The sequence below is a fragment of the Argopecten irradians genome, chromosome 3, assembly GCF_041381155.1.
Source record: "Argopecten irradians isolate NY chromosome 3, Ai_NY, whole genome shotgun sequence".
Taxonomy (NCBI): Eukaryota; Metazoa; Mollusca; class Bivalvia; order Pectinida; family Pectinidae; genus Argopecten; species Argopecten irradians.
In genome coordinates, this window is record NC_091136.1 from 66988931 (window position 1) to 67099336 (window position 110406).

A 110406-nucleotide genomic window follows, 5' to 3' on the forward strand; every position below is an offset into this window, starting at 1 on the left:
CACTAGTGTTCATGTCACTTTGATGTGTGTGACACTAGATAAATGTTCATGTCACTTTGATGTGTGGACACTAGATAAATGTTCATGTCACTTTGATGTTGACACTAGATAAATGTTCATGTCACTTTGATGTGTGACACTAGATAAATGTTCATGTAATGTGTGACACTAGATAAATGTGTCACTATGTCAATGGATGTTCAGAACCAAACTTATGGGATGTGACACTAGATAACACTTGTTCAGTACTTAGATTCGTCCTTCATGATTCTACACTTGATAGAACCAGGTACTTATGGGTCACGAGGAGATGTAGGACATCTTGTAGACCCTAAACTTATGTGTCGTAGATCTTCTAGTTACACTGTTAGAACCAGTACTTATGGGTCACGTAGATTAAAAAATTGTTCATGTTCACTTTTGTGGATGTTACATTGTGGATGTGAGTTTTCATTAACTTGTCACTTATGATGTAGGGAACCAGTAGTTAATAGATCTTCATCTGAATCTCTCCACAGTGAGTGACATCTAGATACTAGTCTAATGTTCATGTACTTATGATCGTAGAATTCTATCTAATGATAAAAACTTGTCAGAACCAGATACTTATGACAGGATCGTAATATTCTGTCTACAGTTATTGAGGACCAGTACTTATGATCGTAGATCTAGTTCTAGTGTACACATACTTATGGATGTAGATAACCAGTACTTAATGGATCGTAGATCTTCTTATGTTCTAGTCTACACTTGTAGAACCAAACTATGGGATCTGTAGATCCTTCTAGTCTTACTTGTAAGAACCAGTACTATATGTGGATCGTAGATCTTCTAGTCCTCATGTAGAATCCAGTCTTATATGGACATCTTCTAGTCTACTACACTTGTAGAACCAGTACTTATGGGATCGTAGATCTTCTAGTCTACAACTTGTAGAACCAGTACTTATGAGGATCGTAGATCTTCAAGTCTACACAGTTTGTAGAACCAGTACTTATGGTATCGTAGATCTTCTAGTCCTACACAATGTAGAATCAGTACTTATGGGATCGTAGATCTTCTAGTCTACACTTGTAGAACCAGTACTTATGTGATCGTAGATCTTCTAGTCTACAGTTGACATTAGAACCAGTACTTATGGGATCGTAGATCTTCTAGTCTACACTTGTAGAACCAGTACTTATGGGATCGTAGATCTTCTAGTCTACACTTGTAGAACCAGTACTTATGGGATCGTAGATCTTCTAGTCTACACTTGTAGAACCAGTACTTATGGGATCGTAGATCTTCTAGTCTACACTTGTAGAACCAGTACTTATGGGATCGTAGATCTTCTAGTCTACACTTGTAGAACCAGTACTTATGGGATCGTAGATCTTCTAGTCTACACTTGTAGAACCAGTACTTATGGGATCGTAGATCTTCTACTTGTAGAACCAAGTACTTATGGGATCGTAGATCAGTACTTATGGGATCGTAGATCTTCTAGTCTACACTTGTAGAACCAGTACTTATGGGATCGTAGATCTTCTAGTCTACACTTGTAGAACCAGTACTTATGGGATCGTAGATCTTCTAGTCTACACTTGTAGAACCAGTACAGTACTTATGGGATCGTAGATCTTCTAGTCTACACTTGTAGAACCAGTACATTATGGGATCGTAGATCTTCTAGTCTACACTTGTAGGAACCAGTACTTATGGGATCGTAGATCTTCTAGTCTACACTTGTAGAACCAGTACTTATGGGATCGTAGATCTTCTAGTCTACACTTGTAGAACCAGTACTTATGGGATCGTAGATCTTCTAGTCTACACTTGTAGAACCAGTACTTATGGGATCGTAGATCTTCTAGTCTACACTTGTAGAACCAGTACTTATGGGATCGTAGATCTTCTAGTCTACACTTGTAGAACCAGTACTTATGGGATCGTAGATCTTCTAGTCTACACTTGTAGAACCAGTACTTATGGGATCGTAGATCTTCTAGTCTACACTTACAGTAGATCAGTACTTATGGGATATAGATCTTCTAGTCTACACTTGTAGAACCAGTACTTATGGGATCGTACAGGTACACCCCCTCACACTATAACCTACTCAGACCAACAACCCACAGGTACACACCCCCATCACCCTATATACCTACTCAGACCACAACCCACAGGTACACCCCCTCACACTATACCTACTCAGACCACAACCCACAGGTACACCTCCTCACACTATACCTACTCAGACAACAACACACAGGTACACCTCCTCACACTATACCTACTCCAGACCACAAACCACAGTGTACACCACCTCACACTATACCTACTCAGACAACAACCCACAGGTACACCTTCCTCACACTATACCTACTCAGACCACAACCCACAGGTACACCCTCCTCACACTATACCTACTCAGACCACAACCCACAGGTACACCTCCTCACACTATACCTACTCGGACCACAACCCACAGGTACACCTCCTCACACTATACCTACTCAGACAACAACCCACAGGTACACCTCCTCACACTATACCTACTCAGACAACCCACAGGTACACCTCCTCACACTATACCTACTCAGACCACAACCCACAGGTACACCCACTCACACTATACCTTACTCAGACCACAACCCACAGGTACAACACCCCTCACACTATACCTACTCAGACCACAACCCACAGCGTACACCTCCTACACACTTATACCTACTCAGGACCACAAAACCCACAGGTACACCCACTCCTCACACTATACCTAGCCTCAGACAACCCACAGGTACACCTCCTCACACTATACCTACGCAGACAACCCACAGGTACACCCACCTCACACTATACAGCTACTCAGACCACAACCCACAGGTACACCTCCACACACTATACCTACTCAGACAAAAAACCCACAGGTACACCAACCTCACACTATACCTACTCAGACCACAACCCACAGGTACACCTCCTCACACTATACCTACTCAGACCACAACCCACAGGTACACCCCCTCACACTATACCTACTCAGACAACCCACAGGTACACCTCCTCACACTATACCTACTCAGACCACAACCCACAGATACACCCCCTCACACTATACCTACTCAGACAACCCACAGGTACACCCCCTCACACTATACCTACTCAGACCACAACCCACAGATACACCTCCTCACACTATACCTACTCAGACCACAACCCACAGGTACACCTCCTCACACTATACCTACTCAGACCACAACCCACAGGTACACCTCCTCACACTATACCTACTCAGACAACCCACAGGTACACCCCCTCACACTATACCTACTCAGACCACAACCCACAGGTACACCTCCTCACACTATACCTACTCAGACAACCCACAGGTACACCCCCTCACACTATACCTACTCAGACCACAACCCACAGGTACACCCCCTCACACTATACCTACTCAGACCACAACCCACAGATACACCTCCTCACACTATACTACCTACCTACTCAGACACAACCCACAGGGTACACCTCCTCACACTATACCTACTCAGACAACCCACAGGTACACCTCCTCACACTATACCTACTCAGACCACAACCCACAGGTACACCCCCTCACACTATACCTACTCAGACCACAACCCACAGGTACACCCACTCACACTATACCTACTCGGACCACAACCCACAGATACACCTCCTCACACTATACCTACTCAGACAACCCACAGGTACACCTCCTCACACTATACCTACTCAGACCACAACCCACAGGTACACCTCCTCACACTATACCTACTCAGACAACCCACAGGTACACCTCCTCACACTATACCTACTCAGACCACAACCCACAGGTACACACTCCTCACACTCACCTACTATACCACACTACACCATCACCTATCAGACCACAACCCACAGGTACACACCTCCTCACACTATACCTTACTCAGACCACAACCCACATGGTACACCCCCTCACACTATACCTACTCAGACAACCCACAGGTACACACCCCCTCACATCTATAACCTACTCAGAGAACTACAACCCACAGGTACACCTACCCTCACACTATACCTACTCAGACCACAACCCACAGGTACACAACCCCTCACACTATACCTACTCAGACCACAACCCACAGAGTACACCCCCTCACACTATACCTACTCAGACCACAACCCACAGGTACAACCTCCTCACACTATACCATACTCAGACCACAACCCACAGGTACACCCCCTCACACTATACCTACTCAGACCACAACCCACAGGTACACCTCCTCACACTATACCTACTCAGACAACCCACAGGTACACCTCCTCACACTATACCTACTCAGACAACCCACAGGTACACCCCCTCACACTATACCTACTCAGACCACAACCCACAGGTACACCTCCTCACACTATACCTACTCAGACAACCCACAGGTACACCTCCTCACACTATACCTACTCAGACAACCCACAGGTACACCCCCTCACACTATACCTACTCAGACCACAACCCACAGGTACACCTCCTCACACTATACCTACTCAGACCACAACCCACAGGTACACCTCCTCACACTATACCTACTCAGACAACCCACAGGTACACCCCCTCACACTATACCTACTCAGACAACCCACAGGTACACCTCCTCTATACCTACTCCACAACCCACAGGTACACCCCCCTCACACTATACCTACTCAGACCACAACCACACAGGTACACCTCCTCACACTATACCTACTCAGACCACAAACCCACAGGTACACCTCCTCACACTATACCTACTCAGACCACAACCCACAGGTACACCCCCTCACACTATACCTACTCAGACCACAACCCACAGGTACACCTCACACCTAGACCTACACACAATACACCCCCTCACACTATACCTACTCACAACCCACAGGTACACCTCCTCACACTATACCTACTCAGACAACCCACAGGTACACCTCCTCACACTATACCTACTCAGACCACAACCCACAGGTACACCACCTCACACTATACCTACTCAGACCACAACCCACAGGTACACCACAACTCACACTTATACCTACTCAGACCTCACACCTACCCCCTACACTACCTACTCAGACACAACCCACAGGTACACACCCTCACACTATACCTACTCAGACCACAACCCACATTGTACACCTCCTCACACTATACCTACTCAGACCACAACCCACAGGTACACCCACACACTAACCTACTCACACCCTACCCACAGGTACACCTACTCACACAACCCACTCAGATACAACCACCTCACTCACACTATACCTACTCAGAACACAACCCACAGGTACACCTCCCTCACACTATACCTACTCAGACCACAACCCACAGGTACACCTCCTCACACTATACCTACTCAGACCACAACCCACAGTACAACACAACCCTCACACTATACCTACTCAGACCACAAACCCACAGGTACACCTCCTCACACTATACCTACTCAGACCACAACCCACAGGTACACCCCTCCTCACACTATACCTACTCAGACCACAACCCACAGGTACACCTCCTCACACTATACCTACTCAGACCACAACCCACAGGTACACCCCCTCACACTATACCTACTCAGACCACAACCCACAGGTACACCACCTCACACTATACCTACTCAGACCACAACCCACAGGTACACCTCCTCACACTATACCTACTCACTCAACAACCCACAGGTACACCCCCTCACACTATACCTACTCAGACCACAACCCACAGGTACACCCACCTCACACTATACCTACTCAGAGACAACCCACAGGTACACACCTCCTCACACTATACCTACTCAGACAACCCACAGGTACCCCCCTCACACTATACCTACTCACAACCCACAGGTACACCCGCCTCACACACCCACCCACTCACCACTATACCTACTCAGACCACAACCCACCAGGTACACCCCCTCACACTATACCTACTCACAGACAACCCACAGGTACACCCCCCTCACACACTAACCTACTCAGACAACCCACAGGTACACCCCCTCACACTATACCTACTCAGACCACAACCCACAGGTACAACTCCTCAACACTATACCTACTCAGACAACCCACAGGTACACCTACACACTATACCTACTCAGACAACCACACCTACAGGTACACTATACATCTCAGACCACAACCCACACTACACCTCCTCACACTATACCTACTCAACAACAACCCACAGGTACACCACTCCTCACACTATACCTACTCAGACCACAACCCACAGGTACACCTCCTCTCACACTATACCTACTCAGACAACCCACAGGTACACCTCCCTCACACTATACCTACTCAGGACCACAACCCACAGGTACAACCTCCTCACACTATACCTACTCAGACAACCCACAGGTACACCCACTCACACTATACCTACTCAGACCACAACCCACAGGTACACCTCCTCACACTATACCTACTCAGACAACCCACAGGTACACCACCTCACACTATACCTACTCAGACAACCCACAGGTACACCCCCTCACACTATACCTACTCAGACCACAACCCACAGGTACACCTCCTCACACTATACCTACTCAGACCACAACCCACAGATACACCATCCTCACACTATACCTACTCAGACAACCCACAGGTACACCACCTCACACTATACCTACTCAGACAACCCACAGGTACACCCCCTCACACTATACCTACTCAGACAACCCACAGGTACACCTCCTCACACTATACCTACTCAGACAACCCACAGATACACCTCCTCACACTATACCTACTCGGACCACAACCCACAGGTACACCTCCTCACACTATACCTACTCAGACCACAAAACCCACAGGTACACCTCCTCACACTATACCTACTCAGACAACAACCCACAGGTACACACCTACTCAACAAACCACACCTATACCTACTCAAGACCACAACCCACAGGTACAACACCTCACACTATACCTACTCAGTTGACCACAACCCCACAGGTACAACTCCTCACACTATACCTACTCAGACAGCCCACAGGTACACCTCCTCACACTATACCTACTCAGACCAAAACCCACAGGTACACCTCCTCACACTATACCTACTCAGACCCACAACCCACAGGTACAACCCTCCTCACACTTTATACCTACTACAGACCACAACCCACAGGTACACCCACCTCACACTATACCTACTCAGACCACAACCCACAGGTACACCCACCTCACACTATACCTACTCAGACCACAACCCACAGGTACAACACCCTCCACAAACTATACCAACTCAGACAACCCACAGGTACACCCCCTCACACTATAACCTACTCAGACAACCCACAACAGGTACACCGACCCTCAACCCACTATACCTACTCAGAACACAACCCACAGTACACCCACAGGTACCCCCCTCACCACTATACCTACTCAGACCACAACCCACAGGTACACCCCCTCACACTATACCTACTCAGACCACAACACCACAGGTACACCTCCCTCACACTCAACCGCCGTCAGACAACCCACAGTGTACACCTCCTCACACTACACCTACTCAGACCACAACCCACAGTACACCCCCTCACCACTATACCTACTCAGACACATACCTACCCACCAGGTACACCTCCTCACACTATACCTACTCAGACACAACCCACAGGTACACCTCCTCACACTATACCTACTCAGACCACAACCCACAGGTACACCTCCTCACACTATACCTACTCAGACAACAACCCACAGGTACACCTCCTCACACTATACCTACTCAGACCACAACCCACAGGTACAACTCTCCTCACACTATACCTACTCAGACCACAACCCACAGGTACACCTCCTCCTCACACTATACCTAACTCAGACCTACTCACAACCCACAGGTACACCCCCTCACACATATACCTACTCAGACCACAACCCACAGGTACACCACCTCACACTATACCTACTCAGACAACCCACAGGTACACCCCCTCACACTATACCTACTCAGACAACCCACAGGTACACCCCCTCACACTATACCTACTCAGACCACAACCCACAGGTACACCTCCTCACACTATAACCTACTCAGACAACCCACAGGTACACCTCCTCACACTATACCTACTCAGACCACAACCACACTACACCTCCTCACAGACCTACTCAGTACCACAACCCACAGGTACACCCCCTCACACTATACCTACTCAGACCACACAACCCACAGATACACCCCCTCACACTATACCTACTCAGACACACAACCCACAGGTACACCTCCTCACACTATACCTACTCAGACACCACAACCCACAGATACACCTCCTCACACTATACCTACTTCGGACCACAAACCCACAGGTACAACACCCTCCCTCAACACTATACCTACTCAGACCACAACCCACAGGTACACCTCCTCACACTATACCTACTCAGACAACCCACAGGTACACCCCCTCACACTATACCTACTCAGACCACAACCCACAGGTACACCACCTCAAACCATACCTACTCAGACCACAACCCACAGGTACACCACCTCAAACCATACCTACTCAGACCACAACCCACAGGTACACCACCTCACACTATACCTACTCAGACCACAACCCACAGGTACACCCCCTCACACTATACCTACTCAGACCACAACCCACAGGTACACCCCCTCACACTATACCTACTCAGACCACAAACCACCTCAAACCATATTTACTCAGACCACAACCCACAGGTACACCTCCTCACACTATACCTACTCAGACCACAACCCACAGGTACACCCCCTCACACTATACCTACTCACACCACAACCCACAGGTACACCACCTCACACTATACCTACTCAGACCACAACCCACAGGTACAACCTCCTCACACTATACCTACTCCTCAGACAACCCACAGGTACAACTCCTCACACTATACCTACTCATGGACCACAACCCACAGGTACACCAGCCCTCACACTATACCTACTCAGACTCAAGACAACCCACAGGTACACCCCCACACACTATACCTACTCAGACCACAACCCACAGGTACACCTCCTCACACTATACCTACTCAGACCCACAACCCACAGGTACACCCTCCTCACACTATACCTACTCAGACAACCACAACCCACAGGTACACCCACCTCACCACTATACCTACTCAGACCACAACCCACAGGTAACACCTCCTCACACTATACCCTACTCAGACACAACCCCACAGGTACACACCTCCTCACACCAACTATACCTACTACGGACCACAACCCACAGGTACACCACCTCACACTATACCTACTCAGACCACAACCCACAGGTACACCCACCTCACACTATACCTACTCAGACCACAACCCACAGGTACAGCCTACACCCTCACACTATACCTACTCAGACCACAACCACACAGGTACACCTCCTCACACTATACCTACTCAGACCACAACCCACAGGTACACCTCCTCACACTATACCTACTCGGACCACAACCCACAGGTACACCACCTCACACTATACCTACTCAGACCACAACCCACAGGTACACCACCTCACACTATACCTACTCAGACCACAACCCACAGGTACACCTCCTCACACTATACCTACTCAGACCACAACCCACAGGTACACCCCCTCACACTATACCTACTCAGACCACAACCCACAGGTACACCCCCTCACACTATACCTACTCAGACCACAACCCACAGGTACACCCCCTCACACTATACCTACTCAGACCACAACCCACAGGTACACCCCCTCACACTATACCTACTCAGACCACAACCCACAGGTACACCCCCTCAAACCATACCCACTCAGACCACAACCCACAGGTACACCCCCTCACACTATACCTACTCAGACCACAACCCACAGGTACACCACCTCAAACCATACCCACTCAGACCACAACCCACAGGTACACCCCCTCACACTATACCTACTCAGACCACAACCCACAGGTACACCCCCTCACACTATACCTACTCAGACCACAACCCACAGGTACACCACCTCACACTATACCTACTCAGACCACAACCCACAGGTACACCCCCTCACACTATACCTACTCAGACCACAACCCACAGGTACACCCCCTCACACTATAACCTACTCAGACCACAAACCCCACAGGTACACCACCTCACACTACACAATACCTACTCAGACAACCCACAGGTACACACCAACCTCACACTATACCTACTCAGACCACAACCCACAGGTACACCTCCTCACACAATACCTAACCAACCACAACCCACAGGTACAGCCCCCCTCACACTATACCTACTCAGACCACAACCCACAGGTCACCTACCAACACACTATACCTACTCAGGGACCACAACCCACAGGTACACCACCTCACACTATACCTACTCAGACAACCCCACAGGTACACCACCCTCACACTATACCTACTCAGAACCAACAACCCACAGGTACACCCCTCCTCACACTATACCTACTCAGAACCACAACCCACAGGTACACCTCCTCACACTATACCTACTCAGACCACAACCCACAGGTACACCTCCTCACACTATACCTACTCGTGAAGACCACAACCCACAGGTACACACCCCCTCACACTATATACACACCTACTCAGACAACCCACAGGTACACCACCCCCTCACACTATACCTACTCAGACACAACCCACAGGTACACCTCCTCACACTATACCTACTCAGACCACAACCCCACAGATACACCTCCTCACTCTATACCATACTCGACGAACAACCCACAGGTAGACCACCCTCTCACACTATACCTACTCAGACCACAACCCACAGGTACACCTCCTCACACTATACCTACTCAGACACAACCCACAACACCACCTCCACACTATACTACTCAGACCACAACCCACACGGTACACCTCCCCCCTCACAACTATACCTACTCAGACCACAACCCACAGGTACACCTCCTCACACTATACCTACTCGGACCACAACCCACAGGTACACCTCCTCACACTATACCTACTCGGACCACAACCCACAGGTACACCACCTCAAACCATACCTACTCAGACCACAACCCACAGGTACAACACCTCACACTATACCTACTCAGACCACAACCCACAGGTACACCCCCTCCACACATACCCTACTCAGACCACAACCCACAGGTACCACCACCCTCACAAACTATACCTACTCAGACCACAACCCACAGGTACACCCATCCTCAACAATACAGATTACCTACTCAGATACCACAACCCACAGGTACAACCCCCTCACACTATACCTACTCAGACCAACAACCCACAGGTACACCCCCTCAAACTATACCCACTCAGACCACAACCCACAGGTAAACACCCCCTCACACTATGACCTACTCAGACCACAACCCACAGGTACACCCCCTCACAAACCATACCTACTCAGAACCACAACCCACAGGTACACCCCCTCACACCTATATCTACTCAGAACCACAACCCACAGGTACACACCCCCTCATCAAACTATACCTACTCAGACCACAACCCACAGGTACACCATCCTCTAACTATAACTGACTCACTCCACAACCCACAGTACACCTCCTCACACTTAGTACCTACACAACCATCAACCACAGGTACACCCCCCTCACACTATACCTACTCAGACCACAACCCACAGGTAACACCTCCTCACACTATACCACTCAGACCACAACCCACATAGGCTACACCTCCCTCACACTATACCTCACAGCTCCCACCACAACCCACAACTAGGTACCCCCTCACACTATACCTACTCAGGACCACAACCACAGATACACCTCACAGTCACACTATACCTACTCAGACCACAACCCACAGGAACACCACCTCACACCTATACCTACTCAGTACCACAACCCACAGGTAAACAACACCCCTCAACGTCTATACCTACTCAGACACAACCCACAGGTAAACCACCTCACACATTACTCAGAAAACCCACAGGTACTCAGGTAAAACTACCCCCTCACAACTCAAACCATACTCACTAGATAAACCACAACCCACCAGGTACATACCACCTCCTCACAAGACCATACCTAACTCACTCGACAACCCACACAGGTACACCCCCCTCACACTATACCTACTCAGAACCACAAAACCCACAGGTACACACACCCCCTCACACTATACCTACTCAGGAGACAACCCACAGGTAACACCCCTCACACTATACCTACTCAGACCAACAACCCACAGGTACCACCCCCTACTACCACACCATACCCCACGGGGGTTCAGACCACAACCCACAGGTACACCACCCCTAAACACTATACCTACTCAGTGACCACAACCCACAGGTACACCCCCTCACACTATACCTACTCAGACCACACAACCCACAGGTACACCCCCTCACACTATACCTACTCAGACCACAACCCACAGGTACACCACCTCAAACACTAATACCTACTCAGACCACAACCCACAGGTACACCACCCTTCACAACTATACCTACTCAGACCACAACCCACAGGTACAACCTAACCTCAACCCATAGGGTAACCTACTCAGGACCAGACAAACCCACAGGTACACCCCCTCACACTATACCTACTCAGACCACAACCCACAGGTACAACCCCTCACACTATACCTACTCAGACAACCCACAGGTACACCCCCTCACACCATACCTACTCAGACCACAGAACCACAGGTACACCTCCTCACACTATACCTACTCAGAGCCACAACCCACAGGTACACTCCCCTCACACTATACATACACAGACCCACAGTGTAACCCACAAGGTTACCAACCACCTCACAACTTATACCTACTCAGACACAACCCACAGGTACACTCCTGACTCTCACACTATGAAAACCACACTCAGACCAGTGACAACCCACAGGGTACACCCACCACCCTACACACTACTACCTACGCTCAGACACAACCCACAGGTACACCTCCTCCTCACACTATACCTACTCAGACCACAACACCCACAGGTACACCCACCTCACACTATACCTACTCAGGACCACAACCCACAGATACACCCCCACAACACTAATATACCTACTCAGACAACCCACAGGTACACCCCCACCTCACCTACTACCCACAGGTACCACCCTCATCACCTCAATCCTACTCAGGACCACAACAACCCACAGGTACACCTCCTCACACTATACAATACTCAGACAACCCCACAGGTACCTCCTCACACTATACCTACTCAGACAACCCACAGGGTACACCCCACCTCACAACTATACGACTACTCAGACCACAACCCACAGGCTACACCACCTCACACATACCTACCTACAGACCTAGACAACCCACAGGTACACCCCCTCACACCTATACCTACTCAGACCACAACCCACAGGTACACCTCCTCACACTATAACCTACTCAGACGACCACAAACCCACAGGTACACCAAACCTCTCCACACACTATACCTACTCAGACAAACCACATCGGTACAACACCGTCAAACAGGTACCCATCACACCCACTAAATAGCCCCCTCACCTACACAGACCTAATCAGACCACAACCCACAGGTACCACCTCCTCACACTATACCTACTCAGACCACAACCCACAGCGTACACCCCCTCACACTATACCTACTCAGACCAACCCACAGGTACACCCCCTCACATCTATGTTACCTACTCAGACCACAACCCACAGTTTACAGCCAGCCACCTACTCAGACCGCACTTCACCACAACCCACAGGTACACCCCCTCTTCACACTATACCTACTCAGACCACAACCACACAGCCGTTACACCCCCTACCACTATACCTACTCAGACCACAACCCACAGGTACACCTCCTCACACTATACCTACTCAGACAACCCACAGGTACACCACCTCACACTATACCTACTCAGACACCACAACCCACAGGTACATCCCCCTCACACTTTTACCATACTCAGAACACAACCCACAGGCTACACCTCCTCACACTATACTACTCAGAGACCACAACCCACAGGTACACCCCCTCAAACCATACCTACTCAGACCACAACCCACAGGTACATCACCCCTCACACTATACCTACTCAGACACAACCACAAGTACCACCACTCACACCATTCCTCACTCAGACAACCCACAGGAACACAACCCACTCCTGGCACCCCTCATACACTATACCTACTCAGAACCACAACCCACAGGTACACCTCCTCACACTATACCTACTCAGACCACAACCCACAGGTACACCTCCTCCACACTATACCTACTCAGACCACAACCCACAGGTACATCACCTCCTCAAACTATTAGACCTACTCAGACCACAACCCACAGTACATACGCCTCACAACTTATACCTACTCAGGACCACAACCCACAGGTACAGCCCCCTCAACACTATTAGCCTACTCAGTACCACAACCTCAAAACAGTTACTACACCAACCCCTCAAAACCTAATACCTATACTCAGACCACAACCCACAGGTACACCCCCTCACACCTATACCTACTCAGACCACAACCCACAGGTTACACACCCCACTCACACTATACCTACTCAGACCACAACCCAACAGATACACCTCCTCACACTATACCTACTCAGACAACCCACAACCACCTCAAACATAATACCCTACTCAGATACCACAACCCACAGGTAACACCACCATCACACACTATACCTACTCAGTAACCTCCCACACAACCCAAACAGGTACACCCGCCTCACACTATACCTACTCAGACCACAACCCACAGGTACACCCCCTCACACTATACTCACACTCATACCTACACCACACAACCCACAGGTACACCCCCTCACACTATACCTACTCCAGACCCACAACAACCCACAGGTACAACCACCTCACACCATACCTACTCAGACCACAACCCACAGGTACAACCCCCTCACACTATACCTACTCAGACCACAACCCACAGGTACACCCACTCACACTACCAACACCACTACCCCACTCACTGACCACAACCCACAGGTACACCACCCCCTCACACTATACCTACTCAAGACCACAACCCACAGGTACACACCCTCACACTATACCTACTCAGACCACAACCCACAGGTACATCCTCCTCACAACTATACCCTACTCAGACAACCCACACAGTACACCACCCCCCTCACCACTATACCCACTCAGACCACAACCCACAGGTACACCACCTCACACACTAATAACCTACTCAGAGCCACAACCCACAGGTACACCCCCTCACACTATACCCACTCAGACCAAACCCACAGGTACACCCCTCACACTATACCTACTCAGACAACCCACCAGGTACACACCTCCTCACACTTATACCTAGCTCAGACCACAACCCACAGGTACACCCACCTCACACTATAACCCTACTCAGTACCACAACCCACAGGTACCTCCCACACCTATACCTCCACGCAGACACTCACCCCTCCTCACACTAGACCTCCGACAACCCACAGTACACCTCCTCACACAACTTTATACCTACTCAGACAACAACCCACAGGTACACCCTCCTCACAACTATACCTACTCAGACCAACAACCCACAGGTACACCTCCCTCACACTTATACCTACTCAGACTCACAACCCACAGTTATACAACCTCCTCACACTAATCCCAACTCAGACCAACAACCCACAGGTACACCTCCTCACACTATACCTACTCAGACCACAACCCCACAAGTACAACACTCCTCACACTATATACCTACTCGGACTTACACAACCCACAGGTACACACTCCTCACACTATACCTACTCAGAACCACACAACCCACAGGTACAGCCTCCTACCTCAAACTATACCTACTCAGACCACAACCCACAGGTACAACCTCCTCACACTATACCTACTCACACCACGAAACAACCCAAGGTAAACCCCCTCACACTATACCTCAACTCCTCAGGACCACAACCCACAGATACCACCTACTACCACACATAGACCACTCAGACAACCCACAGGTACACCACAGCCTCACACCATACCTACTCAGACCACAACCCACAGGTACACAGAAGACCACTCACACACTATACATTACCTACTCAGACCACAAACCCACAGGTACACCCCCTCACACAATACCTACACAGACCACCACAACCCACAGGTACTACACCCCTCAAAACACTATACCAACTCAGAACCACAACCCACAGGTACACCCCCTCACACTAATAACCTACTCAGACCACAACCCACAGGTACACCCCCTCACACTATACCTACTCACACCACAACCCACAGGTACACCCTCCTCACACTATACCTACTCAGACCACAACCCACAGATACACCCCCTCACACTATACCTACTCAGACCACAACCCACAGGTACACCACCTCACACTATACCTACTCAGACAACCCACAGGTACACCCCCTCACACTATACCTACTCAGACCACAACCCACAGGATACACACCCCCTCACACTATACCTACTCAGACCACAACCCACAGGTTCACCACCTCCCTCACACTATACCTACTCAGACTACAACCCACAGGTACACCCACCTCACACTATACCTACTCAGACACACAACCCACAGGTACACCTCCTCACACTATACCTACTCAGACCACAACCCACAGGTACACCCTCCTCACAGCTATACCTACTCAGAACAACCCACAGGTACACCCCCTCACACTATACCTACTCAGACCACAACCCACAGGTACACCCATCCTCACACTATACCTACTACCAGGACCAACCACATCAGTACACCCCCGTCTCACACTATACCTACTCAGACAACCCAACAGGTGGAACACCACCTCCTCACACTATACTACTCAGAACAACAACCCACAGGTACACCCCCTCACACTATACCTACTCTGACCACAACCCACAGGTACACAAACCCTCACACTATACGACTATACCTACTCAGATTCAACCCACAACCCACAGGTACACCTCCTCACACTATACCGTACTCCAGACCACAACCCACAGGTACACCCCCTCACACTATACCTACTCAGGACCACAACCCACAGGTACACCCCCTCACACTATACCTACTCAGACCACAACCCACCAGTACAACCCCTCACACTATAAACCTACTCAGACCACAACCCACAGGTACACCCCCTCACACTATACCTACTCAGACCACAACCCACAGGTACACCACCTCAACACTATTAACCTACTCAGACCAACCCACAGATACACCCCCTCACACTTATAACCTGCTACGGACCACTACACACCACAACCTCCTCACACTATACCTACTCGCTCAAAGACAACCCACAGGTACACACCTCTCCACCTCTATACCTACTCAGAGTTACAACCCACAGGTACACCTCCTCACACTAATTAACCTACTCAGACCACAACCCACAGGTACACCCCCTCACACTATACCTACTCAGACAACAGCCACAGGTACACCTCCCACACTCATACCCTACTCACAACCCACAGGTACACCCCCTCACACTATTACCTACTCAGACCACAACCCACAGGTACACCTCCTCACACTATACCTACTCAGAACAACCCACAGGTACACCCCCTCACACTATACCTACTCAGCACCACCAAACCCACAGGTACACCTCCTCACACATATACCTACTCAGACACAACCCACAGGTACACACCCCTCCACACTATACCTTACTCAGACAACAACCCACCTCAAAAACACCCCCTCACACTACAACCACATGTACAAGACCTCAACACTATACCTACTCAAGTACAAACCCACAGGTACACCCCCTCACACTATACCTCTATCAGACCACAACCCACAGGTACACCCCCTCACACAATATACCTACTCAGACCACAACCCACAGATACACCCCCTCACAACAAACCTATACCTACTTAAGACCACAACCACCCAGGTACAACACCTCTCACACTATACCTACTCAGACCAAAAACCACAGCAACACTACTCAGACCACAACCCACACACTCCCACTATACATCTACTGATACCACAACCCACAGGTACACCTCACCTCACACTATACCTACTCAGACCACAACCCCACAGGTAACACCCCCTACACACTATACCTACTCAGAACCACAACCCACAGGTATCAACCACTCAACAACACAACTTACCTACACACTAATACCTATTCACAGACCACAGCTACACTACCTCACACTATACCTACTCAGACACAACCCACAGTGTACAACCCCTACACACTATACACTACTCAGACACGAACCCCACTAGAGTACACCCCCTCACACTATGAACCTACTCAGACCACAACCCACAGGTACAACCCATCTCACATCAATACCGTACTCAGACCACAACCCACAGGTACACCACCTCAACAACACATATACCTACTCAGACCACAACCCACAGGTACACCTCCTCACACTAATACCTACTCAGACAACCTCACACGCTAAACACCCCCTCCAAACTATACCTACTCAGACAACCCACAGGTACACAACCCACTCACACTATACCTACTCAGACCACAACACACCCACAGGTACTACCCACAGTGTACACCTCCTCACACTATAACCTACTCAGACCACAACAACCACAGATACACCTCACACTATACTACCTAAGACAACCCACAACCCACAGGTACACCTCCTCACACTATACCTACTCAGCAACCACAACCCACAGGTACACCCCTCACACTAAATACCTACCTCAGACACACACAACCCCAGGTACAACACCTCAATCGAACTATACCTACTCAGAACCACAACCCACTCAGGTACACACACCTCACACTATACCTACTCAGACCACAACCCACAGGTACACACACCTCCCGTCTCACAACTATACCCTACTCAGACACAACCCACAGGTACACCATAATCCTCACACTATACCTACTCAGACCAAAACCCACAGCTACAACCCTCACACTATCACCAAACTCAGACCACAACCCACACTCACACTCACACTATACCTACTCAGACCACAACCCACAGGTACACCCCCCTCACACTATACCTACTCAGACCCACCACAACCCACAGGTACACCCACTCACACTATACCTACTCAACAGACCACAACCCACAGATACTTACACCCCTCACACTATAACCCTACTCAGACACAACCCACAGGTACACCCTCCTCACACTATACCTACTCAGAACCACAACCCACAGGTACACCCCCTCACACTATAACCTTCACTCAGACCACAACCCACAGATACACCTCCTCACACTATACCTACTCAGCAACACAACCCACAGATACACCTCTCCACAATACCTACTCGGGGACACAACCCACAGGTAGTACACCTCCTCACACTATACCTACTCAGACCACAACCCACAGGTACAACTCCTCACACTATACCTACTCAGAACCACAACCCACAACTACACCTCCCACACTATACCTACTCAGACACAACCCACAGGTACACCTCCTCACACTATACCTACTCAGACCACAACCCACAGGTACACCACCTCACACTATACCTACTCAGACCACAACCCACAGGTACACCCCCTCACACTATACCTACTCAGACCACAACCCACAGGTACACCCCTCACACTATACCGACACAACTCATAACCACAACCCACACTCATACACATCCTCCTCACACTATACCTACTCAGACCACAACCCACAGGTACACCTCCTCACACTATACCTACTCAGACCACAACCCACAGGTACACACCCCCTCACACTATACCTACTCAGTCACAACCCACACTACACCTCCTCACACTATACCCAACAGAGACAACCCACAGGATACACCTCCTCACACTAATACCTACTCAGACCCACAACCCACAGGTACACCCTCCTCACACTATACCTACTCAGACAACAACCCACAGGTACCACCCCCCCTCACACTTATACCTACTCAGACCACAACCCACAGGTACACCCCCCGTCACACTATAACCTACTCAACCAACCCCCTCAGGTACACACCTCCTCACACTATACCTACTCAGACCTCACAACCCACAGGTACAACCCCTCACACTATACCTACTCAGACAAACCCACAGATACACCTCCTCACAACTATACCTACTCAGACAACCCACAGGTACATAACCTCACACATACACTTTACCTCAGACAACCCACAGGTACACCTCCTCACACTATACCTACTCAGACCACAACCCACAGGTACACCCACTAACACACTATACCTACTCAGACCACAACCCACAGATACACCTCCTCACACTATACCTACTCAGACCACAACCCACAGATACACCTCCTCACACTATACCTACTCAGACCACAACCCACAGGTACACCTCCTCACACTATACCTACTCAGACAACCCACAGGTACACCTCCTCACACTATACCTACTCAGACAACCCACAGGTACACCCCCTCACACTATACCTACTCAGACCACAACCCACAGGTACACCTCCTCACACTATACCTACTCAGACCACAACCCACAGGTACACCTCCTCACACTATACCTACTCAGACCACAACCCACAGGTACACCCACTCACACTATACCTACTCAGACCACAACCCACAGGTACACCTCCTCACACTATACCTACTCAGACAACCCACAGGTACACCTCCTCACACTATACCTACTCAGACCACAACCCACAGGTACACCTCCTCACACTATACCTACTCAGACCACAACCCACAGGTACACCACCTCACACTATACCTACTCAGACCACAACCCACAGGTACACCTCCTCACACTATACCTACTCAGACCACAACCCACAGGTACACCCCCTCACACTATACCTACTCAGACCACAACCCACAGGTACACCTCCTCACACTATACCTACTCAGACCACAACCCACAGGTACACCTCCTCACACTATACCTACTCAGACCACAACCCACAGGTACACCACCTCACACTATACCTACTCAGACCACAACCCACAGATACACCTCCTCACACTATACCTACTCAGACAACCCACAGGTACACCCCCTCACACTATACCTACTCAGACCACAACCCACAGGTACACCTCCTCACACTATACTATACTACTACACCTCAGACACAACACCACAGGTACACCACCTCCTCACACTATACCTACTACTCACAAACCACAGGTACACCATCCTCACACTATACCTACTCAGACAACCCACAGGTACACCTTCCTCACACTATACCTACTCAGAACACAAACCCACAGGATACACCCTCCTCACACTATACCTACTCAGACCACAACCCACAGGTACACCACACCCCTCCTCAACACTATACCTACTCAGACCACAACCCACAGGTACACTACCTCACTCACACTATACCTACTCAGACCACAACCCACAGATACCCCCCTAGCACACTATACCTACTCAGACAACCCACAGATACACCTCCTCACACTATACCTACTCAGACCACAACCCACAGGTACACCTCCTCACACTATACCTACTCAGACCACAACCCACAGGTACACCTCCTCACACTATACCTACTCAGACCACAACCCACAGGTACACCCCTCACACTTTACCTACTCAGACACACCCACAGGTACACCACCTCCTCACACTATACCTACTCAGACAACCCACAGGTACACCACTCCTCACACTATACCTACTCAGACCACAACCCACAGGTACACCCCCTCACACTATTCCTACTCAGCACCACAACCCACAGGTACAACCCCCTCACACTATACCTACTCAGACCACACCACACCACAGGTACACCTCTCCCTCACACTATACCTACTCAGACAACCCACAGGTACACCTACCCTCACAACTATACCTACTCAGACCACAACCCACAGGTACACCCCCCTCACACTATACCTACTCAGACCACAACCCACAGGTACACACCACCTCACACTATACCTACTCAGACCCACAACCCACAGGTACAACCCCCTCACACTATACCTACTCAGACTACCACAACCCACAGGTACACCCCCTCACACTATACTTTCTACTCAGACCACAACCCACAGGTATCACCTCCTCACACTATACCTACTCAGACCACAACCCACAGGTACACCCCCTCACACTATACCTACTCAGACCACAACCCCACAGGTAACACCACCTCACACTATACCTACTCAGACCACAACCCACAGGTACACCTCCTCACACTATACCTACTCAGACCACAACCCACAGGATACACCTCCTCACACTATACCTACTCAGACCACAACCCACAGGTACACCTGCCTCTCACACTATACCTACACAGACAACAACAACTCCCCACAGGTACACCTCCTCACACTATACCTACTTGGACCACAACCCACAAGGTACACCCCTCACACTAAACTAATCACAGCACCACAACCCACAGTTCATCCCTACTCACACATACCTACTCAGACAACAACCACAGGTACACCTCCTCACACTATACCTACTCAGACCACAACCCACAGGTACACCTCCTCACACTATACCTACTCAGACCACAACCCACAGGTACACCTCCTCACACTATACCTACTCAGACAACCCACAGGTACACCCCCTCACACTATACCTACTCAGACCACAACCCACAGGTACACCCCCTCACACTATACCTACTCAACCACAACCCACAGATACACCCTCTCACACTTACCTACTCAGACCCACAAGCCCACAGGTACACCTCCTCACACTATACCTACTCAGACAACCCACAGGTACACCCCCTCACACTATACCTACTCAGACAACCCACAGGTACACCTCCTCACACTATACCTACTCAGACAACCCACAGGTACACCTCCTCACACTATACCTACTCAGACAACCCACAGGTACACCTCCTCACACTATACCTACTCAGACAACCCACAGGTACACCTCCTCACACTATACCTACTCAGACAACCCACAGGTACACCCCCTCACACTATACCTACTCAGACAACCCAAAGATACACCTCCTCACACTATACCTACTTAAACAACCCACAGGTACACCCACTCACACCGTCTCGTATACAGGTAGCGTTTAGGTACTCTAGGAATATGTCTTGTATACAGGTAGAGTTTAGGTACTGTAGGAATATGTCTGGTATATATACAGGTATGGTTTAGGTGCTGTAGGAATATGTCAGGTATATATACAGATAGGGTTTAGGTACGTATACAGGTAGGGTTTAGGTACGTATACAGGTAGGGTTTAGGTACGTAAACAGGTAGGGTTTAGGTACGTATACAGGTAGGGTTTAGGTACGTATACAGGTAGGGTTTAGGTACTGTAAGAATATGTCAGGTATACAGGTAGGGTTTAGGTACTGTAGGAATATGTCAGGTATACAGGTAGGTTTAGGTACATATACAGGTAGGGTTTAGGTACATATACAGGTAGGGTTTAGGAACATATACGGGTAGGGTTTAGGTACTCTAGGAATATGTCACGTATACAGGTAGGGTTTAGGTACTGTAGGAATATGTCACGTATACAGGTAGGATTAAAGTACTGTAGGAATATGTCTCGTATACAGGTAGGGTTTAGGTACATATACAGGTAGGGTTTACGTACATATACAGTAGGGTTTAGGTATATATACAGGTAGGGTTTAGGTACTCTAGGAATATGTTTCATATACAGGTAGGGTTTAGGTACGGTAGGAATATGTCAGGTATACAGGTAGGGTTTAGGTTTTGTAGGAATATGTCTCGTATAAAGGTAGGATTAAAGTACTGTAGGAATATGTCTTGTAAACAGGTAGGATTAAAGTACTGTAGGAATATGTCTTGTATACAGGTAAGTTTAGGTACTGTAGAAATATGTCAGGTATACAGGTAGGGTTTAGGTACATATACAGGTAGGGTTTAGGTACTGTAGGAATATGTCTCATATACAGGTAGGGTTTATATGTACTGTAGGAATATGTCTCGTATACAGGTAGGATTAAAGTACTGTAGGAATTACAGAAATATTGAACATGTTTGATGATTGTGTTTTTAGCATGATAGTGCAGAAAAGGGTTTAGTCAATGACATAAATTTATGATGTTAATCTATGTGTTCCTTCTGTTTACAGAGAAAAAGACATTACTGGAAGTTGGACTCCAAGTCTATAACTCTCTACCAGTCAGAAAATACCAGTAAATACTACAAGGTACGTAACACTATAAATAAGGATTGGTCATTAGAAAATTGTTTTGTATATAGTGTTGAAAAACACAGACTATTTGACTGAGCTTCAGAATAGGGGTGGAACCGTACATCAGACTATCTGACTTGAGCTACAGAATACGGGTTGACCAATACATCAGACTATCTGACTTGAGCTACAGAATAGAGGTGGAACAATACATCAGACTATCTGACTTGAGCTACAGAATAGGGGTGGAACCATACATCAGACTATCTGACTGAGCTACAGAATAGGGGTGGAACAATACATCAGACTATCTGACTTGAGCTACAGAATAGGAGTGGAACCATACATCAGACTATCTGACTGGAGCTACAGAATATGGGTGGAACAATACACCAGACTATCTGACTTGAGCTACAGAATAGGGGTGGAACCATACATCAGACTATCTGACTAAGCCAAAGAAAAGGGGTGGAACTATAAATCAGACTATCTGACTTAGATACAGAATTGGGGTGGAACAATACATCAGACTATCTCACTAAGCCACAGAAAAGGGGTAGAACAATACATCAGACTATCTGACTGAGATACAGAATAGGGGTGGAACCATACATCAGACTATCTGACTAAGCCACAGAATAGGGGTGGAACCATACATAAGACTATCTGACATGAGCTACAAAATATAGGTGTGGAACCATACATCAGACTATCCGACTTGAGCTACAGAATAGGGGTGGAATCATACATCAGACTATCTGACTGAGATACAGAATAGGGGTGGAACCATACATCAGACTATCTGACTGAGCCACAGAATAGGGGTGGAACCATACATAAGACTATCTGACTAGAGCTACAGAATATAGGGGTGGAACCATACATCAGACTATCCGACTTGAGCTACAGAATAGGGGTGGAATCATACATCACACTATCTGACTTAGCTACAGAATAGGGGTGGAACAATACATCACACTATCTGACTGAGCTACAGAATAAGGGTGGAACAATACATCACACTATCTGACTTGAGCTACAGAATAGGGGTGGAGCCATACATCAGACTATCTGACTAAGCCACAGAAAAGGGGTGAAACTATACATCAGACTATCTGACTGAGATACAGAATAGGGGTGGAACCATACATCAGACTATCTGACTGAGCCACAAAATAGGGGTGGAACAATACATCAGACTATCTGACATACAGAAATATAGGGGTGGAACCATACATCAGACTATCTGACTTGAGCTACAGAATAGGGGTGGAACAATACATCAGACTATCTGACTGAGCTACAGAATAGGGCTTGGAACAATACATCAGACTATCTGACTTGAGCTACAGAATAGGGGTGGAACCATACATCAGACTATCTGACTTGAGCTACAGAATAGGGGTGGAACCATACATCAGACTATCTGACTGAGCTACAGAATAGGGGTGGAACAATACATCAGACTATCTGACTTGAGCTACAGAATAGGGGTGGAACTATACATCAGACTATCTGACTTGAGCTACAGAATAGGGGTGGAACAATACATCAGACTATCTGACTTGAGCTACAGAATAGGGGTGGAACAATACATCAGACTATCTGACTTGAGCTACAGAATAGGGGTGGAACAATACATCAGACTATCTGACTGAGCTACAGAATAGGGGTGGAACTATACATCAGACTATCTGACTTGAGCTACAGAATAGGGGTGGAACTATACATCAGACTATCTGACTGAGCTACAGAATAGGGGTGGAACTATACATCAGACTATCTGACTGAGCTACAGAATAGGGGTGGAACTATACATCAGACTATCTGACTGAGCTACAGAATAGGGGTGGAACTATACATCAGACTATCTGACTGAGCTACAGAATAGGGGTGGAACTATACATCAGACTATCTGACTGAGCTACAGAATAGGGGTGGAACTATACATCAGACTATCTGACTGAGCTACAGAATAGGGGTGGAACTATACATCAGACTATCTGACTGAGCTACAGAATAGGGGGTGGAAATATACAACTACAGAACATATACTATACACCAGATATGTGACTGAGCTACAGAATAGGGGTGACATAATTGTATACATCAGACTATCTGACTGAGCTACAGAATAGGGGTGGAAACTACAATACATCAGACTATCTGACTGAGGATTATACAGAAAGGGGGTGAGAACTACACATCAGACTATCTATTTTACGTTGAGATACAGAATAGGGTGGACACATGGTACATCAGACTATCTGACTTGAGCTAGTCAGAATAGGGGTGGATCCAACATTTAATACATCAGACTATCTGACTGTGTCTACAGAATAGGGGAGATACTTAGAGCAGGTAGGAAATACAATAGGGCATTGGTCTGAGCACGGAAATACAACCTAGCAGACATATTTGTTTGATTTGTAGGAACATACAAACTAGTGTTGTATTTTGAAATTTGATTGTGGAACACAAACTAGCAGACATATGATATACTTAGGTCAGTGTAGCAGTTTATGGTGGAACAGTCTGAAACATATGATATACTTAAGTCAGTGTAGCAGTTTACTGGTGGAACAGTGATATACAGTTTCTGTAACAGTTTACTGTGGAACCGTCTGAAACATATGATATACTTAAGGTCAGTGTAGCAGTTTATTGGTTCTGGTGGAACAGTTTACTGAAACATACATATGATATACTTAGGTCAGTGTAGCAGTTTACTGGTGGAACAGTCTGAAACATATGATATACTTAAGTCAGTGTAGCAGTTTACTGGTTGGTCAGTGTAGCAGTTTACTGGTGGTCAGTGTAGCAGTTTATTGTGGAACAGTCTGAAACATATGATATACTTAGGTCAGTGTAGCAGTTTACTGGTGGAACAGTCTGAAACATATGATATACTTAAGTCAGTGTAGCAGTTTACTGGTGGAACAGTCTGAAACATATGATATACTTAGGTCAGATTAGCAGTTTATTGGTGGAACAGTCTGAAACATATGATATACTTAAGTCAGTGTAGCAGTTTACTGGTTGGTCAGTGTAGCAGTTTACTGGTTGGTCAGTGTAGCATTTATGTTCAGTGTAGCAGTTTACTGGTTGGTCAGTCTGTAGCATAGAGTTTACTTAAGTGGTGGAACAGTTTCTGAAAACAACATATGATATACTTAGGTCAGTGTAGCAGTTTACTGGTGGAACAGTCTGAAACATATGATATACTTAGGTCAGATTAGCAGTTTAGTTGGTGGAACAGTCTGAAACATATGATATACTTAGGTCAGTGTAGCAGTTTACTGTTGGAACTGTCTGAAAACATATGATATACTTAGGTCAGTGTAGCAGTTTACTGGTGGAAACAGTCTGAAACATATGATATACTTAGGTCAGTGTAGCAGTTTACTGGTTGGTCAGTGTAGCAGTTTTACTGGTGGTCAGTGTAGCAGTTTACTGGTTGAACTAGTCTGAAACATATGATATACTTACGGTCAGTGTAGCAGTTTACTGGTGGAACAGTCTGAAACATATGATATACTTAGGTCAGTGTAGCAGTTTAACTGTGGAACTGAACATATGATATTACTTAGGTCAGATTAGCAGTTTTACTGGTGAACAGTCTGAAACATATGATATACTTAGGTCAGTTAGCAGTTTACTGGTTGGAACAGTCTGAAACATATGATATACTTAGGTCAGATTAGCAGTTTAGCTGGTTGGTCAGTGTAGCATACAGTCTGAAACATATGATATGATTAAGTCATAGCAGTTTAGGTCAGATTAGCAGATTTACTTAGGTCAGATTAGCAGGTTGGTGGAAACAGTCTGAAAACATATGATTACTTACTGGTTTACTGGTTCAGTTGTAGCAGTTTAGTTGGTGGAACAGTCTGAAACATATGATATACTTAGGTCAGTGTAGCAGTTTACTGGTTGGTCAGTGTAGCAGTTTATTGGTTGGTCATGTGTAGCAGTTTACTGGTTGGTCAGTGTAGCAGTTTACTGGTGGAACAGTCTGAAACATATGATATTACTTAGGTCAGTGTAGTTTACTGTTGGTCAGTGTAGCAGTTTATTGGTTGGTCAGTGTAGCAGTTTACTGGTTGGTCAGTGTAGCAGTTTACTGGTGGAACAGTCTGAAACATATGATACTTAGTCAGTTAGGTTTCAGTTGTAGTGCAGTTTACTGGTTGGTCAGTGTAGCAGTTTACTGGTTGGTCAGTGTAGCAGTTTACTGGTGGAACAGTCTGAAACATATGATATACTTAAGTCAGTGTAGCAGTTTACAGGTTGGTCAGTGTAGCAGTTTACTGGTTGGTCAGTGTAGCAGTTTACTGGTGGAACAGTCTGAAACATATGATATACTTAAGTCAGTGTAGCAGTTTACAGGTTGGTCAGTGTAGCAGTTTACTGGTTGGTCAGTGTAGCAGTTTACTGGTGGAACAGTCTGAAACATATGATATACTTAGGTCAGTGTAGCAGTTTACTGGTGGAAACAGTCTGAAACATATGATATACTTAAGTCAGTGTAGCAGTTTACTGGTAGGTCAGTGTAGCAGTTTACTGGTTGGTCAGTGTAGCAGTTTATTGGTGGAACAGTCTGAAACATATGATATACTTAGGTCAGATTAGCAGTTTACTGGTGGAACAGTCTGAAACATATGATATACTTAAGTCAGTGTAGCAGTTTACTGGTGGAACAGTACTGAAACATATGATATACTTAGGTCAGTGTAGCAGTTTACTGGTTGGTCAGTGTAGCAGTTTACTGGTTGCTTAGTGTCAGTGTAGCAGTTTATTGGTGGAACAGTCTGAAACATATGATATACTTAGGTCAGATTAGCAGTTTATTGGTGGAACAGTCTGAAACATATGATATACTTAGGTCAGATTAGCAGTTTACTGGTGGAACAGTCTGAAACATATGATATACTTAGGTCAGTGTAGCAGTTTACTGGTGGAACAGTCTGAAACATATGATATACTTAGGTCAGTGTAGCAGTTTATTGGTGGAACAGTCTGAAACATATGATATACTTAGGTCAGTGTAGCAGTTTACTGGTTGGTCAGTGTAGCAGTTTACTGGTTGGTCAGTGTAGCAGTTTACTGGTGGAACTGTCTGAAACATATGATATACTTAGGTCAGATTAGCAGTTTACAGGCGGAACAGTCTGAAACATATGATATTTCAATTTCAGAAAATTTTATTTCGAATAACGAAAAAGGATCAAACAACAGACATTGCCTAGTATTAGTTTAACATATGATAAACTTTAGTCAGTGTAGCAGTTTTAAAATTGTAGGTATAGGAGAAAACACCAAAAACTGTGAAATAGTCCCAAGATAATGAATTGTATCGAGGCCTGTAAAGGCCGAGAACTATTCATTATCTTGACTATTCCACAGTTTGAGGTGTTTTTACCTCATACTTAAAACATGGCACTGAATGTTTCACTGTCGCTCTCAACTATTACACTGGGTATAGGTTTAACTATTTCCACAGCTTCCAGGTAAACCCTTACTATCTATTTAAACCTATTCGTAGAATCTTTATATTTACCTCACTCGAATAACAAGATTAAAGTCTTTAAAAGTGGTAGTTTCTGCTCCTGCTTAGCGCTCGATCAGCATACAGGGAGTGGGACGACTGGTTTCGCGCCGTTGTCAGTATAATGTGACCGGGTGGGGTGTGTTGCTTGGTGTCTTCGGCGGCATGCTTCAGTGATATAGCACTATAAAAAGGGCAATAATTCCACTATACAAGAAGACACTACATGAATAGTGTGTTCTTGTTTCTCCCACTTTTTTATAATAACATAGGTGCAGTTATGTTGTGACAGCAGTTATAGTCTGCTTCACATATCCCTTACCTGGATTTTACCTTTGTTCTCCCACATTACCTGGATTTTACCTGTGTTTTCCCACATTACCTGGATTTTACACATTGTTTAAAGTTATCTAATTTCATAATTATTTAAACAATATTTACATATCATATACCATTTTCATCAGCTAAGTCTATAGAAGACAGTGATACTATATATAAGGGAGATGTCTTACAGTTTTGAATTTTAAATCAGAGAATATAAAGAGATGTTTTATTTGAATTAATACATATTAGAGAAATACATTATAGGACATTATTTTTATTATGATGGCAATATATATTTTATTTATCTATTTAATTATGTGCATAATACAATAATGTGCTGTTGATTTAATTATTTGATTACTCTGACTTAATTTGGCTTGTGCTCACTGCTACTTATGTTAATTAACACCTGATGGTTTGGGTCCATCAACTGAATACTTAATTGATGAGTAAAGAATCAGTAATCAAATAATTAGCATACATGTAGGTCTGTAAGGACATCAGAGAGGTTTGACTTTCACAGTTCTCTATCAACCACTAACATGGCAAACGCACAGATTCAGGTGAAATTTCTTAGAAATACATTTGGAAGACAGAACATTGCTTATAATGGTTACATCCACTGTGTGAAGAACAACAGCTAGAGGAGAGATGCACCATACCCGACTACCCCGCCATACTGAACTGAACCTCCAACTCAACCCGAATACTGTTTTGCTGGACTTGGAGACCGCTGCCCAGAATGCCATTCGCTCCGTATTCCCAGCAGCCACACTGAAGGGATGTTTTTTTCATTTCACGCAGTGTATTTGGAGGAAAGCCCAGCAAACCGGACTTCAACAACTCTACGCCGACAACGACGACATCAGACGACTGTTACGACAAGCCGCAGCCCTACCCCTAGTCCCTTTAAACCATATAGAAGATGTCTGGTTCCACGCACTCAACGACCTTGAAGATGCTGATGTACCACACGACACCACCGCATTCACCGACTACGTCATTACACAGTGGATAGTGCGCGACCAACCACTCTGGAACCACTTTGAGTCCAAGGGCCCTCGAATAACGAACCATGTAGAAGGATGGTACAACAAACTCAAGAAAAAGGTTGAACACTCCCACCCATATATCTACAGCATCATCCGTGTGTTCTAGGAAATCATCCACATCCAACTCGCAGCCGGACGACAAACCAGACCCAGAGCTAAACGGTACCGAAACATCAACAGCTGCCAACTGAAGGAACGTTTGGAGACTGGCGCAATGGATGTGATTCAGTACACAGACGCAGCATCCCATCTTCTGCATTTAGAGTGATGATAACAAACTTTCACAAGATTTGCATCTCATTAATGCTAGTACGTGCTTTAGGTTTCATATGTTGTACATGTGTGTATATATATATGTGTGTGTTTTGATTTTAATTAATTATCCCTCATTAATGTTTAAGTGTAGTGCTTTAAGTTTCATATGTTGTACATACAAATGTTTTAATTTTAATTAATAATCTCTCATTAATGTTAAAGTGTAGTGCTTTAAGTTTCATATGTTGTATATATATGTTTTGAAATTAATTAATTATATCTCATTAATGTTTAAGTGTTACATTTCACATTTTAAGATGGTGTGATAAAATATGAAAACATTTGAAATGGGAATAAAATGCAGAATAGGTATATTCACAGTTAATAGAATTGTGACTATTTGTAAAATTACAGGTAAAAAATCTACCTGTAAGTCAGTACTTTATCAGAACAGACTATAATTGGTGTGCCATTGTTCTCCAGTGTTTGTATAATTCCTTTGATCTCGAAAAAGTGGGAGAAAGAGGAACAAACCACATGAATATACCGCAGTTTCCCAAAACACGCACCTCGCAGAACATACAAGCAACACACCACATACATGGGAGGCCGTCCTTACATGACCATAGCTGTTAATAGGACGTTAATTAATCAAACAAACAAACAATAACAAGATTCATGATCAAACTATACTGCTGCAAAAGGTAACTATTCCACAGTAGTAGGTGATAATAGTAGACTTTGCTCCCACTATACCTCAAGCTATAACAATAGACGACATCACAGCCATGTTTTAACAACATATCCGTCTGTCTGTCTGTAGACACAACTTTGTCCGGTGAATTCGATTCTCCTGAACTACTCAAAAGATTTTGATAAAATATGATGCACAGAACCCTGACATAAAAGGGATTTGAGTAAAGTATATAGGGGTCTGCAATGTTCCCTATTAATGAAGGTATTACTAACTTTGTGCAGCTTGGGATATTAGGTGGCCACTCTGGCGACAGTTTTAGTTTGTTATGAACTCTATGAGTAGTGTGTTCAGCCTTTATCTGAGCTATTTATTTAATTGATTCTCCTGATTTCCAGATAAACCAGGCCAGCAAGGCTCCGGTACAGATGAACAGCAGGTAAGTATGTACGCTGTTAGTAGAACAGTACAGATTCATTGGGAAGTGCTCTGTATCTCTGTTGTTGAAGTTATATAGAAAACTCTTATATCCACACTGTCCATCCACCACCAATACTCAGAGATTTTCTCTAAAGAAAAAACAGAATATTTGATAATTGTCAAATTACATGTACACATGGCAGTATTAACAATATTTACATTTTCACTGCAGTCTCACTATCTAACCTTACCAAGCGCAGTTGGCAGTCATATAGACTATGAACTTCAATCGCTTTATAAATGATGTCACAATGGTCATTCCAGCGATCACAGAAAACGGCTGTTCAAATGACTGTTCCTTCCTTGATGATAACGAATGATTAATTCACTATAGATACAAAATCCTTTGTTATTTTAACAAAAAATTGTAACTCAATGTAAATATAAACATTGAACATCTTTCAGTTGGCATCATAGCCAAAATGAATGCCAACTGGACAGAGGCACATCCAACATGAAGCGCTAGCGTGCTTCATGGAATTTGCATCTGTCCAGTTGGCGTTCATATTGGCTATGAATGCCAACTCAAAAACGTTCAATGCTTAAATAACATTTATATTATTAAGTACAATTAGGACTTTTTCTGAGCCAAGTTTGGTACACCAATTGAGATAAAGTTTAATTATTCAACACGCAAATTGTTAAGGTTCTGTTCCGACCTGGCATACTAAGATACAAAAAAGAGTAGGTTTTAGATGATATTAGTTACATACTGATTCTATTTTGATATAAGATGTATATTGTTTGTATTATTTAGGGATTTAATGTATATTTAGGTCATCTGACCTGAAGGGTCAGGATGACCTATAGCCATCGTGATTTGTCCTTCGCCGTCCGCTGTGCGCTGTGTGTAAACTTTTCATATTTTGAACGTCTTTTCAAGTTCCACCACTTGGATTGAGCTGAAACTTGCCTGGAATGATCCTCAGATGGTCCCGACCAAGTGTTGTTATTTTTTGGGTTGATCAGAAATCCAAGATGGCTGCCACAGCCGCCATCTTGAAAACACATTTTGAACTTCTTCTCAAGTTCTACCAGTGCGAATTGGCTGAAACTTGCATGAAATGATCCTGACATGGTCCCGACAAAGTGTTGTTATTTTTCGGGTCAATCCGAAATCCAAGATGGCTGCCACAGCTGCCATCTTGAAAACACATTTTGAACTTCTTCTTTAAACTATTCATTGCCGCTATGAAAATTAGAAAAGTACATTCAATTCATATATTTACATTACAATAATTCATGAAAATGAAAATTATTGAAAGGTATTATATTATATTTAAAATTATGACACCCATATACGAAGAGAAACGAGATAAATGGAACAGCTGGATGACAAAGTCGTTCCACAACGTCCTGTTTTCAAGCTTCTGCCTTCCGGTCGACCTTTTTTTGCAGATGACAAATGATGAACAAGAAATATTGTTAAAATAAGATTTGATTGACTTACTACAGAAAACCCTAGTTGATTCTATATCAAGAAACAATACATTAAAGATTAAACACTAAAATATTGTTGGGGACTTTTTATATTTCTTTTTTTTATTTCGATGCCCAAGAATTGTTGTATTCATAGTGTATTCACAGTGTTTTCATAGGCAAATGTTTGTTTTCGTCAGTTGGTTAATTCATATAGTGACGAAACACTAAGAATGTAAATATATTGTATTATCTGCTGATCCTATAGTTAGATATAAGATGTATATTGTTTTTATTATATTGTATTATCTGCTGATCCTATAGTTAGATATAAGATGTATATTGTTTTTATTATATTGTATTATCTGCTGATCCTATAGTTAGATATAAGATGTATATTGTTTGCAGTATTTTGTTGTGCAGGACATCAGTCAACTGTACCAGATCTACCCAGACGATGTCCTCGGCTCGGGACAGTTTGGTATTGTGTATGGAGGTAGGTCTATTTAACTCTTGTTAAGAAATGTACCAAGCTTCTATAGATTTTAGGAAACTTTGTACATGTATTATCACAGAGCAATAAGATTCTTGTCACTTTCGGTACAAGGTCTGGTTATGTGAAGAGATCCATCTGCATTTATTTGTGAGCAGATATAGACGTCCAGACACACTTGCTGATTTCACCAAATTCAATAGAAGTAATTCCTAGATGAATTCATGTGTGGCTTTATGTACAGCTGAACAGTTTCAGGATATGTCTCATTTAAGACCTTGTTTTATTTACACTCCAAATAATCCTAATACCAAAAACCTGTTTGGTTTTAGTTAACAAGGTTTCAGTATCATCAGATAAAATCTAGTTTACTGTATTTGGTACCTAATCATTGGTTGTAAAGTTTATTGTCTTTGGTACCTAATCATTTGTTATATAAATACTGTTTTTCTACCATGTGCTATTTCTTTGTACAGGTAAGCACAGGAAAACCAACAGGGAAGTGGCTATAAAAGTGATAGATAAATTACGATTCCCAACAAAACAGGAGGCTCAACTCAAAAACGAAGTGTCAATTTTACAGGTAAAGGAACCAATCAGGTGAAGATGTAATATTGCATTGTTTTAAGACAGATATTATCTTTAATTGTGTAAGGTTAAAGTGTTTTTGACAGATATGTCTATTTTACTAAGGGTTAACAATGGCCTTGTTATCACCCTGCACCTGTTAAGTGGGGAGGGGTGCATACTGGAATCAGGTTGTTTGTCTGCCTGTCTATAGACACAACTTTGTCGGGTTAACAATGGCCTTGTTATCACCCTGCACCTGTTAAGTGGGGAGGGGTGCATACTGGAATCAGGTTGTCTGTCTGCCTGTCTATAGACACAACTTTGTCTGGTGAACTCCTAAACTACTTTACTTTACCTGCCAGTCCCAAGTCTATTGTTCAGCCTTGGACCTATCAGTGCCTAGTCTATTGTTCAGCCTTGGACCTGCTAGTCCCAAGTCTGTTGTTCAGCCATGGACCTGCCAGTCCCAAGTCTATTGTTCAGCCTTGGACCTGTAAGTCTCAAGTCTATTGTTCAGCCTTGGACCTGTCAGTCCCAAGTCTATTGTTCAGCCTTGGACCTGTAAGTCCCAAGTCTATTGTTCAGACTTGGACCTGCCAGACCCAAGTCTGTTGTTCAGCCTTGGACCTGCCAGTCCCAAGTCTATTGTTCAGCCTTGGACCTGTAAGTCTCAAGTCTATTGTTCAGCCTTGGACCTGTCAGTCCCAAGTCTGCTGTTCAGACTTGGACCTGCCAGTCCCAAGTCTGTTGTTCAGCCTTGGACCTGTCAGTCCCAAGTCTATTGTTCAGCCTTGGACCTGTCAGTCCCAAGTCTATTGTTCAGCCTTGGACCAGAAAGTCCCAAGTCTATTGTTCAGCCTTGGACCTGCCAGTCCCAAGTCTATTGTTCAGCCTTGGACCTGCCAGTCCCAAGTCTATTGTTCAGCCTTGGACCTGTCAGTCCCAAGTCTATTGTTCAGCCTTGGACCTGCCAGTCCCAAGTCTATTGTTCAGCCTTGGACCTGCCAGTCCCAAGTCTATTGTTCAGCCTTGGACCTGTCAGTCCCAAGTCTATTGTTCAGCCTTGGACCAGTAAGTCCCAAGTGTGTTGTTCAGACTTGGACCTGCCAGACCCAAGTTTATTGTTCAGCCTTGGACCTGTCAGTCCCAAGTCTGTTGTTCAGACTTGGACCTGTCTATCTTAAGTCTGTTGTTCAAACTTGGACCTGCCAGTCCCAAGTCTATTGTTCAGTCTTGGACCTGTCAGTCCCAAGTCTGTTGTTCAGCCATGGACCTGTCAGTCCCAAGTCTGTTGTTCAGTCTTGGACCTGTCAGTCTCAAGTCTGTTGTTCAGCCTTGGACCTATCAGTGCCAAGTCTGTTGTTCAGCCTTGGACCTGCCAGTCCTGAGTCTGTTGTTCAGTCTTGGACCTGTCAGTCCCAAGTCTGTTGTTCAGCCTTGGACCTGTCAGTCTCAAGTCTGTTGTTCAGCCTTGGACCTGTCAGTCCCAAGTCTGTTGTTCAGTCTTGGACCTGTCAGTCCCAAGTCTATTGTTCAGACTTGGACCTGCCAGTCCCAAGTCTATTGTTCAGTCTTGGACCTGTCAGTCCCAAGTCTGTTGTTCAGCCATGGACCTGTCAGTCCCAAGTCTGTTGTTCAGTCTTGAACCTATCAGTGCCTAGTCTATTGTTCAGCCTTGGACCTGTCAGTCCCAAGTCTGTTGTTCAGCCTTGGACCTATCAGTCCCAAGTCTGTTTGTTCAGTCTTGGACCTGTCAGTCCCAAGTCTATTGTTCAGCCTTGGACCTGCCAGTCCCAAGTCTATTGTTCAGCCTTGAACCTGTAAGTCTCAAGTCTATTGTTCAGCCTTGGACCTGTCAGTCCCAAGTCTATTGTTCAGCCTTGGACCTGCTAGTCCCAAGTCTATTATTCAGCCTTGGACCTGTAAGTCTCAAGTCTATTGTTCAGCCTTGGACCTGTAAGTCTCAAGTCTATTGTTCAGCCTTGGACCTGTAAGTCCCAAGTGTGTTGTTCAGACTTGGACCTGCCAGACCCAAGTTTATTGTTGAGCCTTGGACCTGTAAGTCCCAAGTCTATTGTACAGACTTGGACCTGCCAGACCCAAGTTTATTGTTCAGCCTTGGACCTGTCAGTCCTAAGTTTGTTGTTCAGACTTGGACCTGCCAGTCCCAAGTCTTTTGATCACACTTGTACCTGTAAGTCCCAAGTGTGTTGTTCAGACTTGGACCTGCTAGACCCAAGTTTATTGTTCAGCCTTGGACCTGTAAGTCCCAAGTCTATTTTTCAGACTTGGACCTGCCAGACCCAAGTTTATTGTTCAGACTTGGACCTGTAAGTCCCAAGTCTATTGTTCAGACTTGGACCTGCCAGTCCTAAGTTTGTTGTTCAGACTTGGACCTGCCAGTCCCAAGTCTATTGATCAGACTTGGACCTGCCAGTCCTAAGTTTGTTGTTCAGACTTGGACCTGTAAGTCCCAAGTCTATTGATCAGACTTGGACCTGTAAGTCCCAAGTCTATTGTTCAGTCTTGGACTTGTAAGTCCCAAGTCTATTGTTCAGTCTTGGACCTGTAAGTCCCAAGTCTATTGATCAGACTTGGACCTGTAAGTCCCAAGTCTATTGTTCAGTCTTGGACCTGTAAGTCCCAATTCTATTGTTCAGTCTTGGACCTGTAAGTCCCAAGTCTATTGATCAGACTTGGAGCTGTCAGTCCCAAGTCTATTGTTCAGTCTTGGACCTGTAAGTCCCAAGTCTATTGTTCAGACTTGGACCTGCCAGTCCTAAGTTTGTTGTTCAGACTTGGACCTGCCAGTCCCAAGTCTATTGATGAGACTTGTACCTGTAAGTCTCTGGTTTGGCATACTTTGGTTTTATGTTACAGAATCTACATCACCCTGGGGTAGTGAATCTTGAAAAGATGTTTGAAACTCCAGAACGGGTGAGGTGTTTTATAAATGTTCAGCCTATACAAAAATTAAAATTCTTGATCTGGTAGACATTTCTACAAATGTCAAAACTAGATCATAAACTATAAAACACAAATCAAGTATATGATCAGTCTAGATATCATGAATTTGAAAAAAAGAAAGATTATCAATAAAAGTTTTCCTGTATAAACCTTTGTTTTAAAGGGTGGTAATCCAACATAAATGTAAACGACCCCCTATATGTGATTTTGCTATATCCATTGTTTTTGTAAAGGATTGTTTTAAAACATAAGATTATCTTTTGTTTTCAGATATTTGTTGTGATGATGGAAAAGCAGAAGGGTGATATGTTAGAGATGATTCTTTCTAGTCCTAAAGGTCGACTCAGTGAGAGAGTGACAAAGTACCTTATATCTCAGGTAATAATGATTCTTTCTAGTCCTAAAGGTCGACTCAGTGAGAGAGTGACAAAGTACCTTATATCTCAGGTAATAATGATTCTTTCTAGTCCTAAAGGTCGACTCAGTGAGAGAGTTATAAAGTACCTTATATCTCGGGTAATAATGATTCTTTCTAGTCCTAAAGGTCGACTCAGTGAGAGAGTTATAAAGTACCTTATATCTCAGGTAATAATGATTCTTTCTAGTCCTAAAGGTCGACTCAGTGAGAGAGTGACAAAGTACCTTATATCTCGGGTAATAATGATTCTTTCTAGTTCTAAAGGTCGACTCAGTGAGAGAGTACAAAGTACCTTATATCTCGGGTAATAATGATTCTTTCTAGTCCTAAAGGTCAACTCAGTGAGAGAGTGACAAAGTACCTTATATCTCAGGTAATAATGATTCTTTCTAGTCCTAAAGGTCGACTCAGTGAGAGAGTTACAAAGTACCTTATATCTCAGGTAATAATGATTCTTTCTAGTCCTAAAGGTCGACTCAGTGAGAGAGTAACAAAGTACCTTATATCTCAGGTAATAATGATTCTTTCTAGTCCTAAAGGTCGACTCAGTGAGAGAGTTACAAAGTACCTTATATCTCAGGTAATAATGATTCTTTCTAGTCCTAAAGGTCGACTCAGTGAGAGAGTGACAAAGTACCTTATATCTCAGGTAATAATGATTCTTTCTAGTCCTAAAGGTCGACTCAGTGAGAGAGTGACAAAGTACCTTATATCTCGGGTAATAATGATTCTTTCTAGTCCTAAAGGTAGATCGACTCAGTGAGAGAGTGACAAAGTACCTTATATCTCAGGTAATAATGATTCTTTCTAGTCCTAAAGGTCGACTCAGTGAGAGAGTGACAAAGTACCTTATATCTCAGGTAATAATGATTCTTTCTGGTCCTAAAGGTCGACTCAGTAAGAGAGTTACAAAGTACCTTATATCTCGGGTAATAATGATTCTTTCTAATCCTAAAGGTCGACTCAGTGAGAGAGTGACAAAGTACCTTATATCTCGGGTAATAATGATTCTTTCTAGTCCTAAAGGTCGACTCAGTGAGAGAGTGACAAAGTACCTTATATCTCAGGTAATAATGATTCTTTCTGGTCCTAAAGGTCGACTCAGTAAGAGAGTTACAAAGTACATTATATCTCAGGTAATAATGATTCTTTCTAGTCCTAAAGGTCGACTCAGTGAGAGAGTGACAAAGTACCTTATATCTCAGGTAATAATGATTCTTTCTGGTCCTAAAGGTCGACTCAGTGAGAGAGTTATAAAGTACCTTATATCTCAGGTAATAATGATTCTTTCTAGTCCTAAAGGTCGACTCAGTGAGAGAGTGACAAAGTACATTATATCTCGGGTAATAATGATTCTTTCTGGTCCTAAAGGTCGACTCAGTGAGAGAGTGACAAAGTACCTTATATCTCAGGTAATAATGATTCTTTCTGGTCCTAAAGGTCGACTCAGTGAGAGAGTGACAAAGTACCTTATATCTCAGGTAATAATGATTCTTTCTAGTCCTAAAGGTCGACTCAGTGAGAGAGTTACAAAGTACATTATATCTCAGGTAATAATGATTCTTTCTGGTCCTAAAGGTCGACTCAGTAAGAGAGTTACAAAGTATATTATATCTCAGGTAATAATGATTCTTTCTAGTCCTAAAGGTCGACTCAGTGAGAGAGTGACAAAGTACCTTATATCTCGGGTAATAATGATTCTTTCTAGTCCTAAAGGTCGACTCAGTGAGAGAGTGACAAAGTACATTATATCTCAGGTAATAATGATTCTTTCTAGTCCTAAAGGTCGACTCAGTGAGAGAGTGACAAAGTACCTTATATCTCAGGTAATAATGATTCTTTCTAGTCCTAAAGGTCGACTCAGTGAGAGAGTGACAAAGTACCTTATATCTCAGGTAATAATGATTCTTTCTGGTCCTAAAGGTCGACTCAGTGAGAGAGTGACAAAGTACCTTATATCTCAGGTAATAATGATTCTTTCTAGTCCTAAAGGTCAACTCAGTGAGAGAGTGACAAAGTACCTTATATCTCGGGTAATAATGATTCTTTCTAGTCCTAAAGGTCGACTCAGTGAGAAAGTGACAAATACCTTATATCTCAAGTAATAATGATTCTTTCTAGTCCTAAAGGTCAACTCAGTGAGAAAGTAACAAAGTACCTTATATCTCGGGTAATAATGATTCTTTCTAGTCCTAAAGGTCGACTCAGTGAGAGAGTGACAAAGTACCTTATATCTCAGGTAATAATGATTCTTTCTAGTCCTAAAGGTCGACTCAGTGAGAGAGTGACAAAGTACCTTATATCTCAGGTAATAATGATTCTTTCTAGTCCTAAAGGTCGACTCAGTGAGAGAGTGACAAAGTACCTTATATCTCAGGTAATAATGATTCTTTCTAGTCCTAAAGGTCAACTCAGTGAGAGAGTAACAAAGTACCTTATATCTCAGGTAATAATGATTCTTTCTAATCCTAAAGGTTGACTCAGTGAGAGAGTGACAAAGTACCTTATATCTCAGGTAATAATGATTCTTTCTAGTCCTAAAGGTCGACTCAGTGAGAGAGTTACAAAGTACCTTATATCTCAGGTAATAATGATTCTTTCTAGTCCTAAAGGTCGACTCAGTGAGAGAGTGACAAAGTACCTTATATCTCAGGTAATAATGATTCTTTCTGGTCCTAAAGGTCGACTCAGTGAGAGAGTGACAAAGTACCTTATATCTCAGGTAATAATGATTCTTTCTAGTCCTAAAGGTCGACTCAGTGAGAGAGTGACAAAGTACCTTATATCTCGGGTAATAATGATTCTTTCTAGTCCTAAAGGTCGACTCAGTGAGAGAGTGACAAAGTACCTTATATCTCAGGTAATAATGATTCTTTCTAGTCCTAAAGGTCAACTCAGTGAGAGAGTGACAAAGTACCTTATATCTCGGGTAATAATGATTCTTTCTAGTCCTAAAGGTCGACTCAGTGAGAGAGTGACAAAGTACCTTATATCTCAGGTAATAATGATTCTTTCTAGTCCTAAAGGTCGACTCAGTGAGAGAGTGACAAAGTACCTTATATCTCGGGTAATAATGATTCTTTCTGGTCCTAAAGGTCGACTCAGTGAGAGAGTGACAAAGTACCTTATATCTCGGGTAATAATGATTCTTTCTAGTCCTAAAGGTCGACTCAGTGAGAGAGTTACAAAGTACCTTATATCTCAGGTAATAATGATTCTTTCTGGTCCTAAAGGTCGACTCAGTGAGAGAGTGACAAAGTACCTTATATCTCAGGTAATAATGATTCTTTCTGGTCCTAAAGGTCGACTCAGTGAGAGAGTTATAAAGTACCTTATATCTCAGGTAATAATGATTCTTTCTAGTCCTAAAGGTCGACTCAGTGAGAGAGTGACAAAGTACCTTATATCTCAGGTAATAATGATTCTTTCTAGTCCTAAAGGTCGACTCAGTGAGAGAGTGACAAAGTACCTTATATCTCAGGTAATAATGATTCTTTCTAGTCCTAAAGGTCGACTCAGTGAGAGAGTACAAAGTACCTTATATCTCAGGTAATAATGATTCTTTCTGTCTAAAGGTCGACTCAGTGAGAGAGTGACAAAGTACCTTATATCTCAGGTAATAATGATTCTTTCTGGTCCTAAAGGTCGACTCAGTGAGAGAGTGACAAAGTACCTTATATCTCAGGTAATAATGATTCTTTCTAGTCCTAAAGGTCGACTCAGTGAGAGAGTACAAAGTACCTTATATCTCAGGTAATAATGATTCTTTTCTAGTCCTAAAGGTCGACTCAGTGATGAGAGTACAAAGTACCTTATATCTCAGGTAATAATGATTCTTTCTAGTCCTAAAGGTCGACTCAGTGAGAGAGTGACAAAGTACCTTATATCTCAGGTAATAATGATTCTTTCTAGTCCTAAAGGTCGACTCAGTAAGAGAGTTACAAAGTACCTTATATCTCAGGTAATAATGATTCTTTCTGGTCCTAAAGGTCGACTCAGTGAGAGAGTTACAAAGTACCTTATATCTCGGGTAATAATGATTCTTTCTGGTCCTAAAGGTCGACTCAGTGAGAGAGTGACAAAGTACCTTATATCTCGGGTAATAATGATTCTTTCTGGTCCTAAAGGTCGACTCAGTGAGAGAGTTATAAAGTACCTTATATCTCGGGTAATAATGATTCTTTCTGGTCCTAAAGGTCGACTCAGTGAGAGAGTGACAAAGTACCTTATATCTCGGGTAATAATGATTCTTTCTGGTCCTAAAGGTCGACTCAGTGAGAGAGTTATAAAGTACCTTATATCTCGGGTAATAATGATTCTTTCTAGTCCTAAAGGTCGACTCAGTGAGAGAGTGACAAAGTACCTTATATCTCGGGTAATAATGATTCTTTCTAGTCCTAAAGGTCGACTCAGTGAGAGAGTTATAAAGTACCTTATATCTCAGGTAATAATGATTCTTTCTGGTCCTAAAGGTCGACTCAGTGAGAGAGTGACAAAGTACCTTATATCTCAGGTAATCATTTCAATAATTAATTTATCTTTGTTTTCATACCACTTTCTGATTGGCCAATCCTTTTTTTTACATCTATGAAGAAAAAGTGAGAATGGGACTCATGATGTCACAATATAATAGAGACCTTGTATTGATTTAGAATCCCTTGGAATATCAACGGATAAGCTTAAACTTACTATATTTTATCAAAAAGTCTGAAAAATCAATTATAACCAATGATTAACTATTTTTGATGCTGTGAAACAGCAATCTAGTCCAGGTGCCAACCAGAAAACCCAAAAATATAGTTCGCATAAAATGTTTTTGCTGATTATGTTGCAGTAGGATGTGCTTAATTATAATCCGAATGATGCCACCTCGGCATCTTTGGGGAATTGAAAATATTCAAGATGGCCGCCATGAACGCTTTCAAAAACGGTATTGATAAAACTGAGTTTAACTGTAACGTAATTGCAAAAGATAAGTTTTCTTTCTTAATTTTGCAAGACAGATACATATTCTTTGATAGAAAAAAAATATTCGATAAAAACTAATTTTCAGAATCAGTTATTTTACGTCATTATTTTGTCGAAAATGAACAATATTACTTGTATTGCGTAACGTTAAACAGAATATCATATTTAAGGACGATTATTTCGGAAAAAATATTTACTACATCACACAAACTGTTTACGAATGTCCTGCAGATAGAACACCTGTGCATGATCGTAAAAGGCGACTAAATTTTGGATATATTTTCTTTTTTATCCTGGGTTAAGGAATAGTAGCCAGAGCTTCCCCACAAGGGCGAGCGCTCAACTGCGCAAAGTGAGGTGATGTCAAGAGAGACGTAAAGAAGAAGAAAAGCAGTTAGGAAGATGTGAAAGAAAATATCCTAAATTTTGTCGCATTTTAAGATATCATGCAATAGAAGGCAGACGGTAAAATTATAATGCCCTACCTACAGGCCAAAAAACAACGGTGCGGCGGCCGGAATTACAACAACTAAGATTTACGAACAATATAAACTAATTTTAGCATATAGGAAGCATACAGGCATCATATCAATATTCTTGAAATCAATAGTACTTCTTTCTCAAACAGATATACATACAATTAATACCAATTTAAATGCTAAAAAGGATTACATCTATAATTGCAATTTGACACATGTTTATGTTTATGCAATATCAAATACTTTGCTTTCATACAATAGACTTTATTAGTCTTACAAGTTGCCTATTAGATTGGGTTTTTTTATTTTTAAAAAAAAACTGTCAAGCTACTAAGTCACTGCAACTTGTTGTAATATGATTTAAAGGCCAAGAGAAGTCGTTGATAATGCATTTAGGAATTTACTATACTTCCAGAAAAAAATTGATATGATCATTTTATAAGATTTTATAAAACCAAGCCCTTTGTTTTAAACACTAGTTTATACTGTTTTGGTAGTGACAAAACGTTTTAATAATCCAGAATAACAGAAATAAGGACAACTATCTTGTCTTATACCCAACCCTAAACACTTATTTAGATTAATGTTAATTAAGGATTAACTTGAAAAGATGTTATGAAGATATAACACAAAAATCTGAGTGTACTTTAAATAACTGCGAAGCAGTTTATGATGAGAGTACACTCAGGTTTTTGTGTTATATCTCCATATTATAACAATTATATTCAAATTAATCCTAATAATTCAATTTACTAAAGATAATCTCTTCTATATTCAAAATTCATTTTGGGACTCTTTTGGCTATGAAATCATTACTCCGTCATCTCAGCCAATCAGAAGCAACGTTACAAACGGCGAAGACATTGTTTTCATTTATGGGCTGATAAAGTAAATTGTAAGCAAATGAAAATGTTCGTAACAAGCAAAATTGAATTGAATTATTTAAGAATAAGTTGATACCCACATCCATTTACATGTACATACAATAATATGAAGACTTATGTGTATTATGTATTGACCTAGATAAAGATCTGTTTCCTATCTTCATGATCCTGGCTGTTAATAGGACGTTAAACTACCCAAACCTCAATATGGTAAATGTTATTAAATTGCATGGGATTCCAAAACGCCCCCACCCTGGCACAATATACTAACAACGGACAAACCAGTGCTTTCACTCCCTTTATCAAAACGATGTTCAACTCCATTTATTAAATCAAACATTTTTTTAAAAGTTAAAAAAACCATAGTAATGCAATCAAACATCCCACAGAAAGATTTTTCATGTTCGTTATATTGGAATGTTGTCATTTTGGACTCCCATATCAAATTAACTAAAACTTGTTTTCTAAGGTTGTTACATTCAAGCTAGTTAATACATGTATAACCAATAAATTACACAAAACCAGAATAAAAATATAAATATCATAAACCATTAAGAACAAAAAATTCAATTTGGCCTTTGAAAAATATCAAAATTAACATATAATAAGTATAACATTTTTATCTGGTAACTATTTTGGAAATGAATATATCATTAGTAAGCATTACCCTTTACAGTTGCTACATAAATTTTTCAACTGATATCGTTTTCAAGTATATTGTACATTAAAATGGGTTAAGAAATGGTTTTGTCGAAGTACTGAATCATATGTTTTATTGACATTTTGATGGTTCAAAGGCATCCATTCTATATTAAATAATAATTGAATATCTGTCTTGAAAGTTTGTTCAGTTGCTCTGTATGTAGGGCATACTAATTGTACCTGCTGTCCCTTCATTATCGTAAAAGGCGACTAAATTTTGGTATCTTTTCTTTTTCTTCCCAACATCGCTGCCTAAATTGGCAGAGTTGAACTCTTGCCCATTTGGGGAATACATCCCCTAGCCGAGCCTCACATTACTCTAAAATGTCGCAGTGTCTGGTCAGTACAAAGGGAATGGGGACGACTGTTTGCCCGTTGTCATTTTAATGTGAACGCGTGGGCTGTGATTAATAGAATCTTTCCCTACCTAGAGGGTAGGGACAACAAAATCACAACCCGAGGGGTAATTCATGAAGGTCTAACCCGAGGCTTGCCGAGGGTTGGACATTCAGGAATTGCCCCGAGGGTTGTGATTTCGTTGGCCCTGCAGGTAGGGCATTATAATTGTACCTGCTGCCCCTATTGCATGATCGTAAAAGGCGACTAAATTTAGGATCTTATCTTTTCTCTTCTTCCTAACTGACTTCATCTTTCCTAATCCCTCCCTTGGCACCGCCTCCCACTCCCGGTATGCTGAGCACTAAGCAGGAGCAGAAACTACCACTTTTACAGACTTTTGTGTGTCTCCGCCAAGGACCAAACCAAGAACCTTTCTTACAGGGACGAGTGCTCAACCGAAAGCCCAAAGTGAGGCGTTGTCAAGGGAGACGTTAGGAGTCAGACGTCAGTTAGGAAGAAGATAAAAGATAAGATCATACATTTAGTCGCCTATTACGATCATGAAATAGGTGCAGCAGGTACAATACTAAATACTAACACCCTACCTGCAGAACAAATTAACAAGATACGACTGAACATGTCATCTTACCAATAATTATAATAAGATTAGTTATATTTCTAAAAATCACATGAGGTTATTCCTATATCTTTCAAAATGACTACTGAATGGGTAATTCCATTTTGGGAAGAAGAAAATCTGTAAATATTAAAATTGTTGGTTGGTTGATTACGTATAATGCCCTTTTCACAGAAAATGTCATTTTAAGAACGGTCTACCTTACATATGTTGCTTTGTTGGATGCCTTTGGTTCGGGTGGCTGTGATATGATCAAGAGTGCCTTTTTAATGGTGGAATCATTTCAATGCATTCTCACTGAAACATGTTGCCTAATACACTGGGAGAACATCACAGTCGGTCATATATACTGACATCGGCTACATGTATAGTAGTCGTCTCGCTCTCTTTCTGTTGAATGTTAAGCAAGAGCAGAAACAATGTACATGTATATTCTGTAAACAATACTTATTGTAGCGCAAGGCGAACATCTGTAAATTATTATTTATCGGCGTGGATATAAAATAGCGCAGTTCGATGGTTCAATACCGCTACAATAAGTTCGTTTACAGTAAAGAGTCATATCTCATGGAAGTAACAGTTCCCAGAGCCTTTCTAAGCGGTCAACTCAAGGCGGCCAAAAGTGAGGTGGTGTCAAGGAAGACGTTAGGAAGAAAAGGATATTTAAATCCTCAAAGGTCGCCTTTTATGATCATGCAATGGGCAAAAAGATAGAATTAAAACACTATAGACACCGAAACGAGTGAAATGTAAAATATTGTCTTAATGAAGACCACACAAAATACCAATCTACATGTAATTACTAAAAAAACAAAGCAATTTTATCATACAATAACCGGTTTGAAAATTATGTTAATTAACTTATTAAGTAAACATTAATCACAAGAGGTAACTTAATTATATTAAGAATTCTGTTCAATGACGGTTTAAGAATTCTGTTCAATGACGGTATGACGAATATGTACACAAAATTTTATCGAAGTGCATACAGAATTGATGATTTTATAGCATGAATATCAACTTAGGATGAAAATATATCAATGTTGCAGTTTGTCAACCATCTTGTCCGCCATCTTGAATATTTCAATTTCCCCAATGATGCCACGGTGGCATCATCCAGTTTCTGATGAAGGACATGTTAAAGAACATTTCTGTGCTAAAACATTTTATGCGAACTATTTTTTTAGGTTGGGTGGAAAATCACCATTTGGCACCTGGACTAATCATAGGTACGCTCGGCAAGCCTGAGCACATCAAAACGATAATAGCAATCCGCGATGAAAATTAAATGTTGTTTTGTTACTTTCATACCCTAATTGAAGGTATAAAATAATACAACACACATGTACAACAATTATCACAACAATAATTGATGTTTACAATTACGCAATCAGTGATGTTTTCCAATGTTTACTTAGAACGATTTCGTATTCACATTCGTTCGCATCGTGTGTATTCCCAAAAATCACACACACCGTCTTCTTAATTTATTCCTCCGCAGTAAATTTTCTTAATTTATCGATCTATTTGAATGGTACAAAATTGATTCTTTAAATTATTGAAGGATTAATTATATTTGTTTGGATGATTTATACTAAAGAATAAGATTTTAATTTGTTTGCAAAAGTCTTTTATTGGTTGAAGTTGCGAACTATATTTGATGAAATTACTATACTCACATCGATCTAGAGATGTGAAAGCTTGAGTTGCCTCCCTTTAAACGTCATTGCTATTAGGTTTAACATTCCTAGCTGGAATTTATTATTTATAGATAGCTACCTTTTAATTATTTAACTAAGATCAAATCAATCAACTACATGTAGAAATAATACATGAGGTGTCAATCTCTAGTCAAGATTAATTCCATCTTTCTTTCTTTTTTCTGAAAACATGTACGGCCTTTACACTGCTATATAACCGTAGTAAACCGAACTATATCTGATGAAATGACTACTTTCTCTTCCATCTAGAGATGTGAAAGCTCGAGTTGCCACCCTTTAAACGTCATTGCTGTAAGGCCTAACATTCATTAAAGCAATGAACGTCTTTCAATTTGATTCCATAACCAATATGAATGCCAATTGGACAGAGGCAATTAAATTCCATGCCCGCTTCAAGTTTGATTTGCCTCTGTCCAGTTGGCATTCATATTGGCTATGTATGCCAACTGAAAGACGTTCAATGCTTATATTTACATTTGGTAATAATTTTATGTTGAAATAACATGGGATTTTGCATATGTAATGAATTAATTTTATTTTTGAGCAACTCGGGGATGTTTGGGGATTGACTCGCCATCCCACCTAATATATGTAATACTATAAATAGTGCAACTAATCACTTAGTGTTAACTATATGTTGTAGATATATATCTACAATATATATATTTATATCAATATCACCATAATATAATTACTAGTGTGTGAATTCAAAAGTGACTATCCATCTCACTAAGACGTTGTAACAAATCACTCGATACCTCATATATACACGGTTACCCATACCAACTTAGAAAACAATGGCTGAGAGTCTAGACCACCGGAAAAGGTCCAAGCCCGAGGATTCCATCTACATGTGTGGCAGATGTCAAATCGAATTGGACACCATGTTAAACCATGTGAATTGTGAAATCTGCAATTTAAATCTCTGTCAACACTGCACAGGCATCTCTAAGACTGTATATGACTGTATCATCACAGGCGAAATACCTAACCTGTCGTGGACCTGCCATGTATGTACCAAGACCAAACCAACCTTGGACCAAATCAACAACTCGCTCAAAAATCTTTGTGAGAAAAATGAAGAAAGATTAGATGGACTAGAAACAAGAATGAACCAAATAGAAGTCTCAACGAGAAATCAAATCAAAATTGAAGTCCAGTCAAGCAAGACAGAAATAGTCGACGAACTAAAATCTACTATCAAAAACCTTGTAGATGAAAGAACCAAAGAACTACATGACCGGAAGTCCAAAGAAGCCAATATATAATTTTATTCCATATGCCTGAATTACCACCTACATCTGAGGATAAAGATTTCAAAGCCCATGACCAAAAAATATTCCAGGAGCTGTCACGGATACTGGGAATAGAAGATCCTCAAATACTTGCGCTATATAGAATAGGTAAACTCACTCCAGATAAGTCAAGACCTTTAATAGCCATTATGAAAAACCCAAACGAGAGGAAGAAACTACTAGAGAATGCTCGACATATCAAGCAGTACGCTCCTCTCCCACTATGAAGAGAGTAATCTTAACAAGGGACCTGACGAAACAACAGAGAGACGATAGGAAGAACAAATACCTTGAAAAACAACATGCCCAATCTGAAACAACCAAACATATGAGAGACAACGATCCATCTAAAAACAAGGGGCAGACTAACGAAAAACAGAAAGGCATAGTGTTTGGGAATTGCCCTGTCGCGAAACCAGCCTTGACAGAAATAACAACACTACCGGATAACCTAATGTCTGGGGATAGCCCCGCCATAGGTATCCCAACAGCCCAGATCAAAAGTATGGCAAAAAATATACAAACAACAGCTACAACCATAAATGGACATTCCATAAGCCCAATTCATATGAGAACATCGAACAACAACAAAATACTAACTACAGTGGATGTACATAATAGCACCGCTCTCCAGTCTCCGAATGTTGCAATATGTGATCATTCACAAAAACTCATCTACGAGTTAGACTCTGACGAAGAAATCTCAACAGAATCCAACCAGACCGATCAACAAAATAAATCCAGATAGGATGAATGTTTTAATATTTTAAAACCAAAAACTGAAATATTTTCCACCGTGAAAAGCTCCCTGTCGATAATATACACCAACTGCGACACGCTAACTACTACAAAGAAAACCGAGCTGGAGGACTATACACAACACCATCATCCAGATATCGTCTGTTTGACAGAAACAAATTACAAGAATCCCCTTTATGAGAGTGACGACCGTTCTAAGCTATTGGATGACTATAACCTGTTGCAGCCCAAAACATGCAAGCGAGGAGTAGGAGTCTATGTCAAATGTCATATTAGTGTGGACATTATTGAATTAGTCGATGACATGGATGATCAACTATGCTGTATCATCAATCTGCTGGGAAATGATCGTCTGCTCCTATGTACCATCTATAGAAGCCCAAATTCTACAGCTACAGGAAATCTCAAACTATTAAACCTGCTGGACCAAATATATTTAAACAACAGCTCACACAAGTTAATCGTGGGAGATTTCAACTTCAAGCAAATTGATTGGACATCATATACATCAAATTCTGGAGTTCAACATCCATCCTCCCTATTTATATCCAAGGTCAAGGACTGCTATCTGTATCAACACGTCAACCAACCAACCCGCTTTAGAGAAGGTCAACAAAGCAATATACTCGATTTGATATTTACAAATGAAGAGGGAATGATAGATAACCTAACTCTCAACCCCGGATTAGGCTTAAGCGACCACCTCCTTCTGTCATTCAATCTACTGACATACACAGAAACCCACAACAAAACATGTGATGTGAGACGATATAACTTCCTCAAGGGAAACTACAACCGAATAAATGACAATCTACACAAACTTGATCTGACACCGCTAGAAGCCAGTTCAACCATCGAAGAAACTTGGAATACCTTTGAAGACTACCTGAAGAAACAAATAGCGGACAATGTCCCAACCTATAAGCTTGGAAATCAAAGCCGAAGGAAACCATATATAAACCGCGAGGCTCAAGATAAAATAAGAAAGAAAAGCAGACTCTGGACAAAATACTTACACTGTAAGACAACTACAAACTTTGATAATTACAAAAAAGCCAGAAACGAAGCAACTAAAGCACTACGACTTTCTAAATATTCGTACGAGCAGGACATTGCCTCAAAGATCAAAACCAACCCCAAGCTCTTCTGGAAATATGTGAGATCCAAAACCAAAACAGCGCCGACAATGTTCAAGTGTCAAAATCTACAGATGGGATCATCACCCAAGACCCTTTAGAGGTAGCAAATATAATTGAACAATTATTTTGCTAGTGTGTTTTCACTAAAGATGATCCTTCAAAACCACTTCCCCATCTACCATCAAGAACATACCAGTCTCCTTGGAAAATGTCCCAATAACGGAACAAATAGTTGAACAAGCTGTACTACAAATCAATAGCAACAAGTCACCAGGACCCGATAACATTCACCCCAACCTCATCGTTAAAACCATCAAGGAACTGAAACGGCCTCTCATCTTGATTTACAGGAAATCTCTACAAGAAGGAACCCTCCCCAACCAATGGAAAAAGGCCAACGTTAGCCCTATATACAAAAAGGGGTCACGGAAAGATCCAGGAAACTACAGACCCATTAGCCTGACGTCTGGTCCCTCTAAAATTTTACAACGTATAATTCGTGACGCAATAATCAAACATATGGATACCAACAATTTTTTCACTAAAGAACAACACGGATTCAGACATGGGCGATCTTGTACAACTCAACTACTAGAGACACTAGAAGACTGGATAACTGCTTTAGATAACGGTTATAACATCGACGTCATTTACCTTGACTTCAAAAAGGCATTTGACAAAGTGTCTCACCGTCTGCTTCTCCATAAAGTTGAAAGCTACGGAATTAAAGGGAAGCTACTATCTTGGATAAAAGACTTTCTATCTGGAATGGAACAGAGAGTTATTATTAATGGCCAAAAATCTGATGTGCAAAACAGTAAGCAGTGGAGTCCCACAGGGCAGCGTACTTGGACCAGTACTATTTTTAGGTCATCTGACCCGAAGGGTCAGGATGACCTATAGTCGTCATGTTTCGTCCGTCGTCGTCCGCCGTCCGCCGTCCGCCGTCCGCCGTGCGCCGTCCGCCGTGCGTTAACTTTTCACATTTTGAACTTCTTCTCAAGTTCTACCGGTGCGATTTAGCTGAAACTTGCATGAAATGATCCTGACATGGTCCCGACAAAGTGTTGTTATATTTCGGGTCGATCCGAAATCCAAGATGGCCGCCACAGCCGACCAATCTTGAAAAACCACAACTTTTGCAACATTACTTCTCATAGATCTACGAGGCTTGTATCGTTTTTGGCTGAAATCTTGCATCGAAATGATCCTGATACACTTGGTCCCGATGCGAATCAGGTTTGTGTGCCTGATTCTGTTTTTTTTTATTTTGAGTGGGCTCAGAATCCTCGAAATCTCGCAAGATAGGCCTCCTGCAGCAGCATGCTTATTTGAAATGATACATTTGCGACATGTGCTTCTCCTAGTTCTACCGGTGGTGCATTGGCTTGAAACGTTGCATTGAATTATGATCGTTGATCACTAGTAGGATGGTCCCGATCTAATAGTTGTTAGTTGAATTTTTCGATGGTTCGGATACAGTAAATCAATGATGTGCCGCCAACAGCCGCCCATCTTGGTTGGGAAAACACATTTTGAACTTCTTCTCAAGTTCTACCGGTGCGATTTAGCTGAAACTTGCATGAAATGATCCTGACATGGTCCCGACAAAGTGTTGTTATATTTCGGGTCGATCCGAAATCCAAGATGGCCGCCACAGCCGCCATCTTGAAAACACATTTTGAACTTCTTCTCAAGTTCTACCGGTGCGATTTGGCTGAAACTTGCATGAAATGATCCTGACACGTCCCGACAAAGTGTTGTTATTTTTCGGGTCAATCCGAAATCCAAGATGGCCGCCACAGCCGCCATCTTGAAAATACATTTTGAACTTCTTCTCAAGTTCTACCGGTGTGCGATTTGGCTGAAACTTGCATGAAATGATCCTGACATGGTCCCGACAAAGTGTTGTTATTTTTCGGGTCGATCCGAAATCCAAGATGGGCCGCCACAGCCGCCATCTTGAAAACACATTTTGAACTTCTTCTCAAGTTCTACTGGTGCGATTTGGCTGAAACTTGCATGAAATGATCCTGACATGGTCCCGACAAAGTGTTGTTATATTTCGGGTCGATCCGAAATCCAAGATGGCCGCCACAGCCGCCATCTTGAAAACACATTTTGAACTTCTTCTCAAGTTCTACCGGTGCGATTTGGCTGAAACTTGCATGAAATGATCCTGACACGGTCCCGACAAAGTGTTGTTATTTTTCGGGTCAATCCGAAATCCAAGATGGCCGCCACAGCCGCCATCTTGAAAATACATTTTGAACTTCTTCTCAAGTTCTACCGGTGCGATTTGGCTGAAACTTGCATGAAATGATCCTGACATGGTCCCGACAAAGTGTTGTTATTTTTCGGGTCGATCCGAAATCCAAGATGGCCGCCACCGCCGCCATCTTGAAAACACATTTTGAAATTCTTCTCAAGTTCTACCGGTGCGATTAGGCTGAAACTTGCATGAAATGATCCTGACATGGTCCTGACAAAGTGTTGTTATATTTCGGGTCGATCCGAAATCCAAGATGGCCGCCAAAGCCGCCATCTTGAAAACACATTTTGAACTTCTTCGCAAGTTCTACCGGTGCGATTTGGCTGAAACTTGCATGAGATGATCCTGACATGGTCCCGACAATGTGTTGTTACATCTCTGGTTGATCCCAAATCGAAGATGGCTACCATGACACTATATCTAATTAATTTCCTATATGTTAAGGCCCTTGGGCCTCTTGTTTGAAATTAAATTTGTTGAAAGAAATTGAAAAATGATCCTAACATGGTCCTGACAAAGTGACACCATATACAATTAATTTTACTATTGCCAAGGTAGTCAGATGACCGTTAAGGCCCTTTGGGCCTCTTGTTAATATATGTTAACGACATACCAGAAGCTGCAACCTGTATCACAAAGCTTTTCGCAGACGATACCAAATTATACTCAGCATCAAGTACTATAACACATATTCATGAGCTCCAAAGCAGCATAAACAACATAACTAAGTGGACAAATACCTGGCTTATGGAACTCAATCTAGATAAGTGCAAACATATGGAAATCGGAAATGGAATCAAAAATTCAAAATTCACTATTGGAGATAGCAACTCGAAGATAACAATCAAGAAAACTACATCTGAAAAAGACCTCGGGGTGACTATAGACCACAAATTAACTTTTACTGAACATGTAAACAACGCAACAGCGAAAGCAAACAAAATCATGGGGGTAATCTTCAGAACATTCACCTACATGGACCCAAATGTATTCAATATATTGTTCAAGACACTTGTAAGACCTCACCTAGAGTATGGTTCAACTATATGGTCACCAATGTACCAGAAAGACAAAAGAGCTATTGAAAACGTCCAGAGAAGAGCAACTAAAAGGATACCCTCCCTAAAGGACATCCCATATGGTGAGAGACTAAGAAAACTTGGCCTCCCAACGCTGGAGTATAGGAGAAAAAGATCCGACTTGATTCAAACCTACAAAATTATCAATAAAATAGATTCTATAGACTCAAGAAGGATGTTTCAAAAACCAACATACACAGCTACTAGAGGAAATGCCAATAAAATCTTTAAGAAGTCCTTCAGACTAAACTCAAGCAGAAACTTCTTTTCGAACCGTGTGGTAAACCTATGGAATGGTCTTCCTACCGACGTATCGAGTGCACCAAATGTCAATATCTTCAAAAGCAGACTGAACAACCATTGGAAACATCATCCAAGCAAGTTCGCCTCCGACTGATTCTGTGTGTTAACCAAGGATCGTTTTCCAAATAATTAAGTATAAGGCCAAATCATTTTAGTGACAATCTAATACTGGCCTAAAATTTTAAGTATCTGCCCAATTAATCTAGAATTTAAGTTAAAGTGTGTCCACTATCAAACTTTACTATACCAACTGGTGTCAATAGATGTCTGGGGAAAGCCCCGCCACTATTACCACCAATTTATATATATTAATGCCAAATACTATATTTTAAAATATTAATTATGACATTATACCTCATGAGAAATCAAATCTATATCCTTCGGCTCCACTCAATATGCTATACTAGCATTTTTAACTTGTATTATATGAACTGTAAATACTACGTTTTAATTGCGCGCGCAACCGGAACTCAATTTCTAGTCGGTGTAGGGAGGGGTTAAAAAACCCCTATCAGTCACCGCAATCACGGAGCCCATCAATGCCTCTCCATAAGTCTCCAGACTTCCAATGAGGCCGAAAACCTGCGAATTAACCTGCGAATTATTCGTTATCATCATGGATGGAACAGCCATTTGAACAGCTGTCTCTCGCGATTGAAGTTCATAGCCTGTGTGACTGCCAACTCTGCTTGGTAAGGTTACATAGTGGGACTGCAGTGAAAATGTAAATATAGCTATATATTAACGTAGTGAAAGTGCACTGCATAGCACTTGCTATTCGACTTGTTCAAGCTGTGTTTAAACAAACATCCACTATGTTTTATTTGCAACAATGCTTCATTACAACAAAGGATTGTTGTAATAGGTAACCAAATTATGCTATAGTCGTCCTGTTTCGTCCGTCGCCATCCGCCGTGCGCCGTGCGTTAACTTTTCACATTTTGAACTTCTTCTCAAGTTCTACCAGTGCGATTTAGCTGAAACTTACACGAAATGATCCTGACATGGTCCCGACAAAGTGTTGTTATTTTTCGGGTTGATCCGAAATCCAAGATGGCCGCCACAGCCGCCATCTTGAAAACACATTTTGAACTTCTTCTCAAGTTCTACCTGTGCGATTTGGCTGAAACTTGCATGAAATGATCCTGACATGGTCCCGACAAAGTGTTGTTATTTTTCGGGTCGATCTGAAATCCAAGATGGCCGCCACAGCCGCTATCTTGAAAACACATTTTGAACTTCTTCTCAAGTTCTACCAGTGCGATTTGGCTGAAACTTGCATAAAAATGATCCTGACATGGTCCTGACAAAGTGTTGTTATTTTTCAGGTCTATCCGAAATCCAAGATGGCCGCCACAGCCGCCATCTTGAAAACACATTTTGAACTTCTTCTCAAGTTCTACCGGTGCGATTTGGCTGAAACTTGCATGAAATGATCCTGACATGGTCCCGACAAAGTGTTGTTATTTTTTTTAGTCTATCCGAAATCCAAGATGGCCGCCACAGCCGCCATCTTGAAAACACATTTTGAACTTCTTCTCAAGTTCTACCTGTGCGATTTGGCTGAAACTTGCATGAAATGATCCTGACATGGTCCCGACAAAGTGTTGTTATTTTTCAGGTCGATCCGAAATCCAAGATGGCCGCCACAGCCGCCATCTTGAAAACACATTTTGAACTTCTTCTCAAGTTCTACCGGTGCGATTTGGCTGAAACTTGCATGAAATGATCCTGACATGGTCCTGACAAAGTGTTGTTATTTTTCAGGTCGATCTGAAATCCAAGATGGCCGCCACAGCCGCCATCTTGAAAACACATTTTGAACTTCTTCTCATGTTCTACCGGTGCGATTTGGCTGAAACTTGCATGAAATGATCCTGACATGGTCCTGACAAAGTGTTGTTAATTTTCGGTTCGATCCGAAATCCAAGATGGCCGCCACAGCTGCGATCTTGAAAACACTTTTTGAACTTCTTCTCAAGTTCTACTGGTGCGATTTGTCTGAAACTTACATGAAATTATCCTGACATGGTCATGACAAAGTGTTGTTATTTTTCGGGTCAATTCGAAATCCAAGATGGCTGCCACAGCGACCATCTTGAAAACACAATTTGAACTTCTTCTCAAGTTCTACCGGTGCGATTTAGCTGAAACTTGCATGAAATGATCCTGACATGGTCCCGACAAAGTGTTGTTATTTTTCGAGTCGATCCGAAATCCAAGATGGCCGCCAAAGCCGCCATCTTGAAAACACATTTTGAACTTCTTCTCAAGTTCTACCAGTGCGATTTGGCTGAAACTTGCATGAAATGATCCTGACATGGTCCCGACAAAGTGCTGTTATTTTTCAGGTCGATCTGAAATCCAAGATGGCCGCCACAGCTGCCATCTTGAAAACACATTTTGAATTTCTTCTCATGTTCTACCAGTGCGATTTGGCTGAAACTTGCATGAAATGATCCTGACATGGTCCTGACAAATGTTGTTAATTTTCGGTTCGATCCGAAATCCAAGATGGCCGCCACAGCTGCGATCTTGAAAACACATTTTGAACTTCTTCTCAAGTTCTACCGGTGCGATTTGTCTGAAACTTACATGAAATGATCCTGACATGGTCCCGACAAAGTGTTGTTATTTTTCGGGTCAATTCGAAATCCAAGATGGCTGCCACAGAGACCATCTTGAAAACACAATTTGAACTTCTTCTCAAGTTCTACCGGTGCGATTTAGCTGAAACTTGCATGAAATGATCCTGACATGGTCCCGACAAAGTATTGTTACATCTTTGGTTGATCCCAAATCGAAGATGGCTACCATGACACTATATCTAATTAATTTCCTATATGTTAAGGCCCTTGGGCCTCTTGTTAGAAATAAAATTTGTTGAAAGAAATTGAAAATGATCCTGACATGGTCCTGACAAAGTGACACCATATATAATTAATTTTACTATTGCCAAGGTAGTCAGATGACCGTTAAGGCCCTTTGGGCCTCTTGTTAGACAAAAGTATCCCGTCCACGATTTATAAGTCAAAAGTCGGCAAAGCAAAGAGTTACACTATCATGTAAGCAGCCAGTCTTCCTAATAAGGATATCAATACGTAATTCGGAAATCGCAATATTTCTGTTGTTATTACATGGATTTCATTTCAGAATATTTATACTGTAGTATTACAATTGGGATTGGGCAACAGGCTATGCCAATATCAGCCCTCTCCCGTTACTAAATGGATATTGATAATTAATTTATTTTCTTTTAAAGAGACATTGATGAAATTGATAATTTCAGTAATTAATATGTGTATATAGAATTGATAAATCACTTATAAAACGAAAATGGTACTCAGATTTTTACCACATTTATTTATAAAATATATTTCATTCATTTCAGGAAAAAACCTATTTAACTTATGGTTGTTGAATCAACTTTAATTATAATAAAATAATATATATCTTTTGTTTAACTCCAAAATTCAACATTGTACAGTATATAGATATATACATGTATCTACAATGTACTACAACATGTTAACTAAATGAAAATCAATGAAAAACCAATTTCTTTATTCCTTTGTTTGAGTCCTTCATTAACAGCATCTATGAGTGGCCTTGGCACTTTGTTTTAATTTTCTCAGGTTATGAAAAAATTTTGTTTGCAAACTTTTGTTAGAATCTGCTATGCAGATTCACACCGTTTGCACACAAAAGTTATTTCATACCCTGATGAAATTGAAAAAATAGTGACAGCAATGCTTAACTAATTCTTTCCTCTTTATAATGATACCTTGCCGATATCATTGTCCTGGTAATACATTTCTAAAACACATTTTTATTGGTTTCACATGTACATTTTTCAAACCTTGGGTGAAAGCTGATTGTGATAATATTATATCGTCTGTTTCAGATTTTTGATGCTGTGAAACAGCATTCTTAGGTATGCTCGGTGAGCCTGAGTCCATTGAAACAATAAAACCACTCTGCGATGAAAATTAAATGTTTTGTGTTCATTTTACATATTACTTCATAGTATGAATAAATCAAACCTCAATATTATTCAAAAATTTGTACATACATATGCACCATAGACGGTGTATTTTAATTGTTCATTTGGGACTCTATGATTTTTAGGTCATCTGAGACGAAGTCTGTCAGAACTTTTTATCGTCTGTTTCAGATTTTTAGCCCACCATCTACAGATGGTGGGCTATTCAAATCGCTTTTTGTCCGTGGTCCGTCGTCCGTCCTTCCATCCGTTAACAATTCTTGTTACCGCTATTTTTCAGAAAGTACTGAAGGGATGTTTCTCAAATTTTATATGTAGGTTCCCCTAGGGCCCGAGTTGTGCATATTGTATTTTGGGACCAATCGGTCAACAAAATGGCCGCCAGGCAGCCATCTTGGATTTTGATTGTTAAAATTTGTTACCGCTATTTCTCAGAATGTACTGAAGGGATCTTTCTCAAATTTCACATGTAAGTTCCCCTAGGGGCCTAGTTGTGCATATTGCATTTTGGGACCAATCGGTTAACAAGATGGCCGAGAGGCAGCCATCTTGGATTTTGACAATTGAAGTTTGTTACCTCTATTTCTCAGAAAGTACTGAAGGGATTTGTCTCAAATTGCATGTGCAGGTTCCCCTAGAGGCCTAGTTGTGCATATTGCATTTTGGGACCGATCAATGAACAAGATGGCCGCCAGGCCGCCATCTTGGATTTTGATAGTTAGAGCTTGTTACCACTATTTATCAGAAAGTACTCATGGGATCTGTCTCAAATTGTATGTGCAGGTTCTTCTAGTGGTCTAGTTGTACATATTGCATTTTAGGACCAATCGGTGAACAAGATGGCCAACAGGTAGCCATCTAGGATTTTGATAATTGAAGTTTGTTACTGTTATATATCTCAGAAAGCAGTCAAAGGATCTTTTTGAAATTTCATGTGTAGTAATATGTAGTAAAATCTTGAAAAGCAGAGAAAAGATCCCTCTTTCCTTTGTCAGACAAAGATCATTCTTAGGTGGGCGCCAAGATCCCTCTGGGATCTCTTGTAGTTCCTGTTAAAACTTTTTATCGTCTGTTTCAGATTTTAGTTCCTGTAAAACTTTGGATCATCTCTTTCCGATTTTAGTTCCTCTGTTAAAACTTTTGATCGTCTCTTTGAGATTTTAGTTTCTGTTAGAATTTTTTATCGTCTGTTTCAGATTTTGGTTTCTGTTAGATCTTTTTTATCCTCTGTTTCAGATTTTAGTTTCTGATAAACTTTTCATTGTCTCTTTCAGATTTTGGTAGCTCTTAAACACCTACACTCTAAACATATAGTACATTGTGATCTGAAGCCTGAGAATGTTCTACTATCATCAGAGACAGCCTTCCCTCAGGGTGAGTTAGGTAGTAATACACTGGTCTATCATCTAGGTGACCAGGTGAGTTAGATAGAAATACGCTGGTCTATCACCTAGGTAACCAGGTGAGTTAGGTAGTAATACGCTGGTCTATCACCTAGGTAACCAGGTGAGTTAGGTAGTAATACGCTGGTCTGTCACCTAGGTAACCAGGTGAGTTAGATAGAAATACGCTGGTCTATCACCTAGGTAACCAGGTGAGTTAGGTAGTAATACGCTGGTCTATCACCTAGGTAACCAGGTGAGTTAGGTAGTGACACACTGGTCTATCACCTAGTTAACCAGGTGAGTTAGGTAGTGACACACCAGTCTATCACCTAGGTAACCAGGTGAGTTAGGTAGTAACACACCAGTCTATCACCTAGGTAACCAGGTGAGTTAGGTAGTAACACACTGGTCTATCACCTAGGTAACCAGGTGAGTTAGGTAGTGACACACTGGTCTATCACCTAGGTAACCAGGTGAGTTAGGTAGTAATACGCTGGTCTATCACCTAGGTAACCAGGTGAGTTAGGTAGTAATACGCTGGTCTATCACCTAGGTAACCAGGTGAGTTAGGTAGTGACACACCAGAAGTAACACACCGGTCTATCACCTAGGTAGCCAGGTGAGTTAGGAAGTAACACACCAGTCTATCACCTAGGTAACCAGGTGAGTTAGGTAGTAATACACTGGTCTATCACCTAGGTAACCAGGTGAGTTAGGAAGTAACACGCTGGTCTATCACCTAGTTAACCAGGTGAGTTAGGTAGTAATACGCTGGTCTATCACTTAGGTAACCAGGTGAGTTAGGTAGTAACACGCTGGTCTATCACCTAGTTAACCAGGTGAGTTAGGTAGTAATACGCTATCACCTAGGTAACCAGGTGAGTTAGGTAGTAACACGCTGGTCTATCACCTAGGTAACCAGGTGAGTTAGGTAGTAATACGCTGGTCTATCACCTAGGTAACCAGGTGAGTTAGGTAGTAATACGCTGGTCTGTCACCTAGGTAACCAGGTGAGTTAGGTAGTAATACACTGGTCTGTCACCTAGGTAACCAGGTGAGTTAGGAAGTAACACGCTGGTCTATCACCTAGTTAACCAGGTGAGGTAGGTAGTAATACGCTGGTCTATCACTTAGGTAACCAGGTGAGTTAGGTAGTGACACATTGGTCTATCACCTAGGTAACCAGGTGAGTTAGGTAGTAATACGCTGGTCTATCACCTAGGTAACCAGGTGAGTTAGGTAGTAACACACTGGTCTATCACCTAGGTAACCAGGTGAGTTAGGTAGTAATACACTGGTCTATCACCTAGGTAACCAGGTGAGTTAGGTAGTAATACACTGGTCTATCACCTAGGTAACCAGGTGAGTTAGGTAGTAATACACTGGTCTATCACCTAGGTAACCAGGTGAGTTAGGTAGTAATACGCTGGTCTATCACCTAGGTAACCAGGTGAGTTAGGTAGTGACACACCGGTCTATCACCTAGGTAACCAGGTGAGTTAGGAAGTAACACACTGGTCTATCACCTAGGTAACCAGGTGAGTTAGGTAGTAATACACTGGTCTATCACCTAGGTAACCAGGTGAGTTAGGTAGTAACACACTGGTCTATCACCTAGGTAACCAGGTGAGTTAGGTAGTAAACACTGGTCTATCACCTAGGTAACCAGGTGAGTTAGGTAGTAACACACGGTCTATCACCTAGGTAACCAGGTGAGTTAGGTAGTAAACACTGGTCTATCACCTAGGTAACCAGTGAGTTAGTAGTAATACCTGGTCTATCACCTAGGTAACCAGGTGAGTTAGGTAGTAATACACTGGTCTATCACCTAGGTAACCAGGTGAGTTAGGTAGTAATACACTGGTCTGTCACCTAGGTAACCAGGTGAGTTAGGTAGTAATACGCTGGTCTATCACCTAGGTAACCAGGTGAGTTAGGTAGTAATACACTGGTCTATCACCTAGGTAACCAGGTGAGTTAGGTAGTAATACACTGGTCTATCACCTAGGTAACCAGGTGAGTTAGGTAGTAATACACTGGTCTATCACCTAGGTAACCAGGTGAGTTAGGTAGTAACACACTGGTCTATCACCTAGGTAACCAGTGAGTAGTGTAAAACTGGTCTGTCACCTAGGTAACCAGGTGAGTTAGGTAGTAATACACTGGTCTATCACCTAGGTAACCAATGAGTTAGGGTAATAACACAGGTCTATCACTAGGTAACCAGTGAGTTAGGTAGTAATCACCTAGGTAACAGGTGAGTAGGTAGGTCTATCACCTAGGTAATGAGTGAGGTAGTAAACACTGGTCTATCACCTAGGTAACCAGGTGAGTAGGGTGTACTTAGTAACACGGTTGTTAAGGTCAGTAATACACTGGTCTGCCACCTAGGTAACCAGGTGAGGTAGGTAGTAACACATTGGTCTATCTAGTAACACACTGGTCTATCACCTAGGTAACCAGGTGAGTTAGGTAGTAATACGCTGGTCTATCACCTAGGTAACCAAATGAGTTAGGTAGTAACACACCGGTCTATCACCTAGGTAACCAGGTGAGTTAGGTAGTAACACACTGGTCTATCACCTAGGTAACCAGGTGAGGTAGGTAGTAATACACTGGTCTATCACCTAGGTAACTTGTGAGTTAGGTAGTAACACACCGGTCTATCACCTAGGTAACCAGGTGAGGTAGGTAGTAATACACTGGTCTATTACCTAGGTAACCAAATGAGTTAGGTAGTAATACACTGGTCTGTCACCTAGGTAACCAGGTGAGTTAGGTAGTAACACACTGGTCTGTCACCTAGGTAACCAGGTGAGTTAGGTAGAAATACGCTAGTCTATCACCTAGGTAACCAGGTGAGGTAAGTAGTAATATGCTGGTCTATCACCTAGGTAACCAGGTGAGTTAGGTAGTAATACACTGGTCTATCACCTAGGTAACCAGGTGAGTTAGGTGGTAATACACAGGTCTGTCACCTAGGTAACCAGGTGAGTAAGGTAGTAATACGCTGGTCTATCACCTAGGTAACCAGGTGAGGTAGGTAGTAATACGCTGGTCTATCACCTAGGTAACCAGGTGAGTTAGGTAGTGACACACTGGTCTGTCACCAAGGTAACCAGTTGAGTTGGGTGGTAATACAATGGTCTGTCACCTAGGTAACCAGGTGAGGTAGGTAGTAACACATTGGTCTATCTAGCAACACATTGGTCTATCACCTAGGTAACCTGGTGAGTTAGGTAGTAAAACACTTGTCTGTCACCTAGGTAACCAGGTGAGTGAGGTAGTAACACACTGGTGTATCACCTAGGTAACCTGGTGAGTTAGGTAGTAACACACTGGTCTGTCACCTAGGTAACCAGGTGAGTTAGGTAGTTATACACTGGTCTGTCACCTAGGTAACAAGGTGAGGTAGGTAGTAAAACATTGGTCTATCTAGTATCACACTGGTCTATCACCTAGGTAACCTGTAATACACTGGTCTGTCACCTAGATAACAAGGTGAGGTGGGTAGTAATACATTGGTCTATCTAGTAACACACTGGTCTATCACCTAGGTTACCTGGTGAGTTAGGTAGTAATACACTGGTCTGTCACCTAGGTAACAAGGTGAGATAGGTAGTAACACACTGGTCTATCACCTAGGTAACCTGGTGAGTTAGGTAGTAACACACTGGTCTGTCACCTAGGTAACCTGGTAAGTTAGGTAGTGACACACTGGTCTATCACCTAGGTAACCAGGTGAGGTAGGTAGTAATACACCGGTCTATCACCTAGGTAACCTGGTGAGTTAGGCAGTAACACACTGATCTATCTATTAACACACTGGTCTTTCACCTAGGTAACCTGGTGAGTTAGGTAGTGACACACTGGTCTATCACCTAGGTAACCAGGTGAGGTAGGTAGTAATACACCGGTCTATCACCTAGGTAACCTGGTGAGTTAGGTAGTAATACACTGGTCTGTCACCTAGGTAACCAGGTGAGGTAGGTAGTTACACATTGGTCTATCTAGTAACACACTGGTCTATCACCTAGGTAACCTGGTGAGTTAGGTAGTAACACACCAATCTATCACCTAGGTAACCAGGTGAGTTAGGTAGTAATACACTGGTCTATCACCTAGGTAACCAGGTGAGGTAGGTAGTAACACACTGGTCTATCTATTAACAGACTGGTCTATCACCTAGGTAACCAGGTGAGTTAGGTAGTAACACTGGTCTATCTATTAACAGACTGGTCTGTCACCTAGGTAACCTGGTGAGTTAGGTAGTGACACACTGGTCTATCTATTAACTCACTGGTCTATCACCTAGGTAACCTGGTGAGTTAGGTAGTAATACACTGGTCTGTCACCTAGGTAACCTGGTGAGTTAGGTAGTGACACACTGGTCTATCTATTAACTCACTGGTCTATCACCTAGGTAACCTGGTGAGTTAGGTAGTAATACACTGGTCTGTCACTTAGGTAACCAGGTGAGTTAGGTAGTAACACACTGGTCTATCTATTAACAGACTGGTCTATCACCTAGGTAACCAGAGTTCCATATCCTGTCACCTTGGTAACCAGAGTTCTATATCCTATCATCTAGGTAACCAGAGATCCATATCTTGTCACCTAGGAAACCAGAGTTCCATATCCTGTCACCTAGGTAACAAGAGTTCCATATCCTGTCACCTAGGTAACCAGAGTTCCATATCCTGACACCTAGGTAACCAGAGTTCCATATCCTGTCACCTAGGTAACCAGAGATCCATATCTTGTTTGATTGGAACCACATATGAGATTCTTTTCTTCAAACTATACTGGTTTCTCCAAGTACACTGGATCCTTACAATAATAAGAGGCCTAAACTCTTCAATGAGCATTTATTAGCTCACCTGGTCCAAAGGACTGAGGTGAGCTTATGGCATACCGCGGCGTCCGGCGTCCGGCGTCCGTCAACAATCGACTTCTTCTCCATAACCGCTGGTCGGATTTCAATAAAATTTGACTGGTAGCATTCTTATGGGCTACTAACTGAAAATTGTACAAATGATGGGGCTGACCCCCCCGGGGCCTGAGGGGCGGGGTCAAATGGGGTCAATTTGGCTATTTCCATATAAACGACTTCTTCTCTGAAACCAAGCATGGGATAGCACCCATAATGCAATGGTAGCATCCTTTTAGGGTGGGGATTCAAAATTGTACAAATGATGGGGCTGACCCCCCGGGGGCCTGAGGGGCGGGGTCAAATGGGGTCAATTTGGCTATTTCCATATAAACGACTTCTTCTCTGAAACTAAGCATGGGATAGCACCCATAATGCAATGGTAGCATCCTTTTAGGGTGGGGATTCAAAATTGTACAAATGATGGGGCTGACCCCCTGGGGGCCTGAGGGGCGGGGTCAAATGGGGTCAATTTGGCTATTTCCATATAAACGACTTCTCTGAAACTAAGCATGAGATAGCACTCATAATGCAAGTGTAGTATTGTTATAGGGTGTGGATTCAAAATTGTACAAATGATGGGTCTGACTCCCGGGGGGGGGGGCTGAGGGGCGGGGTCAAAAGGGGTCAATTTGGCTATTTCCATATAAACGACTTCTTCTCTGAAACCAAGCATGGGATAGCACCCATAATGCCAATGATATCATCCTTATAGTGTGGGGATTCAAAATTGAGCAAATGATAGGGCTGACCCCAGGGGGCCTGAGGGGCGGGGTCAAAAGTGGTCACTTTCCATATAAATGACTTTTTCTCTGCAAATTAACATGGGATTGCACTCATAATGCAATGGTTACATCCTTATAGGGTTTGGATTCAAAATTTTGCAAATGATGGGGCTGATCCCCCTGGGAGCCTGAAGGGTGGGGTCAAAAGGGGTCAATTTAGCTATTTCCATATAAACGACTTCTTCTCTGCTACTAAGAATGGAAGAGCACTTATAATGCAATGGTAGCATCCTTATAGGGTTGGGATTTGAAATTGTACAAATGATAGGGCTGACCCCCGGGGCCTTAAACGGCAATAGATGCGAGGTCAAAAAGGTCAATTAGGCTACTATTTTCATATGAATTACTTTGTCTCTGAACCTATGTATTGGATAGCATATTTGTATGGTATCAATAGCATCATTGTATGGTTGTGATTCAAAATTAAACTTAGGGAGTCAATTTTGCTTATTTTTCTAATTGTCAGATTCTTGTGATAATTACTAACAAAAAACCAGGTGAGCGATACAGGCCCTCTGGACCTCTTGTTTATTAATGTTGTACAACCTATTTAGCAGTTGTTACAAAAGGTTAGTTGTTACTATGCTTTATTCCACAGTTTAGTAATTATATCTAACCTGCATGTTTTCAGTTTTAGAGGATATCAATGATTGGTCAATTGTGGATTAAATGAAATGACCTTGCACCAAGGTCACTGATTAAATCTATTATTGAAGACTCCTGACGAATTAATCTTAACCTTGTGGTTAATCACTTTTGTTTAACTTTCAGGTGAAATTATGTGATTTTGGTTTTGCACGTATTATTGGTGAGAAGTCTTTCCGTAGATCGGTAGTGGGAACACCAGCTTACCTAGGTAAGTTTCAAAATTGTACAAATGATGGGGCTGAACCCCCTGGGGCCTGAGGGCGCGGTCAAAAGGGGTTAAATTGGCTATTTTTCATATAAATGTCTTCTTTTCTGGAACTGAAAATGTCTTCTATTCTGAAAATAAGCATAGGATAACGCTCATAATGCAATGGTAGCATCTTATGGGGTAGGGATTCAAAAATGTACAAATGATGGGGCTTATACTTTCATATAAACGACTTGTTCTCTGAAACTACGCATTGACCAACACTCATAGTTGTATGATATTGATAGCACCATTATATGGTAGGGATTCAAAATTGAACTTATCATCTGGTCAATTTAGCTATTTCTGATTGTAAGAGTTTTGAGATAAGTAGTAAAAAAATCTAGGTGAGTGATACAGGCCTTCTGGGCCTTTTTTTTTATTTGATAGTAAGATTATTAATACTTTGAGCTCAATCGGCATTTTGAAAACTATATATACAGTTACATCTATGCTTCATCAGAGTAAGAAGTCCTTAGTCATTTCCATGAAGGACTGGCATTTAACAAAATTGCAAGTGTCCAATGTGAGATGGTGTTATGTCCCAAATGTAGGTCACTGACCATTTCCATTTGTAAATTATATTTAAGAAACAGCTTGATTGGATGTCTTTGTGGCACTAATTGTAATTTGGGTAATTGTCTTGTTCTGTAATGCTTCGTGTGATGATTACTCACATTGTGTCCTTTCTCCCCTAAACAGCTCCAGAAGTGCTAAAGAGTAAAGGTTATAATCGTTCTCTGGACATGTGGTCAGTCGGAGTGGTCATCTATGTCAGGTAAGTCTACGATAGTTCTCTGGACATATGGTCAGTCGGAGTGGTCATCTATGTCAGGTAAGTCTACAATAGTTTTCTGGACATGTGGTCATTCAGAGTGGTCATCTATGTCTGGTAAGTCTACGATAGTTCTCTGGACATGTGGTCAGTCAGAGTGGACATCTATATCAGGTAAGTCTACGATAGTTCTCTGGACATGTGGTCAGTCGGAGTGGTCATCTATGTCAGGTAAGTCTACGATAGTTCTCTGGACATGTGGTCAGTCGGAGTGGTCATCTATGTCAGGTAAGTCTACAATAGTTCTCTGAACATGTGGTAATTCAGAGTGGTCATCTATGTCTGGTAGGTGGTAATTCAGAGTGGTCATCTATGTCTGATAAGTCTACAATAGTTCTCTGGACATGTGGTCAGTCGGAGTGGTCATCTATGTCTGGTAGGTCTACAATAGTTCTCTGGACATGTGGTCAGTCGGAGTGGTCATCTTTGTCAGTTAAGTCTACAATAGTTCTCTGGACATGTGGTCAGTTGGAGTGGTCATCTATTTCGGGTAAGTCTACAATATTTCGCAGGACAAATGGTCATTTGGAGTGGTCATCTATGTCTGGTAAATAGTTTTCTGGACATGTGGTCAGTCAATTGAACTCATAAAAATTTTTTTTTTTTATTATTAGCTTATGTCATGGCGCGTCGTCCGTCCGTCCGTCCGTCGTCCATCTGTCCGTCAACATTTCCTTTAAATCGCTACTAGTCATAGAGTTCTGCATGGATTGTAACCAAATTTGGCCACACACATCCTTGGGGGAGGGGGAACAGAACTTGTATAAATTTTGGTTCTGACCCCCCGGGGGCAGGAGGGGCGGGGCCCAATAGGGGAAATAGAGGTAAATCCTTTAAATCGCTACTAGTCATAGAGTTCTGCATGGATTGTAACCAAATTTGGCCACACACATCCTTGGGGGAGGGGGAACAGAACTTGTATAAATTTTGGCTCTGACCCCCCGGGGGCAGGAGGGGCGGGGCCCAATAGGGGAAATAGAGGTAAATCCTTTAAATCGCTACTAGTCATAGAGTTCTGCATGGAATGTAACCAAATTTGGCCACAAACATCCTTTTTGGAAGGGGAACAGAACTTGTATAGATTTTGGCTCTGGCCCCCCGGGGCAGGACGGGTGGGGCCCAATAGGGGAAATAGAGGTAAATCCTATAAATCGCTACTTGTCCTAGAGTTTTGCTTGGATTGTGACCAAATTTGGCCACAAACATCCTTGGGAGAAGGGGAACAGAACTTGTATAAATTTTGGCTCTGACCCCCTGGGCACAGGAGGGGTGAGGACCAATAGGGGATTTAGAGGTTAATATTATAATCCTTCAGAAAAGAAACAATGAACCTGTATTCTGAACATTACTTGGCATTACAAACCAGGTGAGCGATACAGGCCCTCTGGGCCTCTTGTTTTTTTTCTCTATAAAGTAGTTTTCAGCTTAGATAGTGCACAAGTTGAATGACGAGTACCTGGTTGTACCACTATAATTAGGTTATCTAAATTTTATGTACTATGTATTCAATGTTTCCTTCACCTTGTTTATATTATTACAGTATTAGTGGAACATTCCCTTTCAATGAGGATGAGGAAGTGAGTGATCAGATACAAAACGCCTCGTTTATGTATCCTCCAAACCCCTGGAAGGACATATCCCAGGAAGGTAAGGTTTTATTGTTATAGTAATGAAAGTTCATATTGTCATAGTAACAAAACATTAAGATATCTCCGAGGGAAGTAGGGTCCTGTTGTCATAGTAATGAGTGATCATATTGTCATAGTAACAAAACATTTAGACATCTCCCATGGAAGTAGGGTCCTGTTGTCATAGTAATGAGTGATCATATTGTCATAGTAACAAAACATTTATATATTGACCAGGGAAGTAGGGTCCTGTTGTCATAGTAATGAGTGATCATATTGTCATAGTAACAAAACATTTATATTTATCTCAGTGAAGTTGGGTCCTGTTGTCATAGTAATGAGTGATCATATTGTCATAGTAACAAAACATTTATATATATCTCAGGGAAGTAGGGTCCTGTTGTCATAGTAATGAGTAATCATATTGTCATAGTAACAAAACATTTATATATCTTCCAGGGAAGTAGGGTCCTGTTGTCATAGTAATGAGTGATCATATTGTCATAGTAACAAAACATTTATATATCTTCCAGGGAAGTAGGGTCCTGTTGTCATAGTAATGAGTGATCATATTGTCATAGTAACAAAACAGTTATATATCTCTCAGTGAAGTTGGGTCCTGTTGTCATAGTAATGAGTGATCATATTGTCATTGTAACAAAACATTTATATATATCTCAGGGAAATATGGTCCTTTTGTCATAGTAATGAGTGATCATATTGTCATAGTAGCAAAACATTAAGATATCTCCCAGGGAAGTAGGGTCCTGTTGTCATAGTAATGAGTGATCATATTGTCATAGTAACAAAACATTTATATATTGCCCAGGGAAGTAGGGTCCTGTTGTCATAGTAATGAGTGATCATATTGTCATAGTAACAAAACATTTATATATCTCCCAGGGAAGTAGGGTCCTGTTGTCATAGTAATGAGTGATCATATTGTCATAGTAACAAAACATATATCTCCCAGGGAAGTAGGGTCCTGTTGTCATAGTAATGAGTGATCATATTGTCATAGTAGCAAAACATTAAGATATCTCCCAGGGAAGTAGGGTCCTGTTGTCATAGTAATGAGTGATCATATTGTCATAGTAACAAAACATTTATATATTGCCCAGGGAAGTAGGGTCCTGTTGTCATAGTAATGAGTGATCATATTGTCATAGTAACAAAACATTTATATATTGCCCAGGGAAGTAGGGTCCTGTTGTCATAGTAATGAGTGATCATATTGTCATAGTAACAAAACATTTATATATCTCCCAGGGCAGTAGGGTCCTGTTGTCATAGTAATGAGTGATCATATTGTCATAGTAACAAAACATTTATATATCTCCCAGGGAAGTAGGGTCCTGTTGTCATAGTAATGAGTGATCATATTGTCATAGTAACAAAACATTTATATATCTCCCAGGGAAGTAGGGTCCTGTTGTCATAGTAATGAGTGATCATATTGTCATAGTAACAAAACATTTAGATATCTCCCAGGGAAGTAGGGTCCTGTTGTCATAGTAATGAGTGTCTATATTTTCATAGTAGCAAAACTTTAGATATCTCCCTGGGGAGTAAAGTTCTTTTGTCATAGTAACATTATATTTTGTTGTCATAGTAACAAGTGATTCACAAATGTTTTAATGCTGAATTGGTGCCATGGTGTATTGTCTGTCGGTAACAAAACCTGTTCAAAGTGTGATTCATACATATTAAACATAAATGTCGAAGTTATTAATGAAATAAATGTTTATCCAGGAAAGTGTATACAGGCTTTAGGGACACATATTAGATGATTTATTTTCATGCTAATTAGAAGATTGTCAATGCAATATTAAAATTAATAACAGATAATGTTTTATATATTTCATAGCTTAAGTATGTTTATTAATGTTTATTAATAATAGCATGTTGAGGTTTTGAAATTGTAAATCTTGTAGTGTTTATTAGTCTTTTCACACACTGGGTGTAAAACTAAAGGGGAGATAACTCATACCTACCTATACACATAGATGGTCTGCTGTGTAATTCATGGAAAGCTTTCTCACTTTTATAAATGAAAACCATTCTAAAAGAAATGAGTAAAAATTCATTATACCCATAGTTCCTGATTTCATTTTATATTAATTTTTTATGGCAAACATCTAAGTTAGATAGGTGTAAAACAATGATGTAATGTATTGGTGAATGGTTTCAATATTACATTGCTTCAAGTTTGCAGATTATTATTTTTATCTTACCAGTTTTTCTGTCAAATCATTTGTACCATATGATCATGTTTTATTTTGCTTTCAGCTAAAAATTTTATCAAGCAAATATTTGTGACAAATTTGCAAAAGCGCCCTCCTGTATACCAGATAATGAGCCACCCGTGGCTCGTACAGGTTATAACACCGATCTGCTGTGTCTGTCTTCTCTGTCTTAATACAAATCATTTATAACCACTGTTTATCAAATATATTACTGTAGTTTTATGTATTTAGAAAGCTTCTACTGATCTTGATATTCCACTTAAAGATGCTCCACCACCCACAGAGCATAAACGATACCCAGCATTTGAACAATAATTGATGTATAATCATGTTTTTATGTGTCTAATTAGCACAAAAAATACATATATGACAGAACTTATTTTGCTTTTGGTGTGTGCACAATCAGTATTTAATTCCATATAAGGCATAATGCCATGGAATTTTTTCAGGATGCTATTATTTATTTTTGTCATTTTCATCTTGAATTAAAATAAGAAGCTTCAATTTTTCAATGGTGGTAATGGTGTTAAGTAAGTAACTTTTGTAACTGAAGAAAAATATTAATTTGTCTGCTCCTGTTTTTGATAGAGTAAAAATACCATTCAACGGCGGTGGTGCATCTTTAAGGGTTCTGTATTTCTTGAGTTATATTTCCTTGGAAGTAGAGATTATTTGTTGCGTCATATTTGTGAGCCCAAAATCATATTTTTGACTCACAAAGTTATGATTTCCAAATACCTCCCCCAAGGGCAGATAGCTGTGGCATAGAGGAAATATACAAACAAACAGTGAAATAAATGATTTGTACTAGTGTGTGTGATGTCCCACCAGTGTATTAGTCAGGTTCCAGCATTAGACACTTTCAACCTCAATTAAAATAATTAATAATTTTATCTGAAAAAAAAATCTCTCTGGTTAAACTACATGACACAAGTTTGAATTATAAAACTCCTGCATCCTTCAAATGGGGAAAATATCCTGCATAATAGTGACAATAAATGTTCTGATAGGAGATAACCTGGTGGGACATTAAACACATTGTTGTATCGTCATCAATGATACCCCCAGCTTCAGATTCACGCTTTACTAATGGCTTTTTTTGCAGCTGTGAATACTCACACCACACTAGTCTCCCACCTATTTATTGTCACCTGGTCTTTATACAATCTCAATCAGTTTTCAATGCTTCAAACTTTTCAGTGAAAAAGACATTTTGTACCATTTGAAAGATTATCATTAAGTTATAATGTTATTATTTTGCACATTTTTTCTTTCTGAAATGATTTTGAATAAAAGTTATTTTTACCAATAAAATTTTGAGAAAATTTTTTTACAAAAAGTCCACAATTATAAATTCATAATGTAATAGGACGAAGGTCAAAGACAACCTGTTATTGAAAATGAATTCAGATCGTTGGATCCATCCATTATTCTTAAAACTAACTTTTGTGTGTAGTGTATTTCTCGTTAAAATCTTTATCAACTGTACCCCAAAAAATATTTCTACACCCTCTTCCTTTTCTTCCTCGTAAAAGTGTTCATATAAAATTGGTACAAAATTTAATTTTAGCCTAAAGAAATTTTTCTAAATGATTTAACAATTAATACAAAATGAAGGTAATTCCCTTTATAAGACTGATTCCAAGCAGCATGCCAATTGGTGTACCAGGCGAGGATGTTGAGTATTTGATAGAGTGTTGCTATCGTTTGGGTAGTTGTTGGCGTGGTTCAGTAGAGGGAGTTGTATGTCCCGTGTTAATTCTCTGCCTACTTATCTTACAGCTATAGACCTCATCACAAACCTGCTCCAGGTCAAAATGCGAAAACGATTCAGTGTGGAAAAATCTCTTGTTCATCTCTGGCTTCAGGTGATCACACTTTTACATTACAGTCACACCTTAATGATTTACAGGTCTAAAGCATGCACCTTGTATTGTTGTCAAGGGATGCTTATGTACATAGGATCTACAGAAATGTGTAAGAAACTCGCTCTCAATGTACATAGGATCTACAGAAATGTGTAAGAAACTCGCTCTTAATGTACATAGGATCTACAGAAATGTGTAAGAAACTCGCTCTCAATGTACATAGGATCTACAGAAATGTGTAAGAAACTCGCTCTCAATGTACATAGGATCTACAGAAATGTGTAAGAAACTCGCTCTCAATGTACATAGGATCTACAGAAATGTGTAAGAAACTCGCTCTCAATGTACATAGGATCTACAGAAATGTGTAAGAAACTCGCTCTCAAGTCTCTCCTGTAAATATGTATACATCAGTACATTAGCTTATGCCCATATTACAGAAATGTGTAAGAAACTCAGCTCTCATATGTACATAGGATCTACAGAAATTTTGTAAGAAATCGATTTCATGTTTATGACTGACCAAATGTTGACAGTAATGATGTTTTGACTATACAGGTAAATCTGAAACTTTGACAGGTATTGTACATGTTTGTGACTATACAGTGTAAAAATCTGACCAGAATTTGACAGGTAGTACATGTTTGTGACTATATCAGTAAATATGACAGAATTTGACAGGTAATGTACATGTTTGTGACTAAACAGGGTAAATCTGATGTTTGACAGTTTCCATGTTTGTGACTATACAGGGTAATCTGACCAACTTTGACAGGTAATGTACATGTTTGTGACTATACAGGTAAATCTAGTTTGACAGGTAATGTACATGTTTTGTATACAGGGTAAATCTGACCAGAGTTTGACAGGTAATGTACATGTTTGTGACTATACAGGGTAAATCTGACCAACTTTTGACAGGTATGTACATGTTTGTGACTATACAGGGTAAATCTGACCAGAATTTGACAGGTAATGTACATGTTTGTGACTATATAGGGTAAATCTGACCAGAATTTGACAGGTAATGTACATGTTTGTGACTATACAGGGTAAATCTGACCAGAGTTTGACAGGTAATGTACATGTTTGTGACTATACAGGGTAAATCTGACCAACTTTTGACAGGTAATGTACATGTTTGTGACTATACAGGGTAAATCTGACCAGAGTTTGACAGGTAATGTACATGTTTGTGACTATACAGGGTAAATCTGACCAGAGTTTGACAGGTAATGTACATGTTTGTGACTATATAGGGTAAATCTGACCAACTTTTGACAGGTAATGTACATGTTTGTGACTATACAGGGTAAATCTGACCAGAGTTTGACAGGTAATGTACATGTTTGTGACTATACAGGGTAAATCTGACCAGAGTTTGACAGGTAATGTACATGTTTGTGACTATACAGGGTAAATCTGACCAGAGTTTGACAGGTAATGTACATGTTTGTGACTATACAGGGTAAATCTGACCAACTTTTGACAGGTAATGTACATGTTTGTGACTATACAGGGTAAATCTGACCAGAGTTTGACAGGTAATGTACATGTTTGTGACTATACAGGGTAAATCTGACCAGACTTTTGACAGGAAATGTACATGTTTGTGACTATATACAGGGTAAATCTGACCAACTTTTGACAGGTAATGTACATGTTTGTGACTATACAGGGTAAATCTGACCAGAATTTGACAGGTAATGTACATGTTTGTGACTATACAGGGTAAATCTGACCAGAGTTTGACAGGTAATGTACATGTTTGTGACTATACAGGGTAAATCTGACCAACTTTTGACAGGTAATGTACATGTTTGTGACTATACAGGGTAAATCTGACCAGAGTTTGACAGGTAATGTACATGTTTGTGACTATATACAGGGTAAATCTGACCAACTTTTGACAGGTAATGTATATGTTTGTGACTATACAGTGTAAATCTGACCAGAGTTTGACAGGTAATGTACATGTTTGTGACTATACAGGGTAAATCTGACCAACTTTTGACAGGAAATGTACATGCTTGTGACTATATACAGGGTAAATCTGACCAGAGTTTGACAGGTAATGTACATGTTTGTGACTATACAGGGTAAATCTGACCAGAGTTTGACAGGTAATGTACATGTTTGTGACTATACAGGGTAAATCTGACCAACTTTTGACAGGTAATGTACATGTTTGTGACTATACAGGGTAAATCTGACCAGAGTTTGACAGGTAATGTACATGTTTGTGACTATATACAGGGTAAATCTGACCAACTTTTGACAGGTAATGTACATGCTTGTGACTATACAGGGTAAATCTGACCAACTTTTGACAGGTAATGTACATGTTTGTGACTATACAGGGTAAATCTGACCAGACTTTTGACAGGAAATGTACATGCTTGTGACTATATACAGGGTAAATCTGACCAGAGTTTGACAGGTAATGTACATGCTTGTGACTATACAGGGTAAATCTGACCAACTTTTGACAGGTAATGTACATGTTTGTGACTATATACAGGGTAAATCTGACCAGAGTTTGACAGGTTATGTATATGTTTGTGACTATATACGGTAAATCTGACCAACTTTTGACAGGTAATGTACATGTTTGTGACTATATACAGGGTAAATCTGACCAACTTTTGACAGGTAATGTACATGCTTGTGACTATACAGGGTAAATCTGACCAACTTTTGACAGGTAATGTACATGTTTGTGACTATATACAGGGTAAACCTGACCAACTTTTGACAGGTAATGTACATGCTTGTGACTATACAGGGTAAATCTGACCAGAGTTTGACAGGTAATGTACATGTTTGTGACTATACAGGGTAAATCTGACCAGAGTTTGACAGGTAATGTACATGTTTGTGACTATACAGGGTGAATCTGACCAGAGTTTGATAGGTAATGTACATGTTTGTGACTATACAGGGTAAATCTGACCAGAGTTTGACAGGTAATGTACATGTTTGTGACTATACAGGGTAAATCTGACCAACTTTTGACAGGTAATGTACATGTTTGTGACTATACAGGGTAAATCTGACCAGAGTTTGACAGGTAATGTACATGTTTGTGACTATACAGGGTAAATCTGACCAGAGTTTGACAGGTAATGTACATGTTTGTGACTATATAGGGTAAATCTGACCAACTTTTGACAGGTAATGTACATGTTTGTGACTATACAGGGTAAATCTGACCAATTTTTTACAGGTAATGTACATGTTTGTGACTATACAGGGTAATTCTGACCAATTTTTGACAGGTAATGTACGCGTTTGTGACTATACAGGGTAAATCTGAAATGATACTATCTGTCCACCTGATCATCACCCTATCGGTAGAGAAAGATCACACCATTTTGTGATAGATTCTTGCAGTTTAACCCAGCACAGACTATTAGATGTGATTCAATAAATCCTCTGTTTGTAGTTTACTTTATCATCATTTTCTTCTGTTTTCTAAGTAAGCTTTGTTTTATTAGATGTGATGATTTAACCTTTATAGTGAAGTGTGCTAATTACTGTAAAATAATGGTGGCTCTTAATTGTTAATGGAATAGGAGTAAAGCTTTCACGAATTAAACTAACCATGTATAATTGTGTGCTTACTTTAGTGTAGAGTAACTGTACTGTGTATCAAAATCCTATTATGAAAGAGATATGTTATTTAGCTGGATAAAGGAATTATCATTATAGAGATATCTAATATTACAAGTATAAATTGCATGATTTTTCCATAAACCACATTAATATCAATATCTCAGTGTATATAAAAGTTTTCCTGTTTGTAGAAACAACAGAAATGATCAGTAAATGATTTGATGTACAAATTAGATGAAGTGCTTTAATTTGAACTGGGCATAAGTGTTTATGCACTAATTGAGGGTTAATTATGTGAGGCTTGATACACTTGGGCTTTACTGCAGGTGTATTTCATTATGTATTTTGACTTCATGGTATGAGATATTCAAATTTTGTTTCTGGAAAATGTTGATATAATTTATAATAAAGTTTTGAGCCAGGGCTTAAAGAAAACATGAGATGATCTGTGATAGTTAATTATAAGATAATTATGATTATTTAAATAGTTGTTAATGTTGATACATGTGTGAATATGGTCATTACAGGATTATCAAACTTGGTGTGACCTCCGTAAACTGGAGGAGATGGTCGGTCAGCGCTACCTCACACACGAGTCGGACGACGACAGGTGGGAACAGTATCGGAAGGAGCGCTCCCTCAAAGTGTGGAAGGACATTGGCATGAAAGGTGTGAACGAGACGTATAACTTGAGTAAATCTCGCAGTGAACGTGTCAGTACCGGTGGTGCTTCTTGATGTGGTGCTCATCGCCTTGATATTGTAATCCCTCCAGCTACCCATGGGGCCATGCCCTCTCGGCCCATATGTACGACACGGCATTTACTCCATCCAGTCACCTCCTCTACAGCTATTGTCTAATGTTTCTCTCAGTATGGGGTCTTGTCTATTGGCATGTTCATGTATTGTCCTTATGAAGGTATTGTTTGACCCACCCTAATCAAGATAAAAATGGCAATATTATTCTTCTACCCTGTATGGAGAAATTCACATGGTTCTTCTGTTTTTAAGTTGTACCACTAAAACATGGTACTATATCAAGCTTTACCGTTGTGGTTTAGAACCAAAATTGATATTTTAATGTATAGACTTTATCAGTCAGGTCTATATATATGCATGGACATATATAGAAGTAAGCAGCAAGCTTTTTATACACACAAAAATTGTTTTTAAAACTTTTTAAAGGAATAATTTTAAATTAATCAAAATTTGAGATTTTGAGGGTTGACTTGTATTTTTTATTTCATTGTTATCTGCATGTGATGAATTGTCTTTTAGCATGCCTTTTAAATGAGAATACCTCAAATATCTCTAATGTGTGGATACAAGTTTTATTTTTACTGTAAATTAAGCATGTCTTTCTTATAAAAAGGTTCCCTTATATTTCTAAATTTGCCACATTAACAACTTATATATTTAGCCCTCCATCATCAGATGGTGGGCTATTCAAATCGCTTTTCATCTGTGGTCCGTGGTCCATCAGTTCATTAACAATTCTTATTATAGCTAATTCTCAGAAAATACTGAACGGATCTGTCTCAAATTTCACATGTAGGTTCCCCTAGGGCCATAGTTGTGCATATTGCGTTTTGGGACAGATCGGTCACCAAGAAGGTCGCCAGGCAGCCATCTTGGATTTTGATATTTTAAGTTTGTTATCGCTATTTCTCAGAAAGTACTGAAGCGATCTGTCTTAAATTTTATATGTAGTATTTTTGAAAAAGTTTGAAAAGCAAAGAAAAGATCCCTCTTTACATTGTCAGACATAGATCATTCTTTGGTGGGTGCCAAGATCCCTCTGGGATCTCTTGTTAAGTGATTGGCACCTTCAATGCTTTAAATGATTTTTAAGTAATGACACATACAAGCAGGCATCTACCGGTAATGTTACTAAATCACTGTGATAGTTTTAGTTTATCAATTTCAAGCATATTTTAAGTATGTCTTTCAGCAAACAAAAGATGTTTAATATAAAATTATGTGTTGTTTGGGTGGTTATTTTATTTACTGTTATTTCACCTAAGGAAAGTTTGTCCAGCCTTATATATTTCCTAATAGGGTACCTGTAGGCCTGTACTAAGCAGGGTGAGATGCAGAGACCAGATAACCTATACATGCAATGCATGTTTTGAACTGTTTTTAGAATTCTGTTTACCTTGAATATTATATTTATATGTTGTTTGTATACATATAACTTATTTATAGTGAATTTTGTTAAATTTTAGAGGATAGGGAACAATTTTTGTTTTCAATATATATTTGTCAAATCAAAACTCATCATTTTTGTATACCATTTTACAGTCTCTCCTCAAGTCAAATAGTGCATTAAGTGGCTAGATCCCCAAGTCTTGTCAGTGTAAAAGATTGTGCCTGACCAACATCTGTCTTTAAATGACAGATCGTTTGATAGATTTTAAACAAGACATAAGCCTCCAATAGTTGTCTATAGACACAACCCTCCAATAGTTGTCTATAGACACAAGCCTCCAATAGTTGTCTATAGACACAAGCCTCCAATAGTTGTCAATAGACACAACCCTTCAATAGTTGTCAATAGACACAACCCTTCAATAGTTGTCTATAGACACAACCCTCCAATAGTTGTCAATAGACACAACCCTCCAATAGTTGTCTATAGACACAAGCCTCCAATAGTTGTTCAATAGACATAAGCCTCCAATAGTTGTCTATAGACACAAGCCTCCAATAGTTGTCTATAGACACAAGCCTCCAATAGTTGTCTATAGACACAAGCCTCCAATAGTTGTCTATAGACACAAGCCTCCAATAGTTGTCAATAGACACAACCCTTCGATAGTTGTTCAATAGACACAACCCTCCAATAGTTGTCAATAGACACAACCCTCCAATAGTTGTCAATAGACACAACCCTCCAATAGTTGTCAATAGACACAACCCTCCAATAGTTGTCAATAGACACAAGCCTCCAATAGTTGTCAATAGACACAACCCTTCAATAGTTGTCTATAGACACAACCCTCCAATAGTTGTCAATAGACACAACCCTCCAATAGTTGTCAATAGACACAACCATCCAATAGTTGTCTATAGACATAAGCCTCCAATAGTTGTCTATAGACATAAGCCTCCAATAGTTGTCAATAGACATAAGCCTCCAATAGTTGTCAATAGACATAAGCCTCCAATATTGATTCAATCCTAAGAATAGTTGAGAACTTGATATATGCAGATTGTGTTGGTATCTAATCAAAGGCTTATGTAAGTCTCGTACTACTAGTGGGGCAACATCTAAAGGGGTGTTGCAGATGAAATGAGAGACGTAAAGGACCATAACTTTCGGTAATTCTTCAAAAAAGTGGGAGTATACACATATTTGCACGTGTAGACATTCTTGTTCGGAAATTGAATTAAGATTAACTGCACAATTAAAGGAGTACCAGCCAAAATCTAAGCAGCAATAGAGGAAACCAATATGTAACCTTGAAAGATTTTTAAGGTTAAGGTCATTAGTTTGAACAAACCAAAAGTGTTACCTGTAGCTCATTCCAAAGCATATTACAGTGCCAATACCGATCTCTTTACAAGTATGTCGATCTCTTAGTAGATATATCTAAGAAACACAATTTAACAAAGGATGACAACGTATTGACTTGTGCCCTATCCGGGCCTCGAACTCACGGTCTACGGCACCCCATTCGCCTAGCCTTGCCTTCTACCACCATGTCACATCCACGTCCCAAAAAAAGATGTTTCTATGATCTTGTCTATTATCCCAGTATACAGGTGTCATATTAGGTATCTATGCCTTCTACTGAAGGTATAGGTGTACCACCCAAAAATAAAAAAATGTGAAAAAAAATCTAAATGGTATAAATATTTGCCTAAGGGTATCCTCTGAACATACAAGCAATAAAAAGTTACATACCTCAACAAGCAATTTTGAACGTAACAATTTTTTGAAAAATTGGAAACTGAAATTTGAAAAAAAAAGTTTCAAAATTTTCTGAAATATCTATGAAAGTTATTAAAATTATTGCTGACAAAAGAGCATTTTACAATGCATTAGCAACAGTTTTGTAAAAGAAAAAAACCCAACCATTTTGTCTAGAAAAAATGTTCCTTTCAAAATTTCAAAACAAAAAAGGGGGGGGGGGGGTAACTGAAATACCTTCTGTAAATATTGTAACAGGGTGAGAGCAGTGTGCCGCTGACTGTTCTCTAACCTGCGACCCCGACCCTGGACTTGCTGGTCTGCCACTCACTGACTGACCTAAAGGGACCTAGATATAACAATTTAGAATTAAAACCTGCTACGATATATATTCTGTGAGGTTGGTTGAAGGTAAATGTCTCTATAAGCCCCCCTCACCCTTTTTGAGGCCTTGATTTCAGTTGCCCAGGCATAAATAAATACCAAAACTACACAAAACTGTATAGATTTGCAATAATTTTGTCTTGGCATCTTTTCATTATGATTTTTTTCAATTTTTTAAACGCCCTGGGCACTTATTGGGTCGAATACGTTATATTCAAACAAAGGACCTCTTTCACGAACAATGGAAATTTGCCCACAAACCAATTTTATTGAAATTAAATGTTATATGTAGGAACATAAATGCAAACCCTTGAAATACATGTAAAAAAATGCAAAAGGTCCCAGGGGACTGTGTAATGGCCAAATTAATGTTGCCCAGTAGAGGTGTATGACAGGGTTCCATTTTTGATCCAAAATGGTATCAAAATAATGTTTTATGTCATAAAACTTTATTATCTGAAGAGTATAAATAATTACATATTATGATCACAAATATGTAGGCAAAGTGTGACAAATAAAATTTTAGCTACATTTTAAAGACAGAAAATATCGAAATTTTGGGTGTTATTTTCGGCCATGTCAATTGTTAACAATGGTGATTCACCCACTTCCAGTTTGAGTGCACCAAAAATGTTTTCTAAAAAGTTGGCTCATTACCTGAAGTTAATATTTTGAAAATTTCAGAAAACTTGTGGACCGGTAAATTTGTCGTTTAAAGGTCTTAGTGAGACAAGGTCTATTTTTAGCAGTATTACACCGTGGTCGCACCACGGCCCTTTTCAATCATAAAATTGAGTAAACAAAGAAACTGATTTCTTAATCTTATTTAATACTCATTAGTTACATTAAATGTAAAGTAATATATGATTTTATAACCTATATATTGTAGAATAATCAAAATATTGAATCACAATAACAAAGTATTTCAGAATTTTTAGGGCATTATCTTTCACTTTTCAAGCTAGACGTTGATTACAACTGCATTCTCAGAAATATTCTTTTATTTACAGCTGAAAGGCATATAAAGTAAAATAATAACAAAATCTAGAAATCAAATGGGTGGGAGTAGATTATTATGTAAGAGAATCAAGTTTTTACAAATTTTCATACATCCAGTATATTAGTGCATATATGTATAATGTTGTTGTTTTTCAAAATATCGTGCTTTCAAAGTGTTGGCAATGGCATCAAATCACACCATTACAAGTTTTATTTTTCATAATTAGCTTTGTGTATCATAAACACATCATACTATCAATCAAAATGGCATAAGGTTTATCATTTCAGGTAATAAATTTTGATTTTATAAGAAATTTGGTTATCACAACATGAATTAAACATGTCAGGGGGATCCAAATAAATTAATTTATACGCGACACAAAGCTAAGTAACATACAGTATAATGTAATAAACTGCATTTAAATGATTTCCAGTTTGATCAGACACTCTCATTTCCTGTTTGACTGTTTCTCCATTATCTCTGTACAATTAATACCATATCCACCAACTAACATTTTTAGAGATCTTTTTGTCCATAAGGATTACTTCAGAATTACTTATGAAACTCATCGCCACACACTCTTTATCACGGGGATATACACCATGTACATGTACTGTGATTGAAGCCTTTCTTTTGTGTCTAATAAGCTGTTTAATTTTCTAATTATATAATAATACTAACATGGAATTCAAATATGATTATTGACAATAAAGATAAAAAAGTTTTGATGAACTTACAGATAACGTTTATTTTCATTATTAAAACTGCTACATTCAGTTAGTTATTTTGCAGGATTAAAGAAGCATTTGCCATTAATGTATCTAAATCTGAAATGATACATAAATGAGTTTCCCGACCAAATTAAACTTAAAATCTAAAACAATATAATATGTAAAAGTGATGAGATTTACATTTGTTAGCATGAATCAACATAAATGTTAATCAGAAGTGTTAGCCCTGAAAATAATTGAACTACTTTAGGTTTGTAACATGACCCATGTAACCTGGTAACTCTTCCCTTTCAAACAACACAGCTACAGAATCCCATTTTAATCACTCTCTTCACTGTAAATATGCTCTATAATTACAAAATACATTTGTAAATCATTAGAACAGGACATATTAGTGAAGCTACTTCAAATGCTAAACAGCTTATTGTGGTCATAAAACACCCAAATGTTTTGTAATTTTGGTTATGTAAAACTTATTTTTTTTACAAAGTATCACTAAATAAATCAATTTGAAATCATATCAAGCGTTACAGATGAGTATTGGATTATACATTAATGTTGACACGGTTAGATTCGTGATTAATGATTCAAAATAAGCATATTCATAGCATTATGTAACGTTACTAAAAATAGACCTTGCTATATTATAACTTTTAAACGACAAATTTACCGGTCCACAATTTTTCTGAAATTTTCACAATATTTACTTCAGGTAATGGGCCAACTTTTCAGAAAATATTTTTGGTGCACTCAAACTGGAAGTGGGTGAACCACCATTGTTAATAATTGACATGGCCGAAAATAACACCCAAAATTTCGATATTTTCTGTCTTTAAAATGTAGCCAAAATTTTATTTGTCACATTTTGCCTACATATTTGTGATCATAATATGTAATTATTTATACTCTTCAGAAAATAATACAGTTTTATGACATAAAACATTATTTTGATACCATTTTGGATCAAAAATGGAACCCTGTCATACACCTCTACTGGGCAACATTAATTTGGCCATAGCACAGGCCCCTGGGACCTTTGGAATTTTTTTAACGTATTTCAAGGGTTTGCATTTATGTTGCTACATGTAACATTTAATTTCATTAAAATTGGTTCGTGGGCAAATTTCCATTGTTCGTGAAAGAGGTCCTTTGGTAACCCTCCACTTCAACATGTCACATGCACAAGGTCAGTTTTCTAGGCCTCTTTATTATAAACAAGAAGTTGTTTAAAGGTTTTCAACTATTTCCTGTGACCTTAAATGAAGGTCAAGTAAGCTGATTAAAACAAACTTAGCAGCTCATTATTCCTGCATGCTATGATTACAATGTAAGTGGAGCTTTCTTCAGAATTTCGATTATTGAGAAAAAGTTGAATGAAAAGTTTACAAACAGCAGATTGATGAAGCATGGTACATGATTTTTCAAGGCAATGAAGCATGGTACATGATTTTTCAACGCAATTAAGCCAAACACTGATACACAATGATTTCATTTGTACCTACAAAATGACTTCTTAATCACTTTAATTTCAAATTTATGATTAATTTCCCTTCATCAGTATTGGTCAATTATTAGGACGCACTGGTTTAACTTATTTAGAAGGTAAAAACAATGGAGTAGCTTGTTTGGGGTTGCGGTTGCCGAGTGGTTAAGAATAAGTTTTGTCTCAACATATTTACCACAAGCCCTCTTCCTTTTGGTTACGAGTTTGAATCCGATGTGGGGTAGAATCCAGGTACTGACTACTGGTAAGTGGTTTTTCTCCGCGTACTCAGACTTTCCATCATCTCCTTAAAGAGATACTGATTTTAATACATGATTTTAATAACGGCATGACATCGACGATTTTGAAATGTCTTGTATATAATAATCATGTAAAAGTCAGGCTGCGGTGGCCAAGTGGTTAAGATGTCCTGACTTAGTACCACTAGCCTAGCTCCACCTCTTGGTCGCGAGTTCGAATCCCATTTGGGACAGTTGCCAGGTACTGACCGCTGGTTGGTGGTTTTTCTCTAGAATATTATTGTAAAAAAATGAAATCAATTAAAAATTTAGTTGGTCTCTGAAATGCTCGAAACTGAAGATGCTGTTGAGTGTTTGACATTCAGTGCATTTTATTTTTTAAAGCTCTGTTGTTACTCTGTTTTAGACTGCAGATGTTTACTGTACATGTGTCATCTGGCAAACTTTCTGCCAGTTTCCTTATTACTCAAATCGCGGTTATAACCGGGTTGATAGCTAAAGATTGTATTGTTTACGTTAGTTCCAAAGGAAGGATAACTCTGTTATCGTAAATACGTTACTTTCAAAGGAACGATAACTCTGTTATCGTAAATACGTTACTTTCAAAGGAACGATAACTCTGTTATCGTAAATACGTTAGTTTAAAAGGAACGATAACTCTGTTATCGTACCTTACGTCTCTCATTTCATACTCACAATATCTCGCCCAGGCTCCCATACATCTCTAAGTTATGCCAATGAAAATTGTTTATGTTTCTTGAGGAGCTTCTGAAATTATGTTTTCATATTTCAAATCGCCAAATGATAACCTTTGTTCACCAGTATAAAGGAAATCTCAAGAAATACATTATCTGTTGGAGATATAAGAATTGAGGAGATCTCATTCCTCAAGACGTTTTGTACGAGTGGACATATACTATATTATCTAGTCTGTGTTGATCTGAGTGAATTGGATTGGCCGAGGTGTAACAAGGATATTCTAATGGTACACCTGTTTAAGATAGATCTGACCAATAGCATAATACTGGACCAATGAATAGTCCTTAACCTGCCAAAATCGAATCTGACTGTCGTACATAGGTATTACATAATGTTATTTATCTTATGATTGGATCATCATCTAATCTCAAAAAGCTAACAATTGTATATCAAACCTAATCTCCTGTTTCCATGAGCACACACTTATGGGTAGCTAACAAATATTTAGGTATGTAGATGAGGTTTTGAATCTGATAAGAGTGATCTTGGTGAATGTAAAGCGATGTTAATATTGCTCTTGTTAATGTAAGTTTATAATAAAATGTTGCACCAGTATAACACCTTTTAACGGTGATTAAAGGTGACTGGGAGTGTAGCAATGGAAAAATGATAGCAATATTATCAAGTTTCGTTACGTTTTTGATATTCAACCTTTCCCGATATTAAATTTACTTAACATGGTTAAGGTACAATGCTGTTATGGGGGAAATGGTTCTAACCCTTCACAACAGTCCTACATGTTGGACTTACTCATCAGCTATTGACTGGTGGTCATGTCGGGAGTTGACCACTCAACTATTGATCGGTGGTTACGTCGGGAGTTGACCACCTGTCAGCTATTGACTAGTGGTCATGTGGGGAGTTGACCACTAATGAAAACTTCATATGTCATTATCATCATCAGTCTGTATTATATGCAACACTGTGAAACAGAAAGTAGCCGATAGCTGCCTTAATACAAAGATCTCTCCTGCATGTGTGTACAGATTATTGATATTGTTTGGCTTTACAAAAATACGATCCCCTTACAAGATCCGTGTATAATACCGAGATGGGCTCACTTACAGCACTCACAATTTTTTTTTTTTTTGAAATAACACTTCATACGAAAAATAAACTGTCCTCATCTATAGCTAACAGTTCACACAAAAAGGTAAACTGTGCTCAGACCCGAGAGAGGGCCCTGTATTACATAGAAATGCTTGGCAATACTATACAATAGACTTCCATATTGGATCTATCAGGGATCGTATTTCTGTAGCATTGTTTTACAATCTTTAATATTATTGTAAGCATTATGTTATTGTGTACATAAAAAGTGATATATGTCGGAAGCAGTTACCGACGAAGTGTCCCGTTTACTACATATTTAGATGGAGATATATGTTTGTAATTGGTCAGTTAAAATAATCATGTCGTTAACTTCCTTGTTATGCAAGTTAAAACCATAAGATATTCACCTGTGTGAAAGGCAGCTTGTTCCATGGCGTTTGTGTCCGTCTGTCTCGCCTTAAGTCATCAGTGGCCAATCATCCTTTCCTAACAATGCTTGTTATCGCTATTTTGCAGAAAGTCTGTTTGGAAAGTTTTCCGGTAGTGTAGGTTAGCTATTTTGCAGAAAATAAGTTTACAAAGTTCATGGGTAGGTTCGCTATATTTACTGGGGCGTTCATCTTGGACTCCGTTTGATATTTGCATTTAACTCTTTGCAATTATTCTTTTTTTTCTCCTAATGGTCATTTTGATTCCCCATGGTTCTAGTTATTTATAAAATACTGGCTGATTTGAAAATAAAAGCCGTCTTGGATATTCATTTTTTGAAGATAGCTGTCTTTAACAAATTTTATATTTTCAAACTTCATATTTCGGCTTTCACTGGTCTTGTTTTGCCTGTCAAACATTGATACTGTTTAAACTTACCGACAGGCGGCTATCATGCTATTTGACTTTTGGGGTTCATTGTTTTTGCCAAATGTTCTCATTTGTTTCGTATATGTCCACTGTAGAGTTCTGGATCTGTAATTTAAGAAAAAAAATGACAATTTATTGCCATCTCGGAATTATAGGCGAAAAGAAGGCGAGAAGAATGTCTTTATTTGGAAAGATATCGATCTCTCTAGTAACAGTCCTGATAATATTGCCCATAATGTTCATATTCCAGGGGCGATCGGCTAAGAACAAGTTGAAATATGTCGTTAAAGGCTAGGATCTGTGGTGCAACCTACAAAATATACTAATCGTTATTACTTGTGTACTTAGTATATGTACTAAGTACATAACATATATTGAGACATACTGGTGTACTAAGTATATGTACGTAGTACATTACAGATATTGAGACATACTTATGTACTTAGTATATGTACTTAGTACATTACAGATATTGAGACATTGTGATAGAACCTATGTAGACACATGATGGTAACAATAAAGATGGTTTCAGGCACTCTTGTTTTATTGTTTCCTGTTGTTGTTAATTTTCAGTACCTCCCTTTTCTACCAATATTACATTTTATTCTTTATTTATATGTTGTATATCGTTGTTCTTTCTACTTTTGTCCTTAAACAAAAATGTTTTTATTATCTGGCATGCTGAAATCTAATTATCGCATTACACATAACCTTATATAGACTTCCATTTCTCGATTAGTTAAGTCCATTTCACAACTGTATATTTAAGTAACTACCTGTGGAAACGGACGGCTTGTTAATGTCGCCCAAGCTTAGGCCGATTTCCCATTCCAACAAAAATGAGCATTTAGAAAATATCCAGCTATGCTGAAGGTATCTTTATCTTTGTTCCATATCTGAGATCACTTTTGCCACTTGCCATATATATATAAGAATTCCTAACAACAACAAAACATCGTTAAAATTTGACATAAATTACAAAGTAATTACAAAATCGCAATTTAAACAGAAAAAGTATAAAAGCCATGAATGAAATTACCTGGAGACGAGTGAAAATGCAGCAGTAAATAGTATCATGTGCAGCGTGCTCCATAGCTCTTCACACCAATCCGGGTAGTCAGCATTCCAATAAAACTTCGCTGATGATATAACCACAAGCCACTTGTGGAAACGCTGAAAAGTTCTTATCCCCTATCTGAAAAGAATCAAACAAATCTATAATAATAATAGTACAATGACAACAACATTCCTCCGTCCTCAACTTTACCTCAATAATAACAGTACAATGACAACAACGTTCCTCCGTCCTCAACTTTACCTCAATAATAACAGTACAATGACAACAACGTTCCTCCGTCCTCAACTTTACCTCAATAATAATAGTACAATGACAACAATGTTCTTCCGTCCGTAACTTTACCTCAATAATAACAGTACAATGACAACAACGTCCTTCCGTCCTCAACTTTACCTCAATAATAACAGTACAATGACAACAACGTTCCTCCGTCCTCAACTTTACCTCAATAATAACAGTACAATGACAACAACGTTCCTCTGTCCTCAACTTTACCTCAATAATAACAGTACAATGACAACAACGTTCCTCCGTCCTCAACTTTACCTCAATAATAACAGTACAATGACAACAACGTTCCTCTGTCCTCAACTTTACCTCAATAATAACAGTACAATGACAACAACGTTCCTCTGTCCTCAACTTTACCTCAATAATAACAGTACAATGACAACAACGTTCCTCCGTCCGTAACTTTACCTCAATAATAACAGTACAATGACAACAACGTTCCTCCGTCCTCAACTTTACCTCAATAATAACAGTACAATGACAACAACGTTCCTCCGTCCGTAACTTTACCTCAGAAATAACAGTACAATGACAACAACGTTCCTCCGTCCGTAACTTTACCTCAATAATAACAGTACAATGACAACAACGTTCCTCTGTCCTCAACTTTACCTCAATAAAAACAGTACAATGACAACAACGTTCCTCCGTCCGTCAACTTTACCTCAATAATAACAGTACAATGACAACAACGTTCCTCCGTCCTCAACTTTACCTCAATAATAACAGTACAATGACAACAACGTTCCTCCGTCCTCAACTTTACCTCAATAATAACAGTACAATGACAACAACGTTCCTCCGTCCTCAACTTTACCTCAATAATAACAGTACAATGACAACAACGTTCCTCCGTCCTCAACTTTACCTCAATAATAACAGTACAATGACAACAACGTTCCTCCGTCCTCAACTTTACCTCAATAATAACAGTACAATGACAACAACGTTCCTCCGTCCTCAACTTTACCTCAATAATAACAGTACAATGACAACAACGTTCCTCCGTCCTCAACTTTACCTCAATAATAACAGTACAATGACAACAACGTTCCTCCGTCCTCAACTTTACCTCAATAATAACAGTACAATGACAACAACGCCCTTCCGTCCTCAACTTTACCTCAATAATAACAGTACAATGACAACAACGTTCCTCCGTCCTCAACTTTACCTCAATAATAACAGTACAATGACAACAACGTCCTTCCGTCCTCAACTTTACCTCAATAATAACAGTACAATGACAACAACGTTCCTCCGTCCTCAACTTTACCTCAATAATAACAGTACAATGACAACAACGTTCCTCCGTCCTCAACTTTACCTCAATAATAACAGTACAATGACAACAACGTTCCTCTGTCCTCAACTTTACCTCAATAATAACAGTACAATGACAACAACGTTCCTCCGTCCTCAACTTTACCTCAATAATAACAGTACAATGACAACAACGTTCCTCCGTCCGTAACTTTACCTCAATAATAACAGTACAATGACAACAACGTTCCTCTGTCCTCAACTTTACCTCAATAATAACAGTACAATGACAACAACGTTCCTCCGTCCTCAACTTTACCTCAATAATAACAGTACAATGACAACAACGTCCTCCGTCCTCAACTTTACCTCATAATTACAATGACAACAACGTTCCTCCGTCCTCAACTTTACCTCAATAATAACAGTACAATGACAACAACGTTCCTCCGTCCTCAACTTTACCTCAATAATAACAGTACAATGACAACAACGTTCCTCCGTCCTCAACTTTACCTCAATAATAACAGTACAATGACAACAACGTTCCTCCGTCCTCAACTTTACCTCAATAATAACAGTACAATGACAACAACGTTCCTCCGTCCTCAACTTTACCTCAATAATAACAGTACAATGACAACAACGTTCCTCCGTCCTCAACTTTACCTCAATAATAACAGTACAATGACAACAACGTTCCTTCCGTCCTCAACTTTACCTCAATAATAACAGTACAATGACAACAACGTTCCTCCGTCCTCAACTTTACCTCAATAATAAAGTACAATGACAACAACGTTTCTCCGTCCTCAACTTTACCTCAATAATAACAGTACAATGACAACAACGTTCCTCCGTCCTCAACTTTACCTCAATAATAACAGTACAATGACAACAACGTTCCTCCGTCCTCAACTTTACCTCAATAATAACAGTACAATGACAACAACGTTCCTCCGTCCTCAACTTTACCTCAATAATAACAGTACAATGACAACAACGTTCCTCCGTCCTCAACTTTACCTCAATAATAACAGTACAATGACAACAACGTTCCTCCGTCCTCAACTTTACCTCAATAATAACAGTACAATGACAACAACGTTCCTCCGTCCTCAACTTTACCTCAATAATAACAGTACAATGACAACAACGTCTTCCGTCCTCAACTTTACCTCAATAATAACAGTACAATGACAACAACGTTCCTCCGTCCTCAACTTTACCTCAATAATAACAGTACAATGACAACAACGTTCCTCCGTCCTCAACTTTACCTCAATAATAACAGTACAATGACAACAACGTTCCTCCGTCCTCAACTTTACCTCAATAATAACAGTACAATGACAACAACGTTCCTCCGTCCTCAACTTTACCTCAATAATAACAGTACAATGACAACAACGTTCCTCCGTCCTCAACTTTACCTCAATAATAACAGTACAATGACACAACAACGTTCCTCCGTCCTCAACTTTACCTCAATAATAACAGTACAATGACAACAACGTTCCTCCGTCCTCAACTTTACCTCAATAATTAAGTACAATGACAACAACGTTCCTCTGTCCTCAACTTTACCTCAATAATAACAGTACAATGACAACAACGTTCCTCCGTCCTCAACTTTACCTCAATAATAACAGTACAATGACAACAACGTTCCTCCGTCCTCAACTTTACCTCAATAATAACAGTACAATGACAACAACGTTCCTCCGTCCTCAACTTTACCTCAATAATAACAGTACAATGACAACAACGTTCCTCCGTCCTCAACTTTACCTCAATAATAACAGTACAATGACAACAACGTTCCTCCGTCCTCAACTTTACCTCAATAATAACAGTACAATGACAACAACGTTCCTCCGTCCTCAACTTTACCTCAATAATAACAGTACAATGACAACAACGTTCCTCCGTCCTCAACTTTACCTCAATAATAACAGTACAATGACAACAACGTTCCTCCGTCCTCAACTTTACCTCAATAATAACAGTACAATGACAACAACGTTCCTCCGTCCTCAACTTTACCTCAATAATAACAGTACAATGACAACAACGTTCCTCCGTCCTCAACTTTACCTCAATAATAACAGTACAATGACAACAACGTTCCTCCGTCCTCAACTTTACCTCAATAATAACAGTACAATGACAACAACGTTCCTCCGTCCTCAACTTTACCTCAATAATAACAGTACAATGACAACAACGTTCCTCCGTCCTCAACTTTACCTCAATAATAACAGTACAATGACAACAACGTTCCTCCGTCCTCAACTTTACCTCAATAATAACAGTACAATGACAACAACGTTCCTCCGTCCTCAACTTTACCTCAATAATAACAGTACAATGACAACAACGTTCCTCCGTCCTCAACTTTACCTCAATAATAACAGTACAATGACAACAACGTTCCTCCGTCCTCAACTTTACCTCAATAATAACAGTACAATGACAACAACGTTCCTCCGTCCTCAACTTTACCTCAATAATAACAGTACAATGACAACAACGTTCCTCCGTCCTCAACTTTACCTCAATAATAACAGTACAATGACAACAACGTTCCTCTGTCCTCAACTTTACCTCAATAATAACAGTACAATGACAACAACGTTCCTCCGTCCTCAACTTTACCTCAATAATAACAGTACAATGACAACAACGTTCCTCTGTCCTCAACTTTACCTCAATAATATGTTGATCAACTTTACCTCAATAATAACAGTACAATGACAACAACGTTCCTCCGTCCTCAACTTTACCTCAATAATAACAGTACAATGACAACAACGTTCCTCCGTCCTCAACTTTACCTCAATAATAACAGTACAATGACAACAACGTTCCTCCGTCCTCAACTTTACCTCAATAATAACAGTACAATGACAACAACGTTCCTCCGTCCTCAACTTTACCTCAATAATAACAGTACAATGACAACAACGTTCCTCCGTCCTCAACTTTACCTCAATAATAACAGTACAATGACAACAACGTTCCTCCGTCCTCAACTTTACCTCAATAATAACAGTACAATGACAACAACGTTCCTCCGTCCTCAACTTTACCTCAATAATAACAGTACAATGACAACAACGTTCCTCCGTCCTCAACTTTACCTCAATAATAACAGTACAATGACAACAACGTCCTTCCGTCCTCAACTTTACCTCAATAATAACAGTACAATGACAACAACGTTCCTCCGTCCTCAACTTTACCTCAATAATAACAGTACAATGACAACAACGTTCCTCCGTCCTCAACTTTACCTCAATAATAACAGTACAATGACAACAACGTTCCTCCGTCCTCAACTTTACCTCAATAATAACAGTACAATGACAACAACGTTCCTCCGTCCTCAACTTTACCTCAATAATAACAGTACAATGACAACAACGTTCCTCCGTCCTCAACTTTACCTCAATAATAACAGTACAATGACAACAACGTTCCTCCGTCCTCAACTTTACCTCAATAATAACAGTACAATGACAACAACGTTCCTCCGTCCTCAACTTTACCTCAATAATAACAGTACAATGACAACAACGTTCCTCCGTCCTCAACTTTACCTCAATAATAACAGTACAATGACAACAACGTTCCTCCGTCCTCAACTTTACCTCAATAATAACAGTACAATGACAACAACGTTCCTTCCGTCCTCAACTTTACCTCAATAATAACAGTACAATGACAACAACGTTCCTCCGTCCTCAACTTTACCTCAATAATAACAGTACAATGACAACAACGTTCCTCCGTCCTCAACTTTACCTCAATAATAACAGTACAATGACAACAACGTTCCTCCGTCCTCAACTTTACCTCAATAATAACAGTACAATGACAACAACGTTCTTCCGTCCTCAACTTTACCTCAATAATAACGGTACAATGACAACAATGTTCCTCCGTCCTCAACTTTACCTCAATAATAACAGTACAATGACAACAACGTTCCTCCGTCCTCAACTTTACCTCAATAATAACAGTACAATGACAACAACGTTCCTCCGTCCTCAACTTTACCTCAATAATAACAGTACAATGACAACAACGTTCCTCCGTCCTCAACTTTACCTCAATAATAATAGTACAATGACAACAACGTTCCTCCGTCCTCAACTTTACCTCAATAATAACAGTACAATGACAACAACGTTCCTCCGTCCTCAACTTTACCTCAATAATAACAGTACAATGACAACAACGTTCCTCCGTCCTCAACTTTACCTCAATAATAACAGTACAATGACAACAACGTTCTTCCGTCCTCAACTTTACCTCAATAATAACAGTACAATGACAACAACGTTCCTCCGTCCTCAACTTTACCTCAATAATAACAGTACAATGACAACAACGTTCCTCCGTCCTCAACTTTACCTCAATAATAACAGTACAATGACAACAACGTTCTTCCGTCCTCAACTTTACCTCAATAATAACAGTACAATGACAACAACGTTCTTCCGTCCTCAACTTTACCTCAATAATAACAGTACAATGACAACAACGTTCCTCCGTCCTCAACTTTACCTCAATAATAACAGTACAATGACAACAACGTTCCTCCGTCCTCAACTTTACCTCAATAATAACAGTACAATGACAACAACGTTCCTCCGTCCTCAACTTTACCTCAATAATAACAGTACAATGACAACAACGTTCCTCCGTCCTCAACTTTACCTCAATAATAACAGTACAATGACAACAACGTTCCTCCGTCCTCAACTTTACCTCAATAATAACAGTACAATGACAACAACGTTCCTCCGTCCTCAACTTTACCTCAATAATAACAGTACAATGACAACAACGTTCCTCCGTCCTCAACTTTACCTCAATAATAACAGTACAATGACAACAACGTTCCTCCGTCCTCAACTTTACCTCAATAATAACAGTACAATGACAACAACGTTCCTCTGTCCTCAACTTTACCTCAATAATAACAGTACAATGACAACAACGTTCCTCCGTCCTCAACTTTACCTCAATAATAACAGTACAATGACAACAACGTTCCTCCGTCCTCAACTTTACCTCAATAATAACAGTACAATGACAACAACGTTCCTCCGTCCTCAACTTTACCTCAATAATAACAGTACAATGACAACAACGTTCCTCCGTCCTCAACTTTACCTCAATAATAACAGTACAATGACAACAACGTTCCTCTGTCCTCAACTTTACCTCAATAATAACAGTACAATGACAACAACGTTCCTCCGTCCTCAACTTTACCTCAATAATAACAGTACAATGACAACAACGTTCCTCCGTCCTCAACTTTACCTCAATAATAACAGTACAATGACAACAACGTTCCTCCGTCCTCAACTTTACCTCAATAATAACAGTACAATGACAACAACGTTCCTCCGTCCTCAACTTTACCTCAATAATAACAGTACAATGACAACAACGTTCCTCGTCCCTCACTTCCTCTAAACAACTTTACCTCAATAATAACAGTACAATGACAACAACGTTCCTCCGTCCTCAACTTTACCTCAATAATAACAGTACAATGACAACAACGTTCCTCCGTCCTCAACTTTACCTCAATAATAACAGTACAATGACAACAACGTTCCTCCGTCCTCAACTTTACCTCAATAATAACAGTACAATGACAACAACGTTCCTCCGTCCTCAACTTTACCTCAATAATAACAGTACAATGACAACAACGTTCCTCCGTCCTCGTAACTTTACCTCAATAATAACAGTACAATGACAACAACGTTCCTCCGTCCTCAACTTTACCTCAATAATAACAGTACAATGACAACAACGTTCCTCCGTCCTCAACTTTACCTCAATAATAACAGTACAATGACAACAACATTCCTCCGTCCTCAACTTTACCTCAATAATAACAGTACAATGACAACAACGTTCCTCCGTCCTCAACTTTACCTCAATAATAACAGTACAATGACAACAACGTTCCTCCGTCCTCAACTTTACCTCAATAATAACAGTACAATGACAACAACGTTCCTCCGTCCTCAACTTAACCTCAATAATAACAGTACAATGACAACAACGTCTTTCCGTCCTCAACTTTACCTCAATAATAACAGTACAATGACAACAACGTTCCTCCGTCCTCAACTTTACCTCAATAATAACAGTACAATGACAACAACGTTCCTCCGTCCGTCCAACTTTACCTCAATAATAACAGTACAATGACAACAACGTTCCTCCGTCCTCAACTTTACCTCAATAATAACAGTACAATGACAACAACGTTCCTCCGTCCTCAACTTTACCTCAATAATAACAGTACAATGACAACAACGTTCTCTCCGTCCTCAACTTTACCTCAATAATAACAGTACAATGACAACAACGTTCCTCCGTCCTCAACTTTACCTCAATAATAACAGTACAATGACAACAACGTTCCTCCGTCCTCAACTTTACCTCAATAATAACAGTACAATGACAACAACGTTCCTCCGTCCTCAACTTTACCTCAATAATAACAGTACAATGACAACAACGTTCCTCCGTCCCTCAACTTTACCTCAATAATAACAGTACAATGACAACAACGTTCCTCCGTCCTCAACTTTACCTCAATAATAACAGTACAATGACAACAACGTTCCTCCGTCCTCAACTTTACCTCAATAATAACAGTACAATGACAACAACGTTCCTCCGTCCTCAACTTTACCTCAATAATAACAGTACAATGACAACAACGTTCCTCCGTCCTCAACTTTACCTCAATAATAACAGTACAATGACAACAACGTTCCTCCGTCCTCAACTTTACCTCAATAATAACAGTACAATGACAACAACGTTCCTCCGTCCTCAACTTTACCTCAATAATAACAGTACAATGACAACAACGTTCCTCCGTCCTCAACTTTACCTCAATAATAACAGTACAATGACAACAACGTTCCTCCGTCCTCAACTTTACCTCAATAATAACAGTACAATGACAACAACGTTCCTCCGTCCTCAACTTTACCTCAATAATAACAGTATGACAACAACGACTCCTATTAACAGTACAATGACAACAACAATAATAACAGTACAATGACAACAACGTTCCTCCGTCCTCAACTTTACCTCAACTAATAACACATACATGTTCATGTAAACATCCATTGGTTAGACTCCTATTGAACATTGTCATGTAAACATCCATTGGTTAGACTCCTATTGAACATTGTCATGTAAACATCCATTGGTTAGACTCCTATTGAACATTGTCATGTAAACATCCATTGGTTAGACTCCTATTGAACATTGTCATGTAAACATCCATTGGTTAGACTCCTATTGAACATTGTCATGTAAACATCCATTGGTTAGACTCCTATTGAACATTGTCATGTAAACATCCATTGGTTAGACTCCTATTGAACATTGTCATGTAAACATCCATTGGTTAGACTCCTATTGAACATTGTCATGTAAACATCCATTGGTTAGATTCTTATTGAACATTGTTGTGTAGACTCCTATTGAACATTGTCATGTAAACATCCATTGGTTAGACTCCTATTGAACATTGTCATGTAAACATCCATTGGTTAGACTCCTATTGAACATTGTCATGTAAACATCCATTGGTTAGATTCTTATTGAACATTGTCATGTAAACATCCATTGGTTAGACTCCTATTGAACATTGTCATGTAAACATCCATTGGTTAGATAGACTCCTCTTGAACATTGTCATGTAAACATCCATTGATTAGACTCCTATTGAACATTGTCATGTAAACATCCATTGGTTAGACTCCTATTGAACATTGTCATGTAAACATCCATTGGTTAGACTCCTATTGAACATTGTCATGTAAACATCCATTGGTTAGACTCCTATTGAACATTGTCATGTAAACATCCATTGGTTAGACTCCTATTGAACATTGTCATGTAAACATCCATTGGTTAGACTCCTATTGAACATTGTCATGTAAACATCCATTGGTTAGACTCCTATTGAACATTGTCATGTAAACATCCATTGGTTAGACTCCTATTGAACATTGTCATGTAAACATCCATTGGTTAGACTCCTATTGAACATTGTCATGTAAACATCCATTGGTTAGACTCCTATTGAACATTGTCATGTAAACATCCATTGGTTAGACTCCTATTGAACATTGTCATGTAAACATCCATTGGTTAGACTCCTATTGAACATTGTCATGTAAACATCCATTGGTTAGACTCCTATTGAACATTGTCATGTAAACATCCATTGGTTAGACTCCTATTGAACATTGTCATGTAAACATCCATTGGTTAGACTCCTATTGAACATTGTCATGTAAACATCCATTGGTTAGACTCCTATTGAACATTGTCATGTAAACATCCATTGGTTAGACTCCTATTGAACATTGTCATGTAAACATCCATTGGTTAGACTCCTATTGAACATTGTCATGTAAACATCCATTGGTTAGACTCCTATTGAACATTGTCATGTAAACATCCATTGGTTAGACTCCTATTGAACATTGTCATGTAAACATCCATTGGTTAGACTCCTATTGAACATTGTCATGTAAACATCCATTGGTTAGACTCCTATTGAACATTGTCATATAAACATCCATTGGATAGACTCCTATTGAACATTGTCATGTAAACATCCATTGGTTAGACTTCTATTGAACATTGTCATGTAAACATCCATTGGTTAGACTCCTATTGAACATTGTCATGTAAACATCCATTGGTTAGACTCCTATTGAACATTGTCATGTAAACATCCATTGGTTAGACTCCTATTGAACATTGTCATGTAAACATCCATTGGTTAGACTCCTATTGAACATTGTCATATAACATCCATTGGTTAGACTCCTATTGAACATTGTCATGTAAACATCCATTGGTTAGACTCCTATTGAACATTGTCATGTAAACATCCATTGGTTAGACTCCTATTGAACATTGTCATGTAAACATCCATTGGTTAGACTCCTATTGAACATTGTCATGTAAACATCCATTGGTTAGACTCCTATTGAACATTGTCATGTAAACATCCATTGGTTAGACTCCTATTGAACATTGTCATGTAAACATCCATTGGTTAGACTCCTATTGAACATTGTCATGTAAACATCCATTGGTTAGACTCCTATTGAACATTGTCATGTAAACATCCATTGGTTAGACTCCTATTGAACATTGTCATGTAAACATCCATTGGTTAGACTCCTATTGAACATTGTCATGTAAACATCCATTGGTTAGACTCCTATTGAACATTGTCATGTAAACATCCATTGGTTAGACTCCTATTGAACATTGTCATGTAAACATCCATTGGTTAGACTCCTATTGAACATTGTCATGTAAACATCCATTGGTTAGACTCCTATTGAACATTGTCATGTAAACATCCATTGGTTAGACTCCTATTGAACATTGTCATGTAAACATCCATTGGTTAGACTCCTATTGAACATTGTCATGTAAACATCCATTGGTTAGACTCCTATTGAACATTGTCATGTAAACATCCATTGGTTAGACTCCTATTGAACATTGTCATGTAAACATCCATTGGTTAGACTCCTATTGAACATTGTCATGTAAACATCCATTGGTTAACTCCTATTGAACATTGTCATGTAAACATCCATTGGTTAGATTCTTATTGAACATTGTCATGTAAACATCCATTGGTTAGACTCCTATTGAACATTGTCATGTAAACATCCATCGGTTAGACTCCTATTGAACATTGTCATGTAAACATCCATTGGTTAGACTCTATTGAACATTGTCATGTAAACATCCATTGGTTAGACTCCTATTGAACATTGTCATGTAAACATCCATTGGTTAGACTCCTATTGAACATTGTCATGTAAACATCCATTGGTTAGACTCCTATTGAACATTGTCATGTAAACATCCATTGGTTAGACTCCTATTGAACATTGTCATGTAAACATCCATTGGTTAGACTCCTATTGAACATTGTCATGTAAACATCCATTGGTTAGACTCCTATTGAACATTGTCATGTAAACATCCATTGGTTAGACTCCTATTGAACATTGTCATGTAAACCTTGGTAGATCCTATTGAACATTGTCATGTAAACATCCATTGGTTAGACTCCTATTGAACATTGTCATGTAAACATCCATTGGTTAGACTCCTATTGAACATTGTCATGTAAACATCCATTGGTTAGACTCCTATTGAACATTGTCATGTAAACATCCATTGGTTAGACTCCTATTGAACATTGTCATGTAAACATCCATTGGTTAGACTCCTATTGAACATTGTCATGTAAACATCCATTGGTTAGACTCCTATTGAACATTGTCATGTAAACATCCATTGGTTAGACTCCTATTGAACATTGTCATGTAAACATCCATTGGTTAGACTCCTATTGAACATTGTCATGTAAACATCCATTGGTTAGACTCCTATTGAACATTGTCATGTAAACATCCATTGGTTAGATTCTTATTGAACATTGTCATGTAAACATCCATTGGTTAGATTCCTATTGAACATTGTCATGTAAACATCCATTGGTTAGACTCCTATTGAACATTGTCATGTAAACATCCATTGGTTAGACTCCTATTGAACATTGTCATGTAAACATCCATTGGTTAGACTCCTATTGAACATTGTCATGTAAACATCCATTGGTTAGACTCCTATTGAACATTGTCATGTAAACATCCATTGGTTAGACTCCTATTGAACATTGTCATGTAAACACCCATTGGATAGACTCCTATTGAACATTGTCATGTAAACATCCATTGGTTAGACTCCTATTGAACATTGTCATGTAAACATCCATTGGTTAGACTCCTATTGAACATTGTCATGTAAACATCCATTGGTTAGACTCCTATTGAACATTGTCATGTAAACATCCATTGGTTAGACTCCTATTGAACATTGTCATGTAAACATCCATTGGTTAGACTCCTATTGAACATTGTCATGTAAACATCCATTGGTTAGACTCCTATTGAACATTGTCATGTAAACATCCATTGGTTAGACTCCTATTGAACATTGTCATGTAAACATCCATTGGTTAGACTCCTATTGAACATTGTCATGTAAACATCCATTGGTTAGACTCCTATTGAACATTGTCATGTAAACATCCATTGGTTAGACTCCTATTGAACATTGTCATGTAAACATCCATTGGTTAGACTCCTATTGAACATTGTCATGTAAACATCCATTGGTTAGACTCCTATTGAACATTGTCATGTAAACATCCATTGGTTAGACTCCTATTGAACATTGTCATGTAAACATCCATTGGTTAGACTCCTATTGAACATTGTCATGTAAACATCCATTGGTTAGACTCCTATTGAACATTGTCATGTAAACATCCATTGGTTAGACTCCTATTGAACATTGTCATGTAAACATCCATTGGTTAGACTCCTATTGAACATTGTCATGTAAACATCCATTGGTTAGACTCCTATTGAACATTGTCATGTAAACATCCATTGGTTAGACTCCTATTGAACATTGTCATGTAAACATCCATTGGTTAGACTCCTATTGAACATTGTCATGTAAACATCCATTGGTTAGACTCCTATTGAACATTGTCATGTAAACATCCATTGGTTAGACTCCTATTGAACATTGTCATGTAAACATCCATTGGTTAGACTCCTATTGAACATTGTCATGTAAACATCCATTGGTTAGACTCCTATTGAACATTGTCATGTAAACATCCATTGGTTAGACTCCTATTGAACATTGTCATGTAAACATCCATTGGTTAGACTCCTATTGAACATTGTCATGTAAATATCCATTGGTTAGACTCCTATTGAACATTGTCATGTAAACATCCATTGGTTAGACTCCTATTGAACATTGTCATGTAAACATCCATTGGTTAGACTCCTATTGAACATTGTCATGTAAACATCCATTGGTTAGACTCCTATTGAACATTGTCATGTAAACATCCATTGGTTAGACTCCTATTGAACATTGTCATGTAAACATCCATTGGTTAGACTCCTATTGAACATTGTCATGTAAACATCCATTGGTTAGACTCCTATTGAACATTGTCATGTAAACATCCATTGGTTAGACTCCTATTGAACATTGTCATGTAAACATCCATTGGTTAGACTCCTATTGAACATTGTCATGTAAACATCCATGTTAGACTCCTATTGAACATTGTCTGTAAAATCCATTGTTAGACTCCTATTGAACATTGTCATGTAAACATCCATTGGTTAGACTCCTATTGAACATTGTCATGTAAACATCCATTGGTTAGACTCCTATTGAACATTGTCATGTAAACATCCATTGGTTAGATTCCTATTGAACATTGTATGTAAACATCCATTGGTTAGACTCCTATTGAACATTGTCATGTAAACATCCATTGGTTAGACTCCTATTGAACATTGTCATGTAAACATCCATTGGTTAGACTCCTATTGAACATTGTCATGTAAACATCCATTGGTTAGACTCCTATTGAACATTTCATGTAAACATCCATTGGTTAGACTCCTATTGAACATTGTCATGTAAACATCCATTGGTTAGACTCCTATTGAACATTGTCATGTAAACATCCATTGGTTAGACTTCCTATTGAACATTGTCATGTAAACATCCATTGGTTAGACTCCTATTGAACATTGTCATGTAAACATCCATTGGTTAGACTCCTATTGAACATTGTCATGTAAACATCCATTGGTTAGACTCCTATTGAACATTGTCATGTAAACATCCATTGGTTAGACTCCTATTGAACATTGTCATGTAAACATCCATTGGTTAGACTCCTATTGAACATTGTCATGTAAACATCCATTGGTTAGACTCCTATTGAACATTGTCATGTAAACATCCATTGGTTAGACTCCTATTGAACATTGTCATGTAAACATCCATTGGTTAGACTCCTATTGAACATTGTCATGTAAACATCCATTGGTTAGACTCCTATTGAACATTGTCATGTAAACATCCATTGGTTAGACTCCTATTGAACATTGTCATGTAAACATCCATTGGTTAGACTCCTATTGAACATTGTCATGTAAAACATCCATTGGTTAGACTCCTATTGAACATTGTCATGTAAACATCCATTGGTTAGACTCCTATTGAACATTGTCATGTAAACATCCATTGGTTAGACTCCTATTGAACATTGTCATGTAAACATCCATTGGTTAGACTCCTATTGAACATTGTCATGTAAACATCCATTGGTTAGACTCCTATTGAACATTGTCATGTAAACATCCATTGGTTAGACTCCTATTGAACATTGTCATGTAAACATCCATTGGTTAGACTCCTATTGAACATTGTCATGTAAACATCCATTGGTTAGATTCTTATTGAACATTGTCATGTAAACATCCATTGGTTAGACTCCTATTGAACATTGTCATGTAAACATCCATGGTTAGATCTATTGAACATTGTCATGTAAACATCCATTGGTTAGACTCTATTGAACATTGTCATGTAAACATCCATTGGTTAGACTCCTATTGAACATTGTCATGTAAACATCCATTGGTTAGACTCCTATTGAACATTGTCATGTAAACATCCATTGGTTAGACTCCTATTGAACATTGTCATGTAAACATCCATTGGTTAGACTCCTATTGAACATTGTCATGTAAACATCCATTGGTTAGACTCCTATTGAACATTGTCATGTAAACATCCATTGGTTAGACTCCTATTGAACATTGTCATGTAAACATCCATTGGTTAGACTCCTATTGAACATTGTCATGTAAACATCCATTGGTTAGACTCCTATTGAACATTGTCATGTAAACATCCATCGGTTAAACTCCTACTGAACATTGTCATGTGAACATCCATTGGTTAGATTCTTATTGAACATTGTTGTGTAAATATCCATTGGTTAGACTCCTATTGAACATCGTCATGTAAACATCCATCGGTTAGATTCCTAATGAACATTGTCATGTAAACATCCATTGGTTAGACTCCTATTGAACATTGTCATCTATAAACATCCATTGGTTAGACTCCTATTGAACATTGTCATGTAAACATCCATTGGTTAGACTCCTATTGAACATTGTCATGTAAACATCCATTGGTTAGACTCCTATTGAACATTGTCATGTAAACATCCATTGGTTAGACTCCTATTGAACATTGTCATGTAAACATCCATTGGTTAGACTCCTATTGAACATTGTCATGTGTAAACATCCATTGGTTAGACTCCTATTGAACATTGTCATGTAAACATCCATTGGTTAGACTCCTATTGAACATTGTCATGTAAACATCCATTGGTTAGACTCCTATTGAACATTGTCATGTAAACATCCATTGGTTAGACTCCTATTGAACATTGTCATGTAAACATCCATTGGTTAGACTCCTATTGAACATTGTCATGTAAACATCCATTGGTTAGATTCTTATTGAACATTGTCATGTAAACATCCATTGGTTAGACTCCTATTGAACATTGTCATGTAAACATCCATTGGTTAGACTCCTATTGAACATTGTCATGTAAACATCCATTGGTTAGACTCCTATTGAACATTGTCATGTAAAAATGTAAACATCCATTGGTTAGACTCCTATTGAACATTGTCATGTAAACATCCATTGGTTAGACTCCTATTGAACATTGTCATGTAAACATCCATTGGTTAGACTCCTATTGAACATTGTCATGTAAACATCCATTGGTTAGACTCCTATTGAACATTGTCATGTAAACATCCATTGGTTAGATTCCTATTGAACATTGTCATGTAAACATCCATTGGTTAGACTCCTATTGAACATTGTCATGTAAACATCCATTGGTTAGACTCCTATTGAACATTGTCATGTAAACATCCATTGGTTAGACTCCTATTGAACATTGTTGTGTAAACATCCATTGGTTAGACTCCTATTGAACATTGTCATGTAAACATCCATTGGTTAGACTCCTATTGAACATCATATAAACACCCATCGGTTAGACTCCTATTGAACATTGTCATGTAAATATCCATTGGTTAGACTCCTATTGAACATTGTCATGTAAACATCCATTGGTTAGACTCCTATTGAACATTGTCATGTAAAAACATCCATTGGTTAGACTCCTATTGAACATTGTCATGTAAACATCCATTGGTTAGACTCCTATTGAACATTGTCATGTAAACATCCATTGGTTAGACTCCTATTGAACATTGTCATGTAAACATCCATTGGTTAGACTCCTATTGAACATTGTCATGTAAACATCCATTGGTTAGACTCCTATTGAACATTGTCATGTAAACATCCATTGGTTAGACTCCTATTGAACATTGTCATGTAAACATCCATTGGTTAGACTCCTATTGAACATTGTCATGTAAACATCCATTGGTTAGACTCCTATTGAACATTGTCATGTAAACATCCATTGGTTAGACTCCTATTGAACATTGTCATGTAAACATCCATTGGTTAGACTCCTATTGAACATTGTCATGTAAACATCCATTGGTTAGACTCCTATTGAACATTGTCATGTAAACATCCATTGGTTAGACTCCTATTGAACATTGTCATGTAAACATCCATTGGTTAGACTCCTATTGAACATTGTCATGTAAACATCCATTGGTTAGACTCCTATTGAACATTGTCATGTAAACATCCATTGGTTAGACTCCTATTGAACATTGTCATGTAAACATCCATTGGTTAGACTCCTATTGAACATTGTCATGTAAACATCCATTGGTTAGACTCCTATTGAACATTGTCATGTAAACATCCATTGGTTAGACTCCTATTGAACATTGTCATGTAAACATCCATTGGTTAGACTCCTATTGAACATTGTCATGTAAACATCCATTGGTTAGACTCCTATTGAACATTGTCATGTAAAACATCCATTGGTTAGACTCCTATTGAACATTGTCATGTAAACATCCATTGGTTAGACTCCTATTGAACATTGTCATGTAAACATCCATTGGTTAGACTCCTATTGAACATTGTCATGTAAACATCCATTGGTTAGACTCCTATTGAACATTGTCATGTAAACATCCATTGGTTAGACTCCTATTGAACATTGTCATGTAAACATCCATTGGTTGACTCCTATTGAACATTGTCATGTAAACATCCATTGGTTAGACTCCTATTGAACATTGTCATGTAAACATCCATTGGTTAGACTCCTATTGAACATTGTCATGTAAACATCCATTGGTTAGACTCCTATTGAACATTGTCATGTAAACATCCATTGGTTAGACTCCTATTGAACATTGTCATGTAAACATCCATTGGTTAGACTCCTATTGAACATTGTCATGTAAACATCCATTGGTTAGACTCCTATTGAAATTGTCATGTAAACATCCATTGGTTAGACTCCTATTGAACATTGTCATGTAAACATCCATTGGTTAGACTCCTATTGAACATTGTCGTGTAAACATCCATTGGTTAGACTCCTATTGAACATTGTTGTGTAAATATCCATTGGTTAGACTCCTATTGAACATTGTCATGTAAACATCCATTGGTTAGATTCCTATTGAACATTGTCATGTAAATATCCATCGGTTAGACTCCTATTGAACATTGTCATGTAAACATCCATTGGTTAGACTCCTATTGAACATTGTCATGTAAACATCCATTGGTTAGACTCCTATTGAACATTGTCATGTAAACATCCATTGGTTAGACTCCTATTGAACATTGTCATGTAAACATCCATTGGTTAGACTCCTATTGAACATTGTCATGTAAACATCCATTGGTTAGACTCCTATTGAACATTGTCATGTAAACATCCATTGGTTAGACTCCTATTGAACATTGTCATGTAAACATCCATTGGTTAGACTCCTATTGAACATTGTCATGTAAACATCCATTGGTTAGATTCTTATTGAACATTGTCATGTAAACATCCATTGGTTAGACTCCTATTGAACATTGTCATGTAAACATCCATTGGTTAGATTCCTATTGAACATTGTCATGTAAACATCCATTGGTTAGACTCCTATTGAACATTGTCATGTAAACATCCATTGGTTAGACTCCTATTGAACATTGTCAGTATGTAAACATCCATTGGTTAGACTCCTATTGAACATTGTCATGTAAACATCCATTGGTTAGACTCCTATTGAACATTGTCATGTAAACATCCATTGGTTAGACTCCTATTGAACATTGTCATGTAAACATCCATTGGTTAGACTCCTATTGAACATTGTCATGTAAACATCCATTGGTTAGACTCCTATTGAACATTGTCATGTAAACATCCATTGGTTAGACTCCTATTGAACATTGTCATGTAAACATCCATTGGTTAGACTCCTATTGAACATTGTCATGTAAACATCCATTGGTTAGACTCCTATTGAACATTGTCATGTAAACATCCATTGGTTAGACTCCTATTGAACATTGTCATGTAAACATCCATTGGTTAGACTCCTATTGAACATTGTCATATAAACATCCATTGGTTAGACTCCTATTGAACATTGTCATATAAACACCCATTGGTTAGACTCCTATTGAACATTGTCATGTAAACATCCATTGGTTAGACTCCTATTGAACATTGTCGTGTAAACATCCATTGGATAGACTCCTATTGAACATTGTCATGTAAACATCCATTGGTTAGACTCCTATTGAACATTGTCATGTAAACATCCATTGGTTAGACTCCTATTGAACATTGTCATGTAAACATCCATTGGTTAGACTCCTATTGAACATTGTCATGTAAACATCCATTGGTTAGACTCCTATTGAACATTGTCATGTAAACATCCATTGGTTAGACTCCTATTGAACATTGTCATGTAAACATCCATTGGTTAGACTCCTATTGAACATTGTCATGTAAACATCCATTGGTTAGACTCCTATTGAACATTGTCATGTAAACATCCATTGGTTAGACTCCTATTGAACATTGTCATGTAAACATCCATTGGTTAGACTCCTATTGAACATTGTCATGTAAACATCCATTGGTTAGACTCCTATTGAACATTGTCATGTAAACATCCATTGGTTAGACTCCTATTGAACATTGTCATGTAAACATCCATTGGTTAGACTCCTATTGAACATTGTCATGTAAACATCCATTGGTTAGACTCCTATTGAACATTGTCATGTAAACATCCATTGGTTAGACTCCTATTGAACATTGTCATGTAAACATCCATTGGTTAGACTCCTATTGAACATTGTCATGTAAACATCCATTGGTTAGACTCCTATTGAACATTGTCATGTAAACATCCATTGGTTAGACTCCTATTGAACATTGTCATGTAAACATCCATTGGTTAGACTCCTATTGAACATTGTCATGTAAACATCCATTGGTTAGACTCCTATTGAACATTGTCATGTAAACATCCATTGGTTAGACTCCTATTGAACATTGTCATGTAAACATCCATTGGTTAGACTCCTATTGAACATTGTCATGTAAACATCCATTGGTTAGACTCCTATTGAACATTGTCATGTAAACATCCATTGGATAGACTCCTATTGAACATTGTCATGTAAACATCCATTGGTTAGACTCCTATTGAACATTGTCATGTAAACATCCATTGGTTAGACTTCTATTGAACATTGTCATGTAAACATCCATTGGATAGACTCCTATTGAACATTGTCATGTAAACATCCATTGGTTAGACTTCTATTGAACATTGTCATGTAAACATCCATGGGTTAGACTCCTATTGAACATTGTCTTGTAAATATCCATTGGTTAGACTCCTATTGAACATTGTCATGTAAACATCCATTGGTTAGACTTCTACTGAACATTGTCATGTAAACATCCATTGGTTAGACTCCTATTGAACATTGTCATGTAAACATCCATTGGATAGACTCCTATTGAACATTGTCATGTAAAATCCATCGGTTAGACTCCTATTGAACATTGTCATGTAAACATCCATTGGTTAGACTCCTATTGAACATTGTCATGTAAACATCCATTGGTTAGACTCCTATTGAACATTGTCATGTAAACATCCATTGGTTAGACTCCTATTGAACATTGTCATGTAAACATCCATTGGTTAGACTCCTATTGAACATTGTCATGTAAACATCCATTGGTTAGACTCCTATTGAACATTGTCATGTAAACATCCATTGGTTAGACTCCTATTGAACATTGTCATGTAAACATCCATTGGTTAGACTCCTATTGAACATTGTCATGTAAACATCCATTGGTTAGACTCCTATTGAACATTGTCATGTAAACATCCATTGGTTAGACTCCTATTGAACATTGTCATGTAAACATCCATTGGTTAGACTCCTATTGAACATTGTCATGTAAACATCCATTGGTTAGACTCCTATTGAACATTGTCATGTAAACATCCATTGGTTAGACTCCTATTGAACATTGTCATGTAAACATCCATTGGTTAGACTCCTATTGAACATTGTCATGTAAACATCCATTGGTTAGACTCCTATTGAACATTGTCATGTAAACATCCATTGGTTAGACTCCTATTGAACATGTACACCCATAATCCACAAATCCCCAATACCATACCCCCACCCATATTAACTCACCAACAATACCAATACCCAATACACACTACCCCACCAATTATACTCACACCACAATACCCCAATTATACATAACCCCACACCAATTAACTCCAACCACAATCCCCAATACCATACCCCCCCCAAATTAACTCCACCACAATCCCCCAATACAATACCCCCCTCCATTTATCCACCAAAATCAACCAATACTATAACCCACCCAATTCATCTCACCACAATCCCCAAATACCATATACCCCACCCAATTAACTCCACCACAATCCCAAATACCATACCCCCACCCTAATTAACTCAACACAATCCCAATACCAATACCCCTACCCAATTAACAACTAACCAACACAATTCCCCAATACCATACCCCACCCCAATTAACTCCACACAATCCCCAATCCACAATACCATACCCCCACCCAAT

General features: G+C 40.0%; 3 protein-coding genes across 3 annotated transcripts; all 3 read left to right on the plus strand.

Annotated features, from left to right (window-relative positions):
- The first annotated feature begins 2061 nt into the window (after positions 1-2061).
- LOC138319806 (mucin-2-like) lies at positions 2062-27051 on the plus strand. Its single transcript, XM_069262936.1, has 22 exons — positions 2062-2342; positions 5043-5455; positions 6566-7675; positions 8026-8792; positions 10161-10471; positions 10608-11369; positions 11762-12008; positions 12259-12450; positions 13144-13413; positions 13554-14318; positions 14752-14984; positions 15564-16275; positions 16475-17863; positions 18213-18355; positions 18691-18832; positions 19187-19507; positions 19719-20170; positions 21064-21910; positions 22001-22225; positions 22706-22789; positions 24145-24222; positions 26920-27051. Exons 1-22 carry the CDS (start codon positions 2062-2064, stop codon positions 27049-27051), a joined length of 9876 nt encoding a protein of 3291 aa, XP_069119037.1.
- A 3372-nt stretch (positions 27052-30423) lies between these two features.
- On the plus strand, positions 30424-31928 carry LOC138319394 (uncharacterized). The gene has a single exon (XM_069262495.1). The coding sequence runs from the start codon at positions 30731-30733 to the stop codon at positions 31235-31237; it is 507 nt and encodes a 168-aa protein (XP_069118596.1). The 5' UTR covers positions 30424-30730; the 3' UTR covers positions 31238-31928.
- Positions 31929-32325: 397 nt separating this feature from the next.
- On the plus strand, positions 32326-88175 carry LOC138319807 (serine/threonine-protein kinase D1-like). Its single transcript, XM_069262937.1, has 12 exons — positions 32326-32344; positions 32479-32519; positions 34388-34475; positions 34949-35055; positions 37923-37979; positions 38280-38387; positions 60282-60376; positions 66875-66963; positions 67705-67780; positions 69378-69484; positions 73494-73579; positions 77722-88175. The coding sequence occupies exons 1-12, from the start codon at positions 32326-32328 to the stop codon at positions 77929-77931; spliced, it is 1083 nt and encodes a 360-aa protein (XP_069119038.1). The 3' UTR covers positions 77932-88175.
- Positions 88176-110406: the final 22231 nt, after the last annotated feature.

Excerpts from the sequence above, each read along its gene's own strand:
- LOC138319806 (XM_069262936.1), top strand. The coding sequence starts at position 2,062 with ATGGGATCGTACAGGTACACCCCCTCACACTATAACCTACTCAGACCA. Across the intron at positions 16,276-16,474 it reads ACTCAGACCACAACCCACAG|ACCACAACCCACAGGATACA; the intron begins GTACACCCCCTC and ends ATACCTACTCAG. Across the intron at positions 19,508-19,718 it reads TACTCAGACACAACCCACAG|ACCACAACCCACAGGTACAC; the intron begins GTACACCTCCTC and ends ATACCTACTCAG.
- LOC138319394 (XM_069262495.1), top strand. The coding sequence starts at position 30,731 with ATGCACCATACCCGACTACCCCGCCATACTGAACTGAACCTCCAACTC.
- LOC138319807 (XM_069262937.1), top strand. Across the intron at positions 34,476-34,948 it reads GTTTGGTATTGTGTATGGAG|GTAAGCACAGGAAAACCAAC; the intron begins GTAGGTCTATTT and ends TTCTTTGTACAG. Across the intron at positions 73,580-77,721 it reads TTGTTCATCTCTGGCTTCAG|GATTATCAAACTTGGTGTGA; the intron begins GTGATCACACTT and ends TGGTCATTACAG.